We start from the raw sequence: 115,105 nt of genomic DNA on the forward strand, positions 1-115,105 counted from the left end.
TCAAGGTCACATCATTTTGACGCCACACTTAGACCTGAGGGAAATTGTGAGCGGTATATAATCCAGCCCCTGATGTCCCATCGCCACAATCCATGCAGCCGACCGTGTTTATCCATAATCCGTTGCACGTTTGAGAGCAGCACAATTAGCGCTGCGCAAGTACCATCACATTTTTTTTTTATATTACTAGACTTTTTTTTGGAATGTGGAAAAAAACAAGATCATGTGAGCTATATCTTGCAAAAAGCAATTTATTCAGAGGTTTCTGAAGGTGCTCTACAAATCTGCGTATCACACTTAGGGTCTGCAGGCAATGCTTTAAATGTTGAGTAATTAAACAAAATTAATCCTTTTGTTCAAAGGAAAATAACAAAGAGCCTAACTCTGGGCTAGCTCCAGCAGTATGCATCCGGTACCATTTGCCTCCCAAGTGCCTTCCATTTTTAGAACCTTGGCTCAAGTTACATGAGACAACCTGTATATACTGGGCGTTTGAGCAAAAATGAACCAGAGTTCTTAAAAACAGGCTTTGTGAGATGACTTTATCACTTTTGCAATACCAGTGCTGACTCGCATTAGAAAACAGGTGAATCATAGCTAGTAAGCTGGTTAAATAAATTCTAATAGTTTACTTTTCAACTGTTACTTTTAGCCAGCCATTAATAACAGCCATATCACCTTTTACTGGATTCCCACCCATCACGTGGCCTGAAGTGATCCCTGCAGCTCCAGCCCACACAAGAGAGAGGCCACGTTACAGGTGCTCCACGCAGTGACTGACATCTCTTCACTGCCCGCCACAGAAGATGTGCTGTGGATAATTGCTAAGCCACAGTGTTGAGGTTACGTCACATTTTTGAAATTTTGAAATGATAGGACTATCCCTAACAGTTGCCTACAAACTCAAATTATACACCCAAGCAGCTAGGTGCAACAGTTATCAGAACTTACCACTAAGCATGATTCCCGTTTTCCACTGTCAGCCAACACTGGCTTGCAATGATATCAAAGTATGCTTTAAATTTTGGTTCACCCTAGCATTCAATATATATATGTGTGCTCACACACTGTTGAAAGGGGACAATCCTCCAATGCTCCATTGTGGAGCAGGTTAGGGTTCACTACTTGGTCATTGCAGCAATGAAAAGCAAGGGCAACTCCTGTGGCATGAGTCAACACTAGCCAGCACTCATCTGCCACATCAGATGACTGTTTAGAAAGAAAATGAATTTCTGCAAGAAAACTGGGGTAGCGACTTTCTTTTGTTCTGGTGTACATCTTTGAGGCCAGGCTACCCTTTTCGACCTTGATGTCATTACTTTTTAAGCCAATTTTCTCAGTACCTCAAGGTGTGAAGGGGACAGAACACTGGCCAAAATATTATGGCTGAAATGAAACATTCTCATATAGTACAGATCAAGCACTACAATATCCAACGAATTTATAATTTTAATTTGCCGCTGAACATCGCATAATACCAAACGCTGTTACCGTCACTGTAGTACTCCACGTGACCACATCTCAGGAGTCCACAGTTTTCTTTCTTCTCTCGGGGGTGCTCTTTGTTATACTTAATGCTCTCTCTAGTGCACCTTTCAATAAAAAACCACCTCTCTTTTCATATTGCCAATCATGTGCGTTTGTCAGCAGATGGTGCCAGTGTTTTCAATTCCTTGAATAAAATGGTCACCACAGCACACAAACTTTCATTGACGAGGCGTACGTTCCTATGCCATAACAGCCTTGAGTGTGGTAGTTGAAATAACACTGCGGGCGAGATTTATATTAGTTTTCAGTACGTCTTTTTTGTCACTGCCCAATCATCATCACTGCACATGGTTTCCGCATCGGCCTATATAAAGACGGGTGCATGCACTGATAAAAAAATATTCTCGGTAAAAATACAATGTTTCTGTCAAAACAGCGATGGAATCGACCAGTTTAGACAGTAAGCATTCCATTGCATAGAAAAAAATTGAATGTCTAACTTCTCTTTGAGCAGAACTTTCCAGTTCCTTGCCAACACAGCAATGACCAGTTCACAAATACTGATCCTCCCACTTTCAAAACGATTTCCCATTATGTGAGCCTGGAATGAAAGAAATCATTACGACATTCATACATCAGTATTCCCCATCTACGACAAAAATTAAACATTTTCATAGAGTAAAATCTCGTTACAAGAGACACTTGGTTATAAGAGATTTGAAAACGGTTTGGTTGGTTTTCCTATGTTTGCCATGCTAATAACATTGCAAAGAAGAGACATGGTTACAAGAGACACTCTGTTACTAAGGGCAACTTTTTCAGGCCATTAAAGTAATTTGTACACTATATATAAGAGACACAATTAACCCAGGTACACTCATGCAACAGCTGACACGTACAAACTCGTACTATGTGCGGCAGTTTAGATTCCCTTAATTAAATTCTGTTCTATATCAGTGTCCTGTTTTGTTGCAATACGTCCGGAACCAAGAAGGAGTGCCTCCTCTTTACTGAGGAGTCAAAATGTCCCTGTTGTTTCAGTCACACAGGAATGTGATGACAGTGGCTGAAATAATAAGGACATTTTGACTTCCCAGTCAAAAGGAGGCACTCCTTCTTGGTTCCTGACTTATTGCAACAAAACAGGATACTGATACGGAACAGAATTGAGATAAGGAAATCTAAACTGCCACACATACGAGTTGATAGGAGTTTTTGGTTACAAGAGACCTTGGTTACAAAGTACACCTTTTTGGGGTCCCTTGATTGTCTCTTGTAACGAGGTTTTACAGTATTACTAGCAGCGGAATCAAGTGCATGCTGCATCACAATCACTTGAAACTTGTTAATGTGTCACGAATGATGTCAATGCACTGGCGCAGTTCTTGTTCAGTGATGATTAAAGGTGGCGCTAGACGTATCTTGTCTCCATGTGTTGGCTTTGCAAGCACACCATTTTCCTTGAGCCTCAGGCAGACCTCCCAGGCATCAATTCCTGTCCAAGGATGTGACAAATGACTGATTAGAATTTTGTTCACTGTAACGATAAAGACTGAGCTGCATGCGAGCAAAACAAAGGGAGCGAAGCAGCGAAATCGATCATCGGTCGCTTCGTCACTTACTGAAGAAGGTACATGCTCGCGGCAGCGCAGAACCGACGGCAACGCGAAACGGCGACAATGCTCTGTCTTGCTGGCCCAGTACAAAACTATTTGCAAATTCAACAACAGTTATAACAATTGCAAGAATTGAAATATTTTGCAGCAAAGTGCAAAATAAAATGCATTTACAACACACCGTATTGAATTTAAGTGTTTAACATGCGTTCCACTTGCACTGTACAAGTAGTCACACGACAGTTTTTTTTGTTGCGATTAGATGTTCATTGAATCCTTGGCCATTCATCATTATTTGTTCAAAGCGTGAAGTTTATGCCGCAATTCACAATCACAATGTAACAATTCTAAGAAAAAAAAAAGCATGCGAAATGAGTAGTAGTGACGTATGCTGAGCATTCATGCTATTGGCTGATCGCGTATGCACTTCCGGGTGAAGAGCGAAATTTTTTATTTTGGCAGGTCCGAGCAACGGGGAAAGTGACACACCTATTTCTGTTTGCACGAAGCCTTCGACGCTTGCTGCCGTTGCATTTGTACAAGTTTTTGCATGCATGTAGCTCGGCCTCAAAGTTCCAAATGAACGCTACAAAGCTTTGGACAGTTTAAGACAGCTTTTCTTCAATTGCAAATATTCACGAACACCCCGTTTTCTTTGCAGCAGTGCTTGACTGCATGGCAGTATGTCAGCTACATGTGCTGAGCAAGCCCCATATTTTGCCCTTCATGCTTTCGACAAACAAGATTATTTTGTGTTTGATCTGGTCAGGAAAGGCATATCTGCTTGCATTATTCAAGCTGAAATGAATGACATACAGGAGGCATCCATTTTGCTTTGACCTTTGCCACGCACCCTTGCGAAAGTTGTAGCTTTGCTACAAGAGCCTCCTCGGGGCTCTTGTGACAAAGGCTGCTGTGTCGATTCTTCTCTGAATAGAGAGCATGTCATGCATAGTCTCACAAAAAATGCCACACAATCTCGCTTTGTGGCTGCCATTGGAAGAGATCATAAGGACAGGATAATTACTGTCAGATTCACACCACGCAAGGCCTCTACACCCTTCCAAGTATCAGTACGTACAGTTATGGTACCCATCATCACCTCACGCCAGGCTTTTTTACATCCACTATTGGATGGCTTTATGGGGTTTAACGTGCCAAAGTGCCTATGAGGGACATCGTGGTGGATGGCTCTGGAAATTTCAATCACATGGGCACTAACATCGCATAGCACACAGTGCCTTGCTTTTCGCCTCTAAAACATCCAGTACTAGGGCAATAAGCCTAGAAAGCATGACAATTTTGAGCCCAGACATAAGAACCTCAATAAAAGTAGCTAAAGCTATCAAGTCAAAGCAGGCACTACTAACACCAGACAGGATGGACCATTGGCACAATGGAGACAATAAACAGCTTGCCTGGCAGGTGTCAAATGACTGGCAGCACCAGGCAACCAGGGGTTTCCTTTAACACTGCGTTCAGTCATGCCAAGTAAAGAAAACTATGTTCACATAATTCCTATTGCATAGTAATGATGCAACATCATTACATATTGCAACTAAGTGATTGTACATTAAATGTAATTTATGCACTGCTGGTTGAAATCTGCAGCTGTTTCAAGACTGTGCTTTCAAGGAGGACACTTGGCAACATTTTTTTATCAAGTATTGAAATTTTATCGAGATGACACACAGAAATTGGATGCACAAGCTATGATAGCATGTGGCGATGGTTTAACTGCTTCATGTACGTGCGAGTTCCAATCCGGCTCACAGCCGCATGCTATTGGGCACGAGCCCCACCACTGGAGCGGGCGGAGCTAGTGTCGACCTAAGGGAGCAAGTGGTGTTGAGTTGTGTTGGGTTTTTTGGGGCATAAGCAACTAAGGCTATCATGCGCCAAGAGCAAGGTTATTTTATTTTGTGAAAAAAAGGGGAGAAAACGGGTGTGTTTAAACTAGAGTTTGTTTAGAAAGTCTCCTTTTAGGAAACGGGTTGCGTTGGTTTTTATGGCGTATAAGCTGCTAACGCAATGATGTAGAAAGCCTTAGTTTTTAATTTGTTTACCGATGCATACTTGATTTATTCTACATTTCGTGCAAGACATTTGCTTCCCTTAGAAAACTGAAAACACAAGACAAATCTACAAGTCCATCTTCGCCTAAAATCAGTTGTGGGTGAAAAGGAATGTGTTTATAAAATGGGGTAAAATACTTTTTTCTTAGTGTTTCGAGACCTGTGCATGAGAATAAAACGTGGTGAATAGTTAGTTGTTCTCCCCATTTTTCGCATTGAGGTTTGTCTCTTTTTGTCAGCAGAAAATTATGTGTCAGGTATGTGCGTGTCCAATGCGGAGGTGGCATAGTATTACTTCTATGAAACGTTCCCTGATGCCGACACGACATCCATTCTCCCAAAATGGGCTTTACTAAGTGCAGTTTGTTATCCACTTTACTATTCCAGGAAGACTACCATTTTTCTTTTAGTTTGTGATGTACAAGTTTCATACAGTCTTTGTAGGGTATGTTTATACTCTTCATTTGCTTGTCACGGGCTTTCGCAGCACATGTGTCTGCTCTCTCGTTTCCTTTATTGCCCACGTGACTCGGGACCAGCAGAATTTTATGTTATATCCTCGAGCAATGGCTGTTGCTATATTGTGTATTATGTCTCCGAGTAACGGAGCAGCTGCATTTCTTAGATTTAGAGCTCTGAGGACGGCTAGGGAGTCTGTGTAAATAATGCTGTTTGTAGCATTCTCCTTTATTATTTTCTCTACGGCAACAGAAATGGCGTGAGATTCAGCATTGAAAATAGATGCACAGTGTGGAAGTCTTATTGTTTCCTCGGAATCTCCTCGCACAACTGCACTTCCCGTGTACACAACTGTTTTCGATACATCGGTATAAAACTCTGAAGCTTCTGTAGTCCTCCTGAAGTTTAAGGAATTCCTGAATAATGTGCTCCTGTGGGGTTTTTGTCTTTGGAAACTGTGTGAGAGTGAGATCACAGATTGTGGGAAGATTGTACCATGGCGGTAGAGGGCTGTTGTTTTGAGCGATATCCGATAATGCGTCCAGAATATGGAGTTTGCAACATATCTCTCCGAACCGCATTATCAATGGCCTCGTTGACTGAGGTCTATTTGTGAAAATGACTCTGGAGGGGCAAGTTATGACTATTGAATAGTACAGGTGTTTTTTTGTGACTTTATTCTGAGGACATATGCACATGCAGGTAAAGCTCGCCTATCTTTCAGTGAAGGCTCGTTAGTTTCCACATAGAGGCTATGCATAGGAGACGTTCTGTATGCACCACAAGCAAGGCGGAGGCCTAAGTTATGCACTGGGTCTAATTTCTTTAAATATGATTGCCTAGGTGATCCATAAACTATGCTTCCATAGTCCAAACAGGAGGGCAAAGCAGAGTAATATATATGCAAAAGGCATACCCTATCAGATCCCCTATGTTTACGTGAAAGGACCTTCAGGATGTTTAGGGATTTGGAGGCTTTCTTCTTTAGTGCTTGTATGTGGGGGAGAAAAGTGAGCTTTTTGTCAAAAATAATGCCCAAGAATTTGTGGTTATTTGTTTATGGGCAATTTAATTTCATTTAGGTATAAGGTAGGATTGGGCTGTATGCCTCGTTTGAGCGAGAACATAACTGCCACTGTCTTCTTTTATTGTTAATTGGATCCGTCCCTCACATGTGGACATTTTGCAGAATGTGCAAGCTATTTGAAGGTCGTCCACATAGAATGAATACATTATGGAATTTGGCATTACTTTGCTAATCGTATTCATTTTTACAATGAGAAGTGTTGCGCTTAAAATGCACCCTTGGGGTACACCATTCTCCTGCAGAAAGGTTCTTGACAAGGTGGTCCCAAGACGTACTTGAAACGAACGATGTGACAGAAAGTCACTTAAAACATTTAGCATTCTGCCACATATGCCTAAATCTGCCATGTCGTGCAATATCCCAAACCTCCAAGTTGTATCATATGCGTTCTCAAGGTCAAAGAAAATGGCAAGGCAATGCTGTCGGTGTATAAAAGCCTCTCTGATTGAATCCGTGAAGGATTCATTCGTTGATTGAATCCTTCACGGTCTGTGAATACTAAAAAGTCGTATCTGAGAAGAGCCCGTGGCAGCACCTGGTCTCCAAATATTTGCAGAAACACCTTTTCTCGTTGACTTTACCAGACCCCCTAAGGCTACCTAACTCTGAAGCCCCCTTGTTGAATTCCTCAAAAATTACAACCCAAGAAAATGTGTTGGCTTCAGCATGAATGTCAAGGATTTGTATTATAGCCTTCCCCATGACTGCCTCCTTAAGCGTGTTCAAATGTGCATTACTGAAGACAATAATGAATGTGACTTCATTGACGCCTCAGGTGTAAGTGTTGGAAGTTTCTTTGAACTTTTGAGGTTCTACCTGGAGTCCACCTTCATAGGCTGGAAGAACAATCTGTATACGCAGAAGGCTGGAGTATGCATTGGGTCGAGTGTTGCACCGGTCTTGAGTGACATCTACTTAATGTACGTGGACAGACACCTGAAGGATAACTTGGAGGGCCTACATCATTCCACCTTCAGGTATGTGGACGACTTTTTAGTATTCACAGACCGTGAAGGATTCAATCAACGAATGAGGGACATTATGGATGTTTTGACTGAGTGTGGATCTGGGCTGAAATTTGCTGTTGAAGAACCAGTGGACGATCGATTTTCGTAGAAGCTTTCAACTGCCTGGTCATCATAGCTACATGTAAGTGCATAGGCCTGTACAACCTTCATTTTATACCACTTATTATGCCTAATTGCGATGCTTGCCACCCTCTCATTATTACTATAGGATTCTTATATATTACCCGCTAAATATTTATTGACAAGGAAGTCTACTCCTAGTTCTCGCCTCTCTGGTAAACCTCCATAGCACAGTACATACCCATCCTTCAGTACAGCACATGCCTCATTCGGCCTGATAACCTCACTTAGCCCTATGACATCCCATATTTCCTACCCTCTAGTTCCTCCAACAGCACTGCGAAACTACCTTCACTAGTTAGGTTTCTAGCGTTAAAAATTGCCAGGGTCAGTTTCCAATGGCGGCCTGTCCAGCGGAGCCAGGTATTCTTAGCACCCCTGCTGCGTCACAGGTCTGACCGCCGCCGTGGTCAGTTGTTCCGCAGCCGCTGGTGACTGAGGGCCGGGGATTTATGGAGCTTATCATGAGAGGTTGCGGCCAATTACTGCACCAGGGTGGCCAAATCCTGTTCTGGTGAGGGAGTGCGTTGCTGAAGGTGTTCACCGGCATCCGGTCTTGCACCCCACACCTGTTTATGCAATTCCATCAACACGCAGATTTTTTTTTTTTTTTTTTTCGTCCGGTGGAGAATTGCGCGGCACCGGGATTTGAACCCCAATCCTCTTGCATGCGAGGCGGATGTTCTACCGATACGACACCGCTGCAACTCTCTAACAATCGTTCTTCAACCTCACTTTGGATCTTCTTTGGCGAAAGAAGAGCTATGGCTTTGGAAGAACACAATGGGGATCAAAAAATAGATGCCGCCACCCTCTTTCAGAGTGGTGAGTGTCTCGAATACCCGAGCCAGACATGAACCCCCTCCGGTATATCCGTAACAACGCCGCTGCGTTGACATGAACCCAGAAAACCATGGGGGGAGGGGGAGAAGAAAAGAAACATCTCTTTGCAGTAACATTCCAACACTAAAATAATCAGTTATGTTATAAATGCGGGCAAAATGACCTAAGCTACTAATTTTACCCTGGGAACTATATACACGGCCCCGTAGCAGCTGCCAAGAAAACAAGTATAAGTTGCAGCAGTCACACAAGCAAGCAGCTTCTATGGCTTTGCAGTTCTCTCATAAATAGCCCACATAATGGCTTGCCAGTGAGCAGATGACCAGAAATTAATTTTCAACAGCTATGCAGAAATGAATTAAATATAGTATCTCAAATACGAAACATAAAAGTATACTAAGGTCCCAATTGCACACCCAACTTAGTTTTAACAGTCTGCTGCCCCTTTGCTAATCCTGCTGTCTGAAATAATTTCAGCTGATTAAGCATATTTTGTAACACGCTGACAAACACAATGTGTTTTGCCCAAATCCTTTCACAATTTTGAAAAAAAAGAAGGGTTTTTGAGTTAAAAGACTGCTTCCTTCGGCATAGCATTGTTGATAGTGAGTGGTCAGCATGAGAATACAGCTAAGACTTGCTTACTAGCCAGCTGGTCAGCTAATATTCGATATTTGCTTTTTAGTAATTACAGTTAAACTTCCGTGTAACAAACCTCCATGCAGCAAATTTCTCAATGCTACCAAGTTTTTCAATTCCTCAATGCCGCCCCTCATTGAATTGCATGTATTTGAACACTCCATGTAACTAACATGTTAACCTTGATATAATGAAATTGTCGCGCCGACTATGCCTTGGCTAGTGCTGAATTATTGAAAATTTGGCAAAGGCCCGCGAGTTTCATGACGATATAACACGAACTGACGTGAGAGAAACTTCTATGATCCTGACGAGCGACCGCAGCTGATACATCACACCACGTTCCAGCGCTAACAGTGCATCTACGTGGCAAGCGTAGCAGTCTCTGCTGCTTTCACTTTTGGAACGTAGCAATAAAGTAGTTTTGCGTTCAATATCAGCTAAAAATAACCGGACAAAGAGAAAAACTGCAATTTTGGAATGTAGCACAAAGAAGACAAGGACACAAAAGAAGGGAAATACACACGAGCGCTTTTCCCTTTTTTTTGTATCCTTATCATCTTTGCGCTACGGTCCAAAAATGCAAACGCACCAACTCGGCCAATTTAGCATTCTTGTGCAAAAAGCAAAAAAAAAAGCACACGAGGCAAGTAGTGTTCGCCCCCTCCTGCCACGCAGTTGCTCACGAGTTCTCGCGCATCGGTAGCAGGGACAGCGGAGAGAACCGGCGATGCAAGGCAAGAGTTTTTTTGAGGCAACAGTGGCGGACAAAAGGGAACATGCATGAAAGCAGCCTGGCAGTGGTGCAACTATGCACCATCCCCCCTCTCCCTGCCCCTCCAGTAGTTGTGCCCTCAGTGATAAGGGAGTAATTCTGAGTTACGTTAAACACTTTACATTCAAAGTAGACAAGCATGCAGTGCAAAAAGTAGGTTAGATGCATGCCTCATAGGTGTGGCTTGTACTCAGCTTCCCTTATGCAGCAAAATCCTTTGCACTGCCTGAACAATTTCACTTTTGAAAATCTAGAAACATATACAGATATTACCTACGATGGCCTTCAAGCCTCTGAACATATGAAAGCCTAACAGTAATGGCTTTAACTGTCGAATATTCGTTGACCATGCCTTAGTAGTAGTCTGATGCACGACACCACTGGGAATGCTGAAGAGAACAGACTTCTAATTCAAACATCCTACATTTAAAAACACCCTGTATATTTACACTAACCTAGTAAATACATTTTTTTACTCATAGGCAGGTATGCAGGTTGACACCTTTGGAAGGCAAGCCATCTCCCCCTTCCGGCAGGCAGCAAGCCCTGAGGCTTAAAGAGAGTGCGAAGCATTCAACAGTTGCCTACGACTTTTTATTTACCATCACAGAAACAGTAGAAGGTCTGTCTACCCACTGCCGGCTGCTCACGCACACATTATCAGTAAGAAAACAACAAAGCCTGTCAAGACTTACCACCAGCCACAATGACAGCATTCAGCAGGCCTTTCCCTCGGACTTGGACCACCAGATCCTTCGGTAGCTGGTTAAGCTCAGCACGAAGAATTTCCCCAAGGCGCTGTGCATTTTCAGCAAGTTTCTCTTCTTCCAGTACCTGACCAAAATAATCATTAGTGCAGATTTACACACCAGAATAGCTTATTGAAATATATCAGAGGCAAGCACGTGCTTCTTTTCACAGCCATCCACCCACCACTGCTTTGCTTCCGTTATCATCATTAATGCACAAGGAAAATGCCTGCTCACTTGTTAGTATTGTGTGAGTGTAGTGTACTGAATGAGATATAGGGGAGAAATACTGACACCAATAATTTATTTTCAACCAAACGGGACCAACTTGGTCCCTTCTTCAGGAGTGATAGCTAGCCAGCAGGGAGCGGCCTTCGCTTTCCCTTCGTTAGCATGTGGAGAGAAGCATTCCCAGAGTCCTATTCAACTATTCACCACTTCCACTGTGAGTGGCATGTACCTTAACTCATATATGCTTCTTAACAGAGAGGGCTATGCTTGGCAAGGGAAGAGTTGAATAATCAGACGTCAATCTTTGTTTCACCAATATAGAAGGCACTCAGGGGTCTTTTCTCTGGGGAGAAAGAACGCCTCACTAGCGCCCCTCACGTATGGAATCACAATGCAAGCACATTTGTGTTGACTGGCCTTTCTCCACTTTGGAGAAGCAGATGGCGGAACTGGGTGATTAGAATCCAGGTGGACCAACAACATTCTCGTATACTTTTAAAATTGGTGGCAGAGTGGATGAAATAACAACCATGGCTCTCAGTTAAGGTACATAAGGAAGCTCGCCCCTGCCTTTGGAGAAATTGTGCTTTCACAAGCACTGAGCCCAAAGACTGTATCCTAGCCTCATGGCACCCCCATGCATGGGTGTTAGCAGGGAAGCGCAAAAGGGGCCCCCTTCAAGCCACACCAGCCCTTGCGGTCTTTGACTGTTTCAACCAGCCGCCCCAAGAAAAAATGCCTGCCAACGACCATGCCAATGAAATAATGTGATGAATAAAAAAACAATGAAAAGGCGGCATTGAAATTGCATGCGCCGGAGGGCCAACCAGGTTAATCAGTTGGTTACGGCTGATCGAAGGAATCAGAAGCAAAGTATAATATCTAGCAGAGTGCAGTTGACAACACCTCTATGGTCACTGTGTGGCTACATCGCTGGAATGGCGTTTTGGCAGCATAAAAAGCATTCAATAAGGATCCTATGGTCCTCCGATAGTGAAATATCACATGCAGTGCCTGCCATGAGGAAGCAGCCAGTGCCACGTTAAGCACAGCAGTTATGGCACAGTTCAGATAAACTGTCCACTACCACCCCTGTTCTCACTTCATGCTATTAGCATGACTTAAGTGTCATCAAGAAAACATTACAAGTGCAACGCACCAAAGAAGCTTAAAATGCCAGCTGCAACGTGTCAAGAAGATTGCCAACACCAGTTGCAGTGCTACAAACGCTAACTGCAACACATCAAGAAAACACGCCAGGTACAATGCTTCAAAGAGGCTTCAAATGCCAGCTGCAACATGTCAAGAAAACTGCCAACACCAGCCGCAATGCTCCAAGTGCCAATTGAACCACATCGAGAAAAAAAAAGAGGCACTGTAGCAGATGTATGTACTGTGAAATATTTCTATTATGATTTATTTTTATATGCATGTTTTTTTTTCAACTTCTGGTCTACTTGCTCCCAAACATTTGCAGTGAAGGATTTTCTTTTCTTAAGTATATTTCTTTAACGAAACAGTAATTACATTTAAAAAGACAAATATAAAAATTTTCCAAGACACCTAAAAAATCGCCTGTTTTCTTTTCACAGTCACCATACGTCTGCCATGACTGACATGACTGCCAGTACCAACACACCAAGCACCAACCTCAAGTGCTGCGAGTGCGACACGTGCCCCCAGTGGGTTGCCACCGTACGTGGATCCATGCTCACCAGGCTTTATCACCAGCATCACCTCATTGTTTGCCAGTGCCGCAGAAACCTGCACAGGTATGTTTTGCTGGCTTGGCAAAGCATCATACAGTGAAACCTCGTTATAAAGAACAGTTAAAAAATCGGAAAATAGTTCGCTGTATCCATAATTCGCAGTATAAAATTTCGTATAAAATACATGCAAGAGCAGCAAAATTCAATCAGAGAAGGCACAGCAACTCGGAGGGTGCCTACTTGGGTCAAATCCATTTATTTATGCTCAAAGAACTGCATTATCACGGCCTGCTTTTTGTTGATCGCGTTCCTTGTCACGCCCTGTTCCACAGTTTGCAAACACTCAACAAGGGCAAACCCACTGCCCTTAATAGCATTGCAGTGGCAGCGCAGTAAATCCAATGCAGCAAGCGCTGCTTGTGAAGTCGGAATGTTCTCATCATCTGCAGGGTCAGCCTGAGCTTCGTCTGCGGGATGTTCAGAATCTTCCGCAGCGATTTCAGCATCTGTCAGTACAGCCGTGGTCGCTGCAATGTCGTCTCCGCCTACAAAGTCCTCTACAGTCATTGTTGCGGGCATGTCACCTCATCGAGCTCGTGGAGCTCTGCTTCTGCTTCGTCCCTATTGTCACTTGATGCATGGGCCTCTGCTGGAACAAAAGCTGCGTGCCGAAAGCAGTTGGCAATCGTTTCGCCTTTCACGCTGCCGCTTTAATGCTCCCAGCAAGTCGATCTTCAAGTCCTGCTTCATAAACGAGAAGAGTGTCAACCAGTCTCCTCTTGTAAACTGCCTTTATCTAGAGCTTGGTCTTTAACGTCAGTGCTGCTCTTTCTTTCCGATCACCGCCATCACAGCACTACGCACACCCGTGCAGCACACTCGACACGACCACCAACGCAGCCTCCACCGAACACTACAACGGCCACGCCGCTACGCCGCTGCTAACACTAAAATGCAAAAGATGGAAAAAGGCAAAAGCAATATTCGATCGTGCCGCTGTCAGCGCCTGCAAGGTAACTGCGAGGTAGTCCTGAACGTTTGCTGCGCCGCACAACACACTTGTAAAGCAACGAAGCCTGCCTCCTGCTATTAAAAATGAGGTAGTGCTTGGCGTCGCGAAGTTCATTATATCTGTTTTATGCCGAACCGCGTTCGCTATGGGAAGTTAAAAATACATGTGTTTGAGAAAAATATTTCGGAAGAGTTTGACATATTCAATAATTCGTTATATCCAAATTTGACTGTAATAAGCTTCAGATTACAGCATGACAGTCACCACCTGCGGCGCTTGGAGCTATGTTTGCTTTCGCTACACCACCACGTATGTCCAGTTTTAATCGAAAGAAAAACACACAGACAGTAAAAAAAAGAATATGAAAATGGTTAATGGAGAACAACCCAAATTTCACTGTCAAATCAGTTATAGACTAACATCATGTTTACGAACAGAGCTAAATGGGGCCTCGTTTATGGTGTTTGACATTCCACTGCAACCCAGGTTATGAAGAGGGCTCTTCTAACGTTCATTGACATGGCCTCTAACAAAACATGGCCAGGATAATCAGTAGCCCTAAGCACTGAGTAAACAAGTTTTTCAATGCCTTATTTCATCTATGATGTTTGCCAAGAGTAAAAACGTACATAGTTGGTCAAAACTCAGAATCTCTGTAAATGGTCTGATAGGAATCATTCTCACAACTGGCATCCCAGGATAAGTGTAGCTTTGGGACTTTTCACCAATCCTGCACAGATTGTGAGACACCATTTCAAATGCTTTTTAAAACAATGTGATACGTGCCTGTGGAAGCTGCCCGCCACTGAGGGGTGAAGAGTGATGTATAGAAACACATAACCGAATACAAATACGAATCGAATATCAAATATCTGATCAACAAAATATCAATGTTGTGTCGTGGCGGTCAGGCAGGCAGCTGTGATGTGTTTTATGGTGCATTGGCTTTGTAAGATATTGTTACATCCTTAGCGTCGCGACCGAGACGTTCTAGCCAGTTCAGTATGCCAGGTACACACGGCCAGCGGGAAGCAACACAGGTGCCACAAGACAAAGGTCGAACTGGCGCGCACACTTCTTCCTCTTCCGTGCTCTGCTTGAGACCAAGTCCGTAACATTTTGTATTGTACTGGATTTAATGGCGCATAAGCGGCTCAGGCTATCATGCACCAGGCACAAGGTTGTATCTTGAGTTTAGTGGAGTATATGCATTCATTCTACAGTTTCTTTAAAACATTTGCTTCCTTTAGAGAGCTAAAAACACATGACAGATCAACAAGACCATTTTCACCTAAAATCAATGCTGAATGGAACGGAATGTGTTCACTGTAAAATCTAGTAAAATACTTTTTCCTCTGTGTTTCAAGTCCTGTGCATGAAAATAAAATATGGTTTATGGTGAGTTCCTCTCCGCATTCTTCACACAATGGTTTATTTTCTTTTCTCAACAAAAAAGTATGCGTCAAGTGTGTATGGCCAATGCGGAGTCGGCATAAAATCACTTCTATAAAACATTCTTAACGATGACATGATTTCCATTCCCCCAAAATCGGCTTCACCAACTGCAGTTTGTTTACCTCGCCAGACCATGACGACTGCCATTTCTCCTTAAGTTTACAGCACACTAGCGCCAAGCAGTCTCTGTATGGAATATTTATGTTCTTGATCTGTTTGTCATGGGCTTGAGCAGCGTAAACGTCTGCTCTCTCATTGCCTCCAATGCCGACATGACCCGAGACTCAACAAAATGTTATGTCCTTGAGCAGAGGTTGCTGACACATTATGTATGATGTCTCCAAGTAGTGGAGCAACTGCCTTTTTGTGGTGAAGGGCTGTCAAGACACCTAGAGAGTCTGTGTAGATAATACTATTTGTGATGTTGCCATTGGCTATTTTTCTTCCTGCCATGGCAAGTGCATAACACTCAGCGGTAAAAATACTCGTACACTGAGGTAGTCTATTTCTTCCCATTTTCCTTGCACTACTGCACTTCCAACATGCTTGATTGTCTTGGAGCCATCTGTATAAAACTATGTGCGGTTTGAGTACCTTTCTTTAAGAGCTAAGAATTCTTGCAAAATATGTTCATGTGGTGTTTTCTGTTTACAAAACTGAGTCAATGTGAAATCGCAAACAATGGGGGGGCTGTACCATGGTGGTAGTGGATTGTGCCTCGATTCAATATCAGGGAGGGAATTTAGTATTCCCAGCTCTTGGCATTTATCCTCGAACCGGAGTAGCAAGGGTTTGATTAACTGGGGTCTATTGTTGAACAACATTGTGGAGCTGCACTTTGTAACAAGAGGGTAGCATATATGTTTTGGTAATGAGCGTATTTTGAGGAGATATGAAAAAGTAAGCATGCTTCTTTTGTATTCGAGGGAGGGTTCATTTATTTCAATGTAGAGACTGTTTATGGGGGGGAAAGGTTCTATATGCACCAGATGCGAGATGCAAGCCCAGGTTGTGCACAGTTATGATGCTCTTGCAGACCCGTACACAACACAACCGTAATCCAAACAAGACAGTACAACGGAGTGATAAGTGTGCAAAAGGCATGTTCTATTAGACCCCCAATGTTTTCTTGAAAGGACCTTGAGTATATTTAGGGATTTGGTAGCTTTCTTTTTAAGAGTATTGATATGAGACAAGAATGTGATCTTTCTGTCAAAAGTTATCCCCAGGAATTTGTGCTCATTTTTAACTGGTAATTCGGTCTCGTTCAGGTGCAGATTGGGGTCAGTTTGTATTCCACGTCTGAGTTAAAACATGACTGCCACTGTTTTCTGTGGAGAAAACTGAAATCCATTTTTGTCTGCCCATGTTACTAGTTTATTAATTGTTAGCTGTACTTGCCTCTCACACGTTGCTACGTTGGAGGAGGTGCAAGCTATTTGAAGATCGTCGACGTAGACCGAGTACATAATAGATTTTGGTATTACCTTGGAAATGGAAATCATTTTTACTAGAAAGAGTGTTGTAGTACCAAGACTCACCTGAAATGTGCGTTTGGATAGAAAATCATTCAGAATTTTGAGCATTTGGCCACGAATCCCTAAGTTTGCTAAGTCGCATAGGATCCCGAACCTCCAGGTTGTGTCGTATGCTTTGTCTAGGTCAAAGAAAACGGTGAGGCAGTGTTGCTTGTGTATAAAAGCCTCTCTGACTGTGTTTTCGAGGCGAACCAGATGATCTGTTGTTGAACGTGTTTATCTAAAACCGCACTGGTTAATGTCCAAAAGTTCATGAGATTCAAAAGTAAACATTAATCTGATGTTGAGAATGCTTTCAAAAGATTTGGTTACGCAGCTGGTGAGGGCAATAGATCTATAACTGCTTGGGGATGTCGGTGGTTTTCCTGGTTTTAGGAATGGTACAATTATCGCCTTCTTCCAAGCCTGTGGGAGTATTCTGCCAATCCATATTTTGTTAAAAAATTTCAAAACTGCTTGTTTTGAACATTCGGATAAATTGGCGAGCATTTTATAATGTATTCGGTCAGGACCGGGTGCAGTTTGTTTACCTGCAGATAAAACACTTTTTAATTCCTGAATTGTAATTAGGCTATTGTATTCCTCGTCTTGGCTTCCACTTGTTTAAGTCTGTTTTTCTGCTGTTGTTTTGTGCTTTAAGAAAGATTTAGTGCAGTGTGCGGAACTTGAAATTGTGGAAAAATGTTCCCCTAATATATTAGCTTGCTCCTCCATACTAGTTTGTACACCTGGGGCTGTCAGCAGGGGAAGAGTGAAGGGAGAGTAGGTGCCATTTAGTTTATGTACCTGCTCCCACATTTTTTTAGATGTGACTGAACTATTTATTGAGGATATGTAATTTTGCCAGGATGTTTTTTCAATGCTGCTACGGATATGCCGAGCTTTAGCTCCGGCCTTTTTAAAGACTATTAGATTTTCGTATGTTGGGTATCTACGAAATACACACCATGCCTTATTTTGTTCTTTCTTTGCTGCTCTGCATTCTTGTGTGTGCCAATATTTATTTTTTTCTTACCACTCCCGAACTCTGAGGAATGGCAAGATGAGCGGCAGCAAAAATACAGGATGTAAATATATCGTTGAGTTCATCCACACTGAGGCTATCTGAATATATTTCCCCCAGACGAGCTTCTGATTTAACCAATAACCAGTCAGCCAAGTGCAATTTTCAATGGCGTGGTTTAGTAGAGATGATTGTTGGGGAGGATAAAAGGCTAATAACCACACGCAGGTGATCGCTCCCATAAGGGTTGTCTAGAATATCCCATTTAAAATCGCTAAAAATAGAGGGTGAACAGAATGATAAGTCTAAGCAGCTCATTTTTCCAGAGCTTGGCGAGCAGTATGTTTTCTTTCCAGTGTTTAGAAGGCAGATGTTGTTACATAAAATAAAATCTAAAATAAGACCTCTAGTATCGGTTAGTTCATTTCCTCAAAATGATGAGTGGGCGTTAAAATCACCGACTATGAGATATGGTTCTGGAAGCTGCTGCAGAAGTTCTTCCAAGTCAGCAAGGGTTATGGTTAAATGTGGTGATAGATACAAAGAGCATATTGTTAATGTTTTAAAATGAACGACGGTAACAGCCACGGCTTCGAATTTTGTTTTTAGGCTGATTTCGCGAGTTGCAACATCACTCCCGACTACAATTGCAACGCCTCCAGAGAGCCTTCCTGACTGCTCTCGGTCGCACCGAAAGACTTTAGAGTTTTTCATGACACCTTTTTGTTTGGATCCTAAGTTTGTCTCCTGCATACATAATGATACTGGGGAAAGTGAGCCTAAAAGGTCTTTTATGTTGCTGTAGTTTTTAAGAAATCCACGACAGTTCCACTGAATGAGGAACGCCATGTTTAACAGGATATGGTGATTTGATTAAAAACTTAGGTTCGCGGTTTGTCTGGTCCAGTTAGTACGTTTTTATCTCTTTTTTTTCGTTTGAGAGAGCTATTCCGCCTCTGCAGCAGTGGCGGAGGAGGAGGTAATGGAGGTCCGCGAATGAGACGCGGATGTGGGGGTTTCTGGCTTCTCCTGTTGGGGGGAAGCCGTGTGGGCTGCCGCCTGAGAGGATGGCGGGCCCTGTTTCTGCAATGGCAGGACAGCTCTTGCTGGAATCATTTTGTAGCAGTAAAAACACGGACACAAAGAACACGAAACACAAGGGACACGCCCGTGTTCTTTGTGTCCGTGTTTTTACTGCTACAAAATGATTCCGACAAGAAATTACCAACTAGCCCAACTTGAAGTTTTAACGCAGCTCTTGCTGTTTCTGCCTGAAGCGGAGATGGTTCTGCCCTAGGCTGTGCCTGGGCAGAGGCCAGGCCCTGTTGTGGTGCACCGCCCCCACACTCCACAACATTGGAATAGTTTGGTTTAGCAGTGAAAACGAATGTGCCCTGTGCAACAAGGTAATGCTGACGTGCCTCTTTAAATGTCATATTTTCCTTTACTTTTATTGTTATGTCCTTTTCTTTCTTCCCAGAGGGACATGACCGCAAGTATGCGGAGTGTCCACCAACACAGTTTACGCAGTGTAGTGTGGCATCACACACCTCGGATTTGTGGTCATTTGAAGCATATTTGGCACATGTTTGTCGGCCACGGCAGCTCTGGGAGCCATGACCAAACTTTTGGCAGCTGAAGCAATGCCTAGGGTTCGGGATGTAGGGTCGGATATCTACTTTGATATAGCCTGCTTCTATGGAGTCAGAGAGCTTGCGGTTAGGACTATGTGCTTTGTCGGCACATCTTGGTTGTCGTTTCTGATTTTGATCCTGTGCACTCTGATTACATTTTTTCAGAAAGGCCTTCTATTAGTTCTTCAGTGAAAAACAGGAAGTCCTTATCTGAGGTCACACCTTGAACAGTGTTCAGCGATCTGTGGGCAGTGACTGTTACTGGGATGTACCCAAATGTGACAAGTTTATGAAGATTTGTGTACTGGTCTCTGCTTTGCTTACTTTGTATCTGGGGCCTAGGATGTTTGTTAGGGACTTTGACACTACAAAAGGTGAAATTATCCAGGCATGTTTACCAGTGTTTTCACTGTGGATTACATGGTACTTGGGGAAGATTTCTTGTTTTGGGGAAAAGAATTCGGCTGTTACATCGGTCCGCCTTTTTTTAAGGCAATCACTTGGTTTTGCTGGGGATGCCATAAAAAAAGTATGCTGTTCGGCCACGGTGCCAGCCGCCCACCACGGAGCCCAACAAGGGAACGGGACAGGAAACTGCGAACAAGTCCTGCCTCCGCCAGCTGTACACCATAACTATAACCTAATATGGGGCAACACAGGGTAGTCACTCCACACAAGGTTAACCTTTGCCGCCGGGAAGTAAGGCAAAACCAAGAGAGTAGAGGACAGGAGAGTTGTAGGAAAGAAGATAGGAAAGTGAATGATGGAGGGGAGGACAGGAAGAGGCGACTGCCGATTTCCCCCGTGTGGGTCAGCCCGGAGGTGCCGTCTATGGGAAGCGTGGACCAAAGTGGTGTGTTACCTCCGCCGAGGGGCTTAAAGGCCCGAACAGTCGGCATCGGCTCAACCACCAGGATCTCATTTTCCCCAGACATGCCACGCACGGCTAAGCGTGGGTGCTCGGGGTCAGTGGTGTCGCACAGTACACACAAACACCTGCTTTAACAGGTGCCCCAACAATATGTTTAAAGTATATCTCATAGGTTAGTGAGAATGTCGGCTTCTTTTAATCATGTAAACACGCAAGATATTTCTACAAGTGAATTTTCTCCTAAAAGCAAACTAGAGTGAAGCGGTATGCACTCGGAATAAAACAGTGGAAAGTGTTTTTTTCTTAGTTCATCTAGTTTTACGCATGAACATGATGTGAATTATAGTGAGTGCTTTACCACACAGATCACACTTTGGTGTGTTTTGTAAAGATAAAAATGTGAGTGAGGTGTGTATGTCCAATGCGAAGGCGACATAAAATGACTTCGATGAATCATTCTTGGTGCGAGCAAGACTTCCATTCTGTTATGACATGTTTTACTAGGAGCAATTTATTATTTACTTAATTGCTCTATTTAGAGTGCCAGTTTTCTCTTAGTTTACAGCATACTAATGTCATAGCGTCTTTGGATGGAATATCTAATTTCTTAATCTTTGGAGTCTGGGCTTATGCAGCACATGCATCTGCTTTTTCATTTCGATCTACTCCAACGTGGCTCGGAACCCAGCAAATTTCTACGTTCTGTATATGTGCTGTGTATAATGTCTCCAATTAATGATTTGAGTGCATTTCTTGGATCAAGTGAGGTGAGTATACTTAGAGAATCATTTGCCTTCATAACCTACAATGCCATGTACCCATGCTCTTTCCTCTCCTCCTCCTTTTTTTTTTTTTTTCCACCAAGTCCCACTCTCCTCTATAATACCCACCGGGCCAGGAGGGTAACTGAAATAAATAAATAAATAAATAAATGATACTGTTCTTGATGTTCTGATTTATTATTTTTTCTATAGCCATACAGACTGCATACGACTCAGCAGTAAAAATGGATGTAAACTGAGGTAGTCCAACTGTTTTTTCTGAAATGTTTTGTACCACTGCACTTCCTAGTAGCGTGCAGATTTTAAACCATTTGTACAAAATGCTGCATATCTCCTGTATTTTTCATTTAGCACTAAATACTCTTGTATTATATGTTGATGGGGTGTTTGTTTCTTCTGAAAATGAGTTAGTGTGAAATTACATACCAAGGTGGGAGTGGGTCGAGTTCCCGGGCAGTACTAGGTAAAGTGTCTATTATGTTTAACTCTTGGCATTTCAATTCGAAGCGGAGAATAAGTGGCCTTGTTGCATTAGGTTTATTGATGAGCAACATTCGTGATGGACATTTTGTAACTATTTGGTAACAAATATATTTCGGGAGTGAACGGATCTTCAGAACATGTGAGCATAGTGCTGTCTGCAAGAGGAGGTTCATTGGTTTCTACATATAGACTGTTTATGGGTGATGTTCTGTATGCGCCTGTTGAAAGCCGTAAACCTAGGTTATGTATTGGGTCCAGTCAGCAATGTGCCAGAAATTTGCCGCTGGTCAGTGATCAGGAGTGATTCAATTCTGATATTCGGCTCAGTATTCCAGATGCCAATAAATTTAGCATGCTTTGTTTCTGACATCGGCGCTAGCGAACCGCCGTGTCGTTTGCGTACGGTCTGCGGGAGAAGGGGCCAACGCGGCGGTGTTTACGATGGTCGATGAGGTACTGCCATCGTGCGGGGCTTCACCGCGTTGTTGACACCTTGCCGGACGGCACTCCGGAAACTACATTATAAATAAAATATTTGTAAATGCTGCTTCATTTCGCAGATCACCGCGTTGCTTCGGTTTTACTTTGTGGGCAATGGCGGCCGTAACCGAGAACGGCGGCGGGCTGTGTAAGCACAGCTAACCGCGATTGGCGGTTAACCATGGTTAAGTTCGGTAACCTCGGTTAAGCGTAACCGTGGTTAAGCTGGCTGTGTAAAGAGGGTATTAAGATGTAACGGTTGAATTCAGTGAAGTCCATGCAGATTCTAACGTCACCGCTTTGTCTACTGCCTACAACAGTATGATTTTTCTAATAGAATTTATTTTTACAACAAAGAGTGTTGTGCTTAATATACAACCTTGAGGTACGCCATTTTCTTGGATAAAACTGCTCGAAAGGGTTGAGCCCAGGCACACACAAAATGAGCAATCAGATAGGAAGTCTTTTATACAATTTAACATCCTGCCACAGATTCCAAGCTCGGCTAAGTCTTGAAGAATCCCAAACCTCCAAGTGGTATCATATGCTTTATCTAAATCGAAAAAGACAGCAAGGCATATAAAAGCTTCTCTGATAGTATTTTCAAGACGGACTAGGTGGTCAGTTGTACAGCAATGTTTTTTGAAATCACATTGATGGGCATCAAGGCACTTGCATTCTTCTAGCAAAAATGTTAATTGAATGTTCAAGATACTTTCAAATGATTTCGCAAGACAGCTGGTGAGGGTTACGGGTCTGTAATTACTAGGAGATGGTGGTGGTTTTCTGGGTTTTAATAAAGGAACAATGATGGCTTTCTTCCAGGATTCGGGTATTTTACCCGATACCCAAGCTTTGTTAAAAAACTTTAAAAGTGCCTCTGTGGCAGGTAAAGATAAGCGAGTCAATATTTGACAATGAATTTCGTCATGGCCGGGCGTGTCTGCTTGCCAGCTGAGAGTACTGCACAGAGTTCTTGAAGGGTGAGTAATTTGTTGAAGGGCTAGTTTGCACTGCCACTTGTCGGCAGTCTTTGTTTCTCAGCTGACTTTTTGTGTTTTGGAAACTGCAGAGAAATACTGACCTAGAATGTCCGCCTGTTGTTCTATGGCTGTTTGTATACCAGGGCCTGTCAGAAGGGGGACTGTGAATGAGGAATAGGTGCCATTTAACGTTCGCACTTTTTCCCACTTTTTTTTGATGGCATTGAGCTATTTATACAAGATATATAGTTTTGCCATGAAGATTTTTCGGCACTGCCACATACGTATTGGGCTTCGGCTGTCGCCTTTTTGAAACGTAATAAATTTAACATGCTATGATACCGGACGCACGGCAACCCTGGTGAGCAAAAAGTTGGTAACCATAGCCCATGACCCGATTCCCAACACGAAAATTGAGCACTTTGCGACGGAAATTATTCCCAAAAAGAAGCACAAGGAAAAGAGTGTCTTTCTCGTAAACCTCTATAGCCCGCCTCGCCAGTGGGACGCGAATTTTCATAAACTCTTTCTAGGGGCCAGCAAACTTGCTAAAAGCAACACGCTGCTAATTGTAGGTGACTTTAACGCTCGCGGACAGCAGTGGGGATACCCCACAAATAATCAGAAAGGTATAGAGGTCGAGGATACGGCGGAAGCGATCCAATGTACCCTCTTAACAGACGAAACTCAACCCACGCGCCTTGGCAATTCTGTCTGCCAGGATACGTGTCCGGACTTAACTTTTGCCAGGGGGGCGAAACATGCAACGTGGGAGAATCTGCTGGAGAATCTAGGCAGTGACCATTATATCTTGAAGATCACGATAACAGCCACCAACATCAAGCGCAAGCTCGGCACGGCCAAGATCACCAACTGGCCGGCATGCAAGGCATGCAAGGCATGCACGGACCTGGAAGGGAGGATTACTTCCATAGATGATTGGTGTCAACAACTCAAAGACATCCAGAAGCAGTACACTCAGGAAGTGGATCGCACCGAGCAAACACCAGAGGTGGACCCTCGGCTCCTCAGGCTATGGGAGGCACGCCGAGGGCTCACCAAGTGCTGGAAGAAGCAGCGCTTTAACAGGAAACTCAAGCTGAAGATTGCAGAAGTCACCAAGATAGCGGAGGAGTACGCAGCCCAACTGGCCAGGCAGAGCTGGCAGCAGTTCAGTAGCTCGCTGGACGGCACCCTCAGCACGGCCAAAACGTGGCGTATACTCAACCCTTCTCGACCCTATCCAAACCAGGGTCGAAAGCGGGAAAGCTATCCGCAGACTCATCCACACCTTCGAGGGTACGGAGAAGGAACTGTTAGATAAAGTAAAAGAGAAATGCTACGGCACGACCTTGCCTGCAGCATACTCGAAACCATACTTGGGAAGACCGAACACCCACCTGGACAGACCGATCACCAGGGAAGAAGTGTTCGCTGCCATAAAGGTATGCACGCGCAACACGGCGGCGGGCGCAGACAAGATCCATAATGCACTCATACGCAACCTCAGCGACGGGGCAGTCGACCAATTGACAACCTTCCTCAACGGGCACTGGGCCGCAGGAACGGTTCTTGAAGAGTGGAAGCATGCAGAGGTCGTAATGATCCCAAAACCGGGTAAGAAACTCCAGATCGAAAACCTCCGACCTATCTCACTCACCTCCTGCCTAGGCAAGCTCTACGAGCGTGTCGTTACTCGGAGGCTCCAAAATTACATGGAGGATGAAGACCTGTACCCCCACAGCATGTTCGGCTTCCGAGCTCACCTCTCCACGCAGGACGTCCTCATACAACTCAAAGAGGAAGTCCTCACCAATGTCCCGAGCGCTGGCGAGAACGCGGTCATGGCCCTTGATATTAAAGGGGCCTTTGACAACGTTAGCCACGCGGCTGTAATGGAAGGACTCGACAACCTCCACTGTGGCGAGAAGATTCACAGCTACGTGAAGGCCTTTCTCTCCAACCGAACTGCAACGGTTGGGCTCGGAGACCTTCGCAGCGATAAATTCTCGACCCCCAACAAAGGCACACCTCAAGGGTCCGTCATCTCGCCACTACTTTTCAATGTGGCTATGATCGGACTCGCTAGACAACTTGAGAAGATCGAAGGCATACAGCACGCCATGTACGCTGACGACTTCACGGTTTGGGTTACCTCCGGATCGCTCGGCCAGAAAGAAGAATGGCTGCAAGCAGCGGCTACCTGCGTAGAAGAATATGTCCATGCACGAGGTCTCGCCTGCTCCACAGAAAAATCCGAACTCTTGCGAGTTCACAAAGGGAAACACCAAGAAGGGACCCTCAATGTCTCCCTCGAAGGAAAGCTACTTCCCGAACGATACAAGACACAAGTCTTAGGAATGTGGCTTCAGAACAATCAGCGATGCAGCCATACGCTCGGCCCTCTCAAGCAATCGACCACTCAGGTCGCCAGGATGATCACGCGTGTGTCGCAGAAGCGGAGCGGTATGCGAGAGGGGGATACCCTGCGCCTGGTTCAGAGCCTGGTACTCAGTCGCGTAGGCTACGCCCTCCCGTATTTCAACCTCAACAAAGGAGAAGTGGAAAGTGCAGATATCATCATCCGCAAAGCTTACAAGACAGCCCTGCACCTACCAATGAACACCTCTAACGCAAAACTGCTAGCTCTTGGCGTTCACAACACCTTCGAAGAGATCAAAGAAGCCCAACTGGTCACGCAGATAGTCAGGCTCCAGCAGACTCCTACGGGGCGCTCGCTTCTTAGGCGACTGGGGCTAGGTGCAACTGCGGAAATCGAGAATCGTACTGCGAGCATACCGGACGCAATTCGCCAGACGCTAAAGGTTAGCTCCCTTCCCCGGAACATGGACCCCAACTTGCATGTGGCCCGTAGAGCAGCCCGGGCGAAGTATGTACAACTAAATTTAGCTACAAGATCCACCACGGTATACACGGATGCGGCCTTGTATACAGGAAGCTCACATAATAGCGCCGTGGCGGTAGCTATTGATTCCAACCTAAAGGAACTAGCTAGCGCCTCAGTCAGGGAATGCACGGTAACCGAAGGGGAGGAGCTGGCCGTTGCTCTTGCGGTGGTAGCCGGGTATCGAAGCAACACGTCCCTTACCATTCTTACAGATTCTAGAGAAGCGTGCCGTAACTACATGAACGGCCGCATAGGTCGCGCCGCCCTCAGGCTCCTCCATAGCACGACCCCATCAAAAGTCAAACACAACATCTACTGGGTGCCAGGACACACCGACATAGCGGGGAACGAACGCGCCGATCAGGTAGCTCGAGGGTACACGAGCCGAGCTTCCTCCCAATCGGACGATCTACCCGAGCGAGTCGGCCCTACGTACTCCGACATTCTTAACTACTATAAGGGGGTACGGATCCGCTATCCGCCGCCTCATCGGGATCTAAAACAACAAGAGGCCGTGTACTGGCGAAGACTGCAGACAGGAACATTCCCTAACCTGCATACCCTGAGCAAAATTTACCCGTCACAATATCGAGACACCTGCCCATGGTGCGGTAGCAAACCTTCGCTATACCACATCACGTGGCAATGTAAAAATAACGACAGCTTTCCTAAAGACCCGAGTGCGGAACAGTGGGAGAGCCGGCTCTCCAGCGGCGATTTGGATTGCCAACTAGGTTTAATCCAGCACGCCCAGCGAGCAGCGAAGCTCAGCGGAGCCCTGGAATAGGGGCACCGACCCAGTGAGAAGACGGAAGATGGAACTCTTCCGCTACTAGCACAAGACCCTCCTAGAGAAAATAACGTATTTCCTATCCTATCCTATCTTGAGTGGGATATCGACGGAAATTTCCCCAGGCCTTTTGTTTCCTTTTCGCTTCTTTACATTGTTTATAATACAAGAGTTTGTGATTTTTCTTTGCTATTCTAGAGTACAGAGAAATCGCTAAGAGTGCTGCGTCAATAATGCAGTTTGCAAAAATTTCATTTCGGCCGTCTACACTGAGGTCACCGGAACCTAATTTATCGAGACTTGCTTTATCCTGGAACAGGGCCCAGTTAGCTAAATGCAGCTTCCAACATCATGGTTTAGTAGGGGTGATTTTTGGTTAAAATTTGAGGTTGATTAAAACTAGTAAATGGTCGCTTCTATATGACATCCCACTTGAAATCCATAAAAACAGAAGGGGAACTAAAGGATAAATCTATACAGGACAATTTTCCAGAACTTTGTGAACAGTATGTGGTTTTTCCGGTGTTTAACAGGCAAAGGTTATTACACAATATAAAATCTTCAATAACTTGACCCCTGGAATCAGTTTTGCCACTTCCCCAAAAAGTGGCATGTGCATTAAAATCTCCTACTATGAGGTAAGGTTCTGGAAGCTGCTTTAGACATTCCTCCAATTCCCGGATGGTTACATTCAGATGTGGCTCTAGATATAAGCAGCGCACTGCTATCATTTTAAAAGCCTGTAAAATGATTGCCACAGCTTCTAATTTAGTCTTATGCTGATGCTCTTATGCTGGAACTTTAATTTTCACAACTATTGCAACGCCTCCCGAAAGCTTACGTGCCTGCTCTTGATCACGGCAGGAGACTTTATGGTTTTTGGGTATGTTCTTGTGTTTTGATCCTAGGTTTGTTTCCTGTAAACACAAGGCTACAGGTAAAAATAGGGCCAATATGTCTTTTATGTCATTTAAATTATTTAAAAGTCCTCTGCAGTCCAGTGTATGAGAGCCATTGTGTATTTTATGATTTAAAAGTTAGGCACTGTTTTCAGGCCCCTTTATTCGGCTCTTCTCTTTTTCTGTCGGGCTAATAAAGAGCTGTGCCGCTCATCTGACGTCGACGGCACATGACTGCCTGGAGTTGTGTCCATTGAATCTCCTGAAGCGCTGGATGTTTGCGTTAAACGCATAGGTATGTTTCTGTTTGACCTCGCCGCATGAGGAGAGGCCTTGGGGCCTGCTGACCTGGAGGTCTTAGTGGCCTGTTGTCCGGGTGGTGGCGCAGCGCTAGCTGTTGCCTCCATAGGCACAGATGGATGGCTCTGCTACAGGTTCACTGTGCGTGACCTGGGCAGGTGCCTGAAGCTGTTGCGGTGTCGTACTCTTTTGTGCCACAACAGAATAAGGATATTTTTTTGACAGGACACAATTTCGTGCTTTCTGGATGGTTAGTTTTCTGCAACTTTCACGGTTATAATTTCCTTTTCTCGCTTCCATACTGGGCATTTGCGTGAGCATGCATGACTGCCTTCACAGTTGACACAGAGGTGTGGTTGGACATCACAGTTCTGAGAATCGTGGTCATGGGAAGCACATTTTTCACATGTCGATTGTCCCCGGCAGCTCTGAGAGCCATGGCCGTAACGTTGGCACTTGTAACAACGTCGTGGATTTGGGATGTATTTTCTGAGCTAATGCTTTACATAACCTATTTCGACAAATTCAGGATCATCATCATCATCTTCAACCTGACTATACCCTCTCCCATATTCCTCCAATTAACCCAGTCTTGTGCTAGCTGCATCCATTTGACCCTTGCGAACTTCTTAATTTCATCCGCCCACCTAACTTTCTGCCACCCCCTGCTACGCTTTCCTTCCCTTGGAATCCAGTTTGTTACCCTAAGCAACCATCGGTTATCCTTTCCTCGCGCTACATGTCCTGCCCATGCCCATTTCTTCTTCTTGATTTCCACTAGAATGTCAGTGACTTGAGTTATTTCTCTGACCCACTCTGCATGTTTCCTATCTCTTAACGTTATCCCTACCATTTTTCTTTCCATAGCCCTCTGCGATGTCTTCAACTTAAGTAGAACCCTCTTTGCTAGCCTCCATGTTTCAGCCCCATAAGTGAGTACAGGCAAGATGCAACTGTTGTATACTTTCCTCTTGAGCGATACCGTTAAGCTGCCAGTCATAATCTGGGAGTACTTGCCAAATGCGCTCCTTCCAGTCTTATTCTCCTTGTTATTTCCCTTTCATGGTCCGGATCTGCGGTTACTACCTGTCCTAAATAGATATATTCACCTACTACTTCCTGTGCTTCGCTACCTAACGTAAACTGCTGTTCCTTCCCTACGCTATTGAACATTACCTTAGTCTTCTGCATATTGATTTTCAAGCCTACCTTTCTACTTTTCCTGTCTAGGTCATCAATAATTATTTACAGTTCATCCAACGAGTTACTTAACAAGGCAATGTCATCAGCAAATCTCAGATTACTGACGTATTCTCCATCTACCCTTATCCCTAACTGCTCCCATTCCAAGTCTCTGAATACTTCTAAGCAAGCTGTGAACAGTACTGGGGAAATCGGGTCTCCTTGCCTAACACCTTTCCTTATGGGGATTTTATTACTTTCTTTATGCAGAACTATGGCTGCTATGCAGCCACTAGAGATATCTTCCAGTACTTTCACATATGGACCATCTACACCCTGATTTTGTGATGGCTGCATGACTGCCAAGGTTTCTACTGAGTCAAATGCTTTTTCATAATCAATGCATGCTATGTATAGGGGTTGGTTATATTCCGAGCATTTTTCTATCACCTGGTTGATGGTATGGATATGATCGATAGTAGAGTATCCTTTCCGAAAACCTGCTTGATCTTTTGCTTGGTTGCAGTCTAAAGTTGTCTTGATTTTATTGGCGATTACTTTGGTAAATACCTTATACGTAACAGACAGTAAGCTGATTGGTCTGTAATTTTTCAAGTCCTTTGCATCCTCTTTGTCATGAATTACGATAATGTTTGAGTTCTTCCATGATTCTGGTACCGTCAATGTCACCAGCCATCATTGCGTATACAGGGAGGCCAACTTTTCTAGCACTATTACCCCCCCTCCCCCGTGCTTCAATAAATCTGTAGTTACCTGATCCTCTCCAGCTGCCTGCTCCTTTTCATAGCTCCTAAAGCTTTCTTAACCTCATCCTCCGTTACTGGTGGAAAGTAATTGTTCTTTATTACTGCCAATCTCATTATTCTTCTGACACTCTGGCTATTGTATCGGTCAGTATAGAACTCCTCGGCTACTTTGACTACCTTGTCCATATTAGTGATGACATTGCCCGCCTTATCTCTCAGTGCATACATCAAATTTTTGCCTATGCGTGATTTCCTCTTCACTGCTCTAAGGCTGCCACCGTTCTTTACAGCATGCTCAATTTTCCCCATGTTATACTTCCTTATGTCGGACACTTTGCACTTATTAACTTTGATATCTCTGCCAGTTCTATCCTGTTTGTAGGGTTGGAGGCTTTCATGCTTTGGTGTTTCTAAATCAAACCTTTTCTTTGCTTAGATAATTTACCGGTATCCTCTCTATCTATCCTACTGCCTCCTTCTGCAGCACACTCGGTAATGAGTAGGTGCACAGTAGGTGCTGCTAATACATCTGTCAGCAAGGTGAAAAAGCCTGCTACAACAACAGTGCATAGTGTATACAATGCTGAGGTAGAAATATCACCCGGTCTACAAGTTTTTAAAATTAATTTTGTCCATAACGACTGCGTTTAGTGGCGGCACTGTGTAACTAACAAAAAAGAGCGGCTTCTTCCCAGGAATAAACATGGGAAGTTGACAGATTAATTGTAAGTTGTGCTTTGGTCTTTCGTGGCGTGTGTTAGCATGCTTAGTGTGTCGTGCCATCTTAGTCGTTGAAATAAAAATATGACGCAAGTGCGCCCCTGTTCATGCCTAGGACTCCTGCCAACTAACAACCTAAAACGCTATACTATACCTAAGGAATAATGAGCAAACAATGTCCTCCATAAAGAACACACAGAAAGTAATATTGTCAAGGTTGCCTCAGCCCAATCTGGCTTGTGCCTAAATCTATTTACCAGTTAAAAGTCCTTGTTCACAAAGAACTATCACCAAAGAACGAGAAACTCAGTTAAGATGAATTCTCAAATACGATTATCAACGCGAGACCACTGGTTGATTTCCCACAGGACTTTGTTAAAACAAAATCTGCTTGAGACATCGCATGTCCATTGGTTAACATAAACTTGTGCAAACCACAACAGCACTTACGAGGCAAGGAAAAAGCAAGAGAACATGCCACCATTTCAGCAAGACCAATTATGTCACTGTGCTAACTTAAAACAACTACATGCAGGCAGTGAAAGGCAACTCATTCAAGGCACTTTAAGTGAAATGCATTAGGAGTTTAATACTCCCGACACAGGCGTTTGAAAAAAAGACACCTCCCCAAAAAAGAGTTTCATCGGCAGACACACGAAAGAGTTTAATCGCATTTCCACAAGTGGTCTTTTTCCGAAAGCAGAGAGATCTTTTTTACGGCTGGGAAGGCGTAGCCTCAAACTTAGTGGACACCAGTGATTACTTTCTAATAAAGAAAGAATGCAAAAGTGCTTTTTTGTGTCACGTTTACACATAGAAGGTTAACTAGGCACACTAAAGCCTTTTTTCTACAGCAGTCTCATAAGGGAAGATATCGCGTGATGATGCTAATTGCCGATGCACGCATTCAATGTCTGTGGACATACTGTAGCGAAATTTACTATAACCAACGTGTAATATCATATGTATTTGGTTTATATGTTGTGTCGGTTTTGCTTCAAGATCTAGCGCCATGCTCTTGATAGCGTCCTCGGAAGGAAACGCTCACAACTCCTTTTGTGACAGGGGTATAGCTCACCGGGTAGAGTCCTCCTGAGAGGGCCTTGCCCAGGGTAACAATGTCCGGCTGCACATTGTCATGGTCCACACAGAGCATCCTGCACACGTGATGAGAGATCTCTGATCGCTCAAAAGTCCCTCCCTCAGGTTTCTATCACCCACCTGCCTGTGCGGCCCAGACCAGTCTGAATTTCGTCCGCTATCCACAGCACTCTGTGCTTGGTGCACAGGTCACGCACACCACGCAGGTAGCCAGGTGAAGGCACCACCACACCAGCCTCACCCTGGATGGGCTCCACCATGAACGCACACACATGTGGATCTTGTAAGGCGTGCTGCAAAGCCAGCAGGGCGTGCACACTAAATACTGGTTTATTACTAAACACACAGGTTTATTATATTATATAAAGAAACACACATGTCTTGTGGAAGCTGCATCAACACAGCCGATGGCTAAGCGCACCACATCATGCTTCGCGCTTCCCAGTGTTTTTCCTCGCTTCTACTGCCATCCCTTTGTTACCATGTCACTTTTTATCGCCTCCAAAACTCCCAATCCTAAGCTGTGTGCTGCAATGGTGAGATGCTCTTTACTCAAACATAATCGAGGTCCCATTTTTTATCAACTTTTTGTATATGCTGGGCAAAGGGCAGATACGGCATAGTTTTCTATAAAAAAAAAAAAACAAAACAAAAAAAAACACCGTATATCACTAGAGGTGGTAAATGGCATTTTTGCCATTTCAAAAAGTTAAGGAGACCTGCTGCTTGCACACCAAAAGTTTGTCATCTGCAATTTTTTACACTAAATCTATGGAAGTTTTACTTTTATAAGAACTAATAAAAGCTTGTTTTGTTGCAGTTGATTTAGTGAAAAATCGCGAACATTTCTCCAAGGGCGAAGCATCAAGTTCATTTTCACTTTAAGTATTGGCATAATGCGTTAGACTGTTTGCATGCAAACTTTGTCTTTATTAGGCAGGTGACGCTCTTAATTTCAACCAGAATTCGAAGCTCTAGACCACTAGGTGTGTTCTCCACAATGCATCAAAATCTCCCAAAGTACGAAAACCGCAAAAAAAGGTTGTGTTGTGTTGGGGTTTTTGGCGCATAAGCAACTAAAACTATCATTCGCCAAGAGCAAGGTTAATTTGGTTTGTGAAAAAATGGGGGAAAATGGGTGTGTTTAAACTAGAGTCTGTTTAGAAAGTCTCCTTTTAGGAAACGGGCTGCGTTAGTTTTTATGGCGTATAAGCTGCTAACGCAATGATGTGGAAAGCCTTAGGTTTTAATTTGTTTTCCAATGCACACTTGATTTATTCTACAGTTTGTGCAAGACGTTTGCTTCCCTTAGAAAACTGAAAACACAAGACAAATCTACAAGTCCATCTTCGCCTAAAATCAGTTGTGGGTGAAAAGGAATGTGTTGCTTGTAAAATGGGGTAAAATATTTTTTTCTTAGTGTTTCGAGACCTGTGCATGAGAATAAAACGTGGTAAATAGTTAGTTGTTCTCCACATTTTTCGCACTGAGGTTTGTCTCTTTTTGTCTGCAGAAAACTGTGTCAGGTGTGCGTGTCCAATGCGGAGGTGGCATAGTATTACTTCTATGAAACGTTCCCTGATGCCGACACGACATCCATTCTCCCAAAATGGGCTTTACTAAGTGCAGTTTGTTATCCACTTTACTATTCCAGGAAGACTGCCATTTTCCTTTTTGTTTGCGATGTACAAGTTTCATACAGTCTTTGTAGGGTATGTTTATACTCTTCATTTGCTTGTCATGGGCTTTCGCAGCACATGTGTCTGCTCTCTCGTTTCCTTTATTGCCCACGTGACTCGGGACCCAGCAGAATTTTATGTTATATCCTCGAGCAATGGCTGTTGCTATATTGTGTATTATGTCTCCGAGTAGCGGAGCAGCTGCATTTCTTAGATTTAGAGCTCTGAGGACGGCTAGGGAGTCTGTGTAAATAATGCTGTTTTGAACGTTCTCCTTTATTATTTTCTCTATGGCAACAGAAATGGCGTGAGATTCAGCATTGAAAATAGATGCACAGTGTGGAAGTCTTATTGTTTCCTCGGAATCTCCTCGCACAACTGCACTTCCCGTGTACACAACTGTTTTCGATACATCGGTATAAAACTCTGTGAAGTTTCTGTAGTCCTCCTGAAGTTTAAAGGTCCACTGAAACGGCCACCAAGAAGCCCCTGATAAACGTGTTCAGTGTGTAGAACAAATTCTTTTGAGCATTAACCCAAAGTATAACTCCTTGGAGCAAAGCCAGCGATTTATTATTAATTTCTAAAAACAGCGTTTTTTGAAATTCGCGGGCAGAGAGGTCGTCGCTTGGCGGTGTCGCATGGAACTATTTCCTTAACCCGTGACGTCACGGGTGAGTTGACTGGCAAGGCTTGCTAGAAGCTGCCATTCGCTGCGGCCACTGCAGCCACAACGTCACGGACACACTTCCGGTAGCTGCGAAAGTCGTCTGCTCATGTGCTGCTCGAACTATGTGCGGGCTGTTGTTACACAGCTCGCCGCCCTTATCGGTTAGGCGGCCATTGCCCATCAAGTACAACAATCGAAGTGACGCAGTGATCGGCGGAATGAAGCTGCATTTACAAATATCTTATTTATATAATGTGGTTTCAGGAGTACCGGAGTGTCGTCAGACGAGGCGTCAACAGCACGGTCAAGCACCGCCCGATGGCAGCACCTCCTCGACCGCCGTAAACACCGCCGCTATGGCCCCTCCTCCCGCATACCGTACGCGAACGACACGGCAGATTGTTAGCACCGATGTCCGAAATAAAGCGTGGTAAAATTTGTCTGGAATACTGGAATACTGAGCATGAAGCCCTCGTGAGGATCGCTGACCAGCAGCAAATTGCTGGTAAGAGCAATAGCAAGTTTCTGCTCAAGCCAGCTGCGCTGGTGCATTTCGGCTCATCCGATCTGCTCGTACTAGCTCTGCGATTAATGCGTCGGCAGAGTTAATACTATAATTATTTTACTATGGCAGGAAATGATTCACTATAAGGCAGTTTCATAAGTAGACGATTTACGACAGCGTTGATCACGCTCCAAAGCGTCGACCGCCGTGGCTTCGAAGCGAAACAATTTAGGCCTAGCGACGACTAGGGACGATCACGCACGGCGCCGTCATTCGCCGCGCTCGCGCGCCCCACCCCCGCGGTAATTGTGTAACGTACCTCAGCCTGCTCGCGGCATCCCGTGCTGCAAGCATTGCAAACTCGTGTACTTTCATAGCTAAAGTCGCACATTTTTTGACGATCTGCTCAGCAACAAGCCATTCAAACGATACTGCAGGCAAGACAAGGATTCAGTACGCAGTCGCTGCGCTGTCGGCCGTAATCGAAGACGTCGGGCGGCACCATATTCTACACATCGATCCTTAAACGTGATACAGTGGGCAAATGAATAACTTTGTGAAGCAGACCCGCTCGTACGTTTTGCGCACTCGTGCACCGACGAGTAGCCTCCGTCAACAGACGCCGCCATAACCTCGGTTAACGACGCAAACCGAGGTCGCCAAGCTCGGTTTGCGATAACCGCGGTTAGTGGAGTAACCATGGTTTGGTCGGTTCGCGGTTACACTAACCGTCGCTGCGCGAACTGGCGAAAGGAGTGTGCGAGCGAGGACGGGTTGACGCGAGTACGCCAACGAGAGAGCGCGCGGCAACCGGAAGTTCGTCGAAGTGACGTATGTCTGGGCGGAGCTTTGAACTTGCTTGTATTCTTTGTTTTTTTATGGCTCCCTTCGGCGTACAAGTTGAGAGGGAAAATTTTAAGGGTCATTTTTAATCGCCGATATCTCTGGTGTTGCTGAAGCTAGATCGAAAATTTTTGCGGGAGAATGATGGGTGGTTCAATATCTATCAGTGTTATGGCGTTGTCTACCCTTCTTGGTGACACATCTCTTTGGACCTTTAAGGAACTCCTGAATAATGTGCTCTTGTGAGGTTTTCGTCTTTGGAAACTGTGTGAGAGTGGGATCACAGATTGTAGGAAGATTGTACCATGGCGGTAGAGGGCTGTTGTTTTGAGCGATATCCGATAATGTGTCCAGAATATGGAGTTTGCAACATATCTCTCCGAACCGCATTATCAATGGCCTCGTTGACTGAGGTCTATTTGTGAAAATGACTCTGGAGGGGCAAGTTATGACTATTGAATAGCACAGGTGTTTTTTTGTGACTTTATTCTGAGGACATATGCACATGCAGGTAAAGCTCGCCTATCTTTCAGTGAAGGCTCGTTAGTTTCCACATAGAGGCTATGCATAGGAGACGTTCTGTATGCACCACAAGCAAGGCGGAGGCCTAAGTTATGCACTGGGTCTAATTTCTTTAAATATGAATGCCTAGGTGATCCATAAACTATGTTTCCATAGTCCAAACAGGAGGGCAAAACAGAGTAATATATATGCAAAAGGCATACCCTATCAGATCCCCTATGTTTACGTGAAAGGACATTCAGGATGTTTAGGGATTTGGAGGCTTTCTGCTTTAGTGCTTGTATGTGGGGGAGAAAAGTGAGTTTTTTGTCAAAAGTAATGCTTAAGAATTTGTGGTTATTGTTTACGGGCAATTTGATTTCATTTAGGTGTAAGGTAGGTTTGGGGCTGTATGCCTCGTTTGAGCGAGAACATAAGTGCCACTGTCCAACGTTACTAGAACAAACTCAGTTTCACAGCTCCGCCCGGAGAGGTGTCCCAAGTGACGGTCGCGAAAACTAGCGGCGCTGCAGTCGACTCTTGCTCCTTGCCGGGCGCGTCATCTGCTACACGCGGCGCGGAAGCATGGAGCGGCCGGCACGCACATAGCTGTTACGTGTTGCCATGGCGTTGTCAGATGGGGGGAGGTTTGGTTCCATAAGGCTCCGCGCCTCAAGGTATCACATAACCCATCGACGTGTTGCCGTTGCACTTACATGGCTGTAGTAAAAACTATAACTACTCTTGCTCCCTCGCCACCACTCTCTACCCCGCGGCTGCCAGCGTCGGCAGCTGCAGCGGTCTTAAACACGTGCGCGCGCTAGTCAGTGCGCGTCGGCCGCTTTTGGCTTAATTCTTTCTTTTTATTTTTATTTTGCGACATCGGTACTTTCCATGCCGACCTGCTTTGCCCCAGGGTACAGAAGTGGATATCGAAATGAAGACTCGAAAGGCCGTCATTTCTTCGCACCACCGAAAGACCCTATCGTAAGATGGGAGCAAGCCCTTCACAGAAAAGATCAAAAACTGAATTCGAAATGCAAGGTTTGTGATCTGCACTTCGAAGAGGAAGACGTCCTAAAGACCTATCGGCATATAATTCAAGGTAAGGAAGTAATTTTGGATAGAGGGAAATGGATGTTGGCACCATGGCGCTCTACCAAGGGTTTTTCTTTCATTGCCAGCACACATTTCAAAACCGAAGCATTCTATACCGAAAAGAAAGTCACCAAAGGATCGCGCTTCCACATGTGTTTCGACAGTGGTGTCAGAAGCGAACCTACAAGACTCTGTATCAGAGCAGCACGGACAGGACAGCAGCACTGAACAAACGGACTCTGACTTCAATCTCAATTTCCTGGAGTCTGTAAATTTGGCAACAACTCAATGGAAATTTGAGTACTTTCGCAATGAGGAGACAGATGAAAGATGCGGGCTGTTTTACACTCGTCGTCTAGCTCGAGGAAACTTGCTAGTTGAAAAGACTTTTGTGATCGACGAGTGGTTGTCATGTGCAATGAACGCATACACCAGTAAAGTGCACAAAAAGTTCTTATATAATGTGCAAAGGGTTGGATAGGTAGAAGATCTTCTTAAGCAGGCCAGTGAAATGAAATTGTATGAGGGGTCGCAGTTCAGAGCTTATGCGAAGAGCGAATGCATCATAAAAACTGCTCTGTGCTAACAATTCGCGACAAGTTTGTTCTAATTGTTTAAGGCTGCGCAGAAAAATTCAGCAAGCAAGAGGGTCAGAAAAAAGAAAACGACTTCAACAACTGAAGACATGACTGCTAAGAAAAGCACTTCTGCGAGCTTCGGCAGCAAAAAAAAAAAAAGAAGAAATAGCGCAGTTAAAAAAAGACCTCGAAAAGAACTCAGAAGAAGATTTAGAGTGGCGTGGAGCTTGCAGAAAAAGTCAGAGTAGCAACTTCTGCTACTTCTTCCAACACTGGCACAGGTCAAAAGCTGCAACGTAGCAGCGAACAGAGCGATAAAGGCCTGGCCAGAAAAACCGCTGGCGCACGCTATCATACGTGCGTGACACTCCCAGGCGCCCTGCAGTAGGGGCGTCATGAAGTTGGGCCAAAACAGTAGAATGGAGATGACCAGGAACGACGAGCAAAAGGTCCGCACCATCTGGGCACATGTTGCGCCAGAACAATGTATCATGATGCAGCACGAACATGCTGACGGAAAAATTGCAGCCGTCAGGGCACAGCTGGTCGATAACGGGTCGAGACTCTGTTTGGCGCTGATGTGCAGAAAGTCTGTGATGGACAATAGGTAGTCGTCAGCAGCACGGTCAACTAATTTAGAAGGATCGATGGGATGGCAAGATAAACAGTCAACGTCTTGATGCAATCGGCCTGACTTGTAAGCAATATCAGATGTGTATTCCTGTAAACGCAAAGCCCAGCGACCTAAGCTTCCGGTAGAGTTCTTAACACTTTCCTGCCTGCGCCTATTCCCATCAATAGCCCGCTATCGCTGGTTTCACGATTCAAACTTTCTCGCTTTCGAAGCGCTCCTCGACAAATGATATCATCCAGTGGAAAATAGAGGAACCCTTCATTCAGCTTCATTTTTCCACCGTGCCGCGCCCGTCTAGATGGTCTCCGGAGTCAGGTGATCGGCGCTCTTTGTTTACATCATGGCGTCGACGTCGCTCGCTGCTGGTGTACAGTAACGGCGCGTTTCCACAGAAGTTAATGCATCAAAGAGCTTGTTTTTGGATTCAAATAGCAGCACAGATGACTCGGCAGACGAATTCAGCTCTTCAGATTTCAGCACCGACAGCAAAACTGCGTCAAACAGACCCAGAATGTCAACAGCTATGCCCTGATGAGCTTCGCTTTCGACAGCGAAAAGTTTCGGTTTTGCTGTGCGCTGATCGGAAGAGATCAGTGTTCTGAAGGTCACAAGTGCTACTGCAGGGTTTCAACGTATTTTGGGTGGATTCTTCTTGCATTCTTCTTGAGGAGAGCAGTGAGCAGACAGGCAACGTCGGAGATGTTCTGGATGAAGTGTCGGAAATAAGAACACAAGCCGAGGAAACTCTGCATATCAGTTGTGGAATGTGGAGTAATGAATCAAGGACGGCACAAACTTTACCAGGGTCAGGCTTGACTCCTGGGGTGTCCACCAAGTGGCTAAGGACCTTTATCTGGCGTTGGCCGAACCTGCATTTTTAAAATTCAATTGCAGACCAGAATGGCGGAAGAAGGGCAGGTTTGAAATGTCGGGGAGAATGCTGCATCATCTAGACGACATAACTACATGGTCCATTTGAAGCCACGCAGAAAGTCCATCACACGCTCGAAGGTGACGGGAGCATTGCAGAGACCAAAAGGTACCACTTTGAATTGGTATAGGCTGTCAGGGGTAACAAAGGTGGTTTTCTCGCAATCATGCTCGTCCACAGGTATTTGCCAGTATTCACAATGTAGATCAATTGATGAGAAATAGCTGGCGCCATGCAGGCAGTTCAGTGCGTCGTCTATCCCGGGTGCAAAGGCTGCTGCAGAGTAGGTACGTCCTTGCATGAAGACGTAGCAGCCATGTTGGAAAGTTGGTCAAAATAGAGAGCAATTCGGCAGTGTTTGGCTTGTTCAAACTGCCGGCAAACCTGAAGGATGGAGTCAATGGTGATTAAATCTTTGCAGAGAAGATTAAATGAGTCGTCCGCGATTCCTTTCAGATGACCCACCTTGTCGGTCTCCGACATGGCGTCCATTTACGGCACAGTGCTAGGACATCCTGAATGTGACACATACGACTCGGCAGTTGACTATGCTCGACAAGCAATATCTTTTTTTGCACTGAGCTTGCGTCTAATTGGCTTCCCGAATAAGTTTTCGACTTCTGCCTGAAAATTTCCCAGGATGATATATCTTCTTCGTGCGTCTCGAACCAGACGTGCACCGTTCCCGCCAGGTAGAAAATCACATTGCCAAGCATGACAGTAGCGTCCCAGCGGTTGTGCTTGCTTACCCGCTCATACATGGAGAGCCAGTCGTCGACATCAACTTCATCGGTGCTGCAAAAGGTGCGGTTCCCGAGGCTGTGCCATGACAACGGTCAGCGCTGTTGTTGCCGCTGTCGATGGGGATGGGTCGAGTGGCATAGTTAAAGAATCAAGTAGGCGGCCACTTCGAAGCTCCAGGTTGTGAGCCCAGGATAATTTTCACCCCGCACCTCCACCAAACTGTTACAGGGCATTCCAGAGCGAAGAGCCTCCCTTAAAAGTCCGGAGCACCTCCGAGATCACAGTGCACAACCACACAACAGCTCCATTTTCAGCGTCGTCGTTCCTCCACCCAGCGTCCAAAACATCTTTGTCTTGCGACATCTTCAGCTACACTCGTAACGATATGCTATTTCTGAAGGCCATTTTTCTAATGTGGACAAAAGCACAATCATAAGCGAAGTGCTTTATAGCATGATAGTTTGAGTGAAATTTTATACTTCTTTATGGCAGCACGAATGACCTGAGATGATTAGTATTCTTGTTGATAGAGCTCTAGCTCAGAGAAAACGCAAGCCAACACGGAGTGAACCCGCCCTCCACCTAAACTGCTGGTTACACTTTGCAGGTTAGGCGGACGTCTTTTTTTATGGGCTATATAGTTCTGTCGACAAGAATACTCGTCATCACGCCTCATTCGTGTGGCTGCCAAAAAATACAATTGTACCTAAACTATCACGCTGCAAAGCGTTTTGCTTATGATTGCACTTAAGTGCACATTAGAGAAATCGTCTTCAAAATTGTAATATTGTTAATTTTTGAACGGAGAAATTAAATAATATTGTTAAGAATTGGATTGGACACCACTGCACTTTGCAATAAAAAAATACAAGATAGAGAATAAGTTCAACCATCACTTGCATTCCCCCATGAAATTGCCAAAATATCAAATTTATTCCCTTTTATGCTGTCATCAACCCTATAATATAGCAGAAAATGACTTCACTAGCAATTAGAAGGCTTTGGATATTGCATAAGGTGAAATGCAACTAAATTCAGCAAACATTAAATTGAAGTATTGATGCTTACTCTATAAGGAGAAGCCACTAGCACTTCTATAGAATATGAGCATGCATTGCTTTAAATATTTATATTTTTATTTCACAAAATGCAATAAATTTAGTGCCTGACGTTAACGAAGCACTTAGTTTTTAGTTTTCACTAAAAATAGAAGATGCGGCAGTTTTTCAAATTTGAATCAGAGTTGTTTATTTCTTGATATTTTTTTAAATTTTGGCTGCTTTCAAAATAATATGGAGAAAGAACCAAAAACTCTACAGCTTCACATTTTCCACAAATAATGAACAATGCCTGCACAATATAAAGAAAAGGTTTCAGTGACAACATTTCATTTCATTGTGAGGTGCATATTGACAAGTCAAATGCTTTGTTTATATTTATTTTTATAATATTAACAATACAATGCAACACATCTTTCGTCCAGAATATTTCTGAGGTACTAGGGATTCTTGAGTGCGATTTTAATAAATATTGATGTTTAATTGGAATCAAATTTGCCTCTATTGCAGATTTTAAACTTGGGACAATTTTGATGCTTTGTGGAGAACGCACTTCGTGGTCTAGAGCTACAAATTCTACCTGAGATTAAGAACTGCCTAATAAAGGCAAAAAGTTTTAATGCAAACAACTTAAAGCACCATATTTACGGTTCAAAATGAACTTTTCTTTTTGTAGCGCTCCCGGAGCAATATTTGCAATTTTTTACTAAATCAACTGGAACAACAAAACAGGTTTTTATTAGTTTAATAGTAGCAGGCTGTAGCAGCTGGCATAGGAGTAACAGCATTATTTTGGAGCAGCTTTGAAGCAGTAAAAGTCCAATTTCGGAACATGTTTGGAGCAATTTATGGGCTATTTCGTAGCACTTTGGAGCATACTGATGGCATTAAATGCTACTAAGTGTATTTTTCTGTTCACGGCTACAGTAAGTTCTATTTAATTTGGCCTCCAATAGAGCAGAAAAAATGTTCAAATTAACCTAAAGTTCTAGTTATCGAATGGAATCGAAAAAATTGCCGAAAACAGTTTGCATGACAGCTGTCTGCATTTGAAATGAAAGGCTTCCTCAAGCTCTTTGCGCACCCTTTGCAGGGCTACTCAGTGGTACTGATTGACGCCTCTGCCCTCATGTTTTGAGGATACAGTGCAGTCAAACTGCGTGGAAGCAGAATGTGAATGCATGCGCGGGACATGTGTGTGTTAGAACAGCATGACGCCATCGCAAAACAAAAATAAAAATGTACTGACGCCCCAAGCAGTGTCCGATGAGCGTGCCCAATCGCAGGATGGCATGAAGTAAAAGCAAAATCAGATTGAGCTTTATTTCGGAAATGGCCAACTTCCAATCGTCGTCATACCTGCCACAGTACGCACAATGTGAGCTGGAACAACTGTCCCATGCAATTCAGGTTTAGGGAGGCTGTTTTGGTGACCGCTGGCGAAGTCTGTTGTACCAGTGTGTCGCTGGTGCTGGCCGCACGCGGCCCATTGACATCTACTAAGTTGAACGCAGGCGAAGAGCAGCGATCAGCCATTGCGACGCCGTTTGCAACGGCGCGCAGCTAATCACACTCGCATTTCACACATGTCCCCTATAAATGGGCAACCGTGCTCCTAGATCAAATTATCCAAAGTTCCCAATAGAAGGGGGGTCGAAACAAACAGAATTTACTTCAGTCCAGAAACAGCATGAAAACTGATTGTGAAATCGACTGGCCAGAATCATTTAGAAGTGCAATGTTTGCAAAAAGTTCATGAAAGAAAAATAGACAAATGACAACTGCAAACACCAGTGGAATCGATAAACCCATTAATTTCAATTCAGAAAGGCTTGTTCCACCAGCCTTTCCTGGAATCCTCGGTGACGCATCATGAGTGAACCAAACTGTCGTGGAGGTAGATGAGGCTGCCTGCGTGCTTTTGTAGCGAATGCCCAGTGTTGCTCTACCAACGATAATACTCTAATAAATTTGACGTTATATACTTGCGATGGTCAATTACCGCGTAAATTGCCATTTAGATGCAGCTTGGAGCAAGAGGTCAGGTTGGCACAGAATGGCGCAATTCGCGGTATGAATAAAAATTAATGGATAACAAAATTTTAGTGCACTAGCAGCAGGGTGCCCAAACTCTGAACTTTTTGAAATGGCAAAAATGGTGTTTTCCACCTCTAGTGATATACGATTTTCTTCCGAGAAAAATGAGCCGTATCTTGCAGAACTAAGGTTCATTCCTTCATGTCTAGACATTTGCCCACCACATATAAAATCATGGTGAAAACAGCACTAACACAGGATGGAGCAAGCACACAACTAAGGCACTGACTAGCAACTGGCATTTATTCCAGAAATACAGATATATCAAGACAAACATAATGCGCAAGTGCTTAGCTCATGACGAAACAATCTAGAAATGAATTGGCAAAAAAGTGAATGTAAGTAACAAGGGTGACCAGGTGAAAACAAAGAAGAAAAAATGATAACAAGGGTAAAGAAAATTTTAACTTGCTACAGGTGAAGGATGAAATGAAAGTGGCGAGGTGAATAGCACATTCGGAAGGAAGAGGAAAGAAGCACTCGTGTTGTGTTCTTGCTCAGTCTTGAGTTATTGTTGTTTCCACCATGATCGTAAACCAACAAGCCCAACTCTCCACTCTTCCGAGTCACATATAAAAATTTAATTAGAAACAAAATATGGTCATGGGACCCTTACTACCACTCATATATGTGGAAGAGTGAGTAAGTACTGCAGCCATCAGCATGATTTCCGAGCTGGATTCTCTACGGCCACCCAGCTCATTGAATGCACTCACAATATTGCCACAGCACTTGACCTTAGGAGTCAGATTGATGCCATTTTCGTAGATTGCTCGAAGGTGTTTGATACAGTGTGTCACAGCAAACTCTTGCTAAGAGGCTTTTCCAGGTGGTCACAGGCTCGTAGTTGATTACATATAAACATGAATGATCTTCAGCTGTCGTTACATCAGGTGTCCCTCAAGGCTCTGTCCTGGGGCCACTTTTATTTATCATTTACATTAATGAAGTCATCAAAATAATACATAACACACCCATAAGGCTTCGTTTATACGCTGATGACTGCACACTTGACTCGGTCGTCAACAATCCTGGTGACTAGCAGGTGTTGAACAACATATTTTCTCCATTTTGTGTCTGGAGTGAAAAGTGGCAAATGGCTATCAATATGACCAAAACTGCATCCTGTATAATGTATACTGAAGAGTATGGAGTGACCACACCCAGCCCCGCCACCTTCTTTGCTGGGGGGCGCGGTCGCCCCGCGCGCGCTACTCTATCGTGCTAAGCGATCATGCGGCGCGCGTTTCGCAGCGCCTGTGTGCAGTTACAGGTTCAAGGGTTGTTCTCCTATCCTATTCCTGGCGTGTCTGTTACGACGTGTCATGTTCAGGAGCTGGCGCCATCGCCTCTCCAATAGGTGGACACACAACTCCATCACTGCTTTCACTCTCTTGCCGCGCCCTTGCTTACGGCTAGCAGCAGCAAAAAAGGTTGTTTTAGCCTCTTTCCATCTCCCTTTGTCATCTTGATTTCACGTGCCATTTCTCTCCGTTGTGCGGGCCACCGAATGTGCGCCCTCCATGCACGCGGTTACTTTCGGATGGCTGACCGTGCGGGACCTTTGACTGCGGACTGGAGTGATGGCTCTTTTGATTATAAATACGATTCGAGCTTTGATTCAGACTCTCAAGAAGTATCAAGCAGCTTTTTTTCTTATTATATCCTCATTTATCTAATTTATAATCGGGCTGATAATGATGATGATGTTAATTAACAACACCTGCAGAACACTGAAATGTGCATATTCCGTTGACTATTTTAAGGTGAAAGCCTTTAATGGCTCATGCTGTCAAGGTGTCCCGCTTTTGCGGCGTTCTGTTTGGTCAAGGCAGGATGACGTCAGAGGTCTCGACCAATCACAGAGCACCACCACAGTATGCGCTAATGCGTGCCTTATATGGCCCTATGTCAATCAAGGATCAATTACTAATATAATGAATTAAATAATTAATTACAACTTGAGGACAAATCAAGCAATTAATTAATTAATGATTGACCAGTTAGTTAAGCATTAATTACATACTTAATTACTGATCAGTTATTTAACTAATTAGTGATATTACCAATTAGTGCCAGTTGCGTAGCAGAATGCGGCACTCAGGCTTTTGCCTTTCACTACTTTAGTCGTTAAAGTCCCTCGTAATTTTTTATTTGTATAGCAATCATTATCAAAAATAAATCCTTATGCTCGTTCTCTATGCTGGTTCCCTGAAACAAAGCCGACAATGGGGGTGCGTCACGGCCAGAAACGCCCGACAACGAAAGGGTTAAAATGCAGGTATGTGTATGGCCGCACTGTCATGCTGCACAGGATCATCCATCAGCCCCCATCGCATTCACCTCCAGAAGAGTTAGTGCATTGCCTTTTCATCTTACAACCTAATACCCTGTTCTTCGTTGTACTTTGTAACCACTCCTGCAATGTCTCTCACCAAAGACAGCAGTATATGTAAATAAATAAATAAAATGTTGTATTGATTTTCTATTCTACTACTTTGACCCCCTCATGTAATGTCTCGAGAGAGGCCGGGTAAAATGATGATAATGGAGTTCCATTGTATAACTTTTTTATGTAAGTCTGAGCAAAATGTGTCCATGCACTATATCAGCCCTCTTTGGGGCAGTGTTAATCTATTTAATTACTTGCATTAATAAATAACTTTTGATATTTGCACTGCTCTAACAACCCTTTTTTTACAGCCCATTTTTGCTCTAGGCTGGTGCTTACAATATTCAACACTGGCAAATTGGAATTCTTTTCCTGGAATGGAAAATGCTAACCACACCCCCAGTTAAAGCACCTTCAAACTGTGTGCATCCAACCACAATTTTTTTTTATCCACTTCTCCATAAGAGTGCCATATACATAAAAAAGAAAACTGCTATCAAACAGAACTCTTATGACAGCCTTGGAGTAAGACCCAACCTGCCATATTTAACATTTCTCTTACAAAAGAGCAGTGATAATGAAAGCCAGCATGGAGGAGATAAGTGAGTGCACTTGTGCAAGCCCAGGTAAAACAATGGCCCACATTTTGCAAGGAAAGGTGAAGCAGTGTTAGGAACTGTTGCGTTCAGTTTCATGGCACTCCCCATTTCCATCATCACAAGTCATGTTTCGAGATTATGATGAAATAGAAGACTCCACTGCTTACTGATTATCAAAAATTAATGCATTTATATCATTAACTTTGCAACTAAAACTGCATAAAACAGGCTCAAATGATGCTCTACAATGCAACTCGCATTATCGATGTATCCCTAATTGGGACCACCTTAGCAAGCCAAAATATAACCTATACATTGTCAGTGTATACTGCCTTTTTCTTCCGAAAGTATTATGGCTGATTAATCTACAGTCTGTCTTGCTTACCAATTGTTTCCAGCACAGGATACATGAAAACGATCATATTGACTAAACGAAAAAAAAAAAAAATGTTTCAGGATGAATAATTCAGACCCTTTGGCTGCCGGCCTCTCCTTCCAAGCCAGAAGACCAAGGCATCCACTGAGACTAACGTGTGAGGACGCTCTTCTTGTCCCCACTATATACCTATGTGCATAACTATAGCTTTTACATGCATCTGTATTATTCACAGCATCCTACACAGTATGATTTTTTGTATGCCCTAAATCACTGTTATGAGCCTTGTTTGTTCTCTTGCAACTGAACGTGATAACTCTAAATTCAAGCAGCTAATATCAGCTCACTTTGCCAAATAATCTTATGATCAGTAAATATTTCCAGATGACTCATGTATCAAACATGAACTTTGCTTTGTAGCTCTTCCCTAAGGCCATATGTCATATTTTTCTGCTTTGCCTTGCATGTCTTTTTTTTTTTTTTTCTTTGCAATAATTGTGCATATATAAATTTTTATTGAATGTATCATGAATCAAATGGGTGTTCCTTTCGTCTTGTCCTTTCATTACTTACGGTTCCATAGAAATGTACAACGTTACCTTGCCTCTATGCTTTTCATTTCACTGTATAATCATATGACCACATACTTTACTCGTTACCCCCCCCCCCCCCCTCCCCCCCTATGTAATGCCCGACCCAGGGCCCTTAAGGGACAATAAATGATGATGATGACTAATATAATGGATATTACTAACAATTGCTTGTGTACAAATTGATGGTGATACACTGTCTCATGTGTCAGCTGCTGGAGTGCAACATTCAGAATGAAAAACGACGAGCATCAAAATATTCTGGTAGGTCTTAGTGTCAGTATCAAGGGAAGAACTAACGGTTTAACCATATTTTAAATCTGTGTCCTTTCGTTGCATCTAGTCTGCTTTGAGCATCTGAAAGGAATGTTTTGTAACTATGCTACAGCATCATACAGACAGGTATTTGTATTCATAAAATTTAATGTCTTTATTGATTCACTCTTAAAATGCGTTCAAAACAGAAACCAAAGATGCCAGCGCTACCATCAGCAGTACTGTTACAGGCAAAAGCCGTTCTGCAGTAGATTTCACCGCATTTATTTATTCCTTTGATTCTATTTAAAGCTATCTTGGTACTCTCAAAATCTCTTACTTAATGACATGCGACATTGGCAGCAGTCTTTGTGGCTGCACAGAGTTGCTATACTCATGTCAGTGTCTGCAGACCACTGACAAAAAGGGAAAATTAGGTTCTGCAGTGTTTCTCAGGCTCCCCAGTTCATTCTTTGGAATAAAGCAACAAGTAATGGCTCCCATTATTTGACCTTTTGATGGTTTTTGCCACAGACTTGGCAGTCTTTACACTACAGGAATGGTGCATTAGGAAAGTTGCTTCTGACACAATGGAGATTAATTTTGAGCATGCTGGTTTGCTCTGGTTGCGTGATCCCATGTACCAGATTTGTGAAGTAGTTGTTCCGATGCTTGGTAAAGTGGTGCTATGACACAGGCAGCCATGCCTCTACCAATTTATTTGGAATAAGGTGTGCAACTATGAGAAACAAAGTATTTACCTCCAGGGCTGACAAGTCATCATATGGTATGATTGTAAAGCCTGGCATGAAGGGACCAAATCCTGCATAGCTTGATGGATCTGTTGATGCTGATACTGCGGCAAGGCTCCGGCCCCAAAAGTTGTTCTCAGCAAATACAATCTTGGCTCTGTTGGCAGGAATGCCTTTTACGTCATATCCCCATCGGCGAGCAAGTTTGCAGGCAGTCTCTGCAGCTTCCACTCCTGCAAGACATTCCAGCAGGTATCTTCCACTGCAAATTAGTGCCACAATAAATGCTCACCAGTGTTCATAGGGAGCACCTTGTCGTACCCAAACATTTTTGTCAGCCGCTCTTCCAATTCTCCGAGAGCAGTGTTGTAGAAGGCTCGAGAGGTCAGAGTCAGCACCTCTGCCTGGTCCTTCAAAGCCTTGACAATTTTGGGGTGGCAGTGGCCTTGGTTGACGGCACTGTATGCGCTCAGAAAGTCAAAGTAAATGCGTCCTTCAACATCCCACACATGAACACCTGCAACAAAAACATGCACTGCACTTGTCTAAAAAGAGATATGCTCACACCAACATGCATTCCCCATTCCAAAGATGCTCCTGCATGCGCCAGAAGGGAATTACTGTCTCGGCTGCTTACTTTGAACAAAGCAAATGCATGTCAAGCAGGATTCAGAGCCATCTTGAGGAATGATACTTTCAAAGGTATCCCCAGAGAGGATGAGTACCTTTCGCCTTGTGGATGGCCACAGGAAGTGGATGATAGTTGTGGGCGCCATATTTGTCTTCTCGTTCAAAGACCTGTTCAGAGCTCAATGGATACAGCTGGGCTTGTGTCCTCTTCTGCAGCCAGCTCAACTGCCGACGACGCAGAAGCTTGCAAGCCTTGGCAGCATGCATGCCTTCCTCCTTGGGCAGCAATATCTGCATAAAATAGATGAATAATATGGCTGATTTTGAGTGCAATTTCTCAGAACTATGAGCAGTACATTGAGGAGACTTGTTTGCCAAAAACAAAATCACATATTCAAGCCACAGGCAGAAAAACGTATGCCAGAGACATGATTATGTTTTCAACCATTACAGTGCTGAATGAACGTCCAATTCTTGACTGTCACCATTAGAGGCAACATACAGTAATATATGTCTCCATAATATAATTAATTTTGTCATTCAGGACTATACACACTTTAACAATGTCCTTGATCACTGGCTACAATAAAGGTCATTCACAGAGACCGTGAGTACTGACAGTTTTCAAATGCAAAGTTGGAATTTTGTTTTTTTCTTCTGAATTACAGGAGATTTCAAATGCAATTGATGAAACACTTGTGAAGGCAACAGAAAGAACTAAAAAATAATAGTCATATATGTTTTTTCTTCAGCTAGCATCCACTGAAAAGTCTCATATACTTAATTCTAAAAGGTTGAGATCCGAAGAAACTTGATATCTTGTTATGGTTGCATAAATTCAAAAGTGGCATTTTTGATCCATTTCTCCCTCAAATCTGTAACAATTCAAACAAAACAAGACTATTTTTTTAAGCGCACATATTGATCAGCCATATGCAAAATTTTTGCCTTAACAGTGTCCATTATTTATACCAGCAGCAGAATCACTGGGCTGAAACTCAACATGAAAAGCCTTTTTCTTGCCACCCCAAATTCTCCCAACACTCTTTTCGAGCCAATAGAAAACTTTGGATTTCAAAACTAAAGAGATGTCAATTCACAGGGATAAACAATGTGAAACCAGACGCAACATTTGGCACCTCTTGAGTGGAACCGGACCTATTTACTGTGTCACTACCTAGGGTGCCTCCGTTTTCCCCTCCCGGTGGCTGAAAGCATATTTTTATTTGCTCGCGGCAGTTTTGGCTCTTAACGTGACGTAATTGAAAGGCACTGGTCATTTGTATTATTTGTTGTGACATGTACAAGCATGCTGCATGCTTTTAATCACCTGTTGAAATCTTGGTCATGGACTGGTGGCCTATTAAAGGATAAATTCTGAACAGAATGCAGAGGTGAGTCGATTATTCAATAAGCACTTTCCCTCTAAAAGGGGACTTGAGCTTAACAAAATAATTTTCTGAATACTGCTGCTCTTGCTGTGCTCAAATGCAACCATCAGAAGGAAGCAGGAGAACCTACCTAGCTTCTGCAGAACCATCCGCTCTGGCTCTATAATCGTCGGAGGCATGCAAGTGGGATAGGGGAAAAACCAAACTAGTCATAAAGCGCACAAAAAGACCAGTGAAGGGAGCAGACAAGCTGCTGTCACCTCCACTGCAGACACGTGTAACGAATTTTGATGCTGCCAATGGTCTGTGATGCCAACAAAAGGAAGCTCTGTTACACTGAAAGAAGTGAGGTAATTAGCTTTACTTACTGCATCATTAGATTATGGTGGAGTGGTAGTCTGCGTGCCAGAATGCAGCAAGAAGAGCTTCAGATACACACTTAATAGCTCCTATTTAATATGGCCGGGAAATGTTTTCTTGGTCAGGATTATTCGTTCTTGGATGCAAGTCATGGCTGCATGATGACATTGCTGATAATGCAGTGTTTCCAAGTAATTACTGCTGTTACAGAAAGAACCACGATACACACGGTGGTGGTGTTTTCATCTTAGTTAATGTAACAGCTTGTTCACAGAAATTTGATATCAACACTAGAGCCCGCAAGTCTCTGTGGTCATGAAAGTTTGGCTGTAAGTTCATATTATCGACCACAGGGAAGCACATCGGGGACGCTGTCAAGTAATGGTAGCAAAGCAATGTAAGAAATGCTTAATCTATGCTCCTCTATCACTTTGACGCAAATTGTGACCACGAAACGCGTGGAAATCATACTCGACTAATATCTCAGAAGCTCTTAAAGGGGATTAGCGACCACTCTTTTATCCTGCATAAAATGAAGCTGCAGTATGCAACAGTCAGGAAAAAAAGGCAGCGTCGCTATGGTGTATAGAAGGGGGCAGTGTGACGGGCGGGAGCAGGCGAAGCGCACAGGGGAGCGATGAAACCTATAGATGGCGCTACTTGCAACTGGTGTGCAGCCGTCGCAGCGGTTGGAGGGGGCGGCACAGGGCACCAGGCACGCATGTCGCGTGAATTTTGCATCATGTTTGAATTTTTATTCTGATGCGCGATGCCAACATGACAAAATGTATGCAGATCGGAGATGAAAAGATGCATTGTTTTCTCCATCAGTGCGCACAAATAGAGCTTAGCGATGCAATTTAGGAAAAGGAAAAGCAGGCTTTAATAGAACGCATATCAGAATATTAACTCTGTACACGTTTAATTTTCACTAAAAGCTTGATAGCAAAGTGAACATGGACAACGAACACGGACAATTCGGAAACTCTGACTGGGAGCTTTGGAGTTCGGCTGCAGCCGCGGCAAATATAACGAGTGGCCTCAGAAAAAAAAAAAAAAAAGACGTACTAGCAAATTAGTTCTCAGCGCGCTACGACACGCTAACAAGTAGACAAAACATAAAACAGACAGGACAACGAACAGAGAGTCTTTTCGTCGGGCTGCATGCGCCAGCAACATGCCGTTTATGGCTACGTTACTTGGAAGCTGTAGCTCATAAATAATAGGTGCACTTGTAGATGTTCTGGCGCATCTCATATCATGCACTAAATATTTTCCATCACTGCTTTTGCTGGACAAATCCACAAGACCAAAGGAAACACTTCATTACAAGGCAAAGAAATCATTTGCACAAAATGTCTACAAGAGTGCAAATGACTTATTTTATTAATACAATATACAAATGCAGACGTCAGACCGGCCGAACAACGAATTAATGGCTCTGCTTGGAATTCACTCTGTTTATAAATTCAAATGTTTCTGGCACTCGTTTTGAAGAGCCTTGTCCTTTATTGAAAGAGTAAAAAAATGAATCCATAGTTAGCACCACAAACTGGAAACATTTTGCAGTAACCTCTTTACGATGAAGATTGCGCATCTCACTTGGTGGAGTTTGTTAGACCGCTGAGAAACTGCGTGAAATCATGCACACTGAAAGCATAAAACGTTTTCTTTTTTTAACAAAAAATGTGAATGCATCCCCTACTAACGCCGGCCAGCATAGTTCTATGCTACAGCCAGGCACAAAAGTTTGCGGGATGGGGATTTGTGAGAAAAGTTTATTTCTTCGTTGCCTCGCTAGTTTGTCTTCTATTTTTTTTTCCTCTGAATGGGGCGTGCATGTCCCCTTGTGATTCCACACATTTCGTTCTTCATAATTGCCAGACCACACACACACACACACACACACACACACACACACACACACACACACACACACACACACAAATTCCACGAGCCAGCATCCCTCATACTTTTATCCCTGGCTGTAAAATAAGCTTCCCCTATCAAATTGTTGCGTGCACAGCGATCTTAATTGCATTCAGCTGCTGCTGGGCTGACTTTGAGGCCAGAATCACAATTCTGGCAAGACATTGTGCTGCTAAACTTGTGTCACACATCCTGCTATGTAAAAGATAAGCTGGCTATCCAAAGCCAGACTCGTTGAAGACGACCAGCATGGCCCCGCTGGTCACAATGATGGGCCACAGACCACTACAAACTAGAGGGGTGCCAATTATTGCTGCAGGCGGTCCGCGTTTCCCTGCATACGCCTTGCTTGACACTCGCGTGCCACGTGGCCCAGCTGGTTGCAATTCCAGCAAAGCCGATAGTTCACCTGCCGCGCGATCGGAAGATGCCGCGTTCCACGAAGCGGTTGGAGACGTCTTTCCCCTCTCTCCACGCCTATGCGGACGTCTCTGACGAGCCCAGCTCGATGCCGCTGCTCGAACGCGTAGGGGTCAAGAGCGCGAGGAATAGCGGAGCCTTCCGCTGGCATTTCCTGCCCTACTGTCATTATATCTGCGCCTCTGGCACCGCGGAGTCTCGGCCTCCGGCCCAAGCGCATCGCGCCTCTAGCGATTCGGCTGGCCTGGGGGGTGGCTGGTAGCGCAATTCAGTGAGTAAATCTGCCTGCACTACCTTTGCTTCCTGTGCTAGGGCCTCGAGGTTTGCAAAAACACGTCCCCGCAAATACGGCTTGAAGCACGGATGGCATTGCCTGACCACGCGCGCGACCTGTTCCAAGATCGGTTGCCATGGGATCTGCCCTCTTGTAGAGCTCCTGCATTGCGTGTACATACTCGAGAAGGCTCTCCTCTGGGTGCTGTGTGCGCAACGCTAGCTCCTCAAGCGTCCGACGCTCGTAATCAGGCGGCAAGAACTCGGCACGGAAGCGATCAGTGAAGTCTGCCATCGACTGGAAGGCCGGCTGGCAGCGTATCCATCGCGCCGCGCTCTCAACAAGTGCTACGCGAATTACCTGCACTAGCACCACATCATCTGGGGAACCCAGTGCCGTCTGATAAACCTCGAGTTCTTGTAAGAACTCGTGGACTGACTTCACGTCCGTGTAGCCGGAAAAGGAGGGAACCTCTACATTTATCCGCGAACGCGAGACTGTCACCTCAGCTGCGGCTTGGTTGGCGCTAGCCACCGAATCGAGCTGACGGGCGAACACAGACAACATTGCGGTCATATGCTGCATAAGAGCTGCTGCGCGGGCACCTGTGCGGGCTCTGCCGCATCCCTTGCCTCACTCCCGGATGCACCGGCATCCGAAGCGGCATTCCTATCTGCCATGTCTTTTCTCGGCGGCATTCTCACTAAACAACTAAGGCCGGCCGGGAGGTGCAGAACAGCTGCACGCGCACGACTACCACCTAGCCCGCGTCAGGAGGCTATTCACAAAGGCTAATCGCGGCGATAATACTTCATAAAACTAACATATGCAAAAAATAAAAATTCAAACACAAACCGCCCGACACTAAAAAGCACGCACATAACCCAAAACAAAATTAAGACACTATACAAACACTACTATACTACACTCCGTGTCATCTGCACACACGATAGCCCTAAACTCAAAATGGCGTCGCGCCTATCACACAAAGGACTGGCCCGTCGTGAGCCTTGCCATGCGCTCCCACGTCGGCAGAGAAATCGTCCACATGGGTGCTAATTCAGCCCCAGTTGGGTGCCAATTGTGGGCGATTCCTCTGCCCGAGAAAGACGCAAGACAAACACACACAGCGGGCCATGTAAGAAACATCTTTATCTCACTCCATGAAGTCCATGGCGCTGCGGGAGATCAGCGGGGTCGTCTCGGAGGGCAAGCAATGCACGGCGGGTCGTCCGCCTCTCTTTATAGCCCCCGCGCGGGACCAGTTATCCCGGAATGAGCGGGGAGAGGTAAGGAGTAAAGCGGCGGCGCATCGGTAGCCGCGGGAAAAGGGCTCCCTTTAAAGGTGGCTGGCGCAGTCCCCATAACACTTAGTCTCGTTTCTTTTGTGTCACCCCTCGTACAATGATCTAGAAGAATTTTAACATATGCGTATGGCATCACAGCATTATTTCTTTGTGCTGGTTCACAAGGAGACGTACATAAGGATGTAATCGATAGAGGCAATGTATGAAATGTGTATTTTTATTGTGAGAGCCTTATGCAAACAAAATCTCATGCCTGTATATTACTCAAGAAATTCCTTGCATGAATCCCAGCTAGCTTTTAGCTAGGGATTCAGATGCTGTCACATACTATAGAGGTGGGCAACCTCATGAGGTTTCCCACCTTTGTTTAACATTATATCAATGCTCCTGATAAAACGTAGCCATAAATGTAGCTCTAATAAGCCTTTCTTTAATCCCCATTGTGACAAACATCCAAAGTACTCCTGTAGCTGCAGTACATAAGGTGACAAAATGGCCCATATGCCTGAAATAAATCAATCAGACTGAATAGTCAGCAATGAAGTTTCATTGACTACATGATGACAGGTTAAACCTTTCTAGTTTATTCATGCTGTTCTAAACTTGACCATTTGAGAATGACAGGAGAGCTTTTATCGTCTTGGCTAGTCTGTATGTGCATCTTTATTCAGCTAAGCGTAGAAAGCTATCAACAAGCCTTCCCTCCCATCCCCACTGCCTGTGATACTAGAGAGAGTTTCGCAGCAGCAGAAGAGTGCTCTTATGACAGAGGGACAAAGAGAATAAGAAAATACCAGCCACTGAAGCAGATGATGTATTTTTTATGTCCACGACTGAGCTCGTAAAACAAGTGCATGACCTTTGTCATGCTGGAGAAACGAGACCAGCAGAAAGCTGTAACTTGAAACTTGAGATCACAGAAAGTTGGTGCAGTCCAGTAAAGAAAGTGGCTCTACAGCACATGATGCTTGAACAAGGTAACCCACTGCCATCAAGAAGAACACCATGGAGAAGGCTCCAGCATCTTCCATGCCAACTAGGTGAGCTGACGGAAATATTTCAAGTAATGATGATGAAATAGAGAAAAGGAGTAAAGCTTTCTCCTAGGAACAACAACATGCGTAGCAGCCATTGGAAACAAGTGGTAGCCTACCATTTCATAGCTAACACCCTTGTGAAGGGTTTTACTTGATGCCCTGAGTGAAAAGGCAGCATGTGGAGGCAGTGCAGCAGAAGCTCCAGTGGAATAAGGTAAATAAAGAAAGGCTACTACTGGAGGCAATGATAATAGCTTGTTGTTTGGTGTCTCAGCTTTGAGCATTGTCTCAGAAGTCAGCATTGGTGTACAAAAAATTTGGAAGCCTTGCCAAGCAGATGTGGTTATGTCGACGGATGTCATGCTAAAGCTACACCATTACTTTCTGCAAGAATGCAGGCATAAATCTGTCCTTACTGGCAGGCTTGTACAGGCCTGTTTAGAGAATTTGTTTTCAGTAATAAGAATGTGTGCACTTGTGTCCTTATGATCCAAAAAATGCCCTGAAGCCTAAAGGTTCCAAAATTTTCTGGCTATGAAATATACAAAAGCGACTTGTATGCCAATCTGCTATTGATTACTGGGAGGCTTAGCGCAGAACAGACGAGGACAAGAGAGGCACACAGGATGAGCGCTAACTTACAACTGAAAATGGAAGGGGATAATGTACGAACTCGAGGAAAAATATGTACATGCTCTATAAAGCGCTGAATTTGCATGACTGGAAAGATAATCAATCTAGGGCCACCCAGAAGCAGATAAAAAAGAAAAAAATATAGAAAAAATTAAAAATACCAGAAGCATAATTCCAGAGCGCCCTGTTTTTCATGATGGCTGCGTTCCTGCTACCCTTAGCTGCTACATATATTTCATGCTCCGTTAGATATTCAGCTCCATTATTTATCCACACCCCAAGATACCTGTACTTATCCATTATCTCCAGCATGTCCTCCTGTATGATATGTTTGCCGCCCTCATTATCATTAAAAATCCCAACTTTTCACGCACATTTTATTTTCACCAAGGAAGGGATACATGGCGAAAAAGGGGGACGGGAGAAAAAGCTGCACAGCAGCAGCTTGACAATGCTCCGGCCACCCAGGCAACAGGGACACACTGTTTGGCATAACATTTTCTTCAATGATTGCAGAGATTAAAATTCATTACACTGTCACATACAGATGCAATATACAAATAATATATAATTGTATGCAAAACTATGCAAACACAAACACAAAATTGTACGCAAACACATTTAATATTATACAATGAGTTAAGTAAATATTATAGGCTGATTCACAATGAGAAAAAAAAAATACAGGATAGAAATACATTTTTAATGTTTGAGGCAAGCTGTTTACAGGAATATTTCTAAGATATGCTTTTTGCTCAGTTTCATTACGGTTATGTTTTTCTTTGTGAAGTCGTTTAGTGTGTTTGGAAGTGTGTGAGCAATTCGTTGACGGCCATAGTTAGTTCGTGAGAAAGGAATTTTCCATGGCAGTTGATGGCGGTGAGGGTAAGTATAATGCTGTTTCTGTAGATTGGCTAGTGTGAGAAAAGAATCGAGCTTTCCTTGTACTGCTCTAGAGTAATTTCTTATAAGTTTGTATTCGTAAATATTGTCAGCTTTTACTATTTTATTTTTCTAGAAAAGAACTTCAGTATGATCATAAAACGGTACATTTTCTATTGCTCGAACGGCTTTTTTTTGCAACAAGATTAGTCCGTTCAAATTTTGTGAAGTCGTTTCTCCCCATACCAGGGTGCAGTAGCTAAGATGAGACTCGAACAAGGCGTTAAACAATAGCTTTTTAATTTTTGCTGGAAATAAATGGAGATTTCTATTCAGGATACCTACCAGTTTTCGCACTTTGGAGCAAACATGGTCAATGTGTGCGTTCCAAAGCATGTATTCAGAAAAAACAACGCCAAGTGTTTTCACAGATTTCGCTGTATCAATAACATATGGACCAACAATAATTCTATCAGGCACTTCAACTGATTTACCTAGTGCACGAAATAGAACGCATTTTGTTTTTGACTCATTTAATAATAAGTTATTATTTTGTGCCCATTCTTGTACTTTAAAACAAACTGAGCTTGCATGGGATAAAATACATTCCACATCGTTTCCCATAAAAAATATATTACAGTCATCAGCATAGATAACAAAGCGACATGATTTATCAATTAGCACCAAATCATTAATATAGAATAAAAAGGACCGGACCGAGAATGCTACCTTGTGGTACCCCAGATTTTATGGACCTTATATGGGATTTGTGTTCATTAATCTCGACGTATTGAGAGCGTGAGGATAAATATGATCGGATGAGTTGCGAGCACGTTCCGCGGAAACCATATTGTTCTAATTTATGCATTAACAGGTCGTGATTAACGCGATCAGAGGCCTTACTGAAATCTAAGTAGATTCCTAAAGTCATCAGTTTCTTTTCTATATTCTCTAAAATAATTTCCTTTTGGGTAAGCAATGCTCCTTCAGTAGACCGTCTTTTCCTAAAGCCGTACTGATATTCAGTTATTAACATGTGTTTTTGGGAAAACGTTTCAATTCGCTTATTAATAATTTTTTCCAGACCTTTAGAAAATATTGGTAGAATAGATATTGGACGGTAGTTACTTAAGTTGCGATGCTGTCGCCACCACTCCGAAGCCACAATCCTGCTGATCCTGCGATTGTGCCCAGGTTAGCTTCGTGGCATGCCAGACGTGCTCTTTGCCCCGTTGAGGTCCAGGTGTTGTGTGGTGGTTTGCTCCCGTCTACTGGTTACTTAACGTTGTTTTTGCCCCTTCCTTGTATATTAGTATAACACGTGCTAACTGCATATTCTTTGGGAAAACACCAGTCGATAGGGCAACATTATACATGTGGGTTAGCAGTGGTGAAATAAGATCGATCACATGCTTAATAGGCCTGACTTCTAGGCCGTCTGCGTCTATGCTACGACTATTTTTAAGGCTGTGAAAGAAAAAAAACTTATTTCGGTAGGACAGGTAGGTTTAAGGAACATGCTATTAGGCGTGATTGGAATGTGAGCAATGCATTCATTATGGCACTGGCCGTTTCCTATTTCACTGAAAAGTCGTTAAAACAGTCTGCTAGCTCCGAGCCTTGCGTGACTTTGCAGTCTATGACAAGGTTATCAATGAGGGTGGTACTATTTCTTGCATTTGGAATTTCGTTTAATTTCTTCCATACTTTATCACTCCTCTGAAGGCAATCCGCGTGAAAAATACGGTGATAATAATCTCTCTTAGATTTCTCTTTCTCGCTATTCAGTTTATTCCGAAATGCTTTGTACTGTAGCCACTTATTCAAATCGCGTGTTTCAAGAAATTCATGGTACATCTTATTCTTCTCGTTTATTTTCTAATTAAATCCTGGGTAATCCATGGTTTTCGAGCTTTTTTGGGTTGATGATGGCTTCTAAAAGGAAAGCAACCGAAATACAATGCTTGAAACCTAGATATAAATTTATCGTACGCGGTGTTCGCGTCTGAAATGTGACAGATATCCGCCCAGTTAGTTCGGATAATTGTTTCCCTGAAATTTTCTAGTGTTTCAGGAGATATAAAGCGATGCATTTTCTGTTGTATATTTTTATGTTGAGTGGTTTTGTTCTGTAAGAACAAAAATATTGGGAGATGATCACTTATATCGCAGCTCAGTGTCCCTGATTATATATTTTCATTAGATGAATTTGTAATGAACAAGTCAAGCAAGGATGACGATGATGCAGTGATGCGTGTTGGTTCGGAAATAGCATTGTAAAAGCCACTGCACTCAAGTATTGATAGTAACTCTGTTCCTTGGAGGGATGCTTTCTTTAGATCGATATTGAAATCGCCCCCGATAGTTAATATGTATTTTTTCTCATTTGCGTATGTGAGAAAATGATCAAAGAATTCAAAAAAAGATGTGATGCTTCCACTTGGAGGACGGTATATTGCGGCGAAAAGATTACCGCCATTTTTAATGCAAAGTATTTCGTAGTCTTGGGTAATAAGGCTACAGTCATTTAATATTTCACACTGTGATGACAAGGTCTGTATGGCCACGCCCCCTCCTCTTTTTTCTTTGCGATTTAAATAAAAGTGCTAATAACCAGGAAGCACAAAATATTCTGAGTATTTATTATACCAGGTTTCAGTAAGATAAATGACATCAAAAGCTAAGTTGCAACTTCTCAGTAACGCAAGTATATCATCCCTTTTTGATTCGACTGATCTGGCATTTAAGTAATTCCAAACACGTGTCTATGTTTTTTCGTCCAACAAGACTGATAATATCTTGGGGATAGATAAAGTTGCTAGGCATGGCTGATGTAAGCATTAGCGAAAACCTGCTAAGTGGAACTGCTGCCATTTATCTTCTCTAGGTCGCTTTCTCAAACGATCGGAATAATTTGAGATGTTTCAGTGCGCCGCGCGAAAATAGAACCATTTCTTGTCCAAACATACTTCCAGCCGTGTTCGCGTTTGCGAGCGATGGCCGTACCTAACAGCTTTTTCAGAGATGGGCACAAGTGCTCATTTATGAAGTAGCGTTTGTCAGCCTTTTTTTTCCGAGAAAGTTCAAGGACTTTGTCACGTTTTTCGCAACGCTGGAACTGAACAATTATGTTTTTCTTGTTTTCGTCTTTTGTGGGCACTCTGTGGCACACATCGATGTCATTTTGTGTTATGGTTTCCCCAATCGCTTCACCGATTTTTCCTAGCAACTGTGCTACATTTTCATTTGGCTGCTCCTCAACTCCTTTTATTTCTAGATTTCTGTTGCGTGACTATTGCTCGGATTTAAGGAGCGCTGTTTGGGTTTTGGTCAAATCTTTCTCAAGCTTAAAAAGTTTGTGCTGAAGCTTTTCATTTTGGCTTTTGAGTTCTTTGTTCTCACTCATGCTTACTTCGAGCCGCTGGTTAGTCTCATCAAGTGTCTTACTCATGAAATTCATGCTTTTTTTCAGTTCATCTAGCTCAGTTTTTACGCTTCTCAGTTCAGATCGAAAACTGCACTCAAGTGCATCTTTCATATTTTTCATTTCTGTCATCATTTCGTCTTTCAAATCTTGGAACAGTTTAGCAACTTCTTTAGTCATGTTTCTGCTCGAACAATGGCACTGTTGCACGCTAGTAAAGGCACTTCAAAGGCACTGGGCAAGGCACTGGGCAGCAGTGACAGCGAAAAGAAACGAGTAGAAGTATTTGCGTCACAATAGGCCACTAACCTGGAAGATGTAGGAAGATTTAAGCTTGTGTGTACAGCGCTGTCACCGCTGCCAATGAGCCGTTCACTGCTGTCGTCCGGGTTTTATAGGCGTTATCCACGGTGTCACGTGGTTCCGCAGCTGACTATCGTTGTCCAGCTTTCATAACTGTCATGCAGGCTGTCACATGTGGCCAGCGGTTGAGAGCGTGGCGATCAAGCCGCGTATGCGATGACCAGGCTGTTGCTGCGATGGCAATTCCAAGCGCTCGGCAGAAAAAACACGGCCTTGCGGTGAAAACTGCGTCTGTGTACCTGGAAAATGTAGGAAGATTTAAGCTTGTGTGTACAGCGCTGTCACCGCTGCCAATTTTTGTTGTTAAACTTCAGACCTAATTTATCTCGCTCCGTGCCGCAGATATCCAACAACACCTGCAAATCTACCCTGTTGTCACCGATTAGTACTATATATCGTCTGCATACATTAGTCCTGGTAATGAATGTTGGATAAATTCTCCTTGCTTGAAGAAAGAAAGGTGGAAGCCGAGTCCACTCCTCTCTAGTTTAGCCTCAAATTTTTGCAGGTATAGCATGAACAACAAAGGTGACAGAGGACACCCTTGCCTAAGCCCCCTCTACACCTCTATAGGCTTCGACACTTTTTTTCCCATTGTATAAGCACCTGGCTATTTTTATAAATATCTTTTAAAAGATTGGTTACTCCACCTTCCACACCTAACACACCCAGAATGCCCCTTAAGTCTTCTTGAAGTACACTATCGTACGCTCCTTTGATATCCACAAAAGCTAGCCATAGGGGTCTGCGTTCCTTTTTTGTAACCTCAATACACTGTGTCAATGAGAACAGATTGTCCTCTAACCTCCTTTGTTTCCGGAAACCATTCTGCAGCTCCCCTAGCACCCCCTCCCTCTCTACCCCATGCCTGTAGTCTGTCCTATATAATCTGCATCACCCCCCTGTAGATCACTATGTCACTGTTACAAGAAGGTAGTTGTTTATGTCAGCTTTGTCCCCCTTTCCCTTCTATATCATACTCATCATGTCACAGGATCGTTGAGACTCCTGTCTCCAGCATGTGCACGCACGCAGCTAGCAGATCGGGCCAACAATGAGTGGCGATCAGGGTTATGGAAATATTGTATCAGTGCAACAGCACATGCTCCGGCCACAGATAACACCAGCATTGCCTACACTGCGTCCATTGCGACCCAAAAATAGGCAGCCATGCAACAAGGTCAAGACAGTTAGCCAAAATGTAGCCAACATGAGCCACCGTAAACTGATGGGAATTTTTTTTCATTATTTGCAATTAAAAAACCACACAAAACAGTAAATGTGTGACTAAAAATAGAGACAGCTGACTAGACCAAGTGACGCAGCAGAAAACGAAAACAGAGATGGAGCAACTGAAGGAACATGCTTCAGTACTCCCTCACACCAGTTTAAGCCCTTCATTCATTCACATCACTACTTGTACGTGACAGCACTAGAAACGCGGGCTTTGTTCAAACCGGTGGTGTCCAAGTTCTGGCGGACATTGCGTCACGGCGAGACTTTGTCAGGTGAATTTTGACGTCCGGGACGCTTCTGTGGTTTGGTTTCTGCTGGCATTGCTTGCAGACGTGCGATTTCGACCTTTATTATCTTGGTATTTGAGCTCAAGTTGCTGGAAATGTGGTGGTGTGCTCAGCTTCCAACAACAACTCAACTAGAACGCGATACAAGATGTTCGGAGTGCCATCGAGTCTTTAACGGCGGAAACAGTTGGCCATTGCGATCCGCCAACTGATCGTCGACGGCGAGCTGCACATGCAACACGAGGCTTTATTTCGAGCATTTTGTCAATGGCAAGTGTTGGATAGCGCTGTGAAAGCAAGGGTTTGCTCTCGTTCCGGAGCACCAAGTTCTTGCTTGGGCGACTTTGGCTATGCGCTACAGCTGATGATGACGGTAGCAGCGAGCGGTCATTCCACGCCTTCAAAAGGTTCGCAAATTGTGTTGTTTGGCCTCCATCAGTACAGCGCGATATGATATTATAAGCACTGAACAATTTTCTCCCCGGCCATTTCTGCTAAATGCAAGTTTCTAGAACCATGGCCACTACTTACCAATCAGTTGTCGACGGTTGGTCTCGTTGCCTGACTAGGCCAGCGTGTCAACGTTAGCAGTGGTAAGATTTATACATTGTTGTGTAAGCAATTATTTGCTGATATAACTCCAGATAATGAAACATGCTTTCACCAGCAAAACACTCAGGGTGAGCACGCAGGAATTGTGGAGAAATACAAGCAAGATGGATATAAGCTTTCCTGTTGTGCAGAACTATGTGGTGCAGTGGTGCTTATTCTTGTCCTATGTAGAAAGAGAGACCGTTAAAGACTGTTGCAGGGATAAAAATTAACAGCATTTTTCTATACTCTGGGTCAGAGTCATGAAAATCTTCACTCCAGGAGAGCACTAACACTGTCCAGCTATTTTCATCTTTCATTCTATGGCAGATACAAAAGTTAACAGCTGAGGTACATGGTATATGTTCAACAAAGCAGTTTTATAATGGCCTAGGTGCTACTAAATGTGCATGCGAAAATTAAATGAATGTCTACATAAGCTACTTGTGATGTAATATAGCCAAGGTGCTGCATACATGAAGTTTATGTATTTTAATTTGTTGCGTGGCCTTCAGAAGGAAAACAATTGGCGCTGGTGGCCATTGGCTATCTCAAGCAGCGCAAAATTATGCAAGGTAGGCAGAGGCTGGCCTAGCCAGCAGCTTTTATGTCCGTAAGGGTAAGAAGTATGAATCTTGCCGAGGCAAGATTTCTGTGCTCTGTACCATGCGTTTTCTTACAGCTTGCTATTACTCACCCACAGGTCTACTGAAGCTCATTTCTACAGCCTGTACTAGGCATTTTGTCACAATTTACTATTCTTCAACTTCCAGCCTTGCTTGGAGGTCATTAATCACATGCCATAGAAAATGCCGTATTCTGCTGGAGAAAGCAACATGAGGTGTAATTACAGTATGAGAAATGTTTCCTATTTCCAAGAATCTTTGCTCTTTCATGGCTGTATAATAAAGACTAGTAACTTTTACTTTTGGCTTTTTTCTTGTGCCAGACTCCCTCTTGGTGCCCGTAGCAAAGCTGTGCTAAGCATTGAGACCTTGCTTTCAATTGATGTTTTCATTATGAAGAATCACAAGATAAGTTGACTTTATGCCTGGCTTTTCATACTTGACTCATTTACCTTGAACACATTTCATATACAGTAAAAGCTCGTTAATTCGAACCTTGATAATTCGAATTTTCAAATAATTCGGAATACACTACTTGGTCCGGCCAAGCTCCATAGAGATCTGTGTACAAAAAAAGCTTGCTAATTCAAGCGCGAGTCAGTTCCGCAAGAAATAATTCGAACTATGCACCGCCGCGTATGGGCGGCTTAGCGCACAGCATGTGGCAAAAAATAAGAAAGTCCATCAGAGAAAGAGCGGCGTCAGCGAGGAAATGTCTTAAGACTTTCCATGCAGATGGGGACATCTCTCCACGAAAACCTTTGTCTTCTTAATTCCACAGCTACTCTGTGCAATTCCTAGTTCAGTTATCAGTATCTCCTCTAGCGAGTGCACAGTTTCGAGCTCCAGAAGCAGGATTGCGTATGAGGATAGAGCGATTGACGTATATCTGTTTTTTGAGGCCAACTCGGTTCCGTGATGGCTGCTGCGGCACCGCCAGTTACAGAGGTGCGAGATACGAGCGGTACGAGATACCCAAAAAAAAAAAAAAAAAAACGACAGCCATCCCATTACCATTTCCACACAAATTTTGCAAAAAAAGCGCGCCGTAATTTTTTCATTCTAGTTCTTTTTTTTTTAGTATGTAGCACTACCAGCCGCAATCATGGATTTCCCCGATGTCTGTCCAAAGCCGCTCTCTCTTCGTGGAGAGACAAGTTGGCGACGCGTGCATCATGCTGCTCAGCGTTGAGGAGGCGGAGTGGCCACACAGCTGTAGCAGCAGCCACTCTCTCCCTGTCTCCATGAACTTGAAGAGGAGAAAAAGAAGGTGGTGACGCCCACCTCACGCACCTTAACAATGAAGGGGTGGAGTGGCCGCATAGATGCACCCAGTGAGAGAGTGGGGTGTGTCACAGTTGCAAACGTCGCGGCAGTCACAGGGTAGCTGTGTACAAGCGTGTGTTACTCCAGGTTGAGCAGTCGTGTGGTGCTCGCACTTCAAGTTTGGCACCTCTCCTCGCATCAGTCACTCCTAGACTTCACGGACAGCAGACGTATATGCCCGGTGCTCCCTGGACCTCGGCTCTGAGCCGCTCACCGTGTCGTGAATCAGCTTGTGCTTACCTCACCACCTTAACTGGCGCTCGCCTTCAAGCGCATTTCCCTGCTCTTGCATTTTCTTCGTCCTGAAGACCTTCTTTCACTGCTCAGAATGCCGAAACTCTGGAGCATCTGTTTTGTTCATGCCCTACATTCTCCCTCAAATCACTTTCTCTCCTTTTATGATCCCACCTCAGACCTTTCGGATGCAGAGCAGTGCATTGCAAAGAGGGATGCAATACAGTGTGCCTATTTTAGTTCATTTGTAATAACCACTGAAGATGGTGTAAAGAAAGCTGAGGCCGCAGCTGCGTCACGTTTGCTTCACGCCACAATGGATGAAGCCAGGCCGTCTGGCACTGCGGCGCAGGTTCGCCATGCCCGATGTGCTGAAGTACAACGGCTACGAAGACTGCGGGAACATGAGTCTACTGGTTCTGATATTGCAGCTGAATGGCGCAACAAGTGTAAGGGGGGGGGGGGGGGCACAGAGAAGGACGATAGAAGAACTGAGAGGAAGAAGAGAGGGGGAGGCAGATAAAGGTAATACTGCTGGCACAGGTCACAGTACCCTCTGTGGGACAGCCTCGCTGCAGTCCACACTGTTGTCCCCAGCGCTTCTTGGGCTGGGTTGTACAGTCATCCACCACCACCGACGCAGACGCTCTTTGGATGCCACTGTCTTAGCCGGCGCTGTCCTCGTTTGCAAACCCCAATGCCAGTGGGAGGGTAGTGCCCTCTGGGTGCAACAACAGGCGCCACGCTCTTTTGAGCCTCTCTGCACAGACAGGGATGTGTCGAAGCACTGGCAATACAGAAGGGTTCGGAGCGCCCCTGTGCACGTCTCAAAAAGTAGTGCATTGCCCATGTTGTTGTCATAGTAGTTCTCAGGAGCCGGATTGGCCTTGCAAGAGCAGTAAAGTTCCAGCGTCGACTTGCTGAGCATGGCAGAGCGCCACTAGTCGGTTTCCACATTGCGCACTCGCTGCCGCGCTGTTTGGCTCAATTTTTGAGCACCTGCTACTTGAAGCAGCTGGGCAGTGAAGCCGAACTTGCGGCTGAGCGTGCACATTTGGGAGGTCCACGTGCTCTGGGCACTCCTAGGCTAGCTTGCTGCTCGCTTCACATGCCTCGAATGACAACCACCTTAAGTTGCCCTGGATGCCCTCAACTGCCACAAGTCCATGGCATCCCAGTGCCACGCGTCCTACCTCCCGTTGCCCTCATTCCAGCCACGCTCGAGTACCAGCCGAGACACAGACGACAGCGTTGATAAAACGTCAGAGCCGGGACTCGCACAGCCTTCCATAGCTCGCGAAGAAGCAGGTACCTGTTGCACCCCCACATCGAATGCCGGCGCAGCACACACTGGCTCTCCAGCAGGCTCATTGTAGATGGTCCTCATGCGCCCCCAGATCTGGCGCCGATGAAAGGATGACACCAAGGTACCAGTACTGGGCAGCTAGTGGAATAGCCTCATTTCCTGGCAGGAACACTGGGTTCATCTCTGACTTGCCAGAAAACTGCAGGACTGAAGACTTTTTCGGGTTGAATGGTGGTCACACCAAGATGTGCAAGGTGGGTGGCACTAAGGGTGACAAGCTGCTGGAGGTCGCTGGCTTTTTCCGCCAGAAGCACTAAGTCATCGGCAAAGGCCAGTCCAGGCACAGGCAGCACCCAGGAGTAGGGAAGGCCCTCGCTGAGGAACCTAAACGGGAAGCCCAGCCCTGAGTCGATGAGGCTTCACTCCAGCAAGCACGGGGAGAGCAGACACCCTTGCTTCAGGCCTCGACGCACTGGAACTGACTGTGAACGAACTTCGCCCAGGCATGCAACCACAGTGTTTTCGGCGTAAAGCCACCGCAAAAGGTCTATCCACAGTGAGGGCATGTGCAGGGTCGACATCTGACCCAGCATCAGCTTATGAGGAACGCTGTCATAGGCCTTGGCAATGTCAGGAAGCAGGCCACCAGGCCCAGTGATTCATTTTGCGCCAGCTGAATGGTCTGGAAGAGGGTGAACAGGCTGTCCTCGAGGAGACAGTTTTTCCTGAAGCCGTTCTGTAGCTCTGTCAGCGCACCAGAGCTTTCTGCCCAGGCACTCATCTAGCTCTTCACCACGAGAGTGAAGAGCCGATACATCACGCTCGCCCCTGTTATGGGTCGACAGTCCTGTAGGAGGTGGCATCACCCCCTTTTTTCCGGATGAGGTGGACTCGGCTGCATAGCCAGTTCGCGGGAACAAGCTACCTATTCAGAATCTCAGTGAATATGTAGGCCAGGGTGTCGCATGCAGTGTCTCCTAGGCTTTTCACCAGGCCCGCCGGAATCCCGTCTAAACCTTGTGCAGTGTGGGCATCCATCTGGGCAAGTGCTCGGTCCAGAGCGAACTGCGACATCTGCTGGTCGAACTCATAGTCAGCCTCGTTGCCTGGTACTGTGGTGGTGCACCGGACGTGACCTTCCGGTACTGCAGTCGATGGGGAGCCAAACAGCTGAGCCACGTGTTGGGTGAGATGACCTTGTATCTTTGACTGGCTCGCCGGTTGTTTCCTCTCTTAACAAAGGCTGGGCGGGTTGCCTGTCGAGTGACGACACATATCTCCAAAACTTACGGCTTCCCTGCGGTAATGACTTTCAATTTGATGTGGTCATATGCTAGAATCTTGTGTTGCAACACCTGCTGCATTGCTCGTTTGAAGCCGATGTATTGGTCCCAGAGATGTTGGCACTCAGCAGTGGGAAGCGTGCTTTTCACCGCTGCTCGATGCAGACGGTTGGCTTCGCAACGCGCGTGAAGGGCAGCCTTCACTTCCCCATCCCACCACCCTTTGCGTCGAGGGCCGCCTTGTGAGTTGAACCGAACCTGATATATTCTCATACTGCGCCTGAGCTCAACAACATACTGATCATAACTCTCAGGTGGCGCAACCTGCAGTCGAGTTTCAAAGTCCTTCGCGACGGTACGCTGAGGCCGGGAGGTAGAGTCGGGATGGCTCACCCTGCTCCCTGTGCCGGTTTTGTCACGCCAAAGCAGTAAAGGTGACCTTTATAAGATTGTGGTTACTGCTGGCGCTGAACTGTCCCTTCTCGTCTATGTGCACACGCTGGATATGTTGCGCCAGCTTATGGGACGCAACCACATAGTCGATGCAGCTGCAGCTGTTCCTTGCACACCACGTAAATTCACCCACGCAGTCAGGGCGGAAATTGAGGACTTCCAGCGACAACTCCAGCGCTGTCAGTAGCAACGTTACTAGAACAAATTCAGTTTCACAGCTTCCCATACCGCCCAGAGGAGGAGTGTGTCCCAGGTGGCCGTCGCGAGAACTAGCGGCGCTGCAGTCAACTCTTGCTCCTTGCCGGATGCAACGTCTGCTACACGCGATGCAAAAGCATGGAGCGGCCAGCACACATGTAGCTTTTGCGTGCTGCCGTTGCACTGTACATGGCTGCAGCATAATTATAACTACATTACGATAGTTTTGGCTTCGAAGTGACGCATTACCTTGGAGAACGCGTTTGTGCTATGCAAAATTCACTTGTTAATGCTTTGAAACAAGTGTGAGCGTCGTCAGCTTGCTCACAAGCACTGTTTCTTGTTTTACTGCCTGGCCTGTGCTTTGCAGTATGTTCTTTCAGGGCATAGATCCTGTCATGCAAACAAATTAGTCAAATTTTCAGTGCATAGGAACACACTAACCTTAGAAGGTAACGCAGTGGGTGTCACGTTCACTACTGCGCTGCTCAGCTTGCCTCCATTACATGCAGCAATCTGCTAGCTTGGGCAGCCTCTTCATGTAGTGCATGAAGTCTGGCTACTCGTGTCAAACGATATAGTGAACACAGATTTCGAATAAACCGCCTCCGTCGTCGCCTAATCAGACGCGCTTTTCTTAATGTCTCACTTTCGAAGTATGGCATGCAACATAGTTCTGAATCGGCACTCTCGCACTTCCGTATTTAGCAATGGAAAAAAATTATTCCTTTGTCGTCTAAAACAAACACAGTCAGATCAGATGTGAATAGTTATTTAATGAGTTTACTAAGAGATGAATCAGTGAGAATGGGCGTGTGCACTACGAAAAGAAATGACTGAACAAGCGCATGAGTCTATTCATAAAACTTATATTTAATCAATTCGCGCCCTTGAGAGATTCCCCTCCCTCTTCTCTCTCTCTCTCACACACACACACGCACGCACGCACACACACGCACGCACGCACACACACACACACACAGAAAACAAAACGACAATTTTTTACTGCTTGTAGGGGAAGTTCATGTAACTTCAAACTAGCAGTGGAATGCAGTTTTAAAACACGATATTCAAAGTATCTACAGCGCTGAAAGGGCATTAAAGTGAATTGCATGAACCAAAGCACTAATAAGCGCTGCACAACAAGAAAAAATGAGTAAAAATGCAATATTGTCAACAACACTATAATGTCGAATGCTAATGAAATGCAGCAAACAACCAGAACTTGACTTCATCAACATAGAGAAACATTTCAAGTTTACAAGCAATTAAGAACATTATACTTCTTTTGGGAAATATCTGAGTAGGCAGCATAATCCTTTTTTGTGTCTAGTGGGAAATGAGCGTTAGCGTTCCTAACTTCCCTTGTCCATCTTTTTTCTTTTGCATGTGATTTTGTATTTCTTCAACAGCAAAAACCATATTTGCAGTGAATTCACTTCAATGCATGCATTAAGGAGCTCACATGCTTGGTTGGTAGCATATCTTGAGCTCATTCAGAAGCTCATAAGCTTTTGTGCTTGCCTGCCTCACAAAAATACAGTTACGAAGCCGTTCCGACATATCATACCTCAGTCCAGGCAGAAACTTGACGTGCGAGAAGGCCTAGCTTGTAGATGCTGATCTAGATCCTGTTCTCTTTTTATATGCTTATCTTTCAACAATGAGAAACGCCTTGATGAACCATGAAGAGGCGATAAGCTGCACTCCCATCGCTCCTAACTCCCTAATTACCCAAACAGCAGCCGAGAGTCATCCCTTCAATCGAATAAAGGCTTTATACATTCATTATCTTCCTTTTTCTTCTCAGCTGCCGCAGCTCGCTGCATTTTCTACGCCGCATGCTCAGTTATTTTGAAGATATGTTAACTTTTGTGATCATCTAGCTTGTCAAATTTCTCTTCAATTCTTATGATGTAATCTCTCTTCTCATTAGCTCTGAGTTGGAAGCCCCGTGCACAATTTCGCTTCATTGACATGCTTCAGAAGAGCGTCTACGTAATCAACGCTCAGTTCACATGATATGAGAAGTTTATGCGCAACATCATTGCCGTGACAAGCGCTCAATGACAAATGTCTTCTCAACAAGCAAATTTCTTCACCCTCATGGCTCGTCTATTCATTCGTCGCGAAAATACTCAAATTTTCTTCGAATTGCTGGTACTGCGACGAACTCAAAATGATCCAAACCAAAATTCATTTGTGCAGCTCAGCTGTCCGATTTGCGCTATATACACTGATAGGCTCTAGGAATCTTGCAAATTCTCTACTGGCACTGCTGTCGAAACACATGGGGCAGCGCGATTATTAGGAAGCTTTCTCTTCGGTATATGCCTTTTGCATTCGAAATATGTGCCAGCAAGAAAATAAAGAGCCTTGCTAAATGAACTATCACAACAGTACTTGAATATAGTTCCTTTTCTAAATGCAGATCAGAAATTGTTCACTTCGAAGTAAGTTATCTGTTATGTGCAAAGCTTGTGTCCACCTTTTATTCTCGAGGAAGTCTATCAGTGACACGAACAAATGACGGACTTCCAAGTAATCATTTCAATAGGCTTCGTTGCCCCTGGTGTAAAGGATGCAGGCCAGCATAAAGAGGCCTGACGTTAAAAAAATATAGCAGGAAGCTTTGTCTTACGAGAGGACGCGATAGCGCCTTTAACGCCGTCTCTCCATTCTGCCAATTTTAGGCACCTAGAGGCTGGCACGTAGTTGGCAAAGCGTACGTCTATTTGTTTTTTATTTTAGGGTAAAGATGCAGCATTTTCTCGGCAGACACCCTACGTTTACAGTGAACGGCATAAAATTGGAGGCACACATGTCGGCAGCTTGAATCCCTGACACAATTGGACTGAAACTGGACAAGAAGGTGGATGCTAACTAAGAAGCGAAAAATTTCATGACAGCACGCTGAACGCTGCACAATGAACGGCTACATCATAATTTAATATGTAATAACTTGCACATCACAATATCTCGTAATAAAAAAAAAATTAAACCGAAGAGCAGACGTTACTTGAACGCTGGTTCTGGCGAGCAAGTCGACAACGCTGTCACACTTGTTTCACGGCATTAAATTTTGCATCACACAAACGCGTTCTCGGAGGTAATGCATGCCTTCGAAGCCAAAAACTGTCGTAATGTAGTCATAACTGCACTGCAGTCGTGTAGAGTGCAATGGCAGCACATAACAGCTACGTGTATGCCGGCCGCTCCATGCTTCCGCGCCGCGTGTAGCAGACGACGCGCCCGGCAAGGAGCAAGAGTCAACTGCAGCGCTGCTAGTTCACGCGACCGCCACCGAGAGCACCTCTCTGAGCGGAGCTGTGAAACTGAGTTTGTTCTAGTAATGTTGGTCAGTAGTAAGAGGTTGCTGTTGGGGTCTTGGAAGCCGTCCAGGGGCTGAATGTGGCCATTGAAATCGCCCATCAGCAGCCCCTGTTTATCTGTAGCCCAACGGCGCACATCTTCCCTTATGCAGTCAATGATGTTCTCATTGTTTGTGCTGCTCCCGTGGTTGACCGCAAGGTACACAATGCCCAGGAAGACTGGGATGCCCAGTATGTCCCCAGTCACCCACATATGTTCGCTGCACACGCTCTCGAGCGCAATCCAAGAAGAACTGGCTCTCCACAGGACACCTATTCCACCGCCTTTGTGGCCGTTTGAGTCGCGGTTGAGGCCAGATCAGTGCCACCACTGGTGGATAGGTGGTTCTTCATCCTCACGGAGGAGGGCCTCCACAAGAGCGTATACTGCCATATCTTTACATCCAGGTGTCTGTATAATTCCTCCCATTTACCGGCTTTGCGCGTACCAATGAGGTTGAGAAAACACAGGCTATGTGTGACGTTGCACCCTGGTAGCGACGATGCTGGTTTCGGCGTCTGCAGGACCTCCGGCGGAATTCTACGAAGGCATTCGCATCGCTCCGTTTCTAGCATCGGCCACTGGAGCACCAGGTGTTGGTAAACCAGGTCCCAGACTATGCGGGAGAGGTCGAAACAGCACAGAGACCAGGCGGCCTCCACAGGAGCGTTGCAGGTAGAGGGCCAACACCAGGGTGTGCTGGCCACGGCGGACGCATCATGTTTACCCGTTAGGAATAGGGTGGAGTGCCCGGTGGCGGTGGGTGAGGCGTGCCCATCGCACTGCTTAGTTGAGAGTGTTCGTCGAGGGGGGGGACCCAACGAGGCATCCATGTTGCTCTCGAGTCTTGTGTTGTAGCGGGGGGCTCCCAGCGGTAGCTGTTTGTGTTCCTTGCCATGGCGGTTTGATTGGGCTCCATCGACGCAGATGGGGGTGCCGGGGAGGGATCAGTGTGAGGGAATGGTCGTGGCATCCATTCCCCCAGAGGGTTTCGACATTCATCTGCGTGGGGCCAGGAGGTGTTGGGGCTGATGGAAAGATGGGAAAGGGGCGCTTAAAAAAGGCAGAGCATGGTGGGCCATTCTGACTGCGATCTGCTGTGTGGTCTCAGCCAGATAATGAACTCCATCCTGTGCAAACTTTGGCTAGGATCTGGACATGTGTGTGACGTCCAGAAGCGTTGCACCTAGTGCCGTGCAGGTGCTTTTGAGCTGTGCATTGAGCAGCATGGCTCTAGCCTGAACATCCTTGCCCCGGGTTTTTACTTCAGGAACCGAGCAGATGACCAGGTCCATGGTGAATTGGTTTAGGAGGTCCCAAATTGGTTGGGTAGCCTTGTCCGGCTCTTCACCCTCAAGGAAGTCTTTAAGGCCCACATGAAGCATGACTAGGGGGGCGGCCCCTTGCTCCTCCTTCCATGTACCTCTGAACTAGGCGGTGGGCATCTGCAAGTGTGGCCGAAGTAGCACATCGTTGCCGCACTCGGCCTGTGTCCCTCAGCCGGCGGTGGAGAGCTCTCACTATGCGCTCGGCAATCCTGTCCCCACAGACCAGGATACAGTGCTCGGTTTAACTATGCCATCTCTTTCGTGGGAGCTTGTGTTGGTGGCGTTGTTGCTATTTGGTGTGTCCTGGTTATGGAGCTTCTGTCGCCTCATGTCACGGGGCTGGGCATCAATCCTGTTCGGTATTTAAGGTTCCATGTTTCTGTGTTCGATGGCGCGGGTTTGCTGGTTGTCCTTTGTCCCGTCGATCAGTGTCTTGGGGCGGCGAGCCATCGCTGCCTTGGCTTGTATGGGCTTCCCCCGGTTTACAACCAGTGAGGTGGACTCTTGTCACAAGATTGCTATGGCCGGCGGTGGCCTCTGTCTGGCTGCTGGCAGCTCTGCAGGGCCCCAGGTTGCTCCGCTGGGGTGTTGGTGTATGGGTAGGCTCCGTATGCTGTTGGTCTCCGGTTCTGGGTGCCTCATTTGTCTCTCTCGAGGTGGACGATCGGGCCACTTCACCCTACGCACCAACAGGCAGATGGGGACTGTTGTCTGCGTATGGGTGGGGAGGCTCAACTACGCTGGCACTGACTCTCACGACACCGTTGTCGAGACTATAAGACCTGCTCTGGGAGGCCGCCCGCCAAATCTCTAACTCCTCTTGAAGAGCCCTCCATGCTGCACCCTCTTCATGTAGCCTCGCCAGTCGTTGGTTGTCTCTCGGCCGTCGAAAACAGCACTGATAGTGTGCAGATGCTCTTCGAGAGTTGTCAGCTTGGTACAGAGGCTGCAGATGAAGGCTCCACTGGCTGCTGCTGACGTTAAGTCGGCGAACGGGGTCTCATCTATGAACACCCACCTGCTGCATGAGTCGCACTGAATGTCCGGGCTGACATCCCGTGGCTGCCTCTCATTCTTTTTCGGGCACCCCCTCATGGCACTGTTGGTGGGGGATCAAACTTCGCTATAATGCAGGGCCCTGTGAAAGCTAACTAGAGTCACTGGAAATTTTTCAGAGTACCGCAAAGGTGGTGGTGGTGGTGTGCCCGCGGCGCCATTTCCCTTCCAGACAGCCGGGCCCGGCCGGTGTCTCAACGGCGAGTGACCGCATTCGTAGGCTTGGAATGTGTTTTTAAGCTCAGCAAAACGGGAAGGCTCTGGCACGTTTATTCAGAACAGTGCAAACACTGATTGTGCGGTCACTAACTTTATTGCCGTAGTCAGCAATCGAGGGGAAAAAATAAGTGCGGGGTAGATCGGCGAAAACGGCAGGTCACCTGCTATTGCAAATCCCCGGTCCTTTGAATCGACTTGTTTTCTACGCGCAGTGCTGGGGTGTTACATTATAAAATGACCGAGTGTGAAATAGAATGTTAGCAAAGGTCGCAGGAACATGTGTGTATATTGTTAAGTCATGGAGAATGCCGCTCGTCGGCGCCGCAGGACCAGAGAAGGTAAAATATGGAGCAAGGTGTGGATCGTTATCATGCTCTGAAAGGATGAATAGCTTTGTATAAGCAGCATAAAGTGAAGCAGCAAGTTCGCCGAGATAGCGTAAACAAAATAACATACAATGTAGTATCGCCGTCGCTGCGCCAAGAACGCCAAGCAGGCTTAATTTGTTGAAGCATATTGTTTTGCGCGAGCTTAATTTTTTTTTTTTTTTTTTTTGCGCCGCCATCATTAAGCGAAGGAAAACTAAAGCACTGGTCTCGCCCATTTTCAACGTGAAACAAACAAAGAAAAACATGGCTTAATATATCATCGCTATCACTGCGCGGTTGTGAATATTGTACTTTTCATTGTTTCATGGCGTCGCCTGATGTTGTTTCATCGCCGTACGCCTTGTGCCGCTAATTTGCCAGAACCTCGCTCATTACCTGCCGTCAAAAATTGAAATGACATCAACATCGTACATTGATGGTTGACACACATTGTCCAGAAGTTGCCAGCTGCGAGCACACAATAAATATGGTTGGTTGGTTTAGTTTTTTAACATCCCGAAGCGACTCAGACTATAAAACACTGCAGTGAATAGCTCCGGAAATTTCCACCACTTGGGTTTCTTTAACGTGCAACTAGAAATAAATGATTAATAAATATGTGCATAAAGCTTTATACACCCCCGTGGGCAAAAATAGTATATTCCACGCGCTGCGAGAAAACTGCCCGCCAGATTTTTCCGACAGAGAAGCAGTTATTTCTGAGATGTGCATAACATACCCTCCTTGGTATACTTTCCATCTAGTCTGAGCAATTTTCTGTGGCACATTTTCTTATACTGAAGAAAATGCAATTGTTGCGTCTTTTGTCCACGACTGTACGTTTACATTAACAATAAAAATAAAAAAGGAAGAGGTGCGGGCGGTCATTGATCCGCACACGAACACGCGCCCATACGCATTCATACACGAGTAGAGTGTGTGATTTCGCATAACTGAATATAGATGTATCTGCTGCCAGCTGGCTAGATATTTATCTCACTGTGAGGGTAGCTTTTGCCAAATTCCGCAAGTAAAACTGATGCTGCATGTTCCTGTGCTGTACATATATTGCGTTGGAAGGTAAACACATGTTGCGATCAGGCGCACCATGTTCACGTTGAGTATTTCCTATGCTTCTTTCGCGGCTAAACGAAAATAATTTGAAACCAATGAACCAGCGTATCTCGCACAAGAGGGTGTTCCTTGATGGCACGAATTTTCGCCGGTCGGTTCTGTGAAGCCACAATGACCACCAATGCAGATCAGGATATGCTGCTGGGCGAGTTGGTTATTCATTGTTAGAGAAAGAACGCTAGCAGACATGTGTGTCCTCCTCTTCCTTGTCCGTCGTCTGCTAGCGTTCTTTCTCTGACAATGCAGATTGCTTTTTTGGTTCAGGCACAGAGAACACACCTTTCCTAACTCAGGCCTGGTGCCACACCCAAAAGCACAACATAATCTCTCACGTGTACACTGCGAGAAATAATCGAAAAAAGAGGAACTGCAGTACACGACACGTATTCTGCGTGCCCGCTTGGAAGGGATATGGAGACGCGAGGTCACATGACGCACATCGGCCAGTAGGCGAGCCAGCGGCGCGCGGAAAACGAATGCGGTACTCTGAAATTTTCCAGTGACTCTAAAGGCTAACTGATGGCCAACGCCACCCAGTGTCGCCCAGGCGAAGTCTGTACCTGGATGCCTTGTTCACAGGTGGCGGCAGACGTCCGACGTAGGTGGTGTTCCTGTATATGCTCCTTCCTGGAGCACTACTAAGGTGCTATCGCTCCGCGTTCGCGGCCTTGGCAGCATAGGCGGCATATAGGTCCGGATAGCGCGCTGCGCTTTTCACTGCGAAACCTGTCTCTTGACGGTTTGAGCGCACTTTTTGTCTAAAAACAGTCTTGGTGGAAGACAATCGTACCGTCCTAGTACTGTGCGGAGAAAATCATACGCTCAAATAGCGCTCGAGGAAGCGTTTAACAAATACTGTCTGGTCCATGTCTGCTATATATCTAACTGTTTTACTTATTCAGCTGAACCGGATAAGGTCTTAAGCAGAACACATATTGACTTCCTGATATCCAGCGAGAGAAGAAATTTAAGACAACCACCTAAAGTTGACACGTTGGTTGCAATAGTTTGTTAATCTTTGATTAAATGATCGAGTCCGAGCCGGATTCAATATATTGCTATGAAATATTCCTATGACGATTTTATTTGATCTAGAGCCACTCGATTGCGATCCACGCATCGCGATTGCGGATGTAAGGTATCGTATGCATCTTCCTTCTGAGTGAGCACTGTCAGCTCATATCCCAGGTGGTTGTCCCGAATTATGAGAACTATATTCTCAATCGCGATCTAACCCGGAACGGATCGACGACAACTGTTATTGTCCGTGTGACACAGGTATCAGAAAATACCTTTAATATTTTACACTGTTCATTAATCCAACTTTGAATTTTATTTACTCTTCGATCTTTTTTATGGTCCATGGTATATCGCGATGCCGCAGTCAAGTGCTACGAACGTCAATATGTATACGGGCCTCATGCTTTCGGATAGGTTACGTCGACGTTTCTGAAATTCAGTCATGCTTATTGCTAAGGTGATATATATCAGGTTAGTGACGTTTTATAGCGTCACATATATGCTACAGAAAAGAAGGGCGATCTTGCTTTTTCGTAACATATATTGCACGCGCGCATGTTTTCAAAGATCGCATGCGACAATAAACACAGTCTGAATCTGACTTCAGTTTTTTGTTCTTACTCTTTATTCATTTGTTTTATTAGGAAGTCACTTAATTGTTGCTTCATACATAAATGATTATTATGCGGTGTGCTTTCTTTTGTAACAGAAGGAAAGGCAAGAAACAAAAGTGGTGATTGTACCATCGATTCTTTTTTTTTACAAAGTCTACAATATAGTAAAATTTGAGCAAAAAGGCGCAGCAACAATAAACAAGTAAAAATATAGAAATGCACCGCTAAAGGTTTTGGAGAAAGGCCGCACATATGACACCGCAATAATTTTAAAGTAGTCTGACACCAATTTTTGGTGGTTTTTTTTTTTTTTTCACTTGCTAATGATGCGCTAGATATTCCTGTATAATTCTCCACGTGGTTTCTCACTTACCACCGCTAAGTAATTTATAATTAATTTTACTTTCTTCACCAGTTTCGGCTTCGCGGTTTCAGCAGCCGAGCGGTTGTTGTACGGTCACAATTAATTGTCTAGGTCACGCACGGGATTAAAAAAAAAAAAGCTTCAACCACAGACTCACTTATTAGCTCCTCATTTTGCGCTTTCAATAGAGCCACTTGTTCTGCGCTCCATGCCAGTTTTCTCTTAGCTCTTCTCAGAGCGCGAGAAATGTTGCAGCATTTATTTGGCTAGTTGCATGCTTTTTCCTTCTTTCTGCGTATCTTGTGTAAGCCTCCGCTGGTATTTGCATTAAGCGCAGCTAACCCCTTCAGAGTTGACGGTCAAGCGACACTTTTTCTGCAAAATATATTCCCATGAATGATATGTGCTTCCTGAATTAGCTGGTTGCAGGCCACATTCGGAACAAAGACGTACCCTGCAGTGCACTCTACCTATATAGCTCTATCTTCAGCTTTAGATATTGTTGTATTGTACGTGCTTGTTTTTTTCTTTTCCGACAATATACACTGTAGTGTCCACAGAACTGCGTTCAGGCTTCCAAAAGTTATCACCTTTTCTATGTACAAAGTACCAAAGTTTTTTTTTGTTTTTTTTTCGGCTCGATAACGCGCGTAGGCTACAGATCCAGCAGGTGCTTCGGTTAATTTGGTCCAAGTTGCAGGTATGTAAATTGAGTCAAACGGATCCCGAGGCTCAAAGCTGCACGTCTGCTGCTGCGGGCATGAGTTCTCGCTCGGCTCTTCTGCTGCCAGCTCCTTGGAAGCATTGTCAAACATCCTTGACGGTGCATGGCTGTCGTCTGCACCACTGGCATTACTGGCACTGCGTTTTTGTCGTTTAGCGGCCGGTTGGTCACAGAGGTTCCTCAACTTCCTTTTCAATGTCTTCTTAGGCAGAAGATGGTTCGGATAAAGGTTGAATAGCGTTGGCACGGTTTCGGGATTAAGGCGTGGTCTATCTCTAGCGAGCTCGTTGACGATGCCGTTTACTGTCACTTTGAACGTTCTCTCGATGTAGCTCTCCTCAAAATATTTTTCGCAGACAACACACGTTGAAGTCAACTTGCGGTCCTGTCTTTTAATCAGCCGCTTCCACTACGCAAGCTGCGTAGGGTCCGATGGCACACCGAACATAGAAACCTAGTCCTGATTCGAGCGGTAGCCACTCCGACAGAGCGACACAAAACATGTCTTTTCTCTGCCCTGATGCTTTATTTTTAGCATCATTAGTTGTTGCAAATTTAATTCTCTCACATGAATGCAAGGAACAGAACGACTAAAACAAAAGAACAGCGTAGACGCGTCCAAAGCGTTCCCTGCACCACCGTCCGCAATTGACTTTGGTGCAATAGTGGTGCCACTTTGGCGAAAGAACCATGGGACCTTCTGAAGAGGAGGTGCATATGTTGACGGTGCTAGCAGACGACACGCGCTGCTGATGAGATGCTTGTAAACATCGATGGTCCACTTAGGGACATTTTTTCCCGTCGTCATTCTCCGTGAAAATGGAGAGTTCCTCCCGAGTTCAAGGCTGAATTATCTAGCAGCAGCGCTTCAGTTGTACGGGAACTCTGTTATTTGCGGTCTGTCCGAACCAGTCGATCAGTCTCGGTCTGAACCACGATGTAATAACTTTGTTGCCACAAAGGAAAGCATGGAGTCAGGTTCCTCGTCCTTACTGTTGGAGGGTTCCAGAAATTCCTTAAAAATGACTTCGACAAGGTCGTCCATCACCTCACAAGGCACGAAAATAGCCATACCGTGAGAACTTACAGCTTGCGGCCAACGGGAACAAGCGAGCAGACGACAAGGATAACACATCGCGGGCTGATAAATGAAGGGGAAATGAGGATGCTCGTTATAATACATGTATAACGAGCACCCTCATTTCCCCTTCATTTATCTGCTTGTAGCTTACGGGGGTCTCGGCTCTGGCGGTCTTGAAGCCATAGGCAGCGCAAGAGGGTTCTAGCACAGCTTTCGCCCTCGCTCTTGATCACGTTCTACATGACGCTGGCGGTAACATATAGAACGTTCCACGTCCACCACTATGGTTGAGGGTGGCGCTGGTAAACACTCTCAAGGTTCGTATACAGAAAACATTAATACCAAAGAAAGTAGCAGGTGGGCTGATTGCAAACACTGCATTCACTCAACCGGGTAGGATGAATGGTCGGCAGTCAAAAATGTTATCACGTATGGCTCGCAACTTACGCCAGTCTAACTTCTCACGTCAGAAATGCGCACCGAAAACCGTCATAGCTTTAGTCGCAGTCTTTTTTTGTTCTGTTTTGTGAAACTTGGTTCTGCTCAGAGTTTAGAGCGGCAAGGAAAAACGAGACCCATGCATAACCCCAGAAATGAGATAGCTACGCCGCTCATACTGTCACTAAGGGGGTGTTTCTTCGTCGACCAGGATTTATCACGATGTTTTTCACGATAAAGTAACTGACTTGATATTACCGAGACCTTAACTTAATTATCCTCTCCTTCCAGGGCATATAATCTGGAGGTAACATGTGCAAGTTTATCCCGCCTTTGACCGTGCAGTCAGAACACATCGGTGTATGGAAGACTCGACTGCTTTTATGTTTTCCTCTCGTACTATGCGCCCCACACCAAAATAGAAGTTATATTATTAATTTATTGTCATGGCAGCGAGCCTAAGTCAACTCGAGAAGCAGTTACACACTACAGGAGCTGCAGTACCGAGCTCCACGTAAAGAATTTTCGCAGATGACGCAGCAGCAAGCTGGAGGAGAACAAGCCGTTTCCGAGTATCCCCCCAAGGGCGGTACGGGAAGCGGCCGCGTGGCGGCGGCATTGTACGTGAAAGTTGCGAATAAAGCTGCCGGTGCCGATGCTGCACCTGAACCACCTGGTGCTGCACGCTTGCGTGCGGCACCGCCGCAGAACTTTACGGGACTGTCGCAGAAAGTGCAGCTGAATTGAACGGACCTCTTACTGGCACCAGCAGAACTTTTTCAGAATTGGTGCCGAGAACCAGTTCTGAATCGAACAGACCTAGAATATACCACAAGGTACAGTCACCCTGATTTTTAACAATATAGCGCGACCGTTGACCGAACTGCTAGTCAGCGCCTTATAACGGCTATAGTGTGGAACACGGCGAGAGTTCGCGCACGCGCGCGAAGAGAGAGCAGTTTCTGCTACGCTGTTCCGATAAGAGGACACACGCCCTGCCACAATATCCTTTACGAAAAGCCGAAGGGCTGTAGAGCAAATGCGCATGAAATGTGACACTTAGACGTAATTTGCCTCTTTTTTTTTTTCCTACTACGAAAGGCCGCGTTGGCGAAGCAGAGTTAAGATAGGAAAAATGTAAAAGAAAGCAAAAAAATTACGAGGAACTTATGTTACTAAAGTAGTGAAAGGCGAAAGCCTGAGAAGTCTCATTTTGTCTAGCGTTCCTGCAATCTGCACTTCCACACTTGAACACGCGAAGGAACGCCACGCGACAGCCGCCGCAAAAGCGAGACACACTTTGTCCATGACAGTGTATGAGCCATTAAAGGCTTTCGCCTTAATTAACCAGCATGTGGAAAGCATTGCTTGTAATGAGAACCTTCTGATATTAGCTGCCCTCAGTGAGGTGCGAAAAGAGGCACTGAGCAAAGCAATTGTGCTCTACTGCCTGCTGCTTTTTTTTTTTTGTTTCGAATAGATATTGTGGCCGAGCGTGTCTTCGTGATCGGAATAGCGTAGCAGATGACGCTCCACACTAGTGCGCATTCGCGAACTCTCGCCGTGTTACACGCTTATCGCCGTTTTAATTGGCGCTGACCAGCCGTTTTATCGGCGCTCGCTCTATATTGTTAAAAATCAGGGCGGCTGTACACACGTCAGCTGTTCTGCATCTGGTACTAATTTCTTGCCGTAGAAAGCGAGCACTTGTGAAAGGCATCAAAGAAAACAGTTCCGAAGTGACACGCAGATATGTGAAGCAAGTGCTTCCAAGGTATATGTACTATGGTAGCGAAGGCTCCATAGACGCCCATACGTACAAAACATAGCGGCTCATGGGCTCCAGCGACCAATGAAAATTGGGGGGCCATGACGTCAAATGACGTCACGCATACGTTCACTTTGGCGCGAGTTCTAAACAAGTTAAAAAAAAAAAAAAACGCCGCGTTGCATTGACGAGCCTGCATCTTTTGAAGGTTGTTGCCTTGCAGTGCACGCCAACTTTTGCCATCTAAAAGAACTCGAGTTTCTGTTGTTTACGTCCTTACATATAAGCAGTTGCTCCAGCACAATGAAAGTGGTTGGCAAAGGTGGCGGCATAGAAAGGCAGCAACACTTCCAAATAGAGACCACGCATGTAAATTCATAATACAAATACTGCTGCAAGTCATGCAAGTACTTTGGCCATTTACTTTGTCCCTCAGCACAGTAAGGTGCGGTACAGAAACACTGGTGCAACGGGGCAGTCGTGCCCAGTTCGCCACAGAGTGTACCAAGTGAACAATTATGGTTTTCATATTCATGGTTTATTGCATCAGCCAATAAAATACAGCAACAAATCACCAAAATAAAAATTCATGTCGCAAGCAGCACAAACAGTAGCGCTGTTTAAGCGGGCTAATCATCTCAATGATCACAGCTGAGGCATGGAAAGGCTTGAAGTGCCTGCCACAAAACATCACCAGATAAGAAACATGCATGTACAGAAAACAGAGCTATAACAGCTGCAATTGAAATAAAAATGTCATGTATTAGTAGGTGCATCAAAACATACGTGGAGCATAGAGCACTGGGATTACTCTTCACATTTAAATTCTTCGGCAGAAAGTATACAGCAGTTTTCAAGGCAATTTCAAGGTTGCACCAGTTCAGACAGCTTTAGCATCAACAAACGTGCTTAACACAGGAGCATTAGAGCACACATTGAGTCTATGCGCAACCTCCAGATCTGCTCACCGGTGAAAGTCAGCCGGGAAGCGGTGTAATAAGACACAGACGGTTGAGTCCACGCTGTCGTAACGTGCCAGAGAGCATCGCTTCCTCACTTTGTGCGAGCTCACCTTGCCATAAAACTCTAAAATACAATACTGCAAAAAGACTTCGCACTGCTCGCACGACGAAACCAAAAAAACACGGCCGCAGGGGGATATTAAATCTCATCAAACGGCGACAGAGCAACAACCAGCAAGGACGTCGAAATCTTCACAAAAGGGACATTTTCAGACTTGCGAACTAAATTTATACGCTTTCACAGGCGCACCAAGGCCCGCACCACAGCAGACGACCAGCAGACAGCTGTTGTTGTTCTCCTCTAATTTGATGGCACATACCCACACAGGGGGATCGGCCAAGAATTGGGGAGCAGAGATATTAGATTTTGAGTTGTATAACTACATCGCGATAAGAAACCGTTTCGCGCTTCGTAAGCTTCGTTATCTCCGTTGCCTTGGTTACTTCTGGCAGCGCCTCTTGACCGATGCAACATCAAGGGGAAGGGGAAGGGGGGGGGGGGAGGGGGGGGGCAAGAGTGCTTCAAGATTTTTTTTTTTTTAATTAAGAATGCCTTTACAAAATACCTTACATCATTCACAGGCGAAGTTATCAAAATGTCTATTCTTTTTATGTTGAATGATACTTTTTAATTTGTAGTAGCATACTTTCTTAATCTGAGTGGTTGGCCTCCCGACCTGTGGCTATGCTGCGGTGCCGCTGAACCGCTTTTGGGCCCAGCCTTCGCCACCATTCTACTTCCGCCATGGTGCTTCTCCTGCTTCTCCCACACTGCAGTTTGACAAGCATGCTCTTTCATGACCACTCTAACATCGACCTGACATGCGTTGACTGGATCAGGATTTTCCTATTGATGATGAGGTAAATGAAAAGCATGCAGAGAAATGTACAGGTAAAAAAAGAAAATGCAAGCGAAACACGAAACGCTGAAGCAACTCCTAACCAAACGTTGCGCACTTCCTAAAACACTTTTTTTTTTTCACTAAATTTTTTCAGGGAGCGTATATAGCCCAAAAGAAAGCTACAACGCCAAATAATCTGCGTCATTGGCCAGTGACCGGGGTGTGCCTAAACCGAGGACGAGATCACGGCATGTTCGGGAGCAGCTGGAATGGAAATTAACAAGCGCTTCGTAACTGGCATGACAGCAAAGCAGCGATTGTGATGAGCAGAAAGGCGCTTCGTAACTGGCATGACAGCAAAGCAGCGATTGTGATGAGCAGAAAGGTGGAATACTCACGGTGCCTCCTTGAGTTACACGTGCCCTGCAGAGAGGCGTATCGGGGGACCTAACCTTCGTTACAGTTGGCTCCAGTGTTGCCAAATGTCGGTGAGCAAAAGTAGCTAGATGGCAGCGTGAAAGTAGCTAAAAAAATCTAGGCGGAGAATAGTGACACGCACCGTGGCATCAGTCAACGCTGCTGCCACGCACAAAATACGTCACCCTACGTCATCATAAACTCAGCAAAAGAAAAAAATGTGCGCAACAGCAAGTGAAACATTTATGATACTAATTTATAACTTAAAATTGTGGCTTAAAATAAGTTATTGTTCATTTTCTTAATAATTTTAACTTATGTAGGCATAGAGTTAATACAAAGTCTTTGTATTAACTCTATGTATGTAGGTATCGGCCATTATCGGCGGCGTTGGCGCGTTGGTCATGGCGTTGGTCGTGCACTTGTACTCATGGCTTATTTCCATGCCTATTTCAGTCGAAGCGTTTCGCGTACTCATATATCAAATCCTCCTCGCTAATCTCCTTGCTAATCTCTGAATTAGCAAGGAGGATTTGAGAAATCCGCGCTTGGTTGCTACAATCAAGCACGGAGTTTGGACGCGCTTGATTGTGACGTACAGTTGCAGACGAAGTTTTTCTCGTGTAGTGCAATTTCTAGCTTCGCTCTGGGCACGACCTACTGTATTATACAGTAGGTCGTGGCTCTGGGCTTCGGGTTCGGCTGTGCATTGTGCGCTTCATTCGACGCAAGGGAATTAGGCTCCCCGTGGGCTGCTTATCTCGTTGCTCTGCCGAAAGTATTCTGCCTTCAAATACGCAGTTGGTGCAGTGTTCTGTTCCATAGCTCTAAAGCTGTACATTATGGCACTGCATTTATTTACCTCCAAATTCCTTCTTGCGGTCAGCTAGGCTACGCGTTCACAGTTAATAATTCAGTGTTTAATGTATCTGATAGAAACAGGAAATACAGGCTGTATGGCCGGTTAATATCGCTTGTCAGAAAGAAACTGCAGGCAGCAACAGCTGGTGAATATTCGAGGTTGCTTTGGTTGCCTTTGGTACTTATATGAAACTATATATGTATGACCGCGAACTGGGTTTGCATTATGGCTCAGCAGTGTAAGTCAGAAAAAACGGTACATAATGCAAACTCCTGTTTTTGGAAGGTGCAGTTGTACTGAGTGTGCCCTGTATCTGAATTAACTCAGCAGTTTTCGTGGAGCCTCCCCGCCCATACTTCTATAGTTTCCATCTTTCAGAGATTTGTTCAATTCAGTGCAGTGGCATCGTCTTTTGACTTGTTATTATGTGAAAGTTGCGATATGGGCAGTATGGTGTGTTTTTCATCGAGACACTGGCCCAGTCAAGAAAAAAAATGATTTTCAATTGAGGTTTGCAGTTGCAAAATTTCTAAATATGCTTTTGGCACAGACTCGAAGCACCAGTTTGAATAAATTGAACATTCCAATTAGGCAGTTCAGCTAAGGCTTCCAGCTTTAATGCTTATTTTGCTGGCACTGACCTGAAATGGCAGCTCCAAGCGGGCGACAGGCAAGCATGCATTCATATGACACATAGACCATAGGAACACTATATATACCCGAAGAGTTGACACGATCTTTTCTTTGTTGGGGCTTAGCCTCGCACATTGGACCCTCCTCTTGCATTCAGTGGCAGATCTTCAGGAGTCAGAGTTACTTCGTTTAATCACAACTTATGTGGTTATAGAAATTATGCAAACTACACAGCAGTTTAAGTTGTAACATTTTTTTTATTGAATGTTCAACAGGGCCTTCCAATTGAATGTTCCGAAGTAAGTGCCAATCAGAAGTAGAGAAACCATTTGAGCTACCTGATTACATTCACAAGTCCAGCTGGCATGACTTAATCTATTTCATTCCTAATAGACACTTGGTGTCTTTTATCCTGGGGTAAATTGGCAGCACACTTGGCAAAGTTACTGTTCAAAAGCAATTAAATTACATTACCAATTACTTGCTAAGCCTTAAAAATATAATGAAATTGCTAAATACTGCTCCCAAAAAGTGATGACATTACAATTACTTCTGCAGAGCAAATTCCTTCTCATTATTTACTGCCTGGATTTCATCCGTATATAAACTAAGTAAAGCTTGTGAACAAAACCTCTCCAAACACTAGAGCACATTCTTTCATCTTCCTGCCAAATTCTATCCAGTGAGACTATTCCCTCCCCTTTTCCTACAGAACAGGCTATTAAGAATATAAGACAATGGCAACAAAAACAATCGTGGTCAAACACGCCGTGAACATTTCCGCCTGTCTCTTCCCCCAAACCCCTTGTTTGCCCGTGATGGCAAGTGTAACTAGGCGCCACTGTGCCTATAGCCAGTATGCAAACAGTGAGTGCTACTGCACACTTTCAACTAGTTTTGACCTTCTACCATTTTGCACCATCTGTCACTTCGATGGACCCTCAACGCCTTACATGTATACCTTCTGCTTAGAGAATGGTTGTGATCCGGAGACACAGGGCAGGTCTGAGTCCTTGAACATGTAGTTCTACTCAATTCTGTCTTTTTTTGCTTATCTATCACTGTGGGACAGGCTTGCTGCATGTCATTACTGTTTTCTTGGCATCGTACCGGGAGTACATAGTATGAAGTATAGAAACAGCAGTGAGTCACTTTAGTAAAAGTAATTTTGAAATGAATTAATTACTTTCAGTGCTTAAAGTCTGGCTCTATCAGAGAGACTCTAGAAATTTGAGCGCAATTGTCGAGGAGGAACTAAGAGGGTGAGAGAAAGGGCTGGCGGCCTTTGCACATGTTTCTATTTAAATGGGAGAAATTATATATACATATATATATATATATTAAGGAGGTTTTTGTGATCATTTTATGACATGCACCTGAAAAAGTGATCCCTGCACTCTGCCAGCATGATCGATGATCTGTGATGTAAAGCAGCTTATAGTGAAACAACAAAGTGTCAGCACTTGTAACATATGCAATATTTCTTTAAAGCACTTTATATAGAAAGTACAATCTTAATTGCACGTTAAATGTAAAATCAACTAAGTAAAAAATATATATGCTATAATTTTTACACTTCAAGTGAACGCAATGAAAATTAGCAAAAAATATTGTAAGAGCTACCAGCTTGGTTTGTCTGGTGACAAGTGCATCATCTGAATAATATTGCGTGAGCATATTGACAATTTGCTCAGCTAGTACCAAAACACAGTGCGAACCGACAAAACCGAAGAGATGGCATGTGGAAATACCTTAACTAGTTCCAGCCTCTGTGTAAAGGGGCTAACTTTTGTTTTCTTCATCACAGGTTTTAGAAAATTCTAATTCTTACTAAAATTAAGTAATAATTCTTACAAAAACTTGCTGCAAAATTTTCTAACAATCATAAGCATTCTCTGATTGCCACTGAAAAGAATAAAATTCGAGGACACTTTGGCGACTAAAGTGATGAAAGGCGAAAGCCTGAGTGCTGCATTCTGCTACGCGACTGTTGCGCGTGTAGCGATGAGTGCTGCTACAAGTAAAGCGAGTGACTACTCTTTCACATTCTGCAAGTGCATTTATTCAATGCATTCTGCTTGGCAGCGCAGTGACAAGATCGCGCTCCTTGTATCTTTGCAGTTGTTCTACATTTACTGTTGTGTGGTTGATTTTACCAGGTGTGTGGCATTAATTAGTAATTATGAATTAATTAGACATTAATGTGTAATTAGTAATGAAATAAATAATAAGTCATTTATTTGCAGTTAGCCATTAATTGATTAGTAAACAGTCATTGATTGCCATATGGCCATATAAGCCACGCATTCGCGCATACTGTGGTGGTGCTCTGTGATTGGTCAAGACCTCCATGACGTCATCCTGTCTTGACCGATCAGAGCTGCCGCAGAAGTGTGATACTTTGGCTGACGACAACGATGAGGCAATAAAGGCCTTTGCCAAACGAATGCACCTGCTTCATATTCGTGCAGTGCTGGACACCGGATATATTCAAGCACAGGGGGTCTCAGACCTCTCGTAAAAACTGATGAGGGTTCTCAGACACAATGACACCCCCCTGACTTTAAGTGATAATCTTTTCATGTATCTAAAATAATAATGTGGGCTATTGTGAATTGCACCTTTATTGTAATGCTAGTGTAGTGCATCTGGCAAGTATATTCCCACTGAAATCAGGGCTAGTAGCTGGTAATCGATATGCCTCCAAGAGCAAGTATATGATACCTTGCTTGTGACCATTGATGAGATAGAAACTTCAAAAAGGCTTGAAATTGAATCTAAGACAGCAGCAAAGGTAGGAAGAGAGCCTAGTGGATTAGTGAACCAGCAGGAGCTCAAAGGCAAGATATCCAACAGTTAGTTGTAAAGGAATGATCATTCCAGGAAAAGATATATGTAACAAGGGGACCCAGACAGCCAGGTGGGCTGGTGAAGTAGATAGCTTGTAGGATAAAGCAGTTTACACTGGAGAGGGTTAGTTGCAGAAAAACTATAGATGCCTTTATCCTAGCTGTATAGTGAATGCGATTACGCTAATGATATGTAACTTGAAACTTACATGCCCTGGAGAGGCATACTGTGTTGAACATTTTCATGCCTAAGAGAAACTGAGATACTATTTAATGTTTAAAACATCTGCATTGTACCCACATATATTTAACGAAGTGTCTAAAGGTACGTCCGACGTATCCATTCGATTCTCGTAAAGATACGGCGGACGTCGTTATACAGGCTCATGGCTATATGCACGTCGAACGCGGCCACATTCCGTTTGCTACGCGTAAATGAATCTTATCCTCTATGATATCAGCTAGCCGCGACTCTCGATTAGGTGCTACGAAGAGTGCATCCGTTCTACCATAGATCGCGGTCTTCACTTAGGGTTGTGTACGGCAAGCATCGCTGTCACGCATATAGCTGCAGGCGATACGTACTGCACCAGCTCCACCAGCTGGCATCGAGATACGCACATTCACGAGCAGCTTTCGCTTCGCACTAAACTATCACCTCGATCTGCCCGTAATGCGAGCGAGCTATTCCTAGCATTTACACTGTCTTAGGTCCTGCATCGACCTCCGAAGATCTAGCGCCGGCACAACACACACACACCTCGCCGTGCAGAACATTCGGCAGTCCAAAGTATGTATGTGAAATGGCATTATGCTCGTTCCTCACATGCAGACCGAGGAAACAGGATGTTTCTAGCTAAATTCTTCGTTTAAATTCTACCTCAGAGCCGTGGCAGAAGACATGCCGAATCTACTAGAGGCCTGCGCTGCTACTGCGGCGAACTGCACATCGACTCGTCGAGGCGAAGACCTACTGCACCGCACCGCAAGAGTGCACAACCGGAAAGCCGGAAGCGCGAGTGATCCGAATTCCTTGTGAACAGCAACGTTCTTTGGTATTTAGGGGAAGACTAGACTAAAGTGCTTAGCCTGTATCTTTTTCTTGTCGTTGAATTTTGCGTACATGTAGTTTAAACCCCCGCATGCTCGAGGTTAGCGTGACCCGACTGAACGGCGCGCGCAGCTTTGAAACGATCGGGTTCGATATGCATGCATCGCCGGACTTAGATACGCGGTAGAAAATGTGCGCTGCACATTTCGTTGCAGAAGCTGACTCTTGGAATTTTGTAGAGTGTGCCATGCAAGTGATCGTTGCTACAACCACACATCCATGTTCCAACGGCTGGCCTACCCCGAGGCGCATAAATGTTCAACCGTGGACGTATCAATGATCGAAGAGAGGACAGATTTTCACAATATTGGGCGCGAAATCGATAGCTACCAGTGCTCAGTGTTATTCTGCCTTGATCATGCGCAATTCAGTGTTTCAGGTGTGGTCAGTAGCTATAAGTTTGAACAGTTCGCCTGTCAAGTCAGCGGCGCCAGCGATGGACTGGCGGAGCGATTTTCCACGCTACACCGCTGTCTTGCTAGAAAGCCTACCTAGGCGGCGTTTGACATTCAGCTGCTTTTTGTGGGCCCCGTAATTAAAAGCAACGCCTTCAGATACGCGTTAAATGTTCAAAAATGTATTCTCTTCAACAGTTTCACTCCAGGCTGTCAAAGCAGGCGGACGTTGATAAAACATTTGAGCACTCCAGTCTTTAGAAATCGCCTTCAGTTTGTAAACTTATTGGAATAGGTCACTTTCCGATCGCTGGGACATAGACCCTCATGACAGCGCTGTCACGTGAATAAGGACCACACCAGATCGAAAGCTTGTCTCATATAACATAGCTAACCAAGGTATACCCTACAGCATTGTGTTGATTTTTATGGTGCATAAGCGACTAATGCTGCCATGCACCAAGAACAAGGTTTAATGTATTTATTTTGTGTGTAATGACTAAAATGTTCTTTAGGATTTAGCTTGTTTACGAACATTTTAGGACACCAAAAATGCAGGAAATTTGCACGTCTCTCCTAGGATCATGCTGGGATGGAAAGGGATCTGTTGCAAAATTGTACAAAATGTTTCCTCTTATTTTCTCGACTCTGGCGCACGTGTAAGATATGGTTTATTGTTAGTTCATCTCCACACTCCTTGCTTATTGGTTTGTCCTCTTTCATAAGTATGAAGCTGTGTGTGAGGTGTGGGTATGTGTTTTGTGAAGATGACCTAAAATGGCCTCAATGTTGTGTTTTTGATTACTGCATGATTTCCATTCCTTAATGACAGGTTTGACAAGTATAGTTTGTAGTTTATTTCAATGTTTCAAAAATCCTGCCATTTCACTCTCACTTTTCTTTGTACGAGCTTCTTGGTATCTTCATGCAGCATATTCACCCTCTGTAGTTTAGCATTGTGTCAAGGTAACCTGGTTATTTCTTTTCATCACCTTTCTAGACAACTGTCCCGATTTCATAAAGTGTAGGGTTTCTGACGACAGGAACTCCTTGGAAGTCGTAGAAATAAATGAGATCCACAATCATGAGCTATCTAGGGTATGCATATACATGTCCATCGCTCAGTAGAATGGTGTCAGTACGCTGTTGGAACAGGTCTTGTGGTAACAACAACCATTGTCTGAGGTGGTCCTTTAATGGGCTATGTAACTACAGGTACTGATAGAACTCTTGATCATGTTATGTGATGATGCGATCCTTGCATGCATATAGGTATACATTTCAGAATCTGCAGTGCACCACTTGACCATTTGCCACCAGTTTGTGTGAAAATGTATTTTTCATGCATGTTAGCCAGTATTTAACAGATGACCCCTGTGCACAAGCCAAAAGTGCCACGAGCCAAATGTCACGAGGCCACGCGACATGGCAGGAGCTGTTAAGTCAAGCTTACAAAGTTATATTTGAAATATGTTCTGGGACGTTCCAGCTCCAATTAAGAAAGGTTGAGGCTTACAGAGGTCTATGCCAGGTTGTCTATCACCTAACAGGGCAGCCTACGACCGTATTCTAATGAGTATATCTGAGATAACAGAGACATGAATTAAGGAATTAGTAATTATGTTTGTAGCAAAGGGTATGTAAATTAACGGGAATCCACAGTGGGATCTGCAGACAAGAACCATTAACACTGGCACACCATACCCTTACAGGTGGAGATTAGGAGTCTCCCTAATTTTTTTTCTGCTCAAAGCTTGTCATTTTCTTCGTTCTTCCAGATGAGGAAGATGTGAAAATGATAGCATCGAAAATTCCAGAGACCATCGTTAACAAGGATGCTGATCCCAACAGTGTAAAAAGGAATTTCAGAAAAGATGGGTGACTAGTAATGCTGGCAACAGTTGAAGCTAAGTGGAAAGGCATGAAATTGAAATGAAACATATGCAGATATGTTGCGAGACGACCAGTCTGTGGTGTGTGACATCTGTCTCCGTTAGTTTCATCAAGTGATTGGCCAAAGCAGATCGGGCTTGTGGTTTTGTGATAAGTGCAGTGTAGTAGCATAGATGTAACCTTGCCCATTAATAATTGGAGTGGAGTAAGTGCATTGTTTTGTTTTTGTAAGATGTTCATGGTTTCCATGCAAACATTATGAGAAATTTTTTCCTAGAGAATGTTTGCTGAAATGTGAATATAATGTGCAATAAAACTAGTGTTTTCTTGCTATTTACTTTTCCTTGTATACATTAGTTCTGTGAAGAAAACCACCGGCTAGAAGGAAATGTAATGGCATGCATTTTGATACTTGGCCCCGTTGTGCTGGCTCTTGGCTGCTGGCTGCTGAACCGAGTGTGCTTGGCTGCTGAACCGAAAGATGCAGATTTGGTTCCAGCCACAGCAGGGGCATTTCAATAGAGGCGAAACAATAGGCCGTCATGCACCGTGTGGTGTCAGTGCATGTAAAAGAACCCCAGGTGGTCAAAATTATACCGGAGCCCTCAACTATTGTGTTCCTCATAGCCGTAGTTATTTTGGGATGCTAAACCAGATATATATCACATCATACTCTGAGTAAGACGCTATTCATGGTCAGTTAATCATACACTAAATGATCAATTTTTTTCTGCATGGTACAGTAGCTCTTGTACAATTTTACTTTAGCCTTCATGAAGAATATCACACTGGCTCCACATGGCCTTCTGTTGACCCTTGATATGCGTCACAGTCACACACCCGAGTATGTATTTGTCTAAGGGCACCTATGTATGCAAGGAGGGGACCGTTACTTTCCATTTGTCAGAACTGAAATGCACGATCCACATCATTTCTGTAATTCAACTGCCTGCTATTTGAACTGTCCAGCATTGATGCAAGTTTCAAAGAACTGCAATTAGCAAATTAATCCAAGCAGGAAACCATGCCAAGAACTGCTTTGGTTTCATTTTTTACAACTGTTTGAGAACTAAAATTAGCCAAATGTTGCAAAACATAGATCAGAGGTTACAAAATCTAAAAAACAATGCAGCCTACCTGTGGCATGTAGGATTTCACATCCTAAAGTGACATATGTAGCTATGAAAAATACCGTAGTGAAGAGCTCCAGACTAATTTGACTGCCCGGGCTTTGTACTTTGCGTTGGCATCTTGCAGGAAACAGAAGCATTTGCATTTCACCTGCACCAAAGTGCGACTGCCATCACTGGAATTAAACATCACGACCTTGGGGCAAGTAGCTGAACGTGCCACTAAGATGTCGCAGCGTCTACGTACATGCTATACACGTCAACCTTTCTAGCATTAAAGCTGTCACATGCATGGCAGATATTCATGTTCAGCTTTGGACTGACAAGTTTAAAAGTGTACTATTTGTTTGTCTAGCATGAAAAACAAAGGAAACTAAGGAAAAACGAAAAAAAAAATGAACATTTTGAAAAAGCACGTCATTAACACATAAAGCATATTCGTTCCTTTATTAATGATGAAGTGGCCTTCAACAATAGTACAAAACCTGAACATTTAGGAAGGTGCTGTGCCAGGCAGCTATTTTACAGAAACCTGAACCATTTCACCTGTAGTAATGCGCATCCCGGCGGTGTGGGCTGGGCACTCCAACATGCGAAAACTGCATCATGTGCATTCCCATTTTCCGAGTTTTGAGCTCTGTAGTGCAGGCTAACAAATTGTCGATGACTTATTTTCGTCTGCTTGTTGCACAGCGCGTATAAATAAATTACCACTGCACCTAATAAACACTGACATGCACGTGCAACATCGCCGATCATAAACGGATACACTGATATGTCCGTCCGGACATCGGCGCACTCATCACAGCACTCTAGTAGGACGTAATCCGTACATCACAGCATCTCACGGTAAGCACAAACCACACCTCCAACAAACACGAATGACGCGATGCTTGGGCTAGAGACACGCCGGCGGCACCCAGCTTTTTCAGCGCCGCTTGTATATGTGTACTACGTAGAACTTGCAGCACCAAACCTCAATGCGAACAGAAAGCGATGCGTTACGTGACGCATCTCATCACAGATGGAAGTGACGAAACTTTGAAGAATCAAAACTACATAACGACCGTCGTAGACGTTAATCCACATGATAACGAGGACCAAATGAGCAGGCGTGCGGGCCGCGGGCTGGCCGTCAACACCGCGATTACTTGCGCTCTGGTTGTGCTTGCCACCCTGCCGCGGTCCAACTCACGTAAACCTCTCATCATGCCGATGTCATCACGTAGTATATCACCCATTCTAGGCACTATCCTTGCCACTGTACTATTCTTTGTAATTTCACATTTCACGCATGCAGTATGTAGTACATACTTCTTGTACCTCGCACGTACACGTACACCTTATAGGGGGTATTCACTAACCCGCCGTGCGCAGGGCATTACGGGTAATTGTGGGGCATTCGGCCATTTTTGTGTCCACCGAAAGAACAGGGCGAACGTATACGTACCAGGTGCTGTCGTTCGCGCGCGTGGTTCCGCAAGCAATGACATCCGCAGCTTTTGTTCGTTGAGCTGTCGTAGACAGCAATAGCCGTACACAGTGCAAGCAACGAAAGCTGAAGAGCAAAGTAGAGTTCTGGGCTAGTTGGTAATACATGATAAGTGGGAGGCTTAGCGCGGAACAGACAAGGACAAGAGAGGCACACAGGACGAGCGCTAACTTACAACTGAAAATTGGAAGGGAAAATGTACGAACTCGAGGAAAAGATTGGGAACCATAGATTAGGAACCGATAAGTGCGTAAGTGAAACGTCGGTTATTCTGTTGAAAAAGGAAGCATCGTTTTTAAATGCTGTGTAAGTTTTTTTGTATGCTTCCGGTATTTCTTCTCTATTTCTTCTGTTTTATCTGCCTTTGGGTGGCCCTAGATTATCTTGAATTATCTTTCCAGTCATGCAAATTCAGCGCTTTATAGAGCATGCGCACATATTTTTCCTCGAGTTCGTACATTATCCCTTCCAATTTTCAGTTGTAAGTTAGCGCTCGTCCTGTGTGCCTCTCTTGTCCTTGTCTGTTCTGCGCTAAGCCTCCCACTTATCATAAAGCTGAAGAGCTGCGCGAACGGCATCGGCTTTTTTAAGGTTCCGAAAGTGCGCACAAACCACTCCGCCTGAACGAACAACTCACTGAGATGCAAGGTCACGTATGGCTGGCGCGGCTCAACCGCGAAATCACGTAAAATGCGAAATCAGTGTCGAAAATGGGCTGGGCTGGAATCTTCCGGATGTTCCCTGGCAGCCAGTTGCTGCCACGATCCGGGCACGGCTGCTCTTCCCGCACTCGCAATCCATATTCCGGGTAAAAGAACAGCGCGGCAACGTGAACATGCATCACCATGCCTAGCCATGCGCATGCAGTGCGCCGACAGCACCTCCTCGTCGTGTTTTGCAGCAATTCAAGCCTTCGTAGGGCCAGATAAACTCTGTGTGTGGCGCACCGGCTTCTTTCGATCAGAAGCAGTGGAATGTTCGCATCGTCTGTGTCGTCTGTGAAGTAATATTCGGCGAAAAAACATAGGCGGGCAGAGTTGTTTTGCGGAAGGTTTGAAGAGGTTTATAAACTTATTCGTAAATAATAACTACCGAAACTTAGTTTAATCAAAACTGCACTGTATTTGAAGAGTTTTGTTGCAAAAAAATCACTTCGAGTCCACAACGCGACGAGGTGGCGCCACCGCGGCAATCGCTGTGGTTTCGTTTGCTCCGTTGCCGTCACAGATGATGCATACATCCGACTCCTTCTGAACGAATGAGGCGAGTACACCAAACAAGTTTGGTATAAAAAATACTGGCTACGAAATGTCATTTCTATTCTAAATTTGAGCTACAAGGACTTAGCAGTTTAGCTGGGATAAGCATTGTACGTCACGCATGTAATTGCGCAAAGCGCGAGTTCGTCTGCTTCAAACGCGGCTCATTAACAAGCCGCTTGTAACGTAGTTGTGTCCTTCGAGTGGTCTGTAGCCTTTCAGTCGGTCGTTCGCAGCACAACAAACTCATGGATGTCGCGCATGTTTATGCACGGTCACAGGTTGACGCTTACGGTGCAGTTGCGCATCGACTGCAAACGGGTCGGTGACACAGTTCTTTTTTTTTTTTTTGATGTACCGGTCTCTGACCACATCGTGCACACTTTGCAGATAATTCGAACTGTCGCCCACGATGTCGATTTAGTTTTCATTAAACCAGTGCTGGCATGAGGCGTAGTGACAGAGAAAACGAACTCACACCAGCAGACAAGCCGCTGACCGTACTAGTCGGAAGAGGACGCAAAGATGACGCCGGCTGCCTACTGACGTCAGCTTTGACGTCACGTGAATACTCCGTATACCAACTTCGATTTGGCTACATATGGCTACCATGGTGTTGCTACAACCACATCTGGGGATCTCGGATCCGTCCGGCTTTCCCGACGGATCCCAAGAGTCCCAAGGCCCATATCGGAGAAAAATGCGTTGGGTCCGTCGGAAGAACCCTACCGATCGGGTCCGTCCGCCGTACCTCTGAAAAATATTTCCCGGATCCGTCCGTCGTATCCCGAAGAAAAACGCACCGGGTCCGTCGGACGTATAAGACCATCGATCGGGTCCGTCCGACGTACCTTTAGCCACAGCCTTCTTTTTAATGATTAATGATATAGTTATATAAACTTGCTTTCGACGTTATATATGTTCTGTATGCTGATGATAAAAGCTTTTTCTTACTGATTCGTCCATATATAAGTAACCTATTAAAAAGAGGAAACATTGTCCTTCAGTCACGGTTAAGATCAAATGGACTTGTTAAAATTGTCAATAGACAAGATTGATTGATTGATTAAAACTTTAATTTCCACCGATTTAGGAGGCCCCCTACTCCCCGCTCCTGGCACGCAGGCCTGAGGAACGGGGGCTGGAACCTCCGCGACTAAGGACTGGCGAATATACATTGGTTATTCGCGGCCTCAGCCGCCAGGCGGACGGCTTTCTGCTGGTCAGCGGGGACGTCGCTTCGCAGCAGGGTTACCCAGGCTTCTCTACTTTTAATGTTGTCCCTAGCGCCCGGAGACTTAGGGCATTCCCAAATTATATGGTCGAGGGTCCCCCTCGCTTCGCAGGCTTTACATTTATCGTTTTTTCTCTCCTCTATCTGGGTGTGAAACAACCAGACAGGGTTCGGGAAATTTCCGGCTTGTAATCGCCGCCAGGCTATGGCCTCTTTATTATTTAAGCTAGGATCCGGTGGCGGCATCAGACGTCTTCCTAATCTATAATTTTCGATTATTTCTTTATAGGTTTGCAAACGTTCGTCCATCGCCTGGCAGTCGGGCGGCTCCGCGTTTGCCCGGAAGTAGAGGTAGAGATCTCGGGCTAAATCATGGGCCGCCTCGTTGCTGGGGACGGACGTGTGTGCTGGGACCCAAATTAGGGTGATTTTGCGATCAATTTTAGTTGCAGCTTTTAGAATTCGGGCGGCTTCTTGTGAGACCCTGCCTTTTCCGATATTCCAGAGAGCAGTTTTACTGTCGCTAAAGGTCAATCTAGCCTTCGTTCCGACGCAAGCGAGCGCTATTGCGACCTCTTCAGCCGTGTCTTTGTTTCTACTTCGGATGGTGGCGGAGACGACTGGTGCGCCGCTACCATCGAGCGTCAGTCCGTGACGTCAGTGGAGATGCGGTGGCGCTGGCGACAGCAGTGACTTTCGTGGTGTAGGCAAAAGAGCGAGCCGTCTGCATTGGATGCGCGGCGCTTGCCGTTTTTTCGGTCATAATTCCCAATATTTCTGCAAACTGTGGTGCGGTTTACTACGCCTCGAGGCACAAAAAATAAAATGGCACTTGTTTTAACATGTTTCTTGCGGTCGGATTAAGATGAGAGCTAAGGGCAGCGGCATTGAGCGCGACAAGTAGACTCTTCGGTGACGGATCGCCTTCGCGGTTAACGTGCGTTGCACTTCTGCACAGAAACTAGATCAGTTTTTTTGCAACCCTTAATTGTCATGATTGCTTTTCGGCTGCACGACGAATAGCGCAAGAACAAACGCCTGCAGATCGTGCCCGTTTTGATATACTATATCAAGTCAAGAAGTTCAGACGCGATATAATTCCGTGTGCATATAATGACCCCGCGGGGAAGCCGCACTGTGAGTTCCATTCACCTGCAGTACTGCCCGGGTATATGTTCACACAGAAAAAGACACAAAAGCTGCTGCGAAGGTAATGGCAATTACCTTGAGCGGTCACTCAGTGCGATATTGCCGAAATATGCACGCACTTGTATAGTAGCTTTTTTTCTGTTTTTACATTCGCGAGTTAACGATCTTCATCACCGGTTTTATAGTAAACATGTCCCGCAGCGTTATTTCTCATATTTTTTTAAATTTAGTTTTGGAGGTCATTATAAGATCGTGACGAACGAATTAAATATCCACGTACAACCTAGCTCTGGTCGAGTAGAATATTTAAGTATATAGGGTACATGGAGGTTAATGTCCCAAAGTGGAATCGGCTATGGGGTACAAAATCAGTAGAATAAGATGAAGCGCATTTGAATAAAAAATTTTCAAGTATATTAAAAAAGCTCAGCAGATCGCGCAAATTTCGATGCAAGCGATCGTGAAGGAACATATTGCATCTGCACTCATGCGTCTCTCCTATATAGCAAAGAGAACAAAATGAGAGCATTCTTACGGGCATGTACATATTAAGCTGTGAATGATCTTTTCTACGTCTGTAAGATGAGACAGACGTCAAACGTCTTTTTAATCGAGCAGGCGAAAACAAGTTAGCAGAGGCGAACATGTTACAAGAACTAAACGATTGAGTTCTTCTTATTACTATATGAAATTATATTACTTAAGTTGCTGGTAAAGGGAGCTAGAAATGTGATTTCTTTTCACTATATATATATAGTTGCCGATATATAGTGTGAAATTGCTTGAAGCAGCAGAAAGTCAGTCAAAAGAGATGGTCATTTAAAAAACACAATTCAGTCATTCATATTGTCGTCCTCCTTGCATGCGCCAGGAATAGGCCCGGGAGTTTAACAGTGTTCACTATTAGTCTCTCTTATACATTGCGCTTTCTCGTTTTTATTTAACCTAATCACTCACAGCAGTCGCCTACGTACCGTAGCTACGCGCTGTTGAGGCCATGGAGAAGGAAGCCAATGCAGCGCTCTTTGCCAGGTAATTCCAGCGGTAATTGGCTGATAACGTGCTGAAACACTCTCTAAGCATAAACCAAACTATTTGTACGCACAAGCGAAGCTTACGTTTCAGGATATTCGCACGCGCAAACTGGTTGCGAAGGCAGCGTCGCTTGGCGCAGTGTAGGTACAGTGGCTAGTGTAGGCACGCTGCGCTTTTGCCTACACCCCTTGTCGCTGCCGATCGCAGCGCCACCTTTGTTTACTAACATGACGCTTGTCAGAAATCTCTTTTGACTTTTAAACTTTAAAGTAACTTTATCAATGCCCATTTTATTTACCTTAAAAATTAATAACAGAATAGAAATTATCTACAGCTTTAAATCGTTGGGCATCATATTTTTGATGCACATACGGAAGGAACAGAACAGATTACATACATTGCAAAGAGAGTGCCACAGTCTGTTGGCGTCCTTTGCAGATGTCTCAGAATTTTCTCCAAATCTAAAGTTGATAATCTTCAACACAATATTTGAATCTTATCTTAACTATTGCCATTTGGTCTGGGCCACCACATCAAGCACTAACATTAATAAGTTACTAATGCTTCAAAAGAAAGTAATTAGATTAATTGTCGGGGGCAGTTATATACAGCTCATAACAGCAGATTTGTTTTCTTAAATATAAGATTATTTGCATTAATGTCCTCTCTAAATACCAGCTAGTATATATTATCTGAGGTTCTCTTCTCCCACAGCAGCTGCTTTTCTTGTGTCCCTCGCTAAATTAAAACCAAAAGAGAAATGTATCTTCACCTGATGCACTGATAAATTGGTTCTGCCGCCCTTAAGAATAAATTATGCAAGACACTGCAGGCGCTAAAGTAGTTCTCATTGCCTCATTTACTTGGTAAATAAATATACTTCCAGGGTAAATGAATTCTTTTTCCGATCTCTGAGGGCACTAAAGTTGCATTTTGTCGTGAGTATGGTTGATGTACACCAACATTATTATTCCATTATATATATATATATATATATATATATATATACATATTGCCGTGTAATTCGTTAGCTTTGTTTGCAAGCTCCCTTGTATGCCATTTTATTGTTTATGTTGCTTTTGCACTGGGTCACTCACTTTCAAGCTACAGAGTGGTAGCTTTTTCGTCTGCGGTCGCTGAGTCAACACCATATATTCTCCATGCAGAATTTAAGGTACGTGAGGCGTCGAGGGTCCGTCGAGGGGAGAGATGGTGCAAGGTGGTTGAAATTCAAAACTAGTTGAAAGTGCTCAGCAGCACTCACTGTTGTGTCAGCTATAGGCACAGTGGTGCCTACACTTGCCGTCACGGGTGAAAAGGGGGGAGGTGGAGGAGAGACAGGTGGAAATGTTTATAGCGTGAACATTACCAACTGCAAGCTGTTGTGGTCAAGTGTAAAATATATAATGTTCATTCATTCATTCATTCATTCATTCATTCATTCATTCATTCATTCATTCATTCATTCATTTTATGGATAAGGAGACATGAAGCAGTAATCTACTGCTTTTGAGTACTGCAATTACTTTATTTATATTTGCAGTCTTCTGAAAGTGAAGCTTCCAGTACAGCACTTGGAAAATATTATTTAAAATATAAGACTGTTGGTACTGTGGTTGCTTCAAGTACCAATGAAGAGAAACAAGCCATATATATCTCCTGCTTGCTAACTTCACCTTGAAAATAAACTGACATCTGATGTACAGACCAATTATGGCTAGCCAATTGAACTGAATTGAGCATAGAACTTGCTACAGCAAACAGCTCACGGTTACATTTAAGGAAAACTCAAGTCCCAGTTCGTCTTCCGCAGACGACTGTAATTTTTTCACTTTTATAGTAAATACATTTTTGACAAAAATTTGAAGTGCGTCTGGCCGTGCCGACATACTTCCCATGAATTAAAATATACCTATAGAATCGCAAAACCAAAGTTTTTAAACTCTTTACCACTAGGCTCAGCAGCTCTGATAAGCAGATATAGTAAAGAAATTTGCTGGTCCGAGTGACTTTACTATAAAGGGGTTCTAGTACTATAGTACTTATTCAACCTGAATCAATGCTTTCAGGGCTTGCATTATACGAGCTCGGTCAAAAAAGACCAATTGGATATATTCAACTGTAACCATTTAATTTTCCAACTGGAACCAATGGTGTTTTTTGACACTTAACCCATTGCAGCCAATGGGTGAGACCAATTGCACTCAGTGGGTCCAATGGGATGTGCCAATGGTATGTATATACAATGGGTCACACTCATTGCATACAATGGGTCCAACGGAACATACCGAATGGGACAAAAGGTAGACTGACTTACAATTTGCATGGAAACATGCTTGATGGATATCAAGGAGTACAGGCAAGCATACGTCTCGCATAAGAAATGCAATACTGTACAGTTTCACAGATATAACACAAGATTCTATACACCCAGCAAACATACTTCTTCCTACTCTCATGTTGGGGCCAGTCTTGCTATTCGAGTGTAGTTATTTCATTTAATTTTGTAGGCGCAGCGATAGTAGGAGGAAGAATTGTGTTTTACAGGTTAAGCTACTGATAGTCATATATCCAAACCAACTCGTCCAGTTTTCTGTCTTCCAGAAGTTTACTGCTGATTGTTGTTATTTTGAATATTGTGTTTGTTTTCTTTGTGAAATATCCTCCTGAGACCCGGCTATGGGGATTTGTCCAATATATTGGACATTAAGTAATCAGACAGTACTCCTATGCCAAGGCATTCATCCTCATAAAACCCTGCAGTCCAGTATATTGGACACCTGCTAGCGCCATCTATGCAACATAGATGAAAACGCATTGTTCAAATTCCCGCCAAAACTTTTCAAAAGGGCGACAATCAGCGGCGCGGCGTTTGATGGCACCTGTCGGCGAAGTAAGTCCCTTTTCTCGTATTTCTACCTGCTTTCAAAGCAGATCTTTGATTTTATATTAAAGGTAATACAACAACGAATGTGCAGAATAAGAAATTTAAACTGTTCAAGCGCTTACTTTTATTCATGCGTCCTTTGATTTCGCGTGTCCACTGTGTTGGACGCTGGGACTCAACCCGGTCATTTTGACCGCGCTTTTGCCACGGCCTTGTTATGAATAGCAGACGAGTATTGTTGCTATTTAGCGGCTTGCGGACAAAATCGCCTCTATTTGTTGTGTAGCAGACCGGCCTCGCATGTCTGATGAGACAGCTGACGCAAGTTTATAATTTTATAATTTATAATTTTAATTAAAAATTAAAATTTATAAATTATAGCATCATAAATTATAAATTTCAAAATTTTATAATTTTGTAATATAAAACAATGTTCTTTTGCACCAAATGCCCGCTCTTCTTCTGCATTACAAAGGACAGAAGATGTTTTGAAATTGCCCACAGAAAGTGAAGAAGCAAGCGAAAGTTTTTTTGTTTTTTTTTGAGCAGACGAAGGCTCGCTTTTACGTTCTTTTTCACCATTTTACCTTAGAAGTTAATAAAAAAAATTGCACACGGGTTTGAGAGCATTATTTGCGGCATGTAAATACATACGCGTTTGGTGAAAAAAGAACGGGTAGAATCCCAGTGTCCAATATATTGGACATCGCACTGAGCCGATACTATCAGGGCTATTCAAAAAACGTTTAACACTTTTCACCTTCATAACCATACTGACTTATTCTGAAAGTTAAAGAAAAATCTGTGCACCCAATGCATTCCGGGTGTCAGGAGGATATAAAAATGTTCCCATGGATACACCCAGTGCAGTTGGCTAGACCAATTGGACTCAGATGGTAATTGTCTCACTGTATGCAATGGGTTTTATAAAGTGGGCTAACCAGTTGGTAAAGATTCATCTAACCGAGTAATCATTTGGAACATATATGAACTGATTAATACTATAGTTATGCACAGATGGCACTCTATAGACTACTTTGCACAAGTAGTTGCAGGATCCAATTGACCTATCAAATTGGAACCAACTGGAATGAGATTTTCAAATGGAATCAAGTGTTCCAAACATACTTTCCAGTGGGTTCCTATGAATTCCAACTGGAACCCATTGAGCCCAATTGGGCTGCCCACTTGAAAGGAAAATTCCAATTGGAAAAAAATTGCGTGCTTCAGTACCGATTGACATTCCAGGGGGTTCCAATGTTTTTTTTACTGGGGCCACTTTAACTCCCTCTTTGAAATCGCACAGATGAATCGTAAGTGCATCATACTTTCTTGTGGTACACTAGCTTCGACGTTGACATTTGTTAGCACTACATGTTTACAGAATTTACCAGACAGAATTTTCAACCTCTAGTTGCTTATTTCATCTGGAAGTTTTCTAAATGACATGAAATGAGGAAAAGTTTTGGTCATATATAAAAGACGAAAGAATATTTTCCAAGGGCCTTGAAAAGGTTATTCTAAGCTACCTCGACATAGTAAAGCACAATATTTTATCAAAATCTTCGCATGGCTTTTGAAAGGGCAGGTCGATCCGCCCTTCTATGGTTACAACATTAAGGCTGACATTGGCATTTTTGTTTTATTTATTATGCCATGTAACTTAATAAATTAGATTGTTATAGTGCCCATGCTCTTTTGCAATCATATGTGACCGGCTGAACTCGGTACATTCACATCAATGGATATATCATTCTAATTTGCTATGCCAGGTGAAAACCTTAACTGGTCTAACTGGTTTAAGGAACAAATTTCCAGTTAATCGCAGTTGAATTACAGTTGGGGATCCACTGTTATCCAACTGGGATGAACTGAAAATTTGTTCCTTAAGCCAGTTAGATAGATTTGCACCTATGTTCCACAAGGCAGCATTCTTGGGCTGTTCTTAAATCTAATTTATACATAAATGATCTCATGCATCAACTTAAGTTTGTTTTTTAGCTCAACTAATAAACTTGATATGTTCGAAATGGCTAACAGCTAGTGCACTGTAAAAACTACTTGAATTACCAAATAAACAGCCTAAAAATTGATGAATTCAGCCAATGTGGTCATGCGCACTGATATGCCGAAGACGCATCCACATCATTTGCAGAGTATTTTTAAGGAGCAAGGCTTGTTTTGTGCTAATACTTCAGTTAATATCCTCACCCTCTGGGAAGCTACTATTCTGCATTGTTTTCATGTAGCATATATTCGGACACACCTAGCATGGCCGCACAGTCTTTTTTAGGAGTGAAAAATGCTGCATTTTCAGCTAATGTGATCATGCCCACTGACATGCAGAAGACGAATCTACAGCGGTTGCAGAGTACCTTCAAGGAGCAGGGCTTGCTTCGTGCTAATACTTCAGCTAATATCCTCACCCTCTAGGAGGCTACTGTTCTGCATTGTTTTCATGTAGCATATATTCGGACACACCTAGCATGGCCGCAGTCTTTCTTAGGAGGAGTGGAAAAGGCTGCATTTCAGCTAATGTGGTCATGTGCACTGACATGTAGAAGATGCATCCACAGCGTTTGCAGAGTACCTTCAATGCGCAGGGCTTGTTTTGTGCTAATACTCCAGCTAATATCCTCACCCTCTGGGAGGCTACTGTTTTGCATTGTTTTCATGTAGCATATATTCGGACACACCTATCATGGCCGCAGTCTTTTTTAGGAGGAGTGGAAAAGGCTGCATGTTCAGCCAATGTGGTCATGTGCGCTGACATGGAGAAGACACATCCACAGCATTTGCAGAGTACCTCCAAGGAGCAGGGCTTGTTTTGTGCTAATACTTCAGCTAATATCCTCACCCTCTGGGAGGCTACTGTTCTGCATTGTTTTCATGTAGCATATATTTAGACACACCTAGCATGGCCGCAATGTCTTTTTAGAAGTGTAAAAGGCTGCATTTTCAGCTAATGTGGTCATGCGCACTGATATGCCGAAGACGCATCCCCAGCATTTGCAGAGTACCTTTAAGGAGCAAGGCTTGTTTTGTGCTAATACTTCAGCTAATATCCTCACCCTCTGGGAGGCTACTCTTCTGCATTGTTTCCATGTAGCATATATTCGGACACACCTAGCATGGCCACACAGTCTTTTTAGGAGTGGAAAATGCTGCATTTTCAGCTAATGTGGTCATGCCCACTGACATGCAGAAGACGCATCCACAGCGTTTGCAGGGTACCTTCAAGGAGCAGGGCTTGTTTTATGGTAATACTTCAGCTAATATCCTCACCGGAGGCTACTGTTTTGCATTGTTTTCATGTAGCATATATTCGGACACACCTAGCATGGCCGCAGTCTTTTTTAGGAGGAGTGGAAAAGGCTGCATGTTCAGCCAATGTGGTCATGCACGCTGACATGGAGAAGACACATCCACAGCATTTGCAGAGTACCTCCAAGGAGCAGGGCTTGTTTTGTGCTAATACTTCAGCTAATATCCTCACCCTCTGGGAGGCTACTGTTCTGCATTGTTTTCATGTAGCATATATTTAGACACACCTAGCATGGCCGCACAGTCTTTTTAGAAGTGTAAAAGGCTGCATTTTCAGCTAATGTGGTCATGCGCACTGATATGCCGAAGACGCATCCCCAGCATTTGCAGAGTACCTTTAAGGAGCAAGGCTTGTTTTGTTCTAATACTTCAGCTAATATCCTCACCCTCTGGGAGGCTACTCTTCTGCATTGTTTCCATGTAGCATATATTCGGACACACCTAACATGGCCACACAGTCTTTTTAGGAGTGGAAAATGCTGCATTTTCAGCTAATGTGGTCATGCGCACTGACATGCAGAAGACGCATCCACAGCGTTTGCAGGGTACCTTCAAGGAGCAGGGCTTGCTTTATGGTATTACTTCAGCTAATATCCTCACCCTCTGGGAGGCTACTGTTCTGCATTGTTTTCATGTAGCATATATTTAGACACACCTAGCATGGCCGCACAGTCTTTTTAGAAGTGTAAAAGGCTGCATTTTCAGCTAATGTGGTCATGCGCACTGATATGCCGAAGACGCATCCCCAGCGTTTGCAGAGTACCTTTAAGGAGCAAGGCTTGTTTTGTTCTAATACTTCAGCTAATATCCTCACCCTCTGGGAGGCTACTCTTCTGCATTGTTTCCATGTAGCATTTATTCGGACACACCTAGCATGGGCGCACAGTCTTTTTAGGAGGTGTGGAAAAGGCTGCATTTTCAGCCAATGTGGTCATGCGCACTGACATGCAAAAGACGCATCCACAGCGTTTGCAGAGTATCTTCAAGGAGCAGGGCTGTTTTGTGCTAATACTTCAGATAATATCCTCACCCTGTGTTAGGCTACTGTTCTGCATTGTTTTCATGTAACATGTATTTGGCCACACCTAGCAAGGCCGCACAGTCTTTTACAGGAGGTGTGGAAAAGTGTGCATGTTCAGCCAATGTGGTCATGCGCACTGACATGCAAAAGACGCATCCACAGCGTTTGCAGAGTATCTTCAAGCAGCAGGGCTTGTTTTGTGATATTACTTCAGCTAATTTCCTCACCCTCTGTTAGGCTACTGTTCTGCATTGTTTTCATGTAACATGTATTTGGCCACACCTAGCAAGGCCGCGCAGTCTTTTTCAGGAGGAGTGGAAAAGGCTGCATTTTCAGCCAATGTGGTCATGTGCACTGACATCCAGAAGACTAATCTGCAGCGTTTGCAGAGTACCTTCAAGGAACAGGGCTTGTTTTTTGCTAATACTTCAGATAATATCCTCACCCTCTAGGAGGCTACTGTTCTGCATTGTTTTCATGTAGCATATATTCGGACACACCTAGCATGGCCGCACAGTATTTTTAGGAGGTGTGGAAAAGGCTGCATTTATAGCCAATGTGGTCATGCGCACTGACATGCAAAAGACGCATCCACAGCGTTTGCAGAGTATCTTCAGGAGCAGGGCTGTTTTGTGCTAATACTTCAGATAATATCCTCACCCTCTGTTAGGCTACTGTTCTGCATTGTTTTCATATGTAACATGTATTTGGCCACACCTCAGTCTTTTACAGGAGGAGTGGAAAAGGCTACATTTTTCAGCCAATGTGGTCATGTGCACTGACATGCAGAAGACGAATCTGCAGCGTTTGCAGAGTACCTTCAAGGAGCAGGGCTTGTTTTGTGCTAATACTTCAGCTAATATCCTCACCCTCTGGAAGGCTACTGTTCTGCATTGTCTTCATGTAGCATATATTTCGATACACCTAGCATGGCCGCAATTTTTTTAGGAGTGGAAAAGGCTGCATTTTCAGCTAATGTGGTCATGCCCACTGACATGCAGAAGACGCATCCACAGCGGTTGCAGAGTACATTCAAGGAGCAGGGCTTCTTTCGTGCTAATACTTCAGCTAATATCCTCACCCTCTAGGAGGCTACTGTTCTGCATTGTTTTCATGTAGCATATATTCGGACACACCTAGCATGGCCGCAGGCTTTCTAAGGAGGAGTGGAAAAGGCTGCATTTCAGCTAATGTCTTCATGCGCCCTGACATGCAGAAGACGCATCCACAGCGTTTGCAGAGTACCTTCGGAGCAGGGCTTGTTTTGTGCTGATACTTCAGCTAATATCCTCACCCTCTGGGAGGCTACTGTTCTGCATGGTTTTCATGTAGCATATATTCGGACACACCTAGCATGGCCGCAGTCTTTCTTAGGAGGAGTGGAAAAGACTGCATTTCAGCTAATGTGGTCATGTGCACTGACATGTAGAAGATGCATCCACAGCGTTTGCAGAGTACCTTCAATGCGCAGGGCTTGTTATGTGCTAATACTTCAGCTAATATCCTCACCCTCTGGAAGGCTACTGTTCTGCATGGTTTTCATGTAGCATATATTCGGATACACCTAGCATGGCCGCAGTCTTTCTTAGGAGGAGTGGAAAAGACTGCATTTAGCTAATGTGGTCATGTGCACTGACATATGTAGAAGATGCATCCACAGCGTTTGCAGGGTACCTTCAAGGAACAGGGCTTGTTTTGTGCTAATACTTCAGCTAATATCCTCACCCTCTGGGAGGCTACTGTTTTGCATTGTTTTCATGTAGCATATATTCGGACACACCTAGCATGCCGCAGTCTTTTTTAGGAGTGGAAAAGGCGGCATTTTCAGCCAATGTGGTCATGCCAACTGACATGCAGAAGACGCATCCACAGCGGTTGCAGAGTACCTTCAAGGAGTAGGGCTTGTTTGGTGCTAATACTTCAGCTAATATCCTCACCCTCTGGGAGGCTACTGTTCTGCATTGTTTTCATGTAGCATATATTCGGACACACAGCTAGCATGGCCGCACAGTCTTTTTTAGGAGGTGTGGAAAAGTGTGCATGTTCAGCCGATGTGGTCATGCGCACTGACATGTAGAACATGCATCCACAGCGGTTGCAGAGTACCTTCAAGGAGCAGGGCTTGTTTTGTGCTAATACTTCAGCTAATATCCTCACCCTCTGGGAGGCTACTCTTCTGCATTGTTTTCATGTAGCCTATATTCGGACACACCTAGCATGCCGCAGTCTTTTTTAGGAGTGGAAAAGGCTGCATTTTCAGCTAATGCGATCATGCGCACTGATATGCCGAAGGCGCATCCACGGCATTTGCAGAGTACCTTCAAGGAGCAAGGCTTGTTTTGTGCTAATACTTCAGCTAATAGCCTCACCCTCTGGGAGGCTACTGTTTTGCATTGTTTTCATGTAGCATATATTCGGACACACCTAGCATGCCGCAGTCTTTTTTAGGAGTGGAAAAGGCGGCATTTTCAGCCAATGTTCGTCATGCACTCTGCCATGCAGAAGATGCATCCACAGGATCTGCTGAGTGCCTTCCGATAGTAAGGCTGGTTTTGTGCTGCTACTTCAGGAAATATCCTCACCCTCTGTGAGGCTACTCCTCTGCATTGTGTTCATGTAGCATATATTCGGACACACCTAGCATGGCCGCAGTCTTTCTTAGGAGGAGTGGAAAAGGCTCCATTTCAGCTAATGTGGTCATGTGCACTGAAATGTAGAAGATGCATCCACAGCGTTTGCAGAGTACCTTCAATGCGCAGGGCTTGTTTTGCGCTAATACTTCAGCTAATATCCTCACCCTCTGGGAGGCTACTGTTTTGCATTGTTTTCATGTAGCATATATTCGGACACACAGCTAGCATGGCCGCACAGTCTTTTTTAGGAGGTGTGGAAAAGTGTGCATGTTCAGCCGATGTGGTCATGCGCACTGACATGTAGAACATGCATCCACAGCGGTTGCAGAGTACCTTCAAGGAGCAGGGCTTGTTTTGTGCTAATACTTCAGCTAATATCCTCACCCTCTGGGAGGCTACTCTTCTGCATTGTTTTCATGTAGCCTATATTCGGACACACCTAGCATGCCGCAGTCTTTTTTAGGAGTGGAAAAGGCTGCATTTTCAGCTAATGCGATCATGCGCACTGATATGCCGAAGGCGCATCCACGGCATTTGCAGAGTACCTTCAAGGAGCAAGGCTTGTTTTGTGCTAATACTTCAGCTAATAGCCTCACCCTCTGGGAGGCTACTGTTTTGCATTGTTTTCATGTAGCATATATTCGGACACACCTAGCATGCCGCAGTCTTTTTTAGGAGTGGAAAAGGCGGCATTTTCAGCCAATGTTCGTCATGCACTCTGCCATGCAGAAGATGCATCCACAGGATCTGCTGAGTGCCTTCCGATAGTAAGGCTGGTTTTGTGCTGCTACTTCAGGAAATATCCTCACCCTCTGTGAGGCTACTCCTCTGCATTGTGTTCATGTAGCATATATTCGGACACACCTAGCATGGCCGCAGTCTTTCTTAGGAGGAGTGGAAAAGGCTCCATTTCAGCTAATGTGGTCATGTGCACTGAAATGTAGAAGATGCATCCACAGCGTTTGCAGAGTACCTTCAATGCGCAGGGCTTGTTTTGCGCTAATACTTCAGCTAATATCCTCACCCTCTGGGAGGCTACTGTTTTGCATTGTTTTCATGTAGCATATATTCGGACAAACGTAGCATGGCCGCACAGACTTTTTTAGGAGTGGAAAAGGCTGCATTTTCACCTAATGTGGTCATGCGCACTGATATGCCGAAGACGCATCCACAGCATTTGCAGAGTACCTTTAAGGAGCAAGGCTTGTTATGTGCTAATATTTCAGCTAATATCCTCACCCTCTGAGAGCTAGGCTACTCTTCTGCATTGTTTTCATGTAGCATATATTCGGACACACCTAGCATGGCCGCACAGTCTTTTTAGGAGCAGTGGAAAAGGCTGCATTTCAGCCAATGTGGTCATGCGCACTGACATGAAGAAGACGAATCCGCAGCATTTGCAGAGTACCTTCGAGGAGCAGGGCTTGTTTTGATACTTCAGCTAATATCCTCACCCTCTGGGAGGCTACTGTTTTGCATTGTTTTCATGTAGTATATATTCGGACACACCTAGCATGCCGGAGTCTTTTTTAGGAGTGGAAAAGGCGGCATTTTCAGCCAATGTGGTCATGCCCACTGAAATGCAGAAGACGCATCCACAGCGGTTGCAGAGTACCTTCAAGGAGCAGGGCTTGTTTGGTGCTAATACTTCAGCTAATATCCTCACCCTCTGGGAGGCTACTCTTCTGCATTGTTTTCATGTAGCATATATTCGGACACACCTAGCAAGGCCGCACTGTCTTTTTCAGGAGTGGAAAAGGCTGCATTTTCAGCCAATGTGGTCATATGTGCACTGACATGCAGAAGACGAATCTGCAGCATTTGCAGAGTACCTTCAAGGAGCAGGGCTTGTTTTGTGCTAATACTTCAGCTAATATCCTCACCCTCTGGGAGGCTACTCTTCTGCATTGTTTTCATGTAGCATATATTCGGACACACCTAGCATGGCCGCAGTCTTTCTTAGGAGGAGTGGAAAAGGCTGCATTTCAGCAAATGTGGTCATGTGCACTGACATGTAGAACATGCATCCACAGCGTTTGCAGAGTACCTTCAATGCGCAGGGCTTGTTTTGTGCTAATACTTCAGCTAATATCCTCACCCTCTGGGAGGCTACTGTTTTGCATTGTTTTCATGTAGCATTTATTCGGACACACCTAGCATGGCCGCAGTCTTTTTTAGAAGGAGTGGAAAAGGCTGCATGTTCAGCCAATGTGGTCATGCGCACAGACATGTAGAACATGCATCCACAGCGGTTGCAGAGTACCTTCAAGGAGCAGGGCTTGTTTGGTGCTAATACTTCAGCTAATATCCTCACCCTCTGGGAGGCTACTGTTCTGCATTGTTTTCATGTAGCATATATTCGGACAAACCTAGCATGGCCGCACAGTCTTTTTTAGGAGGTGTGGAAAAGTCTGCATTTTCAGCCAATGTGGTCTTGCGCACTGACATGCAAAAGGCGCATCCACAGTGTTTGCAGAGTATCTTCAAGGAGCAGGGCTTGTTTTGTGCTTATACTTCAGCTAATATCCTCACCCTCTGGGAGGCTACTGTTCTGCATTGTTTTCATGTAGCATATATTCGGACACACAGCTAGCATGGCCGCACAGTCTTTTTTAGGAGGTGTGGCAAAATGTGCATGTTCAGCCGATGTGGTCATGCGCACTGACATGTAGAACATGCATCCACAGCGTTTGCAGAGTACCTTCAATGCGCAGGGCTTGTTTTGTGCTAATACTTCAGCTAATATCCTCACCCTCTGGGAGGCTACTGTTTTGCATTGTTTTCATGTAGCATTTATTCGGACACACCTAGCATGGCCGCAGTCTTTTTTAGAAGGAGTGGAAAAGGCTGCATGTTCAGCCAATGTGGTCATGCGCACAGACATGTAGAACATGCATCCACAGCGGTTGCAGAGTACCTTCAAGGAGCAGGGCTTGTTTGGTGCTAATACTTCAGCTAATATCCTCACCCTCTGGGAGGCTACTGTTCTGCATTGTTTTCATGTAGCATATATTCGGACAAACCTAGCATGGCCGCACAGTCTTTTTTAGGAGGTGTGGAAAAGTCTGCATTTTCAGCCAATGTGGTCTTGCGCACTGACATGCAAAAGGCGCATCCACAGTGTTTGCAGAGTATCTTCAAGGAGCAGGGCTTGTTTTGTGCTTATACTTCAGCTAATATCCTCACCCTCTGGGAGGCTACTGTTCTGCATTGTTTTCATGTAGCATATATTCGGACACACAGCTAGCATGGCCGCACAGTCTTTTTTAGGAGGTGTGGCAAAATGTGCATGTTCAGCCGATGTGGTCATGCGCACTGACATGTAGAACATGCATCCACAGCGTTTGCAGAGTACCTTCAATGCGCAGGGCTTGTTTTGTGCTAATACTTCAGCTAATATCCTCACCCTCTGGGAGGCTACTGTTTTGCATTGTTTTCATGTAGCATATATTCGGACACACAGCTAGCATGGCCGCAGTCTTTTTTAGAAGGAGTGGAAAAGGCTGCATGTTCAGCCAATGTGGTCATGCGCACAGACATGTAGAACATGCATCCACAGCGGTTGCAGAGTACCTTCAATGCGCAGGGCTTGTTTTGTGCTAATACTTCAGCTAATATCCTCGCCCTCTGGGAGGCTACTGTTTTGCATTGTTTTCATGTAGCATTTATTCGGACACACCTAGCATGGCCGCAGTCTTTTTTAGAAGGAGTGGAAAAGGCTGCATGTTCAGCCAATGTGGTCATGCGCACAGACATGTAGAACATGCATCCACAGCGGTTGCAGAGTACCTTCAAGGAGCAGGGCTTGTTTTGTGCTAATACTTCAGCTAATATCCTCACCCTCTGGGAGGCTACTGTTCTGCATTGGTTTCATGTAGCATATATTCGGACACACCTATCATGGCCGCACAGTCTTTCATAGGAGCTGTGGAAAAGGCTGTATTTCAGCCAATGTGGTCATGCGCACTGGCATGCAGAAGACGAATCCGCAGCGTTTGCAGAGTACCTTCAAGGAGCAGGGCTTGTTTTGTGCTAATACTTCAGCTAATATCCTCACCCTCTGGGAGGCTACTGTCCTGCATTGTTTTCATGTAGCATATGTTCGGACACACCTATCATGGCCGCACAGTCTTTCATAGGAGCAGTGGAAAAGGCTGCATTTCAGCCAATGTGGTCATGCACACGGACATGCAGAAGACGAATCCGCAGCATTTGCAGAGTACCTTCAAGGAGCAGGGCTTGTTTTGTGCTAATACTTCAGCTAATATCCTCACCCTCTGGGAGGCTACTGTTCTGCATTTTTTTCATGTAGCATATATTCGGACACACAGCTAGCATGGCCGCACAGCCTTTTTTAGGAGGTGTGGAAAAGTCTGCATTTTCAGCCAATGTGGTCATGCGCACTGACATGCAAAAGGCGCATCCACAGCATTTGCAGAGTACCTTTAAGGTGCAAGGCTTGTTTTGTGCTAATACTTCAGCTAATATCCTCACCATCTGGGAGGCTACTCTTCTGCATTGTTTTCATGTAGCATATATTCGGACACACCTAGCATGCCGCAGTCTTTCTTAGGAGTGGAAAAGGCTGCATTTCAGCTAATGTGGTCATGCCCACTGACATGCAGAAGACGCATCCACAGCGGTTGCAGTGTACCTTCAAGGAGCAGGGCTTGTTTTGTGCTAATACTTCAGCTAATATCCTCACCCTCTGGGAGGCTACTGTTTTGCATTGTTTTCATGTAGCATATATTCGGACACACCTAGCATGGCCGCAGTCTTTTTTAGGAGGAGTGGAAAATGCTGCATGTTCAGCCAATGTAGTCATGCGCACTGACATGCAGAAGATGCATCCAGAGGATTTGCCGAGTACCTTCCTATAGTAAGGCTGGTTTTGTGCTGCTACTTCAGCTAATATCCTTACCCTCTGTGAGGCTGCTGTTCTGCATTTTTTTCATGTAGCATATATTCGGACACACCTAGCATGGCCGCACAGTCTTTTTTAGGAGGAGTGGAAAAGGCTGCATTTTCAGCCAATGTTCGTCATGCACTCTGCCATGCAGAAGATGCATCCAGAAGATTTGCTGAGTACCTTCCGGTAGTAAGGCTGGTTTTGTGCTGCTACTTCAGCTAATATCCTCACCCTCTGGGAGGCAACTGTGCTGTATTGTCTTCGTGTAGCATATATTTGGAGACACCTAGCGCTGCTGCTGCTAGGAAGCGGCCCGTTTCCACGGATACTGACGCATCTGAGTGCTCATCTGTGAATGCTAACAGCAACAGTGATGACTCTCAAGACGAATTCAGCTCGTTACACTTCAGCACCGACAGCGAAACTGCATCAAGCAGACTAGGAATGTCAACGGCCATGCCTCAGTAAGCTTCGTTCTCTCTTTCGAAAAGTTCCACTTTTGCTGCGCGCTGATGGGTAGAAATCGGAGCGTTCTGAAGGTCACAACTGTTATCTGCAAGGTGTCGTCACTTGGATGGGACTACTTGCCGCCGGTAGTGCAGGGTCCTGTTTTCTTCTATAGAGACAGCCAGGGGTGGACTTCGGCATTGCGCGCTGCAGCACCGCACGGTGCTACTCCACAGCCATCGATTTTTCTGCAATTCTTCACCACGGAAATCAAGGAGATATGCGTGAACACGACCAAATATGCGTGGATGCATATTTTGGAAAAACCTTCCTGCAGCGAAAAAGATGGATCTTGGCGAGATTCCACTCCAGAAGAAAAGAAAAAAAAAAAAGCTGGAGACCTCGATGTTCGCCCTCTGTTTCCGCCTCATGATAAACCTCAGGGGCTGCAGCACAAGCTCCCAAAAACTGGAGGAATACAAGAACTGCAAATTGTGCTATGAAGAAAGCAGGGTGGAACAAAAAACAAATGTTTTCTGTGAGACATGTGCAGCAAACCTGTTTCATGGCAACAAGAAACTGTTTCGTGCAGTGGCACGATAGTCATAAGGTCTGTTTTCTTTCCTAACTTGGGTATTACTGTTCTTGGAAAGCTAGAATTTGCAGCATTGTTACCTCGGTCCCTGTTCTAAAAAACGTATATCTCAAATTGTTTTAATGTTTTATTTGTGTAAAGCAATTTTGCTGTTTTTATTTTCTTAATTTTAACTGCAATTTGTTTCCGATAATTTGTTATCATCACCTATGCAATAAAGATGTTAATTGTGACTAACACCATTGTGAATAGAATTTCCTC

The 115,105-nt window shown here is 44.6% G+C and overlaps 1 protein-coding gene across 3 annotated transcripts; it reads right to left on the reverse strand.

The window, feature by feature from the left end:
• Positions 1-231: 231 nt before the first annotated feature.
• On the reverse strand, positions 232-84,105 carry Oat (Ornithine aminotransferase precursor). Of its 3 annotated transcripts, XM_084589056.1 has the most exons (11): positions 83,968-84,044; positions 63,491-63,612; positions 60,626-60,918; positions 48,755-48,950; positions 48,322-48,546; positions 48,039-48,262; positions 31,848-32,020; positions 31,705-31,783; positions 12,761-12,874; positions 10,826-10,964; positions 232-2,983 (listed from the first exon to the last, which is right to left on the reverse strand). In XM_084589056.1, exons 4-11 carry the CDS (start codon positions 48,924-48,926, stop codon positions 2,820-2,822), a joined length of 1,290 nt encoding a protein of 429 aa, XP_084445182.1. In that variant the 5' UTR covers positions 48,927-48,950; positions 60,626-60,918; positions 63,491-63,612; positions 83,968-84,044; the 3' UTR covers positions 232-2,819. The 3 variants fall into 3 exon arrangements, with proteins under 3 accessions (XP_084445182.1, XP_084444482.1, XP_084445903.1); XM_084588356.1 differs by lacking the exon at positions 63,491-63,612 and having other exon boundaries at positions 83,968-84,105; XM_084589777.1 differs by lacking the exons at positions 60,626-60,918; positions 63,491-63,612 and having other exon boundaries at positions 83,968-84,078.
• Positions 84,106-115,105: the final 31,000 nt, after the last annotated feature.

Source organism: Amblyomma maculatum, chromosome 1 (genome assembly GCF_055883805.1).
Source record: "Amblyomma maculatum isolate TAMU_Amacu chromosome 1, ASM5588380v1, whole genome shotgun sequence".
Lineage (NCBI taxonomy): Eukaryota > Metazoa > Arthropoda > Arachnida > Ixodida > Ixodidae > Amblyomma > Amblyomma maculatum.

Excerpts from the sequence above, each read along its gene's own strand:
- Oat (XM_084588356.1), bottom strand. The coding sequence starts at position 48,926 with ATGCATGCTGCCAAGGCTTGCAAGCTTCTGCGTCGTCGGCAGTTGAGC. Across the intron at positions 48,547-48,754 it reads GGCCATCCACAAGGCGAAAG|GTGTTCATGTGTGGGATGTT; the intron begins GTACTCATCCTC and ends TTTTTGTTGCAG. Across the intron at positions 32,021-48,038 it reads ATGACTTGTCAGCCCTGGAG|CACGCCTTACAAGATCCACA; the intron begins GTAAATACTTTG and ends CTGGCTTTGCAG.